Source organism: Macaca thibetana, chromosome 5 (assembly GCF_024542745.1).
Source record: "Macaca thibetana thibetana isolate TM-01 chromosome 5, ASM2454274v1, whole genome shotgun sequence".
NCBI lineage: Eukaryota > Metazoa > Chordata > Mammalia > Primates > Cercopithecidae > Macaca > Macaca thibetana.
In genome coordinates, this window is record NC_065582.1 from 148059766 (window position 1) to 148203944 (window position 144179).

At 42.1% G+C, this 144179-nt stretch overlaps 2 protein-coding genes across 5 annotated transcripts; one reads left to right on the forward strand and one right to left on the reverse strand.

Annotated features, from left to right (window-relative positions):
• Positions 1–16421: 16421 nt before the first annotated feature.
• Positions 16422–53725, reverse strand: KLF3 (KLF transcription factor 3). 4 transcript variants are annotated; one of them, XM_050792497.1, is made up of 6 exons: positions 53543–53725; positions 37002–37097; positions 28282–28768; positions 27466–27616; positions 22522–22682; positions 16422–20371 (listed from the first exon to the last, which is right to left on the reverse strand). In XM_050792497.1, the coding sequence occupies exons 2-6, from the start codon at positions 37056–37058 to the stop codon at positions 20190–20192; spliced, it is 1038 nt and encodes a 345-aa protein (XP_050648454.1). In that variant the 5' UTR covers positions 37059–37097; positions 53543–53725; the 3' UTR covers positions 16422–20189. The 4 variants fall into 4 exon arrangements, with proteins under 4 accessions (XP_050648454.1, XP_050648455.1, XP_050648456.1 ...); XM_050792498.1 differs by lacking the exon at positions 53543–53725 and adding an exon at positions 43819–45356; XM_050792499.1 differs by lacking the exon at positions 53543–53725 and adding an exon at positions 37191–41306.
• LOC126955675 (putative uncharacterized protein FLJ13197) lies at positions 53043–115253 on the forward strand. Its single transcript, XM_050792502.1, is given in 3 exon segments — positions 53043–53591; positions 53594–53824; positions 112970–115253. Coding segments are annotated over 3 exon segments (423 nt in total). The 5' UTR covers positions 53043–53467; the 3' UTR covers positions 113038–115253.
• The last annotated feature ends 28926 nt before the right edge of the window (positions 115254–144179 follow it).

Here is a 144179-nt window from a genome sequence, read left to right on the forward strand (position 1 = left end):
ACTCCCCTCACCTGCCTCCACCAAGTAGGTAGGCGTCAGGCCCCACAAAACCAGGACCTGTCCCTGAGTAAATAACTCTGTACTTCTGAAACTCATTTCCAGTGTGACTTCCTGCCTTTCCTTTCCTCCCACCCCTTCCAATAAAGTTGTTTTCTCCTTGCTTTTTTCATTATTCTCACTTAGCAAGATAATCTCTTATTGAATCCCAGCCAACTTATGTTCCCGTGTATTAAATTCTTGTAAAATCAGCAGAGTGATTTTTGCGATGCCTGGCAGGCAAAATACTTGTAAGCATATTATATTGGGTCTAATTAAAAGCTCAAATACAACCAATTGTTCACTCCATTCTTTATTAAGGGAGAGAAGTCTTTAAAAGAAATTAACCAGATGATGCCTGTCTCATTTCAAATACTCAATTCAGCATTTTGCTCTACCATTTTATTTTTAATAACAAGGAAATTCTGACTGGTAAGATTGAACGCTTTTGCTTATTAAAAAAATAAAACAGCCGGGTGCGGTGGCTCATGCCTGTAATTCCAGCACTTTGGGAGGCCGAGGTGGGCAGATCATGAGGTCAGGAGATCGAGATCATCCTGGCTAACACGGTGAAGCCCCGTCTCTACTAAACATACCAAAAATTAGCCGGGCATGGTGGCGGGCGCCTGTAGTCCCAGCTACTCAGGAGGCTGAAGCAGGAGAATGGCGTGAACCTGGGAGGTGGAGTTTGCAGTGAGCAGAGATGGCGCCACTGCACTCCAGCCTGGGCGACAGAGCGAGACTCCGTCTCAAAAAACAAAACAAAACAAAACAAAACAAAAAACAGATCTAGGCTGGGTTGCACAATGTGGCATGGATTTTCACAATAAGTGTAGAAAAGCAACTAACATGACTATATCACTAGCACGTGATGGTACTAGATAGACATTTTACAAATGTTTTCTGGTCTAAACTGTTTTTTCTGCTGAGAACTGAGTTACTCATGGATAGACTAATGATGACCTTACTCTCTGAGCTGAGGTGTGAGTCACTCTTATTTTCGTTTTTCCCTTCTTTCTTAGTCTCTGTTCCCTTTTTCCTATCCCCATCCATACCAGCTTTACTGTGTTTAAGCTGTGATCTTAAATACGCCTATGTTCTTGTAAAACATGTAGCTTTGTACATATATGTGTTTCTAATTTATATGAGTGATGTGTGATATTAATACAATAGTCCCCTATTGTCTCTAGGGGATATGTTCCAAGACCTCCCATGAATTCCTGAAACCTCAGAGAGTACCAAACCCTATATATACTATGCTGTTTGCTTGTTTGTTTTTATGTTTTTTTTTTTTTTTGATCTGATAGCCTAGAGGGCTACTAAATGAATAACGGTTGGGTAGTGTAGACAGCATAGATAGGCGGAACAAAGGGATGATTCATGTCCCAGGCGGGACATAGCAGGGCGGTACGAGGTTTCATCACGCTGCTCAAAATGGCATGCAATGTAAAACTTATGAATTGCTTATTTCTGGAATTTTCCATGGAATATTTTTGGGCCATGGTAACTGGAATTGTGGAAAGCACGAAACTGTGGATAAGGGGAAACTATTGTATTTTTTCTAGTTTTCTTACTCAATCTTGTTTTTGAGGTCATTGATGTTGATTTACCTGTGTTCTTAGGACCGTCCTTGGATAGATATTGGAAACATCTTCTCCTACTCTGTTACCTCCTGCTAACTTTTTCTGCTGAAATAAATTAATTTTGATATAGTCAGACTTATCAACATTTTGCTATGTGGTTTATACATTTTCGGCCTTGTGGATATCTCCCCCAACTTGGAGCTCACAATGATGAATGCCTACATTTTCTTCAGCTAGGTTTCAGTTTCTTTCTTTTCCACCAGACATTCATCTTTGCATAGGAGATAAAAGAGCAAATCCAGTTTTGTTTTTCCCTAAATAGTGATTCAGTTCTTTTCACATCATTTCCTAAAGCGCTTCTGTTTTCCTCCATTAAAGTTTGGCACTGCCTGTCTTACATCTCAAGAGCCCAGAGGTGTGAGGGTACACAGTATTTCTCAGTTGTCTCCTCAGTCCTGTTGGTCTATTTGCCCCTATCTACTCTAGTATATTACTCAAACAAAATCCCAGACACGTGGAAACTGGATAAAATGCTACTAAGTAACTCCTGGGTTAACAAAATCATAAGACAAATAAAATGCTTAAGGCTGAGCAACAGCCCCACCTCAGGATTCTCACTATCCTGTAAGACATCTCTATTTGAATCAGACAGAGGCACCTGATTTGGACAGTCACAATCCTGAGGGCCTAGAAGGAGAGAGCTAGAGGTCCTTTTCTACAAAGAAAAAGCATTTCTTCCTTTCTACAGAGAGCTCTTCTCACTGGCTCATCCACACCTATGCAGTGAGCAAAACGGTTCACTCTGTGTGACTGTTCTGCCTGCACAAGTGACAAAATTCAGGGCGCCAAATTAAAGCAGAGCTTAGAAAGACATGTATAACTTGATATGGTTTGGCTCTGTGTCCCCACCCAAATCTCACCTTGAATTGTCATAATCCCCATATGTCAAGAGCAGGGCCAGGTGGAGATAATTGAATCACGGGGGCAGTTTCCCCCATACTGTTCTCATGATAGCGAATGAGTCTCACGAGATCTGGTGGTTTTATACACGGGAGTTCCCTGCACCAGCTCTCTTGCCTGCTTCTATGTAATACTTGACTTTACTCCTCATTCGTCTTCTGCCATGGTAAAGCCTCCCCAGCCATGTGAAACTGTAAGTCCATTAAACCTCTTTTTCTTTATAAATTACCCAGGCTCAGGTATGTCCTTATTAGCAGTGTGAGAATAGACTCATACAGTAAATTTAAATACATTTCTTTAAAAAACCTCATGAACCGGGTATTGTTTGAAAAATAATTAAATAAAAAACCCAAGGAAGATTGAGAACAAATGAGTTAGGAATTATCTCCACAAATTAAAATATATAACAACAATGCAAACTCAAACAAGAAGGAAGAAAATAGAATTTAATGGAATAGATACCAACAAACTAACACAAAGCACTTCAGATATTAATTAATAAAAACATATTTGGCTGTTTGAAAAAAATTAGGAAGATAGACTTCTGGCAAAACTGATCAAGAAAAGAAGGAAGACACAAATACACAAAATATATAATAAAGAGGAAAACAGTTATAGACCTAGAGATTAAAAGAATTGTAAAATGCTATTATGACTGTTTTCTAATAAATATAACTTAGATGAACCAGATATATTTCTGGAAAAATATAAAGGGCAACAATTGGTGGAAGAATAAATAGAATATTTCAATAGAGTAAAGATTATTTTAAAAACCTCAAAGGGTAAGCAAGAACCCCCTCTGCCCAGAATTTGGCCCAGGCAGTTTTTCAGAGAAATCTTACCAAACTTAAGCCAGAACCCCCTCTGCCCAGAATTTGGCCCAGTCAGTTTTTCAGAGAAATCTTACCAAACTTAAGCCAGAACCCCCTCTGCCCAGAATTTGGCCCAGGCAGTTTTTCAGAGAAATCTTACCAAACTTAAGCCAGAACCCCCTCTGCCCAGAATTTGGCCCAGGCAGTTTTTCAGAGAAATCTTACCAAACTTTCAAGGAAGAATATCTGCCTTTTATAAGATGTTCCAGAAAACTAAAAGAGTGAAAGTTGTCCAACTCAGTTGAAATGGTCTATATAAATAGACAATGGCCAGGGTATATATGAAAACAGAGCTCTGCACCACAATCTGCAGCAACTAGCCTAGGGAGCTAACCTGTTACCTATTGTAACTAACCTAGAAAACCAGCCTGCAATCTACAAATTAGACTTGGAGGAAGTCAGACCACTATCTCTAGCAAACAGTCTAGGAAGCAAACAATAACCCCTGTAACAATCAGTCCAAAATAGCCAAGACTTGATTAATAATTGACAGCATCCCTAATTTTTTTTTTTTTTTTTTTTTTTTTTTTGAGACAGAGTCTTGCTCTGTTGCCCAGGCTGGAGTGCAATGGAACGATCTTGGCTCACTGGAACCTATGCCTTCCAGGTTTAAGCAATTCTCCTGCCTCAGCCTCCCAAGTAGCTGGAATTACAGGTACCCACCATCATGCCTGGCTAATTTTTGTATTTTTGTAGAGATGGGGTTTCACCATGTTGGCCAGGCTGGTCTTGAACTGACCTCAGGTGATTTGCCCGCCTTGGCTTCCCAAAGTGCTGGGATTACAGGTGTGAGCCACTGTGCCCAGCCAACATCCCTGATTTTTATTCCTGCTTTCCACCTAGGACCAACCAGATAAAGCTAAATATGCACCCTAACCAATCACATAGGATACCCTGCTTCGAGTTAACCTGCTTCCCCAGGCTAACAGCCTCCAATAAGGGCTTACCTGTAGCCTTCCCTTTTTCTGCTCTGAAGCTTTCTCCCTCTTTTCCCTGCCTTTGAATCTCTGTCAAAATGCAAATGCTGGTGACTGACTCCCTTACTAGCAAGCTCTGAATTAATTGCCTTTGTCTGTTCTCATCTGGTTGGTCTTCATTCGTTTGCACACAGTTTATGAAGTTAATGAAACCTTGATCAGGTAATTACAAGCTCATTTCAGTTATTCCCATGGATATAAAATCCTAAATAAAACATCGGCTAGCCAAATTTTACATTTTATTAAAACTACATATTTATATATCCTGTGTACAAGCAAGCTTTATACAAGAAATGCAAGGATGGTTCTACATTAAAAAAATCTATCACTGTCATTTATCATATTAATGGTCTAAAAAAGAAAAATCCTGAATGTATCTAAATAGATGTAGAAAGAGCGTTTGTTAAAGTTCAGTACCTATTTACATGAAAACACTCAGAAAACTAGAAAAGGAAAGGAGCCAGTTTTACCCAGGTAAAGGTTATATGACAGAAATGGTATAACAGAAATCGTGCTTATTGGAGCCATTTTCGACACACTTCCATGAAGACCACTATAAGACAAGGATGCCAGATGGTTGCTACTAATGCTTAACATGGTGCTGCATAATTTAGCAGATACCATAAGAAACGAGAAAAGCGTGAAAGATATGAAGATTGGGGGCGTTGGGGGAAAATTAAATAGTTATTACTGGAGTTATTACAGGTGTTAAAAACAGTAACAGCGAACCAATAGCATCATTAGACAAAATAGTAGAATTAATTAGACAGCTCAGCCTGTTTGCCAGATACAAGATGATATTATAAAACCAATAATGTTCCTCTATATGAGAAACTAGAAAATATAATAGAAATCAAGAAGGAAGGGCAGACTTACTCGAAATATTTGTGGGACCTGGGGCAAGAATACAAAGGAAAAACACCATTATGTATTTAAATATCTACAATTTGAAATCAAAGCTATTTAAAATAAATTATAAATTTATTTACGCATTTGTACATTTAATAATAATATCTATCAGCAAGCTCACCATTTGCTTGTCTCACTATACCGACATCTGAGAGGAGACAGGGGGCTGTTTCTTTCTGCCTCTGTGCCAGTTGGCACATGTCTAGGTCAGGTTCCCTGGAAATACATTCTGAAACAGAGATTTGCATGCAGGTGGTTTAAAGGGGGGAAAAACATCTGCAATAAAGAAGTCTTGCATGAAAGTCAGGGGAACAGGATTGGGCAGAGGGAGAAGCTAAGAAGTTTTATTTAATTTTTGGCAAAAATAAAATATTAAATGTTTTAATACAAATAAAACCACTTACAGTTCTAGTATTTAGTATTTATCTAGTTGTCGATGTAAAAATTCAATACCATGCTTCATGCGGGTTATGTCTGACCCCTCATCTTTTTTTATTTGTCTAGTTTTCAACAGCTTGATTATGATATATCTGGTTAGAGGTTTCTTTGAGTCTAATCTTTTGGGGGTTTGCTAACCTTGAATCTGTAGTTTTTTTGATCTTTCAACAAATGTGGGGAATTTTCAGACATGATTTCTTCAAAATTTTTTTAGCCCTGCACTTTCTTCTCTCCCTTTGGAATTCTGAATGTTAGATCTTTTGTTATTGTGCTACAGGTACCTAGCCTGTGTTCATATTTTTTTCAGTCTGTTTTTCTCTCTGTTGCTCAGATTGGATAATTTGCATTGATCTATCTTCATAATACTCTTTCCTCTGTAACCTCCATTCTGTTATTAAGCCCATCCAGGGTTTTTTTTTTTTTTGAATATTATACTTTTTGGTTCTAAAATCTCCTTTTGATTCTTTTTTGTGTCTTGTATTTCTTGCTCAGATTTTCTAGTTTTCCATTTGTTCCAGGAGTGTTCATAATTGCTTTTAGGAGAATTTTTATAATAGTTACTTTAAAACCCTTTTCAGATAATTCCAGTGTTTCTGTCCTTTGAGTGTTAGTGTCTGCTGATTTCTTTTCTCATGCAAGGTAAGATTTTCCTGGTTCTCGCTATGCTGAGTAATTTTGGATTATGTCTTAGAAACTCTGTGTGTACTGTTATGAGACTCTGGTTCCTGTTTAAATCTTCTATTTTAGCTGGCCGTCCACCCATTTAGATTTAGAGCACACATCCTGGCCCACTTTTGTGGGCTGTGGTTTGAATGTTAACTTAATTTTTGAAGCTTTGTAGTACGATTCTGGTCAGCCACGCTGTGCACAGAGGCCAGTTTGAAACGTGGTGATATTCCACGCTGTAGTTCAATTCTCAAAGCTTCTTCTGTGTTCATTCTGGTCAGTTTGATGCTTGGGCTACCCAGAGATGAGCCAGGGACTTCAGACGTGGGTTTAAAATATCTTTTCCTTCCGCTCCCTGCTCTCTATAATCCTCTCCCTCACTCTACAATTGAAAGCCAATGCGGTGGCTTATGTGCAGTAATCCCAGCACTTTGGGAGGCCAAGGCAGGTGGATCGCTTAAGCCCAGAAGTTCAAGACCAGCCTGGGCAACATAGCAAGACCCTTCATCTCTAATTAAAAAAAATTTTTTTTAAAAAACACATCTTGGGTAAGTTACCTGGCTTCTCTGAGCTTCAGTGTCATCTGTAAAACAGGAATAATAATACCTAGCTCAGAGGTGGGCGCGGTGGCTCATGCCTGCAATCCCAGTACTTTGGGAGGCCGAGGCGGGTGCATCACTAGGTCAGGAGTTCAAGGCCAGCCTGGCCAATATGGTGAAACTCCGTCTCTACTAAAAATACAAAAATTAGCTGGGCATGGTGGCGGGTGCCTGTAGTCCCAGCTACTTGGGAGACTGAGGCAGAAGAATCGCTTGAACCCTGGAGGCGGAAGTTGCTGTGAGCCGAGATCGCGCCACTGCACTCCAGCCTGGGTGACAGGGCGAGACTCCATCTAAAAAACAAAACAAAACAAAACAAAACAAACCACTGTTATACTCCAGGTAAACACCGTAAGAAGTGCAGCACCCCCCTCACCCGTTGCCCAAAAGACCAGGAAGAGAATGGCTCTGTAGGCTAGACCCCTTTAATCTAACTGTTACAGTTAGCCAGGTGCAGTGGCTCATCCCAGAATCTCAGCACTTTGGGAGGTAATTAGCAGAAGGAATAGTGTGGAATGAATCCATTCATTAATATTGTGGCTGGAATCCTTTTCCAGATACCAATTTTCTTAGGGCTTTGATTAATCCTACCATGTCTTTAAATATAGTGTTCTGACAGTTCTACCATAGGAATTTCTTTGTTGTGGTCTTTGCAGCATCTGTGCTCTTGCTTATAATGTATGTTTCTTTATGAGTTTTGTTAGCTTGGCTTGTGAACTTAAACCAAAGTAGAGCTTTCTCTGTGAAAACTGTCTGTGTCATGGGTTAAGTATGTTCTTCCAGAAGTGTTATGTGTTTGCCTACGTTCAACTATTTACGTAGAAGGTCTCAATTTTAACTCTCCATCTCATTCAAAGCCAGGACTTATCATCTGTCACTCTATGACTGCTAAACCCAATCCCTTGCACAGAACAACAACAGAAACCTTAAGTATAAATCTGATTAAATATGTCCATAACCTGTATACAAAACCTATAAAACACTGATGAAAGAAATCAAAGAAGACTCAAATAAAAGGAGTAATAGAGCATATTTTTACATTGAAAAATTCATTTGTTCTATAAATTCAGTATAATCCCAAGCAAAATCCCAGCAGGCTTTTGTTTTGAAAGACTGTTAAACTGGTCCTTAAATTTAAATGGAAGCCCAAAGGAGCTAGAACAACCAAAATAATTTTTAAAAAGAATAACGAAGTTAGCAAATTCATACTAATTTGAAGACTTGTTGTAAAGCTACTGTAATTAAAATAGTGTGGTCTTGGTGAAAAGATAGACACATAGATTAATGAAACACAACAGAGAACCCAGAAACTGACCCACACATATATGGTTAGTTGATTTTTTGGCAAATATGCAAAATCAATTGAATGGAGAAAGAATAATATTTTCAATAAATAGTGATAGGACAATTGGACATATATATGAACTTAACTCATAAATTATATCTATGGGCAAAGATCAAGCCCAAATAGATCATAGATGTACGTGTAAAGCCTAAAACCATAAGGAATCTAGAAGGAGAAAAGAGGAGAAAATGTATGTGGCCTTGGGTTAGGGAAAGATTTTTTAGATAGAACACAAAAATTATGATTCATAAAAGAAAAAATTGATAAATTAAACTTTATCAAAATTAAAAATATCTTCTATTGAAAAACCACTGTTAAGAAAATGAAAAGACAAACCACAGACTGGGAGAAAATATTAGCAAAACATGACGCATATCTAGAATGTAGAGAGACTTCTCAGAATGTAATAATAAGAAAACAAACAACCCAATACAAAATGTGCAAAAGATTTTAAGAGATTCTCCACTGAAGAAGATATAAGGCTGGCAAATAAACACATGAAAAGATGCTCATCATAAGTCATGAAGGAAATGCAAATTAAAACCACAATGAGATACTGCCCCACCTATTTGGTTGGATAAAACAAAACAAAACAAAACACTTGACAATAGCAAGTGTGGGTGAGGTTGTAGAATAGCTTGGAACTCTCACATATTGCTGGTGGAAATGCAAAATGGCATAGCTGCTCTGGAAAAGAGCAGGGCAATTTGTTAAAGAGCTAAATCTTTACTTAGCACACAATCTCGCAATCCCACTCTTAAGTATTTACCCAAGAGCAAGGAACACAAAACCCAAAAATTGAACAAAAAGGTTAATAATACCTGTACATGAATATTTATGGTGGCTTTATTCATAATTGCCTCAAATTGAAGATAATCCAGATATTCTTCCACTGGTAAATGTATAAGCATATATTTACCTTATGTTGTATATCCTTATTCAATAATTAAAAGGAACAAGTTACTGATACATGTAACCACATAGTTGAATCTCAAATACGTAGTGTGAAACAATAGACACCAGACTCAAAAAGGTGACACACATATGTAAGAGGTGAAAGTACAGGGAAATAAAATAGGCCTGGAGGACGGGGTGAATATAAACGAGGTCGAGGGAATTTTAAGGAGGGATGGAATTGTTCTATGTCTTCATTATAATTATATGACTGAATGTACATTAAAAAGAATGATTTTTATCTAAATGATACAATTCACCTGACATTAAAAAAAAAAAAAAAATCAAGGCCAGGCACAGTGGCTCACACCTGTAATCCCAGCACTTTGGGAGGCCAAGGCAGGTGGATTGCTTGAGTCCAGAAGTTCAAGGCCAGCCTGAGCAACATGGTGAAACCCCATCTCTACAAAATATACAAAAATTAGCTGGGCATGGTGGCACATGGCTGTAGTCCTAGCTACTCAGGAGGCTAAGGTGGGAAGATCGTTTGAGCCCAGGAGGCAGAGGTTGCAGTGAGCTGAGATGACACCACTGCCCTCCAGCCTGGGCAACAGAGTGAGATGGTGTCTCAAAAAAAAAAAAAAATATATATATATATATATATATATATGTATGTATGTACACACACATATACATATACACATATACATATGTAGATATATTCATATACATATAAGTATATATGTGTGTATATATACACACACATATATACATATATATGTATGAGATGCCCAGCTAATTTTTGTATATTTTGTAGAGACAAGGTTTCACCATGTTGCTCAGGCAGGTCTTGAACTCCTAGACTCAAGCAATCCACCTGCCTTAGCCTCCCAAAGTGCTGGGATTACAGGTGTAATCCCATACATATATGTATGTATACATATATACAAATAAATGTATTTCTATATCTCAAATCTCTTATTTATAGAAACCAGCAAATTTCCCCCTTCCTTTACCCATTGGGGATTTCTGGCTTTGCAAGTACTGAAGAATTAGCAGTATTTTTCTAGTGAAGGGGTGGATGAATGGGGCCTGGGAGGGAGGGAGAGGGTAACCCAGCAGATGACTCAGTATGGTAAAAGTATGAAAAAAATTCCACCCATGGCACACCTGGTTTGAATTTTGAGAGGAAGCATGAAATGGCCTGAGGGCCACCCAGGCCAGAGGCCCATATAATGGTTAAGACAGCAGGCTCTGGGCATAGGTGGCCTGAATTTGAAGCTGGTTCTTCTGCTTCCTATCTTTGTGACCTTGGGTAAATTACTTAATCTGCCTGTGCCCCAATTTCCATCTGTAGGAAGAAAATGATAATAGTTACATGCTTTACAGTGTTGAGAATTAAACTAATTAATGCCTGCAAATTGCTTAGAATAGTGCAAGGTATCTAGTAAGTGTTCACTTAATGTTAGCTATTAGTGCCCATTTGCTCATTCAACACACCTTCCCTAGCACACTTTCCAACACACACCCAGTCATGCTTTGTGCCTGGTGCTGGGGATTGGACACTGGACACCCAGAAGAGAATCATGTTAGGGTGGTCTGAGATCTAGGGAGGGAAGGAGATAGCTGGATGGACTGACCCACAGGGTGATAAGTGCTGAAGATTGAGGGAAACTCAAGGATTATGTGGCTGCAGAAAGAAGTAGGGAGAGAGGGCCGGGTGTGGTGGCTCACGCCTGTAATCCCAGCACTTTGGGAGGCCGAGGCAGATGGATTGCTTGAGCCTAGGAGTTTGAGACCAGCCTGGGCAACATGGCGAAACTCCATCTCTACAAAAAATACAAAAATTAGCCTGGTGTGGTGGCTCACGCCTGTAATCCCAGCACTTTGGGAGGATGAGGCGGGCGGATCATGAAGTCAGGAGTTTGAGACCAGCCTGACCAACATGGTGAAACCCCGTTTCTACTATAAATACAAAAAAAAAAAAAAAAAAAAAAAAAGCCGGGCATGGTGGTGTGCACCTGTAATCCCAGTTACTCAGGAGGTTGAGGCAGGAGAATCGCTTGAACCTGGGAGGTGGAGGTTGCAGTGAGCCGAGATCACGGCACTGCACTCCAGCCTGGGTGACAGAGCGAGACTCCATCTCAAAAAAAAAAAAAAAAAAAAAAAAAGAAAAAGAAGAAGAAGTAAGGAGAGATTATCTCTGCAGAGAGGGTGAGTGGAGTTCATTCAAAGAAAGCTCAAAGAATAGGTAACTTTTGAGTGGGATTTTGACAAATGAGTAAGAGTTTGGTATCTGCCTGAATGCCTTGTGCACTCATCAAACTCACTGAGTATGGGAAGTGTTAGAAGGTTCTTAGGAAAAAAACAGGAAAATGAAAACAAAAGTTTAACGATAAACGATGAGGCTTTAAATGGGGTAGGGCTGAATGAAGAAGAACCAGCTTCAGTACAGTGAGGACCATGGAAGGATTCTAAGCAGACAGGCATAACATGGTCAGCTCTTAGTTTGGGAAAGATGGCTTTGGTGGCTGGTGGAGGAGAATGATTGAAGTGAGAGCGTGAAGACACTTTTGTGCTAGCCCCAGTGAGAAACACAGGAGCTCAATAGCAATGGACAGGAGAGAAAAGACCCAGAAGTGGCCTCAGAAGTGATTAGCTGACTGTGAAGGGGTGAGAGAGAGGTTAGGGCGAGAGGTAGGAGCAGAACTCAGGCTCGCCTATTCCATAAACTGAGATGGAGTACCGGCTTCCCTCGGGGGCCTGTTGGGCCCTCAAGAATGGAAATAAAAGAAATTCTTGAGTTCCTTTAAGGGGAATTCCAGGCACCTAGCTAGCCATGAGAAGTACATGAGCAAGTTGATAAGCAAGAAGGTAATAGTAGCATTAAACAATAGCCAAGGAAGTTAGAGTTACAAGATGTTTGATTCCCTGTAGAAACTAAAGATAACATTTTAACTCATGTCCCTCAATTACTTTTCAGAAACCCAGAACTCCACCAAATGGAAAATGCCATCTGCTGGCATGTAGATCTCAGATAAGGGGAAACTAAGGACTGAGCTCTGACCACAGCTCTTTGTTCTAAAGTTCTTCCTGAGGATCCTGGAGGAAGTAACGCCCATGGGCCAGACCTAATATTCATTTCTGCTGACTCCAAGTCTTCAAATAAATCTTCCCTACCTTAATCAATTGCAAATCAGAAAATCTTTGAATCTCCCTATGACCTGTACAGCCCCGCTTCAAGATATCCCATCTTTTTAGGCCAAACCAATGTATAAACTCCATGGATACATTTATGATTTTGCTTATAACTTTTGCTTTCCTGAAATTTACCTTTGCTTTTAAAAACCCTTGCTTAATTAAAAATCATGGGAGAGGTTGGGTTTTAAGCATGAGCTGCCCAATTCTCCTTGCTTGGCACCCTGCAAATAAATGCCCTCCTTTTTCCTGCTGCAAAACCTTGGTGTGGATGTTTGGCCTTATTGCACTGGACTAGTGGACTCTAGCTTGGTTCAGAAACAAACTACCATCTAACAATGTCTTCACAAAGATGAGCAAGTCTTAGCTCAGCCATGAGGATCTCATTCTGGTGGTGAATGTGTGGGCGGGATATTATTTTAGTTGAGGGATCGCATGAACAGAGCTTTGGAGGTGCGTAACTGACAGGCAAGCTCTTGTACTTTGCAGCAGGAGGTGATATCTCTTCTGGAGCAGATCAGCAAGGCTTGAAAGTCCCCAAGAGCCACCTCTCTGAGTTCTTTAGACACCAAGTCTATAGACTGATGGAGTTCCTGAATCATGAGAAAAGGAAGAAACATCGAATGCAATAAGTGTATACAGTGTGAAATAGCCATGATCCAGGAGCTGAAGATCCAACTTCCGTTTTCTATTAACCCCACCACTCAGGGTGCCTGTAGGGAATGCAAAACCAGGGATATAATGAGCAGAAGCTCTCAAACCAATAAGCATATCTGGACTTGGTGAGACTCAACCTCCCACTTCCCCATAAGTTTAAAAATAATTCTAATTTATAGCACGTGTTATTCTAATTTCGGAGTCACTCTCTCTAAATACTGCACTATTACTAACTATTGTTACTATGATCTGCTCAGACAATAAGAAATGGTAACAGGTTCCGTTTACATTCTTAAAATGAATGTACACTTGAAGAACAATTCATTGTTGAGTTTTATGTGCACGCACTGGCAAGTCAGGTCTCTAGTAGTTTAACTTTTACATCTATGTGTATATGTATTTACTACCATCTCAATCCATGGTTTTGATCATTGAATTGGGAGATCATTAGGCTGAGACACCTCCCATGCCTTGGGTTCCTGTGTAAGCAAACCAAAGCCCAAATCAGAGTGAATGATCACAGCCTAGGGAAACAATCTTAACCAATCAGAAATTGCCAACTAACCTCTAACTACAACTTTCAACTTCAACCATCAAATAATTTGTTTTGCTCCTGAGAACAGCTTATTCAGTCTCTTTGAATCAGGCAACTGTTTGCAACTGGTGCTGCCAGATTCATGAATTGCTGTCTGCTCAAATAAACTCTTTTAAGATTTTAATGTGCCCAAGTTTCTCTTTTAGCACCATCCTTCCCTGAACACAGCCATTTCTTCTCTTTCAGATTAGAATTGATAACTTGGCCCCCAGCAAGCCTCCTAATCCTGCTTTCTTAACCTGATAGCATTTAAATAGTCATCCCTCGGTATGCATGGACCCCCAGGGATACCAAAATCCTCAAATGCTAAAGTCCCTTACATAAAATGGCATAGTATTTGCACAACTGATGCACATCTTCCTGTATATTTTAAATTCTCTCTGGATTACTTATACCCAATACAGTGTAAATGCAATGTAAATAGCTATTATACTGTGTTCTTATTATTTGCATTATTATTGTAGTGTTGTTTTTTATGTTTCCTGAGTATTTTCTATTTGCCCTGGGTTGAATCTGCAAATGCGGTACCCATGGATACAGAGGGCTGACTGTAATGGGCAGTGGTTATGTATTGTCTTTTTTTGTTTGGAACATCTTAACTTTGTTCAACCATTCCCCCAAATAATTTAGTTTCTTATAGAATCCACATTTGTTACCATCCTGATCATTTACCCGGGCAGAATCCAGCTTGTAACAATTCTTCCTAGAAGGACGGATTTTATTTTATTTTATTTTATTTTTGAGATGGAGTCTCGCTCTGTCGCCCAGGCTGGAGTGCAGTGGCACGATCTCGGCTCACTGCTCTGCCTCCCGGGTTCATGCCCTTCTCCTGCCTCCGCCTCCCGAGTAGCTGGGACTACAGGCGCCCGCCAGCATGCTAATTTTTTTGTATTTTCAGTAGAGACGGATTTTCACCGCGTGTTAGCCAGGATGGTCTCTATCTCCTGACCTCGTGATCCGCCCGTCTCGGCCTCCCAAAGTGCTGGGATTACAGGCGCGAGTCACCGCGCCCGGCCATGGATGGATCTTATTTTGAACTCAGCAAGTGTCAAGTCATGCATAAGAAATATAATGAAAGGATTGTCTGGGCGCGGTGGCTCACACCTATAATCCCAGCACTTTGGGAGGCTGAGGCGGGTGGATCACCTGGCCAACATGGCGAAACCCTGTCTCTACTAAACCCTGTCTCTACTAAAAACACAAAATTAGCTGGGCATGGTGGCACGTGCCTGTAATTCCAGCAACTAGAGGGTCTGAGGCAGGAGGCTCGCTTGAAATTGGGAGGCGGAGTTTGCAGTGCGCCAAGAATGCGCCACTGCACCCTGGTCTGGGCAACAGAGCAAGACTACCTCTCAAAAAAAAAAAAAAAAAAAAAAAAAAAAAAAAAAAAAGACAAAGAAAAAGAAATGTAGTGGAAGGATTACAGCCAGTCAACTGGACTAATTCAAGCCAGTATTCCATTAGGATTTATAGTCACATACACTTGCTTTTGATCTTGCAGTTAACTACCTTGGTATAAAAGCAGAGAAGCTCCCCCCAGAGAAGGCTGGAGAGTGCCCCAAAGGCTGAACTTAGCCTTCTCCCAAACCTCTTCCATCTCCAACCTGTGAAACTTAAGTCCTGTGGGAAGTGCTGGCCAGACATTACCTTGTGTTTTGCTAAAATGGAATCCGGGCTGGAGGACAACTGCTGAAGTCTAACAAGCTAGCCTCAGTTTCAATTACATTGCAGGGATGCAGAGGGAAGAGGAGAGGTAATTACATTTGCCTTAAACAAAAGAAAACTCTAAATCCTTGGCTGGGTACAGTGGCTCATGCCTGTAATACCAGCACTTTCTGAGGCCAAGGTGGGTGGATCACTTGAGATCAGGAGTTTGAGACCAGCTTGGCCAACATGGTGAAACCCTCTCTCTATTAAAATTACAAAAATTAGCTGGGCACAGTGGCGTGCGCCTGTAGTCCTGGCTACTTGAGAGGCTGAGGCAGGAGAATTGCTTGAACCCAAGAGGTGGAGGTTGCAGTGAGATCGCAACATTGAGCTCTAGCCTGGGCAACGCAGCAAGACTGTCTCAAAAAAAACCCCAAACCCAAAACCAAAACCAAACCAAAACAAAACAAAAACTCAACTCGAAATCCCTATTGGAAACTACTTCTTCATATGATGCTGGAGAATGCAGTGTCCATGGACATGGTTACTAAAGGCTTGAAAAATAATATTTTATCCAGAATTATTTACTTTAATGTATTATTGTTCTGTTCCTCGTTCCCCACTCCCCAACATGAGAATCTTGATATTTGACTCTAAAAGTTTTAAGTATTATACACATATGTCTTTTAATACAACACACTGCAAGTTCTTTTTGGAATCAGATGGGGGTCATAAACAACAAATACACAAAGTATCTCAAGAATCAACTAGGTGAGTTTGTAGATTTTTGCTGGATTGTCTGCAGTTTTCAGTTTTATGATTTCAGCCTAGAAGACTTCCTGTTGGCTATTTTCAGAAAACCAGGGACACAGCTTGAGGGCTGAGTTAACTCCGTTAGTTCATCTTCCAGTTAGATCTATTTTTCTGTCTCTCCATCAACAATAACTGCCCATCAGAGTAAGTTCAGTTCTAAGCGAGGGTTCTGAAATTGCTCTGTAACTTTTGTTCTAGTGATCACTGCATATGAAGTAATCACATGATCACATTTAATATTCTGATGGTTTTATTAACAAGTATATAATATATATTGCATACTGTATATAGTATATGAGGACTGTACAGTACAAATTTATGTTCACAGTTTGACATGACAAAATGTCATTACTGAATTCCCATTGGACTACAGAGTAGAAACAGAGAAGGTACATTAAACATTCACATCTTTAGTAAGAAAGATTACCAAAATGTTTCAGTATCTGCAAGTATACTAATGCATGCTAAAAACCTTTACCCATTCAGTCTTATTAGCTTATAAAATATATTACACTTTATTAAAAATTTCTGCATAGTTTATACAAGTATTAAAGTACTGTAAATGTAATAATCCTGCTATATTTGCAGGTATGGTTTAAGAGATGCTAAGCAGAAAGATTATTTTGACCCTCTAACACTAAGTACATAACAGAAAAAAAGTGCTAGTATTTGTAAAACAATATTGTTGTAGCCCTCGTTTAATGCATGTAAAGATGGCTTTGTAAATGTATTGTTTAGGTGAATTTGCAATCATTTAGCAATTGTTAACCTTGACCAAGAAGAGAATAAAGACAGCTTGGAGCAACTTCATGTATGACAGCAATTCCTTCAAGACAACTGTATATTTTCAAACCAAATTATTTTAAAACCTTAGATCTTTCAGATTGTCTTTAAAACAATCTAATCAGGAATGATGCGCAGATATACAGTATCAGCAAAATAGTCTTTCAAATTCCACATTAGTGCAATACTGATAGTGCAGATGGGTGTTTAATAAAATATACATATACATATATAGTTCCCCTGTAATTCTGTTCCAAGGCTCTTGAAACTTCTGTGTATTTAGCATCTCCCTAGTTGAATATAGCTATGCTGCTAACACAGTCTCCAAACCAAGCAATTTAGAATGTTAATGCCCATTTATGATGTAGATTCACATAACTCTAAAATACAATGGATTCTGATTCTTCTGACTTCTCTAGGATGACACTTGGGTAACAATTGAAGAAACTCTATAACAAACAGAATTTACATAATAGCAACTTCATGTTTACAAATCATTCTCATCAATTTAAAATATTGCGACTGAAATCGCCATTGGTAGTAACATGATACACATCATTAAAACATGTTCAAGGGCATCTAATCTTGTATTTGAGGTCTTCCACAATAACAGCTAAAAATGACTAAGAGGCTAAATTTCTCAACTATCATAGTAAAATACAAATATATATATAAGAAAAGTTTGGTAAGGGCCAATTGGTAATGAAAGCATATCGACCAGCATGGGAATAGAGAATGGATGCTCTGGGTTGCTTTTGTTCCAGAGTTAAAATGGATCTTTGTTAAATGAACTGTTAACACAATCTAAGCAAGCTGAACAGTAACATTTAAGAGTCTTTGCAAGGTCTTGCTTAAAATCTTTTGAACAAAATTTAAATATGCCACAGCAAATGCATCAATTCCATGAGATGCCCATGAGGCTGAACTCAGGCTCCAAGCTGATCCCAGATCAATCTGATCCTTTCTCACCCTTTCCCCACTTCTCTATGGATTGGAACACACATAAACTGGTTACCTCGGTCAAAACAAAAACAAAAAGGTTTTCCTTGCGTTCCATCTTGATTCTTGTGTGTTGTGGAAGAACCATCTCAAGAAATGAACACTTTGCCATGAATATGACTAAGCTTTTACAATACAGACTATATCTACTTTTCAAAGAGCCATTTTATCACTCAATTTATGTCATAGTTGCAAAAAAGAAAAACTTTAGCTAAAAAAAAAAATTTTTACCTTTAGCTGAAAAACAAAACAAACAGCCCAATTAGGATGTTTTAATATCCTAAAGAAATTTTGCAGTGCTTTAAAAAAAGGAAAATCAAACCCAAGTGCCAAGATAACACATTTCTTTGCATTTCTCAACTACATTTCTTTACAGCTGGTTCACAGGGCGGATGAGTGGGACCTCTTAGCCTTAGGTGCACAGTCCCTACAACTTTTATTAACATAGTGCCATCAAAGCAAGCTCCCCACACAATTCACAGGCCTCCGGAATCACTCATTCACAGATGTTTTAAAAATGACCAAACAATGTATTCCTCCCAGTTAAAGTTGTGTTGGATCCTGAGTTGTGGCTGGGATGAATCTTCAGGATTTCATTCTTCTCTCTTCTCCTCCATTCTTGATGAAGGGGAATTTGGTTATATGCACCCACATTTAACTATTGTTGCTCACTTTCTTCAAATTTAGGACCAATGACATTTCTATGTATGAATTATTTTTATTGGCATTTAGACTATGGTGCTCAAAAGCCTGCTTTTGAATAACTTCCCCCAATAATGGTGCTATTTATCTTCAACATAAACACGAGCCATTATTTTCAGTTTGTTCTGACACTGAAATAGTGATAGGAAACTGCCAGCTCTAACAGTAAACTTTTGGGAATTTTTGAGCTACATATATGAATCCCTGATCTGTGGTTTTCTATATTTTTTCATAAATTCCCAAAATAAAGGTATGTGTGCTTCACAACTAGTTATATTTACAAATAGTGTCACTCAGGTCTTAATTGAATCAATCTCTTAAAGCATTAGCAGATGCTTTATGGGATGTGTCATGAATACAAGTGACAGCAAATTTGGCACCTTACAGCTCACACAGAAGAGTTTCTGTATAAAAGCTATGTGATTAATTTGATAAGGGAATACAAGTACCACTCAACATTTCCCTGTTTACAAAAAAAGCTATAAGCAGATTGGGTAAAAGAAGAACCATCCATACTCTTACCCAAAAGATTTCTTACCATTACTGGGCAAATATTCCACAGAGTCCCTACTATCAATGTTTGATGATCTCATATTAAGGACATTGTAGGAATGGAGATAGTTGCATGGATAACCCCATCGGTATGTGGCTTTGCAGCATGGTTCTGCAAAGCTGAGAATGCACAGAGACTGAAGCTCTGGGAATGCTGCACACAGCTAACAAAATGTTCAAACCTCACTGACAACCCCTAGCCCAGGAGGAATTGCCTCTTCTGCTCCCCACTGCTCAACGGCCCTCTCCTCCGACTCCATGCTATGAAAGCACAGCACTCTTCCCTTGAACCACTACACATCACCCACCTAGATCCAAAGTTTGGGCTCATCTCCCATTGGTGGCAAAGACCTCCATATGAGCTGCAGGCACAAAGGAGGGCAAAGAACTTGATTCAGATGAAGTCTAAGATCCAGGTTGACAAGATTTGTGAAGGATGACGGAAGAGGTGACTGCACTAGCTTGAAATCTTGCTGTACTTCTAGCTAACCGGTGCAAGGGGCCACCCTTGTTTTCACTGTCAAGCATAAAATATTATCACAGGGCAGAGGTAAGAATGTCTCTGGCAAGGACTAGCAGTCTGGATACTGTATTTCTAATACATTTACTCTGACATTCTTTTGAGGAATACATGGAGAACTGACAATTGGTTATGTTAGTTTACATGTTCCCTTGTTCTTATTACATTAAACGTATCTATAAGAAGGGTTTGCTTAGCATCCCCAGAAAAAAAAAAAAAAAAAAGTGTTCACATTCTTTAGGTCTGACCCGTGGTAAGGAGAGGGAGGATTAGAGAACGTCTACTACTGACCATATGGAAGTTTTGGATGATATAAATTCCGAGATTCAGACCAGCTGAATCAAATTAAAATGTACATGTAAAAAATGTGTTAGATAATGGGAGGCAGGACAGAGAGAGAGCCAGGTGAGTGGGGAGTCACGCTGAGGCAGGACACAGAGGCGATCAGACTAGCATGTGGCGTTTCCTATGGAGGGCAAGATGGTCAGAACGGGAGAAGCTGCGGTCGCAGTCCGGGCACTGGAAAGGTTTGATTCCAGTATGTTTTCGGAAATGTCTTGTTAGTTCATCAGACCGAGCAAACTTCCATGTGCATCCTTCCCATGTACATTTGTAGGGTTTTTCTCCTGCAAAAGGAAAAAGAAAAGAGCTATTTTTGCCTGTAAAGGCAGTAAAGATCTTTGAGCTAATGCTTGACAAATAATATTTTCAAGATACGTTCATACATTTGTTCTTCAATATCACAGTGCATTATAAACTACTGCAGGACAAGCAAGAAGAAAATGAACTAATAGCTTAATGTTTCATTGGCTCTCTGCCAAAAAAAAATGGGAAGAGAATTTTAAGAGTTCTTAAAACACAGAGTCACTGAAATCCATTCTGAGGGACTACCAAATAGTGATGAACACATGGTGATCTGTATTTGCATATCTCCCAAATCTTAAACCTGCTTGGGAGCTTAATTATATGCAGTGTTATTCATTTAATGAGAACTCCAAATTGAAAGTTTGTGGGATTTTCTTATACTTTTCAATAGTTTTCTAAAAATATGAAGTCTCTAACAACTGAAATATCTGCTAGGGATTAACATCTTACTTTCTTGTTTAGGCAATAACAATTATGCCTAAGTATAATGCTCTAATTCAGGGGCACTAAAATACACAAACTCTTCCCCATCTGTCCTGAGCCAGGTTTTTACAACCCCCTCCTGTAGGATAAGGATAATTTACATATGAGGAACAGAAGCTCCTTGTGAGAAAATGATAGGGAGAACCAGGATGATGGGAGACCCTCACAAATAAAAAGGCTGTTATGGAAACCTTACATTTTAAATTAGTCATAAGGGTCATGAGTATGACAAATTAACTCCCATTTAACACCCCTTGTTCTCTAGAAGCCTTGAGGGATTACCATTCCTTGGCATTTGAATGAGATATTTAGGATTTCTACGATCTGCTTCCTGGTACAGAATACACACACAAAGAGGCATTTTTTCCTATATCTAAACTGTCACCCAAATATTCAATGTCTTTCTAATTTTAGGCTGGAAGTTGGTAATATCCACCTCTTGGGTCCCACTAATGCCCCAACAATGCCCTCAGTAATCATCGATTTGCACTGCTGTTTGGGCGTTGCTGTAGACACAAGGCCATCACCCTCAGCTCTCTCTGTGGGTGTTAGCTTCCTCTGCCTCCTCCCAGGATTCACTTAAAAACTTCACTTCCATTTTGCCACTTTCCTTCCCTTTTCTCTTCCAAACCTCAGATTCCTCTTTGTAAATTTTCTGAGTAAAAATGATTTGCAAGACTCAGAAAAGCAACCTACACTGCTAACGAAAATGTACACAGATGCAAACTGCTGTCAAACTAGAATTTCACATCAAAGAGTTTGAGGTGAGATGAGCCTTACTATATATGCATCACCACTACTAATAGTCAATCAGGCTGTTAAAACATTTCATTTTTAATTTTTTTTAGAGACAAGGCCTCCCTATGTTGCCCAGACTGGACTTGAACTCCTGGGCTCAAACAATCCTCCTGCCTCAACCTCCCAAGGACCTGGGACCACAGGTGCACGCCACTGCACCTGGCTGTTAAAACATTTTTGTATTATTTCCTTAAGATGTTTTACTACCAAAACATTTGGCACTGAGACCAATTTCACATTTTTCTTGGCTATAATGACCTTTGTATGATTCGGCTGCTCATGTTCTATATTCAGTATTGGGCAAGATGGAAGAAATCCTAAAACAAATATGGTAGGCAATAGCATAAGAGCTCCCTCAAGTTTAGAAGACAAATATTAACCACATTTCTTCACCTTTCTTTCCTTCAAGGACAGTCTTCTATTTGAATTGTTTGTGTTAAACTGTTGGATTAATTTGTGCTACACAAAGACTGTTCTTGGCTCTCATGAATTTACAATGCATGTATGTGAAATAGCTCGTAGGGAGGCCACATCCTTGACTGTGAAAGCACTTCCCCCGTTCCAGTGGCAAAGGTTCCAACCCTTTCTCCCTCCTTTGCTAGAGAGCACAGAACTGCAAGTGATTGTGAGCGGCCTTGTTTTGGGGATTACTTTGAATCTACTCTAACTTATTACCAAGGCGAATCATTGGCAACATCTTCATTCTGCACAACTAATCTGGAGACGACACATCTGGAGATGACTATGGTAACTTTCAAGATGCCTGAAAACCTTTCATCGTAACAACCTTTGCATTCCATTCTAATACTTCTTAAGAAGAAAGATGAAGTGGGTCTGGTGTTTCTAATACCTGTGTGTGTTCTTCTGTGTGCTTTCAAGTGGGAGCTTTTAGTGTACACTTTGTTGCATCCATCATAATCACATCTGTGTATCCTCCGCTTCCTTTGAGTATCCGGGGATTCCACAGGTAAAGGTCTCTTCCCAGGCTGCACGATGACCGAAGGGTGATTCCTGTGAAAGCCAAGGTTACAGGCAAAGTGTTGAGAGCACGTTCTTCTTTTTTCATCAGTCTACTAAAAGCATTAACAACACTGGGCAAAAACAAACAAACAAAAAATCCCGACAAAATAAACAGAAAGAAATTAGCTGATCAACCCAAGAAGCACTGCTATATTCATTCAACAAACATTGAGTGAGCACCTACCATGAGCCAGGCACTGTGCTTGGCACCGGGACACAAAGATGAATAAAAACAGGGTTCCTGCCCTCGAGGAGCTCACACTCTAGGGGGAGACAGACATGGAGATAAGTAATGACAGTAAGAAGGGTTAAGTGCTATGCTAGAGGCAGGCGCCGAGTGCTGGGGAGGCTCTTTCCCTCAGTCAACTTTTGCCTATTTATAGAATCTTGCGGTTCTAGGCAATGCTGAACACTGTATTTTTTCACAGGCTGCTCTGATTTTCATTATTGTTGGCTAGGGAGAAATGGAAAAGATCAAACTCCTAAGCCTCAGGAAACCACATTGTAGGGTATATCTATGTTTCTAACCTTTATGTAATTGGCATTTAATTGGAGTCCCTTTGAGACTGCCAATTCACATGCAATTTTCAAATGCCGGCTCTTCCAAAAAACAACAAAAAAGTTGGCATTGCTGTCTTCACAAACTCAAGCCTCCACTGTCACTGTGATTCCTGTATGAGGGAGAATTTCAACGCAGTGTTGTGGTCACCCATGATGCTGGCTCACGTGGTGCCGGCTCCCTCATGGGACGCCTGACATTCTCCCTACCTTCCTGATTTCTCTCATTCCTGAGTTTGCGCCTTCCCTGGGTGGACTCGAAACCAAATCCTGTTAAAAATCTTATAATCTAAGCTTTCTTTTTTTCAGCAAGAAGGTGGTGGAGAGAAAAGGGAGATGGAGGAAGAGCTGGGAAAAGTCTGTTACGTTCCTCGGCTTCCCCTGCTGATTAATGTAAGTAATTATAATGTTCTAATCTGCTCATTCACTTTCCTAATGACTAATTACTCGATATATCACAAGTGTATGTTGTTGGCCTCTAACTGTAATGAAAAACTTCTTTCTCTTTCATATTTAAATCTATAACTCCTAAAATGTTCCATATAATACAGGAATATTTTGCACAAGTGTGTTTGAGGAGAAAAAAGATGTGTGAACAGGAAAAAAAGAATTTGATGAGTAAACACTCTAACTAGTGAGCTTAAAAAAAGAATAAAAAAAATTTATCCATAAAAATCAAAAGGGAGTCTCTTGATATAAAACTTGTCTTGGTAAATATTTGAATACACATCCCTTGTCAATAACTTTTTCAGGCATGCTAAGAAGTGACTAGAAAACGAATAAAAGGTGTGTTTCTTAAGTGACCTTACTTCTCATGCTTTTTTTTTTTTTAATTATTTTAAATTATTCATTTATTTACTTCTCATCCTTTATTATGAGCAAAGGAAACTGTCAGTGTTGACTCTCACCTTCCTACTCTAGTACCTGGAAGGGGGGTAGAGATGGATAGGCCAAGTTTAGATACATGGAAAAGTGAACATAAAATAGTGAGGAGGGGGAAAAGAACAAGGACTTCAATTATATATATAAATATATATATGTGCAAACAAATAGCAGAGAACACAGCAAAGTGAGAGGTTCACAGAGTTTTTATAAGCTGAATTATTCATTTAAAATCCTTCAATAGAAAGAAAAAGTTGTTTATTTTTAACTTTCAGCTTTAATGTCATCTAATGAAAACGTTTCATCTCCATTAAAAGAAATTCAGGAAATAAAGTGCTGGGGTAGAAATTTAATTATTATCTATAAAACTTTCACATATCTTTGGGATACTGGGAGACTATCTTTCTCAGACAACTTTAGAAATCTCTCCCAATTATTGGATTTTATGGGTTGGGAATCAAATGGTTTCTGTGCAGTAATTCTGATTGCCCTTTCCAGTTGTTTATTTTACATATAAAGGTGCACCGAAAGGCTGTGGGCTGCGGTTACAAATCCCAGCTTTGTCACTGACAGTCTCTGTGATCCTGGGCCAAGATCTCGCCCTCTCTGTGTCTCGGTTTCCTCTCTGTTAACTGGGGATGATGATAATGTTATCTCAGAAGGTTATATCTCAGAACAATGTCTGTTCCCAAGATAAAGCTACTAAACGGTCGCCATGAATATTGTGAGGTTCAAAATACTCTATTTGTAACTTTGTACCCTATGGTTGTTTAATTTCATGAGTTTTTTGAGGATGTCCCCAAACCAGGATCTCTCTGCTTGAGCTGTGTCCCTTAAGCCTTCTGAGCACGGTTAGCTGCCGCATCTCTCAAGAGACTGATGTTGGTTCAGGCCAAAGCTAGATTAAGAGTCTTGGGATCTCACACTTTTCGGTCTCTACTCCCATTTTCAAAGAGGTGTTTTGGGATTATTATCACTAAGAAGTTAGAGAGCTAATACATATAAGACATCTGTCCACTGTTTTGAGCTGAGTCAGCCCTTCTTAAGTTTGCTATAATTCACATACACAACTCAATAGGGAAATCTGATCCTTATGATTTTTGTTCTAAATATAGTTTTATGTATTTAGAACAAAGAAATCTTTTTGTAAATCTAGAACAAAAAGAATTTGATGTACCTTTGAGTGCCTTTATAAATAATCCTAAAGCTGTTAACACCACAATCAAGCAAATGGATTTCAAACCTGCACTTTTAAGTCTGCCTCTGGAAAGGAAGGGTTTCCTAAGGCAAATATTATTGGGGCTGCCTCACTGCAGTGGTACTGGGTGCCTAGTTTCAAGTGATTCTTTCCTGGCTAGCTGGTTTCCTACGTGGGCTGCTACTGGGCATACTCCAAGACGTTACTTAATCACACCTGTGAGAACATTACTTAAAGAGTACACGTCCCAGCTGTGGCTCATCTGTTGCATTTTTTTGAGAAGCAGAATGCATTCTTAGGTCAGCTTTAAAAAAAGCATATTACTCATTAATCATTAAAAGCCACTGAGCTTGAGATCATCAAAAGAATAGTACTTAAAACAAGAGAAAAGTATTTTCTTTTGAGCAGCATTCAGAGCACAGAATATTGCTTTCAAATCTTCTGCAATGTTTTATACCACAATTCACAATAACCCAGACTTTGGAATAACACTTGTCCAGTCAACGGATCCCTCCCTATGGAGGCACTTGGCTTTGTTTAGTTTTATAGCATCTTTTTCATCACCCGTGCAGGAACAACAGTAAGTGCATGCCATGTTGCTAGTTACCTTGCCAGAAACATCTCTCAACATAAAAAAAGTTAATTCCACCTTTAAGATGTATCCATTTTGCCTAGTCATTTTTTTCCTTTCACTTGAGTGCATGAGCAGATGCAACGGGTTGGATATGACAAGATGGCAAGAAAAGCCCTGATTCGGAAGCAGGAGATCAAGCCCAGGGCCCCTCAGCTGTTAGCAGTGTGATTACTGGTGAGTTATCTAATGTCTCAGGTAATCCGTTTGCCTTTTGCTCTGACTCCCACATGCTTGTTGTGGAAGAATGAAATAATTTCTTTGAAAACATCTGGGAAGGTTTTTTTTTGAGGGAAGAGGGCACTATGCAATTGTGAGGAATAATAAAATATAATTCCATCAGAGACTCTCTCCCTACTGCTGATGCAGTTGGCTAAGAGTTATTCTCTTCTTCATCTATTGACGAGCATATGACAACCCAAACCAAAAATGACTATGATTGGGTGCAGTGGACAATTAATCCATGAGCTACTATGAAGGTACCTACCCGAGCTGAATGTGGATACAACTAGGATATATTTGAAGCTGCCCATAAAATAGTTATTCTAAAATCAGAGAATTCACATTCTGCTGTAGAGTTAATTGTGAGAGGGAGCGGGGTGGAGGGGTAGAGAAGATCAAGGAGAAAGGTGGGTAGAACATTTATTCAAGTGGAGGAAAACGATGCAGGAGGATGATGGGAGGGACACTGTGGAGGTAATCGTTGCCTTTGTACTCGGAAGCTGGCTGCTGAATCCAATGTTGAAGCACCGTAACACAAGACAATTACAACTACAATCAATAATGAAAACAGAAATGGGGGCAGCAAATTAAGTGACTAGTCCAAGATCACACATATGATAGAGAACAGAGGTGGGATCCTTGCTGGACCTGAAGGCCATCTTCTTAGCAACTACAAACCCAGCCTTCAGTGTAATCACTGGTGGAGGCCAAGGTTATCTACAGTGGGATCCCATAAATGAGGCTACTGAACCTATATGTGGCACGACCACATTATACCATGTTAGACCTACAAGAAACCACCATTCAGGTGCTTGGATGCTGACCAATACCGCACAACCTTCCTACTGGATGGCAATTCTACAGGATACTATACACTCTGTAAGGACTAAGTGTATCCACATGAAAACTTTACTTGATCCACAGAACACCAAGTTTAATCTATACAAGGATTCTCATCATGGAAAAACTAAGTATACATAGCCTGGAAGAATGAAAAAAAAAAAACAACAAAAATAATTCATGTGGTAAGGTGCAAAATCATGGATGACTGATTCAACGAAAACTTGATGTAAATTTTGTCATAACGTTGTCAGTGTAACAGCATATTGTTTTTGGAGGGATTCTCCCATCTTGACTAGTGGTACCGGACCAGTGGCGGCCACAGTCTATAAGCCGTTCCTGGTCATCCACACCACATCACACGTATGAAATCTTGTGCTTCCGTTCCAGGTTCCAAGATGCACGCTACTATGCAAATGCTGGGTAGGCCTAAATATACTTACTCTTGCAACAATGCTTGCGGGGGGGACACTGAGTTCATTAAGGGGGGTGACATTTCTTCAGGATAATAATCTGTCCTCTGTGGTTCAATCCCAGGTTCTATTTTAATTTTTTTCTGTGATATAGGCTTCTCATATGATTCAATTACAGGTACTAAAAAATAAAAATAGAAAAGTCACTCCACATACAGTTTACCAATTTCAGCTTTTCAAAGCTTACTGCATAGCTCCTATCTACAACACAGATATGACAGATTTATTTGCCTTTGGCAGATTATAGCAGGAACAAATCTGGGGGAGATTCTTGCCTCTCCTGACCATTATTTTGCCAGTAAGCAGCAAACATAGGGACCTGGATTCTAAAACACCAGCCCTGAAATGATTCGTTCTTATAATTCTGGATTATTTCCTTTCTACCCCATAGTCCTCTGTCTATGACCAGCTGGTAAACAAGGTGGCTTTTGATTGCTATTAGTTTTCACCACGATCAAAAAGTATTTATTAAATGCCTTTTGTACCTAGAACCATGTAGGAATTCAAGAAAGCGACATAAAGTCAAGATTCTTTCTGTCCCCAAGTTGACTATTACATAATGAAAGTAATCGTCTCATGGTATCAAACAGACAGCCCGATTCTTGGGACCTCTTCCAGTATCAACACTTCAGGGGGGAAAAAAAGAAAAGGAAATGCCTTAGGCAGATGAGTATTTCCTCTGAAGAGTTCAACAGCTCTTGCCCCCGTGCTTCCTCACCCAGCCCATCTGGTGAAGCGCCAGTACACTAAGCAAGTGCAGCAGCATGAAGCAGTGGCGGAATTTACCTTGCATGCTACTACTGGAATTTTCCATCTCCTCCGACAAGGAGACCATGAGAGGCTGCTGGAGGTGACTCGTGTACATAAAGGGGACGGGCTGCACCACCACCGGCTGGATGACGGGCAGGATCCCCGGGCTCCGTATTCCGTGCCGTGAGAGAGCAGCTGCCATCACTGGTGGCATGGACAGTGGCACGCCGAAGGGCTGCACGCCTGGAGAAGGGGGTGAGTATTTTTTTATCGGTGGGCTGGAAGATGGCATGCTCAACCCAGGCGAGGCTCTCCGGTGTGAGGACGGGAACTTCAGAGAGGAGGGCGAATTCCCAGCCGAAGGGGGTGAACTCCGCTTGTTCACCGTGAGGTCCACTGGCTCCATCTGTATTCCATGTGACAGGCCTTCTGGGGTCTGAAAGAACTTCTCGGGCAATGGTGTGGAGTAGATGACCCCATATTTGTTGGGCTTCATGGATTCCATGTAATTAGATGGGTATGACTATTAGAAAGGAAAAGGAAAACGTGTCAACAGCCAAGTAAGTCCGTTTACTTGAAACATGAATTTAAAAAACATGCTAACAAGGCACTTAACAATTACATGGGCTTTACAAAGCAGTTTAGATTTCGATATATACTTGACCTTAAAAAAAATGCTCAGCGAGGTGGTCTCAACAACATTAAAAATGCTGAGAGGCAGTCTCAAAAACATTAAAACTAAGATCAGTGTGGTCACTACTGCACACGAAAAATCTGAAATTTAATCCTAAGATGACTCCTGTGTCAAACGTTAAGGCCAATACCTGGCAAAATTCTAAGACAGGTGACAGCACAGGCTTGGGGGCCATTATCATTAGGAGGCAGAGCTGGGGTTCACCAAGAACCAGCCAAGCCAAACCAACCTGGTTGCTTTTCTGGTGGGCTTTCTTGATGAGCAGGAATTGCTCCCTAGCTTTGGTGTCTAACTTCGGCAGGACAGTTATTTCTCAGGATAAGTAGTGTCTTCAACTTCGGCAGGACATTGATTTCTCATCATAGTTGTGTATGATAAGCAAGAATGGGGCTGCAAGATAGACAGTACCTTTCGTTTGACGGACTTCAGCAGCTGACCAATCCATGCCTAGGACTGGCCAACGATCCTAGTCAGCCTGGAACTGTGCTAGTTTCAGCACTGAAAGTTCCACATCCCATGAAACTCTACAGTCTCAGGCAAACCAGGAGGGGGTCAGTCACCATACACACCTTTGTACTGAAGGCCACCCTCACTGGGGCAATGATGTCCTTGGCCCTAACTTGCTCAATGTTCTTATTCAGAATCTGAATGAAGCTGTAGACTTGAATGGCAAGTCTGTGGATGACACAGAACTGTAAGAAACACCTAACGTGATATGACTCACATAAGGAAATGCAGTGCTCAAAGTCATTCACACAAGCTGGGGCCCCGTGTTCTCTTCTCTATACCCTGCTACTTGCACATCAAATGAGGCTGGGGCACAAACAGAGTGCAGAAGAGATAAAATAGTCTGTTTCCTTCCCAAGATCTGGTCCACAACTGACCTCATTTATCTTCAAACACCTTTCTCTCTTAAAATATCAGGATAACTTTACCTGCATCTGCCAGCTTTAAATACAAACCAGTCATCATAATTTCACACAATGGGCACTGTCCTTGACCATGGAGTTCACCGAAAGTACTTCTATTCCCTAACTAACATTTTGTTGTAAATTTTCTTTGTAGAATGCAACCTAATTTTTAATTAAAAAAATTTAAACTCAACATACACCATTTTCTTTACTAGGCATTTTAGGGAAACTGAAATTTTGCATGTCAAGCCTGCTTACCTGCAGAAAATTCTTTGTACTTGAATTCTGACAGTGACAGTGATAAACAACATATTGTGCTTCTCTTCCAGCTCTAAAATCCTATGTGTTTATGAGTTAGAGGCAATACTAACTCGGGATGCAACCAAGAAAACCCAATAGTGCCTCATAACTAAACAGCGTAAATGCACTATTAATTTCTGGGCCTCCTTGACCCCTCTAGGGGCCACTAACGTGAGTTATCACCGTGGGGCAGCAGTGGTTTTGATGGGGATTCCTACTGAGATCTGGCGAATCCCCGGCTGGTTATGCATTGGAATCATCTGTGCTGTTTTTAAAATTCCAGATGCCCAGTCCCTGCTCCAGGCCTGCAGAGCAGCCTGTCACGGAGGAGCCAGTCAGTGAAACGTTTGATCACGTAACTGTGTTTATCTTCATCTGGTTTGGATGTCAGGTCCTCATGGTTAAGATCATGCTTTGCCATCTTCTGTTCTTTCTTTCTTTATCCAGACCGTTATAATCTGTGTAACTTCCTAGAACAGCGATTCCTGCAGCGTGGTGCACATCACTCTCGGTGTACCTAAGATGCTTTTAGGTGGGGTGCACGATGAGCACAGACGAAGCTAAAATTGTTACGTGTTTATTTGTATGTGTCAGAAAAAACTGTTGCACATATATTTTGCAGTAGTGGTACCAAGTTTGCTTTTAAAATAAATTTATTATGTGAAAAAGCAATTCTATAAAAGAAGGCAAGAAAAATTACTAACTAAATATTAGGAGTGCAGGTGCTATGAGGATATGGCAAACTTCTTAAGGTTGTTCTGAATCCCCACCTTCCAGGAGGTTGTGAGGTTATGGGATAACCTACACAATGAGCTTATACGTACGCCATACTAGAAAACCCTTCTTGTCCCTGCTTATACAAGAGATGCCCACTGTCATGGGCTCTACTGCTCCCAACCAGCGCTTCTCTAACTTTACTGTGCACATCCATCTACCTGGAGCACTCGTTAAAATGCAAATTTTGAATTACTGGGGAGTGGAGCGAGGAAACTTAGGCTTCCTTTTGAATAGCAATGTTCTAAATGACAGAGATAGAAAGTAAAAATACTAAAGGTCTATTTAAAGGAGAGAAAAAGAATTTTCTTTTCTTTTTTTTTTTTAAATTTTTTGAGATAGGGTCTTACTGTTACTCAGGCTGGAGTGCCATGGTACGATCATAGCTCATTGCAGCCTCGACCTCCTGGGCTCAGATGATTCTCCCACCTCAGCCTCCGGAGCAAGTGGAACCACAGGCACGTGACACCACGCCTGGCTAATTTTTGTATTTTTTTGTAGAGACTGGGTTTTGTCATGTTGTCCAGGCTGGTCTCGAACTGCTGGGTTCAAGTGATCTGCCCGCCTCAACCTCCCAAAGTTCTAGGATTACAGACATGAGCCACCATGCCCAGCCAGTTTTCACTACTAATACTGCTTAAAAACAAGAATATGAAGGATATAAAATCAGAAAACACAATATGCATAAAAACAGCTTTGAGTTATAGATCAAGGATCAAAAGAAAAGATTCTCTACCTTTCTTTAAAGCCAGGCATGCACAGTACCAACACAAGAGGTCCAAAACATAGCAACAGTAAGTATTAAATATATTTAAATGTAAATATTAAGATGGGTATTATTAAAAGAGGCACAAAGTTCATTAACAACAACAACAACAACAAAAAAAAACCATTATAAATCATGTACACTGGAGAGTTTCAGGGAGTAATTAAATATAGAAAGGAGAATGATTTCTCCTAGGCCTAAAGTCTAATGTGCTTTATATAATTCTCCAAAGGGCAATGGTTCTGGTACTAGGAAAAAAACTTTAGGAAATGGGAGGCAGCATTGTTTCTATTGACCAAAATGTAGCTTCTCCCTTATTTTCAGCTCTATTCTTCCAAGACCTCCCTATGACCTAGATTTTAATGCCAATAGTTATTGGCAGCTAAATGGGAAGCAAAATGAGGACACAGTTTTATTGCTGTCATTGCTGGATTTTTCTACGCATGGGGTGAGGTTTGGGAGAGTAGGAATTTAGAACCTCCAGATTTGCAAATTTAATAACATTCTCAGGTTTCTCAAGCTATTAAGACAGAAAAAGCCACACATAAAGCTAAGTTTTATCAACATTATGCAGTTTGCTGATAAGTCTGTTCTCAAATGAATGCCCTCATTCCCTCTATTGGATGTGTGATTACTGTAAGGTACAAGACTAACTGTGGGGAGACACATTTGGTCACAGATACTCAGCTCTGGGCAGATAATTAACTGTTTCCAGCCCAACTGCCTCACAACAGGGTGAAGACATGTGGCCTCTCAAACTGGTTCACTTTATTTGGGTGGAGCGCACAAGCTTTTGCAATCAGCTTCCAACAATCTGGTGCCGTGTAGGGACTGACACGGCTGGGTGTGTGCCCTGGGGCAGGTACAACCCGGTAACAGCCTTCCCCTCTGTTCCAGACAGTTCCTATGTTCTATCAAAGCAATGCATACAAGTGCGGCTGTACTGGCCCCAAATCCAAATCAGAGACAAGCGTTGATGAAGCAGAAAATGTGCCTCTGGCCACGGATGGACCTCCAGTGCCCTCTGTGCATGCTGCTTAGTCCAAGAGACCCTGTGTCCTGGAACAGAGCAGTCCAAAGACTAGACACACACATGGGCTTCTGGACTCCACTAGGGATCATAAGGGCTTAAAACAATGGGCTGGGGCAGGCATGGTGGCTCACACTTGTAACTCCAGCACCTGGAGAGGCTGAGGCAGGAGGATCGCTTAAGGCTGGGAGTCTGAGACCAGCCTGGGCAACATGGTGAGACCCCCTCTCTACAGAAAAAACAAAAATGTAGCCGGGCATGGTGGTGCTTGCTTATAGTTCCAGCTACTCGGGGGGCTGAGGCAGGAGGATTGCTTGAACTCAGGCGTTTGAGGTTGCAGTGATCTCGCTACTGCATTCCAGCCTGGGCAACAGAGCAATACCTTGTCTCAGAACCAAAACAAAACCAAAAAAACACAAAAACAAAACCAAAACAAACCCCCCCCCCAACAAAACCACTGATCTGCCATAAGAAAAATTTCTTTCCGTCTGTAATATGCACTCAGATGTTCACACCCCTGCACAGTGTGCATTTACTTACTGACTGCTGCTTCTCACTGTACTGTGAGGTGATGAGGGCCTGGCATAGGTGCTCAGTTAATACTTGATGAATGTGTAGTAAGTTAACACACTCTCTTATCAAGTTTTTACTACTGATAAGGTGAAGAATAATATGCCAATTATTTTGAACTTTAAAAAAATGATTTTAATTGTGACAGGGAAAGAGGTACAATGTTTGGATAATTTCCCAAAGTTCTAACTACCACTTTATGCTAAGGTGATAATTGCAATAGTTTCTTATTTTATTAGGAATAGTTTTGGCGAGTTTTCCATTATAAGACAGTTTCAGTGGATGAAATGACTAAAACATGGATGAAATCTCTATTTCACTATTCATCAACATGAAAAAAAGTGAATGTCCGTGACAGGGCAAGTCAAAAGAATCTTCATCCAAGAGAGGGTTCCAGGCACAGGAAGGCGTGATGCATGTATAAACACACACTCTGGGAACAGCAAATGGCACGCAGCCCCATGCACACAGAGGTAGAACGCTCTCTTTCTACCAGGCTTGAAAAAGCCATGAAATGTTTCTGTTAGAGCAGAGGAAATTACTGATTTGACATACTTTCCTATCTATACTTTCGGTCTGTTAGATGACCAAAGATGACAGAATATTATTAATCCTTTCTTCAAAAGCAATCTTTCCACAGGAATAGAAGAATACTTTAAACTTTGTTTTTTGATTTGTTTTGTTTTTTACAATTTGTTTCCTTACTCACTTCCTGAATTAAATCCTTTAATTATCAATCTTTTGGGAAATGGTAAAAAAACAATTTATGTACATGTGCATCTTTTTTACACAGTTTCATATTTTATAATTTTTTTTTTAAAAAAACAGAAACTCGGGGAGCTGCTGGTGATTTTGCCAAGATCAGAGGGACAGTAAATAGCAGAGACTGAAGGCACAGACTTGGGGAGGCAGAGTCTACTCTGTTCCTCATTCTTGCAAATTTTAACAGGGTGACCCCAAGCCTCAAAGCACAAAGCTAGTGGAGAACAGTATGAGGGCTTATATGTGGTTAAGAGGGAAATGACATGTCCTCACTTTCTCTAACCTATAGCAAAAGCCCAAACAAGCGATTGTTTCTGCTGTGCTATCCTTTTAGGGGGTGGGAAGAGGGGGAGAAATAAGTTACTATAAAATATTTTTATTCATCTGTAGAAATTAAAAATATTTTCACAAATGTCCTATCGTGCCTTAATGTTTACAACGTTGACTTGAATAGCCAAAGACTTTGACCTTCAGGTCAAAGACTGAATTAAAAAGAAAAAGGAATAATAAATTAGGTTCAATATACTTCACATATGAAGGCAGGAAAGATGAAATTTGAAGATTTAAGAGTGGAAACAAAAGCTTTTTAATTTTAAGTAAAATCATTTTAACACCCCACTCCTCAAATGTTTCTGTTAACTTAGGTTGCACTGAATTAAGAAAAAAATACTTCCTGCTGAATAAAGTTAAAACCAAAACAAGAAAAAAAAACAATCTTCATTTTGAAGGACTGACAGTAACTTGGTGAAACTAAATTCTAAAAGTGTCAGTTGCAGTTGAAATCTAGCACATGAAGGAGAAAAAGACCATTAACTGCAAAATCACTCCTCCATATTTTAACTTAGTGTATTAATACGTTAAAACAATGCAAGTTTAATAGTTACTTCAAATTCATTTTATTCCACTTTTTTTTTTCGGTTAAGTGCATTTCCTTGCACTTAATTACATATGTCACACCAATTTAGCAATGTGGATCTTCATTTTAGCTTTATATTAGACTCTTGAGCCTTATTTTCACGCTTGATTAAAAGTACTGGAAGTACACTGACCAGTGAAATGCCTCACTGATGGCTCTGCACCATTTGTAAAATGAATCATATTCTCCAGTGCTACAAACCTATTCCTATTTCAAGAATATAATTAATGGGGAAATTTTGTACCTTCATTTTCCTCTAACGTGATCATGTAGTGATGCCGGGGATGGGGATGTGATGAATACAACGACAGCACCGAATAACATTCAAAGTAATTTAGTTGTTTGGCCAGGAGCGGTGGCTCATGCCTGTAATCCCAGCACTTTGGGAGGCTGAGGTGGGTGGATCATCTGAGGTCAGGAGTTCAAGACCAGCCTGGCCAACATGGCGAAACCCAGTCTCTACTGAAAATACAAAAATTAGCCGGGCATGGTGGTAGGCGCCTGTAATCCCAGCTACTATGGGGGCTGAGGCAGAAGAATAACTTGAACCCAGGAGGCGGAGGTTGCAGTGAGCTGAGATCACACCCCTGTACTCCTGCCTAGGCGACAGAGTGAGACTCCATCTCAAAAAAAAAAAAGTAATTTAGTTTTTTGATTAATAAAATCCTTATTGCTCAGTTGCTACCATATTCAGACACTTGGTTATTCAGTTATCACGCTGGAATGCAAATGTTATTTCCTTAAAGCCCTTCTGCCTTAACTTGCATTATAGATACTGGTAAACACTTTACTGGCTTAGTAATATCCATGGCAACTCAGCTCCAAGGGCCTCGGCGTGACCCCCATGTCTTGTATAAACATTTTTGGCAGGAACCTCCAGAGCCCATGCATAAGGATGATCTAATTTTGCAAGCGTGTCATTACCAACCTTCAGATACACAACCGGGGCCAAGTTTTCCCCCTTGTGAATATTTTCCAAGCCCGTGGAAGAAAAGAGCAAGACAGAGTGGGAGCGCTGCCTTGTTATTCAATATTCACTCAACCAGATCCCTCAAACTGAAACCACTCCCTGCTCTGAAGTCAGACACCTTCCTCCGTCACCATGTCTCACCTCCATGGCACTGGTGTTGTACCCGCAGAAACCCGACTCCTCGCTAGTCCCTGGTGGCCTAAGAGCAGCCAGTGGCCTGGCTCCCCTGAGGGGCTGATTTAGGGCTAAGGTGCTGAAAAGGACAATGCACGTAATTCCCACCCAGCCAGACTCTTCCAAATAAACGAGATTCCATCCTCACTGCCAAGTTCTTTCTCTCGCTGGCTTCCCTCAGTCATCTCTCATATAGTCATAGCTCCATATGGCTGTTGTCATTGGTTTTTAAGCAAATCATCCTATTCTTAATATATTTTTACACACAAAAGGGCTGAGGAATTTTTGTAAAATTACTTCTGTCATGAGAGGATTTGCCGATGGCCTAAGTTCTACGCTGATCATATCCTAGGGCGATGCCGGGCACAGGTCTTAAGGAAGCGCAGATCCCATTTACTAAAGGACCCACAGCTGCTAGGACAGTATTTAGCTCACTCATACCTGGGGGCGTTGAGAAAAGTTTGCCTATGAAATGCCTGTCGAGTAATGAGTGATTTTTTCTTTTTTTTTTTTTGAGACGGACTTTCGCTCGTTACCCAGTCTGGAGTGCAATGGCGCGATCTCTGCTATCTCGGCTCACCGCAACCTCTGCCTCCCGGGTTCAAGTAACTCTCCTGACTCAGCCTCCCGAGTAGCTGGGATTACAGGCATGTGCCACCACACCCGGCTAATTTGGTATTTTTAATAGAGACGGGGTTTCTTCATGTTGGTCAGGCTGGTCTCAAACTCCCAACCTCAGGTGGTCCGCCCACCTCGGTCTCCCAAAGTCCTGGGATTACAGGCGTGAGCCACCATACCCGGCCATGATTTTAAGGAATAATTTGACACACAATGATGTTATCATCCCTTGGAAAAAATAAGGCGAGGTGTTCAATTTTGGAAAACTTACCACTGAGACAGGGTCCATGGCCTCTTGCTTGACAGGAACTGGGTCAAACATGAGCATTCTTTTAGTTAAACCTTCTAGGGTGCTCTGGTGTTCGGCCTAGAAAACAAAACAAGGTATCTATCTAAATCTCAAGGTTACTTTAAATACAAACTAGTAAAAATAAAATATAGCCTGGGCAAGGTGGCTCACCTTTGTAATCTCAGCACTTTGGGAGGCTGAGGCAGACAATTCGCCTGAGGTCGGGAGTTTGAGACCAGCCTGGCCAACATGGTGAAACCCCGTCTCCACTAAAAATGCAAAAATTAGCTGGGTGTGGTGGCGCACGCCTGTAATCCCAGCTACTCGGAAGGCTGAGGCAGGAGAATCGCTTGAACCCAGAAGGCGGAGGTTGCAGTGAGTCGAAATGGCACCACTGCACTCCAGCCTGGGTCACAGAGCGAGACTCTGTCTCAAAAGAAACATAAATAGATAAATAAATAATAAAATAAAATAGAATACTCCTCACCCCACTTCTCTACCCCTTTTTCTCCCTTACCCCTGGAATGGCTGGAATTTGTTTCCCTTACCTATGAAAGATGCCATTTACATAATTAAAACCAGACTCCATGGTCATAACCAGATGAGAGCCAACCAACATTTCTAACTCAATACATAAACCCGGACTTTTCTGGAACATTAGATACAGCCCCATCTAAGCAGCAAAGCTTGCCTGGGATTGCCGTGCAACTCTTTAGAGGTTCAGATTATGTACGATTGTTAAACACCTTCCCTTTTCCCCTGATGCTAGTCACAGAAAAATTAGGGGAAAAAAAGGCAAGCAAAAAGAAAACCTAGGGCCAACCATCATTAAAATTTCATTTTTATTCTAACAAACCCTCTTTAAAACTGGGCTCACAGTGTACATGCTATTTAGTACCTATCATTTCACTGAACAATTAATTGTGAAAATGTTTGTTTTTCAGTAAGTATGGTTCTGCACCATCAAATCCCCCGTGCCACTCTGTGAACACATCAGTTTACTTAACACATTCCTCTTGACTGGGCACTTAGGGTTGCTTCTACATTTTCGCCATTACAAACAGCAATGAGCCTCTTTAAATATATCCTCCTGCACACCGTTAATTTTTAGGATAAGTTTTCTGCAGGGGAATTCCTGGGTGAGAAGTACGTACATTTCCCAAAGCGCCTGATGCATCATCTGGCAAAAACGAACTATTATTTTCATTAATAAAATACAACCTGTTGCTGGGCGTAGTGGCTCACGCCTGTAATCCCAGCACTTTGGGAGGCTGAGGTGGATGGATCACGAGGTCAGGAGTTCATGACCAGCCTGGCCAACATGGTGAAACCCTGTCTCTACTAAAAATACAAAAATTAGCTGGGTGTGGTGGCGGATGCCTGCAATCCCAGCTACTCAGGAGGCTGAGGCAGAGAATTGCTTGAACCCGGGAGGCGAAGGTTGCAGTGAGTGGAGATCCCGCCACTGCACTCCAGCCTGGGCAACAGAGTGAGACTCCGTCTCAAAAACAATAAATAAAAAATAAATAAATAAATAAAATACAACCTGTTTCCCCAAATCTCCACCAGCAACATGTGTTATCACTTGTGTTGTAAAACATACACACCTTGCCAACTTGTTAAGTCTCAAAATGGCAAATGATTTTTATTCTAAATTGATTTGGTTATTGAAGTTAATTTTTTTCAGCTTTACTGACCATTTGGATTTCTTCTTTTGAGAAATGCCTACTCAGGTCTTGACACCCTCCCACCGCTTCTTATTGTTTTCTAAGCACTTTTCACATATGAAGAATATTAGCTTGTTTTCACACAGACTTCTCCTCATTAGGAAATGAGCCTATTGTAAAGATCTTGATCCTGTCCTGTCCTTTTCTTCTGTTGTTCTCTGCTTGACATCCCTTCTGTTTTCTTCTGTTCTGTATAGTCCACTTCTAACACTAATCTACATCAAGCCAACTGCTTCTTCACAAGATGAAATATTCAGTCTGCTCAATGTTCAAATGTGTCTCCTCAGTTACAGAAACACTGTCCTGCTACTAGACACACTTTCAGAAACTGACTTCAGGCACTCACTAGGCAAATTTGGTTTAAGTGCTCAGTGCTTTGGTTAGAGTTAAGGTCTTTATAGATCACCCCGGTTTGAGTGGCAAATTGAACAAGTTCTAGAGTGAGGAAGCTGCAGGAATCCCGGGTTCTGGATTACTTCTTGTATTTCAGTGTTAAAAACTCCCATCCCCACCTCCATGATAGCAATCCTATAATTTGTTGTATTGGTGCTCTATGGGTTATACTAAGATATCTTCACATACAATTATGGAAGTGATACTACATAGTTTTTGTGCTTCGTTGATTCATTGAAGAAAGCCTGTTTTCAATCTCATGACAACACATGAATTTCATCAATAACTTGACATAAGGCCCTGACTTCAAAATTATATTTTCCTGCATCACAGGATGTATTGTAATCTGCAAATACAATTTGATACCAAGCTGCTGAAATCAATGGTGCTACTACCCTCTTATGTATTCCAGCAAGAACAAACCGCAACAGCCAGTGAAAAATAGATGATTTCATAATGAGGGATGAAAACGCTTTTGTGTCTTAGGATCTATTATTAACCAGTTCCCAGCCTAGCAGCTGTACGGATGAACATGGTTCTAAGAATTATTGTCCAATGCCTCACAGTGGACCATAAACAAAAGATGTGAGATCTCCTGCTTACATCAATGAGGTCAGATCATTTAGCAGTCCTGACTCACGGCTGGTCACCCTGTGGCAGCCTCCCACCTCCCCACCCCCAGCTTTTTACACTGAATTCACTCTTCCAGACTCATCTATCCCTCTAGACAGTATCTTGATGCAAATGCTTCTAAATTAAAGCATTCGCATTCTCAGGTGTATAAGGAAGGAGCCATGGTTTTGAGACTCAAGCAGACTGCAAACTAGCACAGCCATGGGGCAAGAGTGATCATTTGTAAAATGCAGAGCATGCCTCCCTTATCTATTTCTCAAGGATTTAGGTCTATCAAATGAGATTAAAACACAGACACACAGACACACACACACACACACACACACACCCCTTTGCCCTAATTTATATCCATATGCACATAAAATTTGGATATATATTCTGTACACACGACACTAAATGTGTTGGTTCCAACTTCAGGAGAAAAATGTCTGGTATTTGCCTCTTTGCTAACTTACCCTAGCCTTAGAGGTCCATCTCCCACCCTTAAATAAAACTCAGACTAGATTCGGTTTCAAAGTTAACAGCTGCCTACATCCTGTATGAGGTCTCATATGAGGCCTTGTCACTTCACAACTGGACCACTGCAACAACAGCTTGTAAGCGAGGCCAGCATCTCCACACTTCATGTTACCCTGCACTCTTTACTACCACTAATTGCAGCACAGCAGAATAAATTAAGAGGATGGGCTCTGGAGTTCCTTTTCGTTCAAATTCTAAGTCTACCATTTAGCTCACATAGCTTCAATGACTTTGTCTAATGGCCACAGAAACGACTACTGAATCCTTTTAGAAATGAATTACACATTAACGTGCTACATCTTTTTTATCATTAAGGCATTACTTAAATCACTATTGTTCTTTAATTTTTTGTTTTACCTAAGTTTAAGGAAACGCAAGACTTGTAATCCTAAGAGAAACACAGTCTAGTATAAACCACTGGCACTGGCCAGGCGCAGTAGCTCACGCCTGTAATTTCAGCACTTTGGGAGGCCGAGGCGGGCAAATCACTGGAGGATAGGAGTTCGAGACTAGCCTGTCCAACATGGTGAAACCCCGTTTCTACTAAACATATAAAAAATTATCCGGGTGTGGTGGCACACACCTGCAATCCCAGCTACTCAGGAGGCTGAGGCAGGAGAATCGCTTGAACCCGGGAGGCAGAGGTTGCAGTGAGTTGAAATAGCGCCATTGCACTTCAGCCTGGGCAACAAGAGCGAAACTCTGGTCTCAAAAAAAACAACAACAAAAACAAAACAAAACAAAACAAAACACAAAAACACTGGCACTAACAAAACCTGATTTACTTTTATTAAAAAATAATTACAAAGGTATGTTTATTTGCTCAGAAATGTACCTCAAAGTAATCCAAATGTTGATGAAGGGATATTCTTATTACAGAAGTATTTAAGTTAATAAACAAAGAAGGAATGATAGGATTAGAATACCTAATTTTGAAACTCCTAACTAAATAATGCATCCTGGACGTTAAAAAAAAGGTCTGTGCAAAATTCAAGTATCACAATGAATAGAATCAAACTCACTGACTATTTCACACGTCTACAAGCACTTTGTTTCCAATTTGGTAGCTTCTAAAATAGCTTTTAAATGACGATGCTTTTAGTGATAGTCACAGAATATAAAAGAAGAAGATAAAGGATATGCAAAGAAAACGCCTGGAACCACATACCCGAAACTGTTAACAGGAGCTTCTTGAGAGTAGTGGTGGGTGGGACAGCTTTCTACACATCTGTGTTCTATTTTTAAAGTTCATTATTTATATATATTTTTATTTTCAGATGGAGTCCCACCCTGTCGCCCAGGCTGGAGTGCGGTGAAATGATCTCGCCTTACTGCAACATCTGCCTCCTTGGTTCAAGCAATTCTCCTGCCTCAGCCTCCCAAGTAGCAGGGATTACAGGTGCACACCACCACTCCTGGCTAAGTTTTATACTTTTAGTAGAGACGGGGTTTCACCATGTTGGCCAGGCTGGTCTCGAACTCCTGGCCTCAAGTGATCTTCCCGCCTCAGCCTCCCAAAGTGTGGGAATTACAGGTGTAAGTTTATTATTTCTATAATCAAAACTTTTAACAAAGACAAGATAGGGAAGCCAAGCTAGGAAGAAACCAAATTTAGAAAGAGAATCAGACACATGAACAGAAATCAGGCTTCTGTTTATGTATCTGCAAAAAATTTCTACACTTTGCATCCATTATCTCTGACTAGAGGGACCACTTTTGTCATTGGTACTGATTTGTTTACAGGTTCTGATCTAGAATCCTAAGAGTGACTGTAAAGTCTTCAAAGTGCCTTCCACATAACTGAGAAGTAACTTAAGCCCTGGAAGAAATAGGGTCCCTACTTGGCAGTCTTTGGTACCCACGGGTGGCTCAGTGCACTGGGGTTATTGTCATTCTGAAAGAATGCTAAGTAAACCACAAATGCTTAGAAAATCTATCATACAGTACTGATGGCAATCTTAAGCAGAACCAGTAGGTGGCGAACTAAAACAGGCATTAGAGACCAGGACACGGGCAGTCAATCAATCCAGTTGGCCAACCTCGGGGTCTTTAAACCTAGTGGGTTTTAACCAGGCTCAGGAATTCTATTAATCATTTTATGTGGGTATCACTGAGAAGAGGAGGCTCTAAATGTGGTTCTATTTTTTTCTGACGACTATTTTCCAATCATAAACATATTTACATCTTCATTATATTTTAACTAGCTTAGCTAACCTTAGAAATACATTAGCTAGTCTTAGCCTTAGAAATACATTCTAATGCTAAACTAAGCAATACCAGGATAACAAAACTGCATCTAAAAGGAGGAAAAAAAGGGCAAAACTGTTTTTATGAAAAATTCTAAGTTATTGAGGTGCTTAAAAGCAAAAATTTACCGGAACATCACCACTGCCAAAATAATTTTCCATAACTGGAGCAAATGCCACCTTCCCCAGCTGTGTTATTTTGCGGAGAAAGGCCAATAAAAATGAATGGTCCTCAAAAAGGAGAAACGGATTTCCCTTCACACTCTTTCCACCTACACTTCTGACTTTTCAGATGTTAAAATAAGGGTCAAATTTCTGTCAAAATGCAGGACTGCGTGATTACAGATTAAAAAGCTTGGTGAATCATTGACATGAAGTTTCAGAAGTAACGCAGTCTTGCTTTGGAGCCCTATCCAGCAGTATCCGAGGCCTAGGCACAATGGCTTTATGGGGTGGGGGGTAGGGCTGCAGGTGAGCTGCAGGGCTTAGAAACACACACACACAGTCCTTCATGGAAGTCGAGGTTAGGGGGTTACTAAACCTCCTCTGAAAGCAGCTTGCCTGGAGGCTAGAGCATGATTTATTACAGAAACGACCTTAGAGACGACTGCCTGCCCCTTCCTGAGGGAGGAGGAAGGTGGAGAGAGAACGTGTATGTATCAGGGGCAGTTTCTTCCCTGTTTCTTGGGGTTAGAGCAAGACCTGCCTCTGATGTTCTTCCTTCTCATCTCCCTATTTCTTCCCTTTTTCGTGCCCTCATTTCTTCCCACAGATCCTCAAAGGGTCCCTGCATTATCTTCCCCAACTCAGGACTGACCCTGAGGCTCCCAATCACCTGCCTTCCTCCAAGCACAACTCCTGTCTCCCAGCTAACCTCGGAAGGAGCAACACATCAACACACCATTGCTAAGCGTCCCTTTCAACTCTTCTAAGTTTTTGGATTTTTAAAAGAGAAAACATGTTATCTTCCCCCACCCTTACTCCCCAAAGGAACTTCAGTGGAAAAAAGAGAGAGAGAGAAAAAAAAGGGCTGTGTGTGCATGTGTGTGTAATTCTTGGCTAGGAAAACTGGGCAGGCAAGCAACATCCCTGTAGCTAAACTTCCTTTCCAGAGAAACGTTTCTCTCTTCGTTTCTTTACCCAAATTCTTCAAAATCCCCCAATGGCTCAAGTATTATTTAAGCGCAGTTGCCCTGGCCAGAAATACTGGGGACAGGCAACAGATGTCAGCAGGCATTAAGCTGGAGGCTCCCTTAAGAAAAGCTAAGCACTGGCACCTACCTGGAAATTCCTGCCTGGAAATTCCTACCCGGACATTCTTGGAAATGTTCATGCCACTCCGCGATTTTCACCTGTCTTACTCTTCTATGGCTGGTTTGAAAAGGAGAAAAAGTCCACGGGTTGTTTCTAAATCTTTGCCCCTCATGAATTATTTTGCATTAATGTATATTGTAAACGGCAAAGAAGTTAATTATTTCGTTTCAGATGAAATACAATGATCCAGTGAGCAAACAACCCACCCTCTCTCGTCTCTCTGCTAACAAGCCACCCAATTTTACTTTCCTGCCTCCACCCATCTGCTCCACCCTATGGAGAGTTGCCAAGGCAAGTCCAACTTGTCCAAACAGGACATGGCTTCAGATAAGATTCTGCCCACACCCTGTACTGCGGAAAGACCAAGTGAAGCAATTGATTTTGCATGTCAATAAGGACAGGTGCAAAGGTAACAACCAAGCAAAAGCCTGACTGAGTTTCCAAACTGAGGCCTAGCAAAGCATGGCTGGGGGTGGGGACACCCACACCCATGCTACCCTTGGGAGTTCAAGGCCATCTGGCTAGTGGCATTCCACACCCTTCTTAGAGAAACTGCAGCAAATTCGAATCATTTTCCTACTAGGGTTACATGCCTGTTTATGCTCTCTGACAATTTTGTGTTTTAGTTTTAAGGGCAAGCAACCCAAGATAAATTGAAAAATACCCGTAATGTCTAATCCTGCTGTGTACATATCTCACAAGGCCTCGCCTAAGCCCTCAGAGTTCTCTTCTGTGAAGTGTTATATAATCAAATCCAGAAGGGCTGCGTGAGGCCACGCTGCCTCTCATCTGCCTCTGCCCAGTGCCCTCCCTATCACTGGAGACCCACCCAACTCCACCCTAAGGAGCCTCCACCCATGGGGCCCCACCCTGCAGGGAGTGGGAGGCTGGGAGGGAGCAGTTGGCTCTGGGCAGCAGCCAGTTCCTGGAAATTCCGGCCTGAACAGGGATGGTTAGAACCTTAAAAATAACCAGAAGGAACTGTGGGGCTGTGATCATTCCCTCCGCTCCTGAGGATTCTCCACTGAAGTTCCTCCCGGGGAGCCACTGAAACTTTGAATACAAAACCATGAGTGAAGCCTGCCCTCTCCCTTTAAAAATAAGCAGAAAAGAAAAGCATTTTGAACCACTGCTATCAACGTGGCCCAAACCAACCCTACTCCTCCTTGTTCCTGCCTCTAAGGCTGCCCCCTCCCCGCCTCCCATTGGCCTTATTTTCTGGTCCTTCACCATGGAAACCTAGAGGCCATCTCTGAAGCCTTCCTCACCTCCTTTGCTCTCCCCTCCTGCCTTGGGGGCCAGGCCCTCAGCACCTCCCACCTGCGTTGCTGCAGCTTTTCCGCCACTGGTCTCCCTCAGCCTCTCCAGTCCAGCCCTCGCCCCTTGCCACTCGCCTTTTTCACAGATCTCTTCTCATCCCGTCCTTCCCCAGCTCACAAACTTCCCTCCCGCGCTCTCCCCGGGTCTGACAGTGGGCTCAGGCACCCATGCTTGGCACCCCGTTCCCCACCAGCTGCCCCCTGCTCCAACAAGTGCCCTTCATGCCGGCTGCCCTGCCCACCCCCAGGCCTTTGTTCAGTTTTGGCCCCGATGCTGGGCAACCGGCGTGGAATGCCCCCTCCCCTTCCGGCTTATCTAAATCCTCCTAATTCTTCAAAGACCAGCTCAAGGCCCTCCCCACTCTGCAGCCAGCTGATTGCTCCCTGGGGGATCCAAGGCCGCCTCTTCTTACCTAGATAGGCTAGGCCTTTTAGCTTTCCCAGTGGTGCGTCCCACAACGCTGCCAGCAGTACTGGGAAGGACAGACAGGCAGGCCTCAGCCTTCCTGAGAGGGCTCCCTCCCCACTCCCCACAGGAGACTGGGCTTGTTCCCTGAATGAAGTTTTTATGTCAAGCCTAAGGAGCTAACATAAGAGCACTTAGCTCATAGTAGGAGTTCCACAATCATCTCCCTTTCCCTCTGAATGCACTTGAAACCTCCCTTAAACAAGTAATAGAGGTGAAGGGCCGAACTCTAAGGGAGACCTAGTAAACCAAACTTCCTAAGAAAAAGTTATTGCCCCTAACCTTAGCCTGGCCCATCATGTGTACTCCAGAGACCTTACCAGTACCATCTTCAAAGAATTCATTATCCACTCAGTGAGGTCTTCTAAACAAGTCTAGTGTCGAAGTCTCTACTGTATTTTAAAATATTGTAAAATAGAAAAAAGAAAGCGAGAAAGGGAGGAGAGGAGGCAGGTGGGAGGGAACTGCAGGGGGAAGGAGTGTGTGCAAACATAGGTTTTTGAAAAGGGATCAAGGAAGGCAAGGGGCTAAATGATGTCACAGGTTTCCTGCCAATCACTACCACCTTCATGCTTGGTAATCACCAGGTGCTGTTTAATGTCAATGAGGTGGTTACTATCTTCCCATTTTACTGAAAAGAACACTGAAACAGAGAGGTCAAGTAACCTGCCTAACATCACACAGCTGCCAACTTGTAGAGCCAGGACTTGAACCCAAGGTAGTCTGACTTAAGACTGGTGGCCTTGGCACACCACTCTTCCACCTCCCCAGGCAGAGGACAACATTACACCACTAACAGTAAGTATGGGATAGTGATTTCTGTGAACAGGTTGGTCCCCAGAGAAGAAAGAATGTGGGGACAGTCTTTTCACATTAGTGAGTTTCCACCCCTTCCAACTGGCTCCTGCTGCCCAGCCTGTCTCAGTATGCACACTTGGATGCAAGATCAAAAGACACATTCTGAAGGCCCCAAATTAGGCGATTATTCTTCCTAGCCAGTGCACCTGCATTGTCGATATAACTGCTGAGAAAAATTGGCAGCTTGACCCAAGTAAATACGGAAATCCTCATAATAACTGTACAAAGGTAGAAGGGTCAGGTCCTCATCCCATTTTAGAAATGAGGAAATGGAGGAACAGAGGTGAAATGACTCGCCCAATTTCACAGAGCTGGTTGGAGCTGCAGCCAGGAACAGAAGTGTGTCCGCCTGCAGACCCGGGCACTTTCTGTTCTGCTTCAGAGCCTGTGCTGTGGGACCGGCTTTTAGGTAAAATCGCCTAATGCTGGGGTCACTCCCCAGTAGGGAGGGTGTGGGTGTGCACAGCCACACTGGCCCATGGGAAGCAGTGCCAGGGGGAGGTTCCAGCAGGCAATTAAGATTTCAAAATGCCTTTTCAGGTTAGATCACTGCAGATCTACTCCATCCTATGGCATAACTCAGAGTAATGATTGCACATAATTTGAGATTAGCTCTAATAAGTAGGTACTCAATAAATACTTGCGAGATGAATAAATGAATGGATGTCAAACTACACTTCTCACATGCTAGGATAAACTAAGGGCAACGGCCCTGGAATGATGGTACACCAGGTGTCCTACATGGAAACTCTGTCCAGCGGCTGGTGAAGCCAGCCTGAAACGTCATCTTCTAAAATGCAAAGTCAACGTGAAAACTTTGGGAGCCTGGGAGAGAAAAACTCCCTGGTTTGGAAACTCAGTGGAACAGGAACTTGATCTTACAAATGAAAGAGGCTTTGGAGTGTGAAGCTTTGGAAGGTACCAGGGGTGCAAAGTACAGGAACAGATAAAGGAGTAGATTTCAGTGATTACACTTAAACAACAGTGGTAGCAGAAAGAACAGCATATAGGCCAAAGGAGAAAAAAGCCCACACTTGATTCGCAGGGCGCTCTCCAGAGTAGAATCCACTGACCTCAATATCCATTTCATCTCTTATGTCCAGATTTGGCCAAACTCCACTGATTTGGGTTGAGACTAGCTCTGGGCCATCCCTGGCAGGATCCACAAGCCTTCCAGAGACTGGCAACCATCTTGAGGATGTCCCAGACTAAGCAGGGCAATTCTGGGTCCTCCTGCAAAGGGCCTGCCTCAGGGAGCGCCCCCTTACAGGAAACAGGGTAAGTAAGAGCCAGACCCAGGGGTTACATGAAATGCATGGGCTAGAGGGCCACTTAACTCGCTCTCTTCTGTCTCCAGCCCTTCTAAATAATTAGATGGAGAAATGATAATGAATTCAGCCTGCTGACACAATAGAGTGACTTTCAAAACCTCCAGGAATCTGTTTTGCTAAAGAAAGAACTTTACTACAACCCCTCTGACCAACGGATACAAAATGCACAGATCATTTTTTTTTTTCTCTTACTGTTCCATTGAATATGGTCACATTACAGAATTAGGACAGGGCCAGTTAAGAGGACACCTTTTCTTTTTTTTTTTTTTTTTTTTTTTTGAGAGAGTCTCGCTTTTGTTGCTCAGGCTGTAGTGCAGAGGCACAATCTCGGCTCACTGCAACCTCCGCCTCCTGGGTTCAAGTGATTCTCCTGCCTCAGCCAGCCTCCCGAGTAGCTGGGATTACAGGCGGCCGCCACCACACCCGGCTAATTTTTGTACTTTTAGTAAAGATGGGGTTTCGCTATGTTGGCCAGGCTGGTCTCAAACTCCTGACCTCAGGTGATCCGCCTGCCTCGGCCTCCCAAAGTGCTGAGATTATAGGCATGAGCCACTGCGCTGGGCTGAGGACACTGTTTTTTTGCTTTGGAAGAAATGAATCCCAGTTCTGGTTCAGAAACTGTCAACAGCATTGTGCCTCTTCTACGACTACTAAATTTCAAGGAAGGAGAGCTGAGTTGGGGGGAAAAGCAGGGCTATCCCCGCCTTCAGACAATGCTGTCCCTTATCAGGGCAGACTGCTGTCTGGTTTCCTGTCTCCAGCTTGGGCATGACTGCTTAAGATGAGAAACATGGTCTAAGAAAGGAACAGCGTGGCCTTGACAATGAGAATGCTAGCGACCATCATAACCCTCTTCCAACTCACTCCCAAGAGGAATTCTGACTAGAGTATCACATACTAGCAAACCAGATATCAACTGTTTTAAGATTCTAGAGATTCGTTTTTTTAAAAAGCTAGGACCAATGATAAAGGAAGCATTTCAGAAAGAATGCAAGTTCCAGAATAATGTAATTCCTAGTAACTTAAAGAATGAAGTTGCGTATATTTATTTTTCTTAAACACAACTGGGTGTGAAAGCAGAGAACAAGAAATACTGCCTAAGAAATCTGTCGTTTTATAGCAAAAAATGTTGATTTGAAAATATTAAGAAGGCAAGTATCTCAAGGGGGGATGCAGACACAATGAAACTAAATTAGGAATCATGATTGATATGGTTAACAAATAAAACTCTTATTCCCATTTTTTTGGTAATTATAGCAACTATAAGATAGTATAATTTTCCCCAACTATTCAGCTTAGCATTTAGAAGCTTGCAGAATTTTTTTCTGATAGAATATATTAGACCCTAATTATCTCTATTAACCACTTCATCTCCCTGCAAAAGGGAGAGGAAAGAATTTGGGGAAAGCCAAATACTCTTTACCAAACCTAGTTAGATTGTTAACAACTTTGGAACCAAAACAAACAAACAAAAACTTGCTTCAATTTGAGTTACTTATGAATTTTAAGCTTAAAAGCCTCTTGTTCTACAGGTCAGCTTAGTATTTCCAGTTGCTTTTCCCAAAGGAGAAAGAACTTATTGGGACTTCCAAAACTCCCAGCTTTTTTCATAGAAGTATCAGTAGCCAACTATTTGATACTAACAACTCTCTTAATATCCTATTTTATACTTTCCATTTATACATAAAGAATGTGGTGAAATGTGACATTTAAAACTAAAGCCCCATTATCATCCATTTGGGGGAGCAGAGGGCCTGATTTGCTGCTTCAGCAACTCTTGAAATTAATTCCACGGAGATGCTGTAGATGATTCCTTTCCATTAAAAAAAAAAAAAAAAATCCCCAAGTTTACAAAAGCACTTTTCAAAACTTTTTTCAACCAAATATTTCCTTAAATCTTAGTTTCTCAAGAACCAACAGAAAACTAATATTAAGGTAGGTCTTAAATAGTTATCCCAGAAATTCATTGACCCACAACTGACAGAGTATTTAAAAAATAATGAAAAATGTTATTGTAAAACAAAAAATAAGAGTATTCTTCTTCTGTTTTCAAAATAGATTAAAATTTTCCATACGATCTATCATCAAATGAATTTGCTATTGCCAGTTCTCCTTTTCTTTGAGCTTTTTAATTCTTAAAAACGGGTTGGAAATGATATGTAGAATATTATACAGTGAAATCTTTGTCCTTAAAATATTATCCTGATATTTAAATCTTTGTCCTTAAAAAGAAATAATCCTGGGATTTTCTCAATGTCTTATGCTTTGCTTCAGTGATTTTTCTAAAGATTTTTCCTTCCAAACATAAGCAAGACTTTCAACTAAGGCTAGGCTGCCAACACTGCTTAAATTCTCCTCCATCCACGGAAGCCACCTGGAGCAGCCTGGGTTAAAACGTGAACAAGGGTGGGCCACATCTTTCAGATAATGCCAGGTCTTCTAAACTGTAAGGTGTTAATCCGGATCTGAAATTGACAGCTTCAGGGCAAAATGCCTATCTTAAAACTTAACACCCTAACCACCTCCACACAAGAATTACAAATAAAAACAAAACTCCTTTAGGTTTCTTTGCCAAGATGGACCCAAATTTCCCCAAATCACAATCTGGCAATAAAAAATGTAAAAAGGTAAAAGCATTTATGCACCCAGACAAATGCAGTGGAGCAAAGGGTGTACGTAAAAAGGTTAACTGACTTCTCATTATGACATAACACAGGCGTCTTAAGCAATATCAAGTGTGTAGAGACATGATAACTCCATGGGTGGGGATACAGAGTTTAGGGGCAGGGACCTCAGCCTGGTCTGGGCTACTGATCTACCAGAAAACAGCCTGAAACAGGAAAGAGCACACATATGCCACTTGGAATGTATGACGCAAACCCCAGCCTTGAAACAAAGAACAGGAAACAGCTCTGCTGGCTGTGCTGGAGAGAAAGCACAGAGAAACATTTAGCCGGCCCTCCCTGACCCTATATTCATGAGCAGCTGGAGTTTTTTAAGACAACAACAGGGGGGTGGAGGTGTTTGTTCTATGGGTGTGAATAATAACACCAGCTTTATACAGGGGACCTGCCCTATTTACAAATAAGAGCTGCCACATACAGTAAACATCATAAGTGAAATGTGATTTTATCATATTCAAGCAGCAGAGACCTTCCTAACGAACACTAGCCTCCCTCCTGATTTCTTTTGTCCCTTTCTGCCCCATTCCAATGGCTACTCCCTAGCTCTGATCAAATTCCGAGTTAGGGTAATGATTATGGTTCAGCCTCAGTGCATCAAGAGGAAAAAAGAGCACTGCTGTTAGGAATTCAGATTACAACTGGGGTACCCCACAGAACCAAAACTGGAGCAATTGTAAGCCTCCTTTAGTCACAGAACTAAATTCCAAGACAGACTATGGGATGTCTAGAATAACCCAAAATTTTCACTGTCTTTTTCAAATGCAGTTATACACATTTTTTGCACAGAACTGCTCATCTGTTCAACATATACACACATTTATAGAAATTCACCTTTTAAGAATGTGATTCTGTTCCTGACATTTAGTCTAAAAATTACTATAAAATCTGTACACCAGAGTACTAATTTCTAGAAGAAATTCTAAAATGTCTACTTTCCCTTTGGGTTATTTTTAAGATGGTAAAATCCATTCACAGTTCCTTTCCCATTATTTCTCTTTACTTTGTTAGCCAGGACTGTTTAACTCAAGCTTACATTATCAAAGATTTAAGAATGTGGTGTGTGCAGACGTAAGTACAGGTAAGGAGGAAAAAAAAAAAAAAAAAAAGAAAAAAAAAAAAAAAGGAAAAAAAAAAAAAAAGCATCACAGTGCCCATAGCAACAAGAAGATTGGGTTTTAATTTAGAAACTTTGCAGTGAATAAAATAATAGCTTTCTGCAAAACTCTGTTGTTTTGTACCTGACAAGGTTTTGTGGTCTAAGCAGCTACTTTTCTTTGTTATTCCCATGTTGAGATTTTTATACTTGCATTCTCTTTCATGCAAGCTAAATGTTCTTTACAATGTATCATCATTGAACTTACCGATAGCATATTAGGTTTTTTTCTTCTAATAAATAGTTCTGCAGCAAAGCCCACTGACTGCAGAAATGAAGAAATCAGTTTCTCTAGGGAGTTTAATTTAATCAAACATCTAATTTCAGGTTTCTATTAACAGCCTAAGGTCAACTAACATACCTCTTTTCAAACCAGAAGAAATCACTCATGGACACTTCCCTTAAACACTAACTCCAAAAAATTGAGATAGTAATGCTAGCAGATTGTTTTTTCCCCTAAAAGCAAGTCTTCTTCCCTAGGGTGAGGCAAATCATCCAGATGAATTTCTCTTATAAAAATGCTCCTCAAATTCATACAGAAAAGGATAGCACAAAACTGCTGTGTGGAAAAACCTATAATGAACAACTGGCCTATTCCCCAATTGATTTTGCTGGCATGTTTCAGGTACTTGTCAGAATACCTCTTCATACTTTTCCCCATATACCAGACTCTTGTGAGAATATAATCAATATATTTAAAATGTCTTGGGTGATATTAATGGAAACATAAATTCTGAGTAAGAAATTCAGTGGTTAAGTGTAAAATGTTTATTTTAGTGAAATACAAGAAGGTGAGCAATTTCCAATTTCCGTTTAACTCGACTTATTAAAAATAAGTCTCATTCACATTCTTCTAGTATTGCTGTATATTGCTATAACATTTAAACCAGAAAAGTACTCCTCCTTGTCAGTAGCTATCTGCCCCCAAAAATGAGTATGACAATTCCAAGTCTTATCTGCCATCTCTAAGAAAGCCACTTCGAAATGTTAGGTAGGTCCCATGGGTCCTGATCCAGGGATCTGTCCCTGGATCCCCATCAGGCTCGGCTGCAGGCAGTTGCCTAAGGCGTCCTCCGCCTTCAGCCACGCTGCAATCCTTGCTCCAGGCACTGCGGCAGGTTCTCTCCATGCCCCCAGGAAGACACTCCAAACCCGGCCAGCTCATTTCTCCTGCCCCGGAGGATCCAGACGCCCTGGCAGCTCCTGGGCTCCAGAACCAAGAATGGGATGCTGCCTCCAATCCCAATTGCCCCAAGTTTCTTTCCAGAGGGCCCGGAGGCTGCTCCAAGTTTGCTCTGCCGGGCAAGCGGCCGCGCGTCGTGTCCTGGGAGGGGGGCGGTGGGGGGCGCGGGCGGAGGGCGGGGAGGGGAAGGACGCGGGAGCCGGCGATGTGGTGGTGGGGGGGGGCACCGTGAGGGGGAGGAGCAGGAGCGCGCGGCCTCGGCGCTACCTTTCTCCAAACAACGTTGCCACACGCGGAGAGCACGGATATTTCTGGGGCTTTGGAGGGAATCGTGAGCGGGCGGGAGGAGGCCGGGGACCACACAGGTGAGCCCCCGCCCGCGCCCTGCCTGGGACGGCGGCGGGCGCTGCGGTCCCGCTCCCCACCACCCGGGGTCCGCACGGTGCCTCGCCTCAACCCCTCACTTTCCACCGCGAACCCGTGACCCCCTCCTCGTTGCTCGCTCTCCGCCCCCACCCCGGCTAAGTGGAGCCGCCGCACTTTCCCAAGCCCGCAGGCGCCCCCCACACACACCAGCGCTGCACCTCGGACCCATTCCCCGCGGCCCCCTCCAGGGGAAAAAATGAAACCAGACTGGCCGAGGAGCGGGGCGGCAGGGGCCGGGGTGCGGAGCAGAGGTGAGGGAGACGGGACTTACTTTGCGAGGCGCGGTGCGGGGCGCCGCCGACGAGAAATAAAGGCCCCGATCGGAGCCCCCCGAGCGCAGCAATGTCAGGGCTCCAGTCCGCGCGGGGCTGGCGGCCGCGGCCGCAGGGGACTGGGACGGGCGCGCGTGCGGCGGGCGCTCTCGCTGCGCTCCGGCTGGGGCCCTGGCTCCGCGCGGCTCCGCTCCTGGCTCCCCTCTGGCTCCTGGCACCAACTCCGGGCAGTCACATGACGCCGGCGCCGCTCGCTCTGCGAGCCTCCCGGGGCTGGCGGGGTAAGTAGAGGCTGGGACCCGGGGTGGGAGGGTCAGGGAGGGGAGAGGGAGCCGCCGCGGCCGCCCGGGCTGGGCGGGTCCCCACCCACTTGGGTGGAGGCAGCCGCCGGAGGGGTCGGCCGAGTCACTCGCGCAAACACGCACCCCGCCCTGCGCCCTTCCCCCGCCACCCCCGCCTCCCGCGCCGCCTCCGCCCCGCCCCGCCCAGTCACCCGGGGACGGCCTGACAGACACTCATTATTCCCCGGAGCCGGGCGCCGCCCCGCCGGCCCAACCTGTCCCGCGAGGCGCGGCGCGGCCGTGGGGCTGGGCGTGCGCGGCGCGGCCTCCGCCCCCTGCCCGGCCCCGTGCCCCCGCCCGTGTCCCCGCCCGCGTCCCCTCCCCGCGCCCTCCGCTCCGGAGCCCGCGCCCCGCCCGCCCGGCCCCGCCGCCGCGCCGCGCCGCGCCGCCGCCCGAGCCCGGGGGGAAGGAAGGGCGGCGCTGCCCGCTCCGGGCGTCACACGGCTGCGGCCCGCTGCGCCGCTTCCAAAACACACAGCCGGGCTCGCGGGCGAGCCGAGGCGGGGGGCGCGGGTGGCCAGGGCCATCGATCAGCCGGCTCCAGCGGGAAGGGCGGCCCCGGGCGCGGCGGGAAGGGCTGGGCCCCGCGGCCGGCGCGGCGCGGCCCCTCCTCGGCTGAGCGCACTCAGCTCACTGCAGGAGAAAAGCCGAGCCGAGGCGGCCGCGGTGCAGGAGCGGGTGGGCCCGGCGGGTTCGGAAGGGGAAGAGCGGCCGCTGGGGAGCGCCGAGCCTCCCTGGCCCCGAGTCGCCGGGGTCAGGGGACACCCTGTGGGCGCGCTCTTTCTTTGTGCCCCGGGGCGACGGGTCCCCCTGGCTGGCGGCCCAGGCGGCGCCCCCCGCCTCTTGGGACTTTTCTTTGAAGGCCCGGAGACCCCCAGGGCAAACCTCCCACGGGCCAGGCCTGCAGCTATAGCTAAAAAGCGGCATTTGCGCAGCCGGGCTTGCCTGGAAACTTGGCAAACTTTGGTCGGATCCTCCCCTGCAGAACGAGGGCCTGGCCTGGCGACCCCCTCATTTCAGGTTGCTTCTAGGGACCGAGCGCCCTAAGCTCAGTGGGCTTCAGGGCTCTGCGAGCGAACGGGGTGGCACAAACGCGCGTTCGGTGCAAGCCAGGCCCCTTCGAGGACTTTGTGTAGATTGGTACCGAAGTTTAATGCCTTTTGGGTTTCTTTTTAAACAGTATTAATGTAATAATGAATGTAATAAAAAGAACAAAGGACAAATTGGTTCGATTGTTTAAGGTCCTGTGTAATGTTTAAAACCGCCCCTGCTTCGGTGTATGGCTTTTATTGCTTCAAGATGTTTTAAAGGCCCTTTAAGTTGACCCATCTCGCTTTGATGCTTCATCCAGACATCGTACTGCTTAAAACAGAGTGATAAAGTATATTCCGAGCCGCTTCACGTAGCTACACAGTGTTGTAAAATTAGTACCCAGTAACCTCAAGTAGTGAAATCGCATATTGTAAGTAACGCAAGTCCGGGAAAGGCCACGTGGAGGATACCCAGAACTGACACTGGCTCTTGGGACGTCGTGCTGTCCCGTAAGCTTCATCTTTAAAATGTAAAGGGTGTGAGTTTTTTTTTTTTTCTTCATAATGAATAAAAGACATTCCAGAAAAAAAAAAAGTTGGATTCGTGTCAATTACTAATTGCCGTTTATTGATCACTGACATCATTAAATGTCTGATTGGCTGCCTTAAGGTTTGCATTAGCGGAACACTGTGTTAGGAATGCCTGGTGGAACTGGCTCGTAGTAGGTGCTCAAAAAAGTATGGATTTTTCTCCAGGGACACAGTGACGAAAACTCGAAGCACATAAACCATGTTTTTTACATTGTTCATGTGGCTGTGGACGCAAAGGGGAAGAGCGAAATAGGCCTGTTAGAGAAAAGTGTGGCCCAAGATAAGAAGGGAGTGGTTTTGATATGAAAGGGGCAGGCGGCAAAGGAGAAGAAACGCCATTTTAAAAACTTAATTAGTGAACACAGTGTGTTCGGTGCCCTGTGGGAAGCTGCTCAAATGCAACTTGTCAGAAATGAATCTATCTAGTGCTGGGTAGCTCAGTGAAGGACACCATCATTCTTCAAAGTGCCCAACAGGGTGGGGCGCAGTCCCTCACTCCTGTAATTCCAGCACTTTGCGAGGCCGAGTTGGGTGGACCACTTGAGGCCAGCCTGGCCAAGTTGGCGAAACATCGTCTCTACAGAAATTACAAAAATTAGCCAGGCATGGCGGCGCACGACTGTAATCCTAGCTGTGTAGGAAGGCTGAGGCAGGGTAATTGCTTGAATTCAGGAGATGGAGGTTGTAGTGAGCTGAGATCGTGTCACTAAACAGAGTGAGACTGTCAAAAAAAAAAAAAAAAAAAAAAAAAAAAAAAAAAAAGCCCCTAAGCCCTTCTTCTCGCTAGCAGGGCATAGCCCATGATTCACTGAGTCCTGGACCTTCTTGGTCACTACCCACTCTCTGGCCACTATGCTGGCCCAGCCTGTTGCCACTGTGTCTTGTTGGTCATCCTGTTTGTAGTATGGCTGCAGCGTGAAAAAGGCGTTGGAGCACGGGAGTGAGTGCCCTTTCCAAAATGCAAGCCTAATCATGTCAGTCCTTTCAATGGCTTCCCATAGGATGAAGTCCTAAGCTTTCCACCCCTGCTGGCCTGGCCTCTGCCTGTCATTACAGACACTTCTCCCTCTTCTCCCTTCCTACTGTTTTCCAGCAATGCTGAACTTCTTTCCGTTCCTTTCTTCCAACTCGGTCTTCCCACCTCTGGCCCTTTGCACATGCTCATTTTTCTAGGTAGAAAAGCCTTGTCTTCTCCCCCAACCTGACCTCTACTCCCATTTCCCTAAATTCTATCCATCGTTTCAGTGTTGGCTTAAATGACATTTTCTCCAAATATGTATTCTCTCACCGCACCTTTGGACAACTTGAGGTGCTCTGGTAACATCTAGTGGGGCATGACGGGAGGTGTTTGGGTCATCGGAGTGGATCCTCGTATTTCCACTCTTGTAACACTTTTCATTCTTGTAATTGGCTATTTAATGATCTCTCTGTGACACTAGACTGGAAACTCCATGAGGGCAGGGACCTTGTCTTTTCAGCAAAAATGTATTCCCAGGGCCCAGATGTTCAATGAATTGTCAAAGGAAAAATGTGGTTTATGAGTTGAGAGGAAGGAGGAGTCGTTCTGAGCTGAAGAGGTGAGCAGAGGCTAGAGGGAGGCAAGTGGCCATGAACTATACCTCCATCAGTCCAGGGGCTTCGAAATGGTGAAGAGGAGGGAAGAGGGAGTTACTCCCACTGAGGGCTTTTAAGCAACGGAGAGAGAGAGTAAAAGTGATGCCTGGGTCTTTTTAAAATTCCTAACGCTAGCACGGTGCCTGGAACACGGTCAGGTGTTCAGTAAATCCTGCATGACAATCTCAAGTGTGATCTTTGTGGTAGCTGCTTTGCCCTTTTTCCTTGCTGATGGCAGGCCAGTCTGGTTTAGGTGTGGAAAGCCTATCTTCAGTGGAGGATACCGATGCTAGGTCCCAGCAGAGGAACCCTGGTTGTTCCCAGCCAATCCCAGTCTCTTTTGCCAGTGACTGGTTGGAGGGTAGGTGTGCAACCTAGTTCTAGCAAGTGGGACATGAAGGGAAGTGTGCTAGGGGTTTGTGGGAAAGCTGTTTCTTCCTGATACAAGGAAATCCCCAGACCTGCTTTGGAAGTTGTTAGGTGAGGATGTGATGCTTGAAGCTGTGGTAGCCATCTTGTATTCGTGAGAGAAAGCCAACGTTTCGATTTCCATGTGGATGGTTCTTTTTTTTCAACCATTCAGTTTTCAGCTCAAATGTTACCTCCTCAGGAATGACTTCCTTGACCACACAATTTAAAACATACCCCCCTTCCTCTTTGCTGTGGTTCGGATGTTTGTCCTTTCCAAATCCCATGTCAAAATTTGATCCTCAGCGTTGGAGGTGGGGCCTGATGGGAGGTGTTCCGGTCATGGGAGTGGATCCTCCATGGATAGATGAACACTGTCCCTGAGGATGGGGAATAAATGAGCACTTCCTATGTTAGTTTTCAAGAAAGCTGATTCTTACAAAGAGCCTGGGCCAAGCGTGATGGCTCACACCTGTAATCCCAGCACTTTGGGAGGCCAAGGTGGGCAGATCACCTGAGGTCAGGAGTTCAAGACCAGCCTGGCCAACATGGTGAAACCCCGTCTCTACTACAAATACAAAAACAGATACTAGCCAGGCATGGCGACGGGCGCCTGTAATCCCAGCTACTCGGGAGGCTGAGGCAGAAGAATCGCTTGAACCTGGGAGGTGGAGGTTGCAGTGAGCTGAGACCGTGCCATTGCATTTCCGCCTGGGCAACAAGGGCAAAACTCTGTCTCAAAAAAAAAAAAAAAAAGAGCCTGGCACTTCCTTCCTGGCTCTCTTCTTGCCCTGTGATCTCTGCACACACTGGCTCCCCTTCACCTTCTGTCATGCATGGAAGGAGTGTGAGGCCTTCACTGGATGCCCAGTCTTCCAACCAGCAGAACTGTGAGCCAAATAAATGTTTTTTCTTTATAAGTTACCCAGCCTCAGGTGTTTCCTTTACAGCAACACGAAAAGGACTAATATGCCCATTCATTGTTTAGTCATTGTCCTATTTTCTTTTATTTTTTTTTGTATATCACTAACTAAAAATACCCCTTTCTTTTTTTGTTTATTTGCTACCTTTTTTTTCTATTTGGATGTGAGCTCTGTGAGAGCAGGGACATTGTTTTATTCACTTTTTCTCAAGCTTCTAAAACAGTATCTGACAAACAGAAGGTGTTCCATAAGTATTTGTTGATTAATGTATGACAGCTAAGCTACCCCAGGACAATAACACCATGTTGAAATGGATTCAGGGGCTAGTGGACACAAGCCACTGCAAACCTCCACTTTCTCTTTTGTGACTTACATCACAATATATTCCATCTCAGGCAGTCTCTTCCTGCTACACAGATACATTTTCTTGAGATTCCTTATTTCTTCTCCAATCTACTTTAGAGCTTTTCTATTCCTTCCCAGGGAATTTCTCCTCCTCATTTGAGGACAGACAGAGCTACCAAGGCAGAAAAGTGTCATGTGCTTGTGAATTTACGGGTAGCACAGATACATTTACCTTAAATGAAAACAATGTTATATGATTTGAAGTAAAATTAGAAATGCTAGGCTAAGGATTATCCATCTCTAAAACATTACAAAAGGTCTGTAGATTCTCTGCATCATCTCTACAAGTTTCCACCTATGTTATCTATCCATCCATCCAATTTAGAATTGCCAAGAAATATTGAGGTTGAGTTAGGTGACCATGAGTTCTAGTGAAGATCAGACTGGATGTATGATCCACCCCCACCCCCAGAAGCTCTTAGCATTTCTAGTACAGGTGGACAGTTGTCTTGGATTATGTTTGGCAGGACAGTGCCATGACAGTGGCATAGTTGAAATGTTAGTTCTTGGGATCTAAGTCAGAGAGGTAAAACAGAATAAGGCTGTAGAGAAATAGCCAAGGGATTGGTGAACTGGACATTCCAAATAGATTGAAGATTCCAAATAGATGTCTTGGGAATAATGGAGTGAGTGACCTGGAAGGTTAGGAGGTGAGTTGTCAGAGAATAGGGACTACCTGTAAGTTTAGTATTTAGAGGTGAAGCAGTCCTAGGGGATGGTGTGATCCAGGGAGTGCCTGTGGAAGTGGGAGAACTAGAAGGGAGTGGAGAAGATCCCTGAGGATGAAGAGATGAGGGAAAAGAGGGACTGGGGTGTTAAACATGGTTCCATGTGGATCCTGAAATTACTCAGAGCTATGGCCAGAGTAAGACTTAGGCCCTCAAGTCGTGTCTTAATTCCAAAAAAAAAAAAGCCTCTGAGAAACGTGGATGATAGCCACCAGGAGAGAATAGTTAGAAGATATCCTCCTTTTTCTATAGTTAAATCTGCTTTCCTTGAATCATGATTATTCAAAAATAATCACTTGGCTGGGTGTGGTGGCTCATGCGTGTAATCCCAGCACTTTGAGAGGCTGAGGCAGACAGATCATCTGAGGTCAGGAGTTTGAGACCAGCCTGGTCAACATGGTGAAACTGTGTCTCTACTGAAAATACAAGCATTAGCCGGGCGCAGTGGCATGCACCTGTAATCCCAGCTACTCTGGAGGCTGAGGCAGAAAAATTGCTTGAACCTGGAAGGTGGAGGTTGCAGTGAGCCGAGATGGCATCACTGCACTCTAGCCTGGACAACAGAGCGAGACTCCATCTCCAAAAAAAAAAAAAAAAAAAAAAAAAATCAAGTGTGTTTCATTGTTTATTGATTATTTTGCAAGTAAAATATGTCAGTAGTTTTATTTCCTACTTTTTATTGAAAATATATTATCTCTGCTTTATTGAGAGTTTCAGTCAACTTTTGGAGACCTGTCAGAGACCTTAAAACATTATTTATACTATGACTTCAAAGGGAAATGATTTATAATTTCCAAATCAATGTCCTACATGTACAAAGAGACTGCAACTTCTTGCTGAGTTGGAGACTACCTAGATTTTTCCTGTGCTGGTAGTCAGACTAAGTAAAGAATGGGAGACCTACAAAATAAGAAAAACGACCTCCCTTGTTTTGGAATGAGGCTGTTTTTCAACTATTTTGGAGTAAGGTGAACTCTTTATGTTTCTCGCCCTCTCCTCTATGTTACGGAATAATTATTGGCATTTAAATCTTGAATTTAATCTACTTCAGTTAGTATTGCTTGAACATTTACCATAAGTCTTGGGTGGGGCTGATAATGCAAGAAATATGTATGACATAATCCCTGCATTCAAGGAATTAAAGAGAATATATGTATTATTCTGCTTAATTATTATACAATGCAGAAATAATAATATAATGAATAAAATTTATTTTATTTTATTTTATTTTCGAGACAGAGTCTCATTCTGTTACCCAGGCTGGAGTGCAGTGGCGCAATCTTGACTCACTGCAACAACCTCTGCCTCCTGGGTTCCAGCAGTTCTCCTGCCTCAGCCTGCCAAGTAGCTGGGATTACAGGGGTGCACCACCCTCAGCTAATTTCTGTATTTTTAGAAGAGACGGGGTTTCACCATGTTGGCCAGGCTGGTCTTGAACTCCTGACCTCAAGTGATGCTCCTGTCTTGGCCTCCCAAAGTGCTGGAATTACAGGTGTGAGCCACTGTGCCTGGCCAAGAATATAATGAATAAAATTTAGAAAAGGACAATGATACGAGAGCTAAATGGATAAAAAGGTAAATGTATTTTTCCAAAATATGAGTAGTAATGTGTGGTTTGGTTTTTGTCTTCAAGAAGCTTACAGTCTTGCAAAAGAAATCACATCTGGTCAGGAAATCCTCAAAATCTTCATGGAGGAGGTGATATCTGTGTTAGAACTTCATGGCTGCAGAAGGGGCTAGGAATCACATTTTAGGGTCTGGAAAGGGCATGGAGGCAAAGGGTCCAACAGGAAACTGGGTCACTTAGGAGTGGAATGAGATAAGGCAGGAGAGGTCAGCCAAGACCATGTTGTGGAGAAAATTGGAATCTGACATCGGGCAACCACAGGTTTTTAAGCAGGTGAGCGGCATTAGATAGCATATAAAAATGACATGAAGTTTAATGTTAATATAAAGCTCCAACAGTGCAGAGCAGAAGGCAGCAAGAAAGGGTGCATACATCTATTCATGTATATATACATATATCATCTCTCTCTCTCCCACCCTGTACACACATGCACATGTACATGTGCACGTGTGAGCATTTTTCTACCTTAGTGACTTAGCCAGTAAAGAGGCAGTGTGTGTACACTGTGCTCTAGGGAAGTGGTCTTGCCACCTTTTCTTTTCTGCTCATTCCAAGTGCATTGCATGCCCACACTTCCAAAACCCTGAAGTTTGAAGCATTTCCCTTCGTGTAAAAGCTCAGTTGCACAGGCTCCCCTGGTGCTTGGCTGGGAAGAGGACTTCAGCCTTTTATTCCTTGGTCTCCCAACGCGGCAAGCCATTCTGCATTCACAAATGCTTTGGAAGTTTTGCTGATCTGTCCTAGAAAAAACTAAACACATGGTTCTCCCACATGAACAGTGGAGAGTTCTTCATCACCCTGGCAATTAAAAAAATTTGCTAATACACAAAAACATGAAAATGAAAATAATGGTCATATCCAAGTGATAGGAGTAGGGGGAATATTTTTTCTTTGCCTTTCAATATTCTGTGTTTTTTTCTTTAATGAGCATGTATTCCTGTTGTAATAAGAAACAAGTGTGTTTTTAAAAATAGCTAAAATGCCGGGCATGGTGGCTCACGCCTGTAATCCCAGCATTTTGGGAGGCCGAGGTGGTGGATCGCTTGAGATCAGGAGTTCGAGACCAGCCTAGCTAACATGGTGAAACCCTGTCTCTACTAAAAATACAAAAATCAGCCTGGTGTGGTGGTGCGTGTCTGTAATCCCAGCTACTCCGGAGGCTGAGGGAGGAGAATTGCTTGAACCTGGGAGGCGACTTTGCAGTGAGCCGAGATTTTGCCACTGCACTGCAGCCTGGGTGACAGAGTGACTCTGTCTTAAAAAAAAAAAAAAAAAAAAAAAAAAAAAAAAAAAAAAAAAAAGCTAAGAAAGAAATGGGCAGTGGGCAAGTTGTGTATAATTAAGTGTCGGATCTGAAGCACAGTTTTGCAAGTTGGCCCTTTGGAAGCACCTCAGAGCCAGAGGTGCAGTCCTTTGCTTGGGATTTTGAAGGGGGCTGAGTCTAGGGCAGCAGGAGGTGGTGAAAAGGGAGGCTGTAGAAATAGAGGGCAGTGAGAGAAGGTGAACATCTTTTATTGAGTGTTTGGCTTTCTTTTTTTTTTTTTTTTTTTGAGATGGAGTCTAGCTCTGTCGCCCAGGCTGGAGTACAGTGGCACGATCTCGGCTCACTGCAACCTCCGCCTCCGGGCTTCAAGTGATTCTTCTGCCTCAGCCTCCGGAATAGCTGGGATTACGGGCATGTCCCACTACACCTGGCGAGTTTTTGTATTTTTGATAGAGACAGGGTTTCACTGTTAGCCAGACTGGTCTCAAACTCCTGACCTCGTGATCCACTCGCCTTGGCCTCCCAAAGTGCTGGGATTACAGGCATGAGCCACTGCACCTGGCCGACTCTGTGGCTTTTTAAAGGCTGCTTGGTTAGTTGGACCTGTGCTGGTTCTTGGAACTGGAAATTTTTCAAAATAACACGTACAGAATTTGCTTGACAAACCTTTCCAAATAGGAAAAGCTAAAAACAAACACCAAAAACAAAACAAAACAACAAAAAAACAAAACAAAAAATAGAAAAGCTGGCAAACTAGAATGAGTAGAGCTGAAGTTCCTATTTCTGAACAGATAGGAATATATTAATACTTCGATCAAGGTCCATTCATCCTCTCTGGGGGTCTTTTGCCAGGATCTGTTGATTTGACGGGAAACAGAGGTGTCAGCAGTTGTGGATGTGAGCATGTGAGAGATGACCTGCAGCCCCCAAACACCATTAACGTGTCTGGTGCGTTGTCCCAGCAGGAGGGGCTTCTAGCTGCTCCGCTGTTTCTTTCTGAGCTGCATCTGCTTGTCTGTTATTGTTCATAAGGTTTTCTGGGTAACTATAAGCAACGGCCTTGTTAGTTCCTCTTGAGATTGCCCACTACTCCCCACCCTTATTTCTCACCTCCCAGCATCCTGTTTGTCTCCCTGACTCTGTTCCCCGCCCTGTCCCCACCCTTACAGAGCTACTAGCCCTTTTAGCCATGTTTTCTTCCCTTAGCTCATTAATTTTAACCTTTTATTAAGTGTTCTCACATCAAACAAGGCATGTCATCTATCCAATTTTTTATTCATTAATTTGTGCTTTCTTCTATCATGCATATCTTTAAAATATGTCTAGATGTATATTGTAGTCTGTTTTCCCTTCCTCCTGTTGTCTTGAAGATACTGTATTTCCAGAAAATTCTAAAAGAATGGAAGAGGATAAAAGAAAGTATGGACAACTTTGAATGATGTAAAAGACTTTTTTTTTTGGTGCGCTTTGCCTATTTAAAGTTACTTGCTTATGAGAGGAACAAGAAATCTACAATATATAGTGTGTTCACGCTCACATCGATATGATGTTTAGTTTATTAGATTTTCCAGAATATTTTAGCCAGTCAATAATTTTTTGTTTGTTTGTTTGTTTTTTGAGGCAGAGTCTCGCTGTGTCACCCAGGCTGGAGTGTAGTGGTGAGATGTCGTCTCACTGCAACCTCCACCTCCCGGGTTCAACAGATCCTCCTGCTTCAGCCTCCCTAGTAGCTGGGACTATAGGCGTGTGCCATCACGCCTGGCTAATTTTTTGTATTTTTAATAGAGATGGGGTTTCACCATGTTAGCCAGGATGGTCTTGATCTACTGACCTTGTGATCTGCCTGCCTCGGCCTCCCAAAGTGCTGGGATTACAGGCGTGAGCCACCACGCACAGCCCAGCCAGTCAATAATTTTATATGAAGTGTCTGGACTTACATTTAAATTTTTCTCATTGGTGTTGCAAATGGGTCTATTAACTATGAAGCGTTATAGAGTCTAGCACTTAAGTTTTGCAGGTTTATGAGAAATATTTACCATTTTAAAAAATATCATCATAAAAGAAGTCATCAGTGCTTTAGCACAACTAAATATATAATTCTGCCTAGTAGTAATGGTATTTTCACAATAGAGAAAATTCACTCTCTAAAAAAGAGAAACATTTAGTTTTTAAAAAAAGGAGGGAAATGCTTTCAAAATTTGAGTACAACTTTTGTTACACAGTAATGTATCTAATCAGTTTCTTTTTCTGCACTAAAGATAAGGGAAATGGATTCAAAAGAAGCAGAAATTGATGATGGCATTCTAAACTCATATCAGTATCTTGTTTCTTTAGCTATTTCATCAATATCTGAAAAATAAGATTTCCCCTGAGATTCACACAATGTGTCTCCTTTTGCATGTTTGTTTATTTTCTTATGTGGCAAACTGTTTCAAATGCAATTAATTTTCTTTCATTTGGTACTGTGAAGATGAGGGCATCTTAAAGGAGTTCCCAAGATTCAGGAGGAAACAGGAGAAGTCTTGAGGAGCGTTTATTACCACGTCCCAGGAGAGATACTCTTGGTAGGTTATCAGCTTACTTTCTCGAACTGTGTATCTCAAGATATTCCCAGTTGTGATGCATTTGAAAGTACCTGTCTAAATTCTAGTCCTCAGGACTTTTCAATTTTCATTAGGTGGTAGTTATCAAATGAGTAGTGTAGTTTGGATCATGACAGAATTAGTCACATTTATTAATGTATTTCCCTTAGCTTTCTTCTGCACCTGCAGAAGTACCCTTAGATCCAAACAAGCAAACAAACAAACAACGCCCCTGCCCCCCGGCCCCATCCAAAAAAAAAACCCAGTTAATTTAATCTAGACCATTTGGTACAGATGACTGACAAAGATGCATTGTATAATTCAGACACACAATTGCTGTGTCTGAGATTTTGGCTCATTGCAACCTCCACCTCCCAGGTTCAAGCAATTCTCCTGCCTCAGCCTCCCGAGTAACTGGGATTATAGGTGTCCACCACCACACCTGGCTAATTTTTGTATTTTTAGTAGAGACGGGGTTTCACCATGTTAGCCAGTCTGGTCTCGAACCCCTCACCCCGTAATCCACCTGCCTCGGCCTCTTAAAATGTTGGGATTACAGGCGTGAGCCACTGTGCCCTGCCAACACTGTTGAGTACGTTATTATTTCAGTTCCAGAAAACAGCCTTAATTTCTGTCTCTCTCCCCCTCTCTTTTTCTCTCTTTCTTTCATATGGAGTCTTGCTCTGTCGCCCAGGCTGGAGTACAGTGGTGTGATCCAGGCTCACTGCAACTTCTGCCTCCCGAGTTCAAGCTATTCTCCTGCCTAAGCCTCCCAAGTAGCTGGGATTATAAGCTTACGCCACCATGCCCAGCTGATTTTTGTATTTTTAGTAGAGATGGGAATTTTACCATGTTAGCCAGGCTGGTCTTGGACTCGTGACCTCAAGTGATCTGCCCACCTCAGCCTCCCAAAGTGCTGGGATTACAGGCTAAGCCACCACGCCTGGCCCAGATAACAGTCTTTCTGTTCCATCATCTTTAGAAATTAGGAAAGGAAGGCAAAAATTTTTAGCCTATTTTAAAGAAAACCTTTCCTGTGTCATTGTTTTAAACAGATATGTGTATCATTCACCTTTTCAAATCTGAAAAACAAATTCTCCAAAAAAAATTTTTAAATTGTTTTTATACTCTAGAATTATTACCACCACTACCACCCTGTACAATTTACATTTCTAGTTAGCAGCTGGGTGCAGTGGCTCACGCCTGTAATCCCAGCACTTCGGGAGGCTGAGGCAGGTGGATCACTGGAGGCCAGGAGTTGGAGACCAGCCTGGCCAACATGGCAAAATCCTGTCTCTACTACAAATACAAAAATTAGCTGGGTGCAGTGGCACACACCTGTGATCCCAGCACTTTGGGAGGCAGTGGGGGGGCGGATCACTTAAGGTCAGCAGTTCGAGACTACTCTGGCCAACATGGTGAAACCCTGTCTCTAGTAAAAATACAAAAATTAGCCGGGTACAGTGATGCATGCCTGTATTCCCAGCTACTCAGGAGGCTGAGGCAGGAGAATCGCTGTTGCAGTGAGCTGAGATCATGCCACTGCACTCCAGCGTAGGTGACAGAGCAAGACTCTGTCTCAAAAACAAAAACCAAAACCCAAATACATTTCTAGTTTGCTTGAACTCTTATAGTTGTTTATAAGCTACTTAGAGCAAGGGCTTTGTCTTTTTTATAGTTTCTGTTACAATTTTTATACTTAACAGACAGTTCTATATTATTCTAACAACCAATTTCCTTGGCCATATAAATAACTTTTCTCATTTTTTTTTTTTTTGAGACAGAGTCTCAATCTGTCACCCAGGCCAGAGTGCAGTGGTGCTATCTTGGCTCACTATAACCTCTGCTGCTCGGGTTCAAGCGATTCTCCTGCCTCAGCCTCCTGAGTAGCTGGGATTACAGGTGCCTGCCATTGCATCTGGCTAATTTTTGTATTTTTAGTAGAGACGGGGTTTCACCATGTTGGCCAGGCTGATCTCGAACTCCTGACCTCGTGATCCACCCACCTTGGCCTCCCAAAGTGCTGGCATTATAGGCTTGAGCCACCATGCCTGGCCATATAAATGACTTTTAAAATTTGAATTTATTTCTCCATAAATAGGATGCTTATAGTATTATTTATTTAGTGTGGATTTGTATTTTTGTATCTTATACCTTATGGCTTATCACTTGCTTTAGTACCTCTGTTATATTCTTGAAACTATAAACTTTACTCAAAATAGTATAATTTAAAGCCATTTCTCAAAGAAAATATTAAATATAATTAAATTTAATTATAATATTTAATAATTAAATACTGTATTTAAAGTATTATAATTAAGAGTTTCATGTAAAATGTCCTGTTATATCACATAAAAATGGATGTCCTATTGAAATGAGAAAAATTCTCTTATCCCCTTCTCAGGGCATGCGATGGGGTGTGGCTTGGGCTCACTTCTTCGATGCCCTGCTGCTCAAAACCCCTAGGGGTGCCTGGGCACGGTGGCTCATGCCTGTAATCCCAGCACTTTGGGAGGCCGAGGTGGGCAGATCACTTGAGGTCAGGAGCTCGAGACCAGCCTGGCCAAGATGGTGAAACCCTGTTTGTACTATAAACACCAAAATTAGTTGGGTGTGGTGGCACACGCCTGTATCCCAGCTACTCAGGAAGCTGAGGCAGGAGAACTGTGTGAACCTGGGAGGTGGAGGTTGCAGTGAGCTGAGATCACACCACTGCGCTCCAGCCTTAGCAACAAAGTAAGACTGTATCAAGAAAAAACAAAAAACAACAAAAAAAACCTTCGGGGGAGCAGGCAGACGGGCAGGTCGTGGGGAGTGTGGGCTCCAACCCCATGGCAGCATCTAGGGGTGAATGTTTACCACTCCTGAAGCCCCAGTGGGCATGTGTTACCATGTGCTTTTTTAGTTTAGCCGTCCGTAGGTGGCTTGTGTCAGTCAGCTCAATTAGACCCCCTGCTTTATTGCAAGGACAGAGGGCTTTCTGCATCTTGTTGTTTCTTGCCTTGGTGTACTAGAAGAATTGGATCACACATGGGCTTGGAGAATGAGTGCAAGGTTTTTTGTTTTGAGACAGAGTCTTGCTCTGTTGCCCAGGCTGGAGTGCAGTGGCACCATCTTGGCTCACTGCAACCTCTGCCTCCTGGGTTTAAGTGATTCTCCTGCCTCAGCCTCCCAAATAGTTGGGACTACAGGCATGTGCCACCACGCCCAGCTAATTTTTCTATTTTTGGTAGAGATGAGTTTTACCAGGTTGGCCAGGCTGGTCTCGAACTCCTGATCTCAGGTGATCTGCCTGCCTTGGCCTCCCAAAGTGCTGAGATTACAGGTGTGAGACACCACGCCTGGCCTGAGTGCAAGGTTTTATTGAGTTAAAGTAGCTCTCAGCAGATGGGGGAGCCAGAAGGGGGATAGAGTGAGAAGGTGATTTTTCCTTGGAGTCCAGCCACTCAGCAGCCTGGGCCCTCCTCTGACCACTCTGGCCAAACTGTGTCGTTCCCCCGGTTGATGGCCTGCCAGTGCCTATCAGTGTACTCTTATGCCAGTGCGTTCCTCTCGACATCCAGCTGCTTGTGTTCTTCCGCTGGTGTGTTCCTCTTAACGTCCAGCCACTTGTGTCTCTGCCTGCTAGGGTCTCAGGGTTTTTATAGGCACGGGATGGGGGCATGGCAGGCCAGAGTGGTCTTGGGAAATGCAACATTTAGGCAGGAAAACAGAAATGCCTGTCCTCATGTAGGTCTGTGGGCACAGGCTCAGGGGTGGAGCTCTAGCTAGGGACCACACCCTTCCCTTCCCTACACTTCCCTGCCCTGCTCTGGTATCACTGTTATATCACATAAAAATATTAGACTGGGGGTTAAATGAGGAATGCTTACTGAAATAGTCAAGGACTGAAATTCCTGCTTATGTGTGAGGTTAGGAACACTCTGCTGCCTCACCCTAACTACCTTTATTTATCATATTGCTTGGATGCAATTATATGAAAAGAAACATAGCAACAAGATTTTCAAAGGTCATGTGAAGATGGGATCAAGTGGCTAGAAAGCCACTTGAGGAATATTACACTCCTTTTTCCGATTAAATTAGAGAAAATAATTTTTTTTTTGAGACAGGGTCTCCCTCTGTCACCTAGGCTGGAGTGCAATGGCACAGTCTCAGCTCACTGCAGCCTTAACCCCCCAGGCTCAAGTGATCCTCCTGCCTCAGCCTTCCAGCTAGCTGGGACTACAGGCACACGCCACCATGACTAGCTAATTTTTTGTATTTTCACCATGGTGCCCAGGCTGGTCTCTGAACTCCTGAACTGCCTTGGCCTCCCAAAGTGCTGGGATTGCATCCGTGAGCCACCGTGCCTGGCCAAGAGAAAATAATTTGTTTGACATTGGCTCATGTTTCATATCAAGTGAATCAGAAGAATCAGATTTTTTTTAAAAAGTAATTAATTCTTTATGGTATTTCTTCTACCTGTGATTGCACAAACACACATGAACTGTTTGCCAAAGCCCACAAAACAGAGCTGAAATGTATTTCTCGGTCCTGCTGCTGATCTGGTTATCTGAGGCAAATGCCTATTCAATCAAAAAAACAGCAAGAGGGGGGCCAGGCAAGGTGGCTCATGCCTGTTTGGGAAGCTGAGGCGGGAGAATCACTTGAGCCCAGGTGTGCAAGACCAGCACAACATAGTGAAACCCTGTCTCTACAAAAAATAGAAAAGTTAGCCGGGTGTGGTGGTGCGTGCCTGTAGTCCCAGCTACTCAGATGGCTGAAGTGGGAGGATCCCTTGAGCCTGAGAGGTTGAGGCTGCAGTGAACCATGATTGTGCCACTGCATTCCAGCCTGGGCAAGAGAGTAAGACCGAGTCTCAAAAACAAGAAAAAGAGCAAGTGGCAAGAGGAATAGTATGAAGCCTTGGGAAAGAAATGCCCAGCATTAATCAAATAGGTATGATTCAGAAGTAGGGCATGATGGATATTTATTATCTAGTGTTAATGGTAAAGCAATAACTTTTGGAAATGACAGCATCACTTTGAACTATGTTATTGCAGTTCTTCTCTATTTCCCACTTTGAGTAGAACTTGTGCTCAAGTTGCTAATGTTCAGAGACTTGGATTTGCCAGTGCCTTCTCTGACTCTCTTTGCTTTCAAGGCTGGGGTTGGGTGTAAATGCTGACTGTGTGTTTTCCAGTGATTTAATTAACATCTCTTTATAATATCTGCTGGATTCCAACCTAGATCGGGTAGAATTAAGTGTTTTTAAAAGTTCCTGTCATCAAAGAGTTTTTAATCTAGAGTGGAAACCAGATCAACTCACAAAGATGACTAATGGTATGAGGAAGTAAGTGATACATTAAAAAAAAAAAAAAAAAAAAGTCCCTAAAGAAAGTGGTATTACTTTATTACTTTGGCTTCAGAGGGTGAAGAAGGCTTCGTGTGAGACGAGGGGTTTGAGCTGGGCCTGCCAGGATGGTATTTCTGGAAGTGATGCAGAGACCAGTGTGGTTTCAGCAGATGGATCCTGTGGGGGACTTGGGGAAATGAGGTTGGATTGGCAAGAGAGAGAGCTATGCAGTGCTTAAATTTAGGCCAAGGAGTTTGGATGTTAAACAATTAAGGACGTACTCTACCAAAATTGGATTTTCCAAGACCAGCATGGATTTCATGACATTTTGCCCTTTCCAATTAAGGTGATTTAAGTGTGACAGTATTTAAAGTTTAACAAAGCATATATATATATAAATCAGGTAATATGTATTTTTTTCAGACTGTGTTCTAATTTGGTATTTGGAAATAGAATCATTTATCCAGTCTTCAAATATTTGCTAAATATCTGTGCCAGGCTCAGGATTGGACATTTGTGGAATAGGTCAACAATGATTTATTAGGTGCCTACTATGGGCCAGGCTCTGTTCTAGGCACTTAGGGTACAGTATAGAGCAAAAAGAAAAACACTTACTCTCACGGAGCTTTTATTCTAGTGGTATCTTAGTTTGCTAGGGCGGCCATAGCTGGGTGGCTTAAACTACAGATGTTTATTTTCTTACAGTACTGGAGGTTGGAAGTCCGTGGTCAAGGTAGTGTTGGCAGGGCTGGTTTCTTCAGGGGAGCTGTGCAGGAAGGATCTGTTCCAGACTTCCTCTTGTCAACTTGTAGATGGCCCTCTTCTCCCTTTGTCTTCACATCATCTTCCCTCTGTCTGCATCCACATTTTCTCTTAAAAGAACACCGGTCATATTACATTAGGGCCTACTCTGATGACCTCATTTGAACTTAATTACTTCTATAAAGATCCTATCTCCAAATACAGTCACATTGGGCTGGGTGTGGTGGCTCATGCCTGTAACCCCAGCACTTTGAGAGGCTTAGATGGGCAGATCACTTGAGCCCAGGAGTTCGAGACCAGCCTGGGCAACACAGCAAGACTTTGTCTCTACAAAATACACAAAAATTAGCCAAGCATGGTGGTGTGTGCATGTAGTCCCACCTACTTGGGAGGCTGAGGTGGGAGGATTGCTTGACCCTGGGAGGTTGAGACCAGCTTGGGCAATGTGGCAAAACTCCATCTCTACAAAAAGCTAGCCAGGTGTGGTGGCATGTGCCTGTAGTCCCAGCTGCCTAGGAGGCTGAGGTGGAAGGATCACCTGAGACTGGAAAGTCGAGACTGCAGTGAGCCGTGATCACACCACTGCACTCCAGCCTGGGTGATGGAGTGAGACCTTGTCTCAAAAAACAAGTAAACAAACACAATCCAAATGCAGTCACTTTCTTGGATATGAAGGATTAGGACTTCAGCATGAATTGTGGCTAGGGACACAGTTCCGCCTGTAACAAGTAGAAATTGGTGATGGAGCAATGAATAAACCCTGGAAGTTGGATGGTTGTTTGCAATGTGGCAGGTGCTGTACCAGGCATGTTTGTGTGCATTTCATTGAATGCTTGTAACCAGCCTGTGAGATAGGCGTTGTTATCTCCACTTTACAGTGAGGAAACTGAGGGCAGACCATATTCGTTCATAGGGAGGTTTGCTTTTGTCATAGTATGTTTAATGCTTTCGTTGGGTCAAAGCCTTGGAAATAGAAATTGAGCTACAGCTAAATGTGTAGCTGAGTTCATGGCAACTTCAGATTCAGAGCAGACCAAAGTCTGGATGTTAAACTACAGCTGGGGGTGGGGAAGGTTCGTTTGTTTGTTTTCCATTAGATTCTAAGAATAAAACCAAAGATAGGAGTTTTTTGTTGTTGTTGTTGTTGTTGTTTTTGTTTTGAGACAGAGTCTCGCACTGTCGTCCAGGCTGGAGTGCAGTGGCACAACCTCAGCTCACTGCAACTGCCACCTCGCCGGTTCAAGTGATTCTCCTGCCTCAGCCTCTCAAGTAACTGGAATTACAAGTGCACACCACCATGCCTGGCTAATTTATTTTCGTATTTTTAGTAGAGACAGGGTTTTGCCATGTTGACCAGATTGGTCTTCAACTCCTGACTTCAAGTGGTCTGCCCGCCTTGGCCTCCCAAAGTGCTGGGATTACAGGCATGAGCCACACATGTGGCCAGGAGTAATCTTTACAATTAAGTATCTTTTTTTCTCTGTAGACAGTCCAGTATATTATATAATAACATTTTTATATATAAAACATTATTATACAAATTTATAATGATAATTCTAAATAATTTATGATACATATATAATCATTTTACATATAGCCTACATTTTATATAGTACTGATCATTTTCCTTTTGATTATCTAGATTCAAATAAGTGTATAGGTCATTTTTGACCTGAACCTTTTGATTTATCCCCAGATTAGCAGCCTGCCTGGGCACTCCTCCTGTGGGAGAAATCCTCTTTGCATCATCAGCTTTGCTTTTGATTCATCCCTGCAGCTCTTCTGGTGGGCAGATTCGGATTCAGCAAACACTTACGGAGGTCCTGCCCACCATGTAGCAGGTCATTTTACATCAATCCATGTTTCTCAAAAATATGGAAAAGCAAAGGATAACATGGTGTGTGTTCTATGAACATCCATTTTATTCCATTATTTTATGAAATAAAAATCTAAATACACTGATGAATAATTTAAAACATAATTTCAACATTGAAACAATGTAGATATATATTATGTATAAAATGAAACATTTGCATGAACTTTTTAGCTAAAACCTGTTTCAAAGAAGTTGCTTTTGTTTTTAGTGTACCTTGAGTTCAACACAGATGGGAATGCTTACTTCTTCCACTGGGGTTCTTGGGAGAAAACACTGGAGAAGTTCTAAGCACTTACATTTTTATTTTTTATTTTAGTGATGGGTTCTTACTCTGTTGTTCAGGCTGAAATGCAGTGGTGCAATCATAGCTCACTGCAGCCTTGACCTCCTGAACTCAAGTGATGGCCCTGTCTCAGCCTCTCGAGTAGCTGGGACTACAGGTATGCACCACCACACCCGGTTTGAACACTTTGTTAATCCAAATTTCATAACAACCATGTGAGGTATATGATCCTTATTTAAGACATCAGAAAACAGAAGCTGAGATAAATTATCTTGTCTTAGTTAATACAGTAAGTAAATAGCAGAGACAGATGTCAAGCTTCCTGGATCTAATTCCAGGGCATTTTCTATTGCACTAAAGCCACTCCTTGGATGAATAGGCTCAGTCTTCATGGAGCTGGGTAGGTCTCACAGCTCTGCATTTCCACCAGTACCACCTTCCTTCATTTATTAATTCATGCACTTACTTACCCTTTACTTGACAAATATTTATTGGGAGGTAAATTTGGGCCAGACTTTATTCCAGACCCTGATGACAAGGGGGTAGCAGTGAAGGCATAATTCGTTCCCTCATGGAGCCTACACTTTAGTGGGAGAACAGATATTCAACAAATAGTTACCAAGACATTTTTCAAAGCTGTAATAAGAGTTATAAAGGAAAAAATGTAAGGTGCCAGAAGAGGAATAAAACAGGTGAATTAATCTTGACTGATGCTCAAGGTCTCTTTCAGAAAGTTGACCTTTGAGATGAAGTTTCAAGCATGAGTTAACTGGGGGAAAACTTATTTGTACTTAAAATAGTTAGAAATTACCATCCTACAAAACCCTTCATGACAATTCTGTCTATCTCCATTAGATTTCTTCTCTGTTCTACAAGATCAAATACTCACTTTCAGGTATCACATTTATTCTTGTCTATTATATTGTTCCTACTCTCTGTCCATCCATCCATCCATCCATTATCTATCTAATAAACTTTCCTTGAGCACCTGATATAAACCTGGCACTGTTGCACCCCAAATTCTTTATTTTTTCCTCTCCCTTCTCCTTTTTTCTTTTTGACTCCTTTTTTATCTACCCCTTTATATGATTCTTGAATCTGCTATTTTTGACACCCATCTTTGATGTTATTCTCTTCCCAGTTCTCTTCCATCTCCTCCACCTTGACTAACAGTATAACTACTCATTCTATTTTCAACAAATGGGTTCTCCATTTTTATGAAATAAATATTTTTCTAATCAGGTGCAAGAAAATAGATACTTGTTTGTTTTTACTTTTAATTTCCTTTTTGGTTTTATCGCATGATTGTAGTTTCTATCTCTTAATAAAGAAATGCCACTAATATAAAACAAACTTTTTAGGGGATATCCGTCTATCTATCTCTATCATTTATGTGTATTTTGGGTCAGTTCTTTTTTTCACTATAAATACCTGGAGGTATACAGCTCTATTTGTTTCACATAATATAGTATCTGGAACTAATGATAATTGCTTCCTAAACTTTTCACATGCTTTAAAAAGAGGCACATCCTGGCCAGGCGCGGTGGCTCACACATGTAATCCCAGCACTTTGAGAGGCCGAGGTGGGCAGATCACCTGAGGTCGAGAGTTTGAGACCAGCCTGACCAACATGGAGAAACCCCGTCTTTACTGAAAATACAAAATTAGCCAGGCGTGGGGGCACATGCCTGTAATCCCAGCTACTTGGGAGGCTGAGGCAGGAGAATCACTTGAACCTGGGAGGCAGAGGTTGCTGTGAGCCAAGATCATGCTATTGCACTGTCATCTTTTCTAGGCCTGTTAATATGCTTACTGTACTTCTGATATAAATGTACAAATAGATTCAGAAATGCATAGCTCCAAGCTAACCTTCTTTCAGCTTCTTCTATCAAGTCCTCTTTGTCTTCTCTGTCATAACCTGGACATGAGAAATTCTGGTCAATGATATAGCATTATCATCAACTATTTAGGCAAACCGCAGGAAAAGTTCTACACTTTGTTCTCTAGCTCCATACAAGTCAGTCAAATCTACCAAATCTTTGGAAAGTCTGAAGACCCAGAGTATACTACATAGTAAGTTCTACCTATCAAACGATAAGTAGAGGGGACATTACCTTATAGTCATGATGGAATAACAATAGTCTGATCTAACTGCCCATTATAAATTATTGTAATTAATAACTGCCTTTGGACATTGAGCAACAGTCTATATATGACTGTGATCCCTAAGAGAAGAGAAACAAAGTGAATTCAATGACTGCCCTGGTTTTCTGTCTGAAAGCAATTTCTAGACCACAGATCCAGGAAGGAGGGATCTGAACAGATCCTAGTAGCCTCACTGAATTGATGAGATGAAGATCAGAGTTTGGGGAGGCTGAGGTGGTGAGAGGTAGTAGGGCAGCGTTCTGAGGAGGAGGAAGCTATGCAGAAAAAGAGCTCCAGAAATATGCATAGGAATCTCTTGAATTTTTGCTGAGTATTAGGATACAAGTGTATAGAATGACGCTCTACAAGTCTGGGCAAGAAAAGACTTTTTAGTTGTAAGCTGAATAAATCCCAGAGCACACATGAAATGGGAAAGTGTTTGTTGTCTGACTAGCCAAAGGGGAGTCCTCATTCAGCCCTGAAGCATTCAGTGGAGACCTTGGAGGCATCACAAGTTAGAAAGCAGGGCTGAACTATCCTTGGAGTGAAGGGTACTCTGGACCAGAGATGGAAATTTTTTGTTAAATTTTCAGACAGCAAACATTTTAGGCTTGCGGGTCATATATTCTCTGTCACAACTAATCAATTTTAGTGTGAAGGCAGCCATAGACAATAGATAAGTGAATAGGTATGGCTGAGTTCCAATAAAACTTTATTAACAAAACTAGGTGGCTATCCTGTAGGCTGTAGTTTGCAGACGTCTGTTCTAGAACAGTGCTGTCTAGTAGAAATATAATGCATGCCACATATGTAGTAAAAAGAAATAGAGAAAATGAATTTTAGTAATATCTTTTACTTAACAGTATATCCAAAGTGTCATCAATAGGTAATCAATATAAAATTGTTAATGAGATACTTTGCATTCTTATTCTCATACTAGGTCTTCCAAATCCAGCATGTATTTTATGCCTTTATCACATCTCAATTCAGATTAGACACATTTCAGTAGCCACATGTAGCTAGTGACTACCTTATTGGACAGCATAGTCCTAGCCTCTCTCTAGTAAAGCTTAAAAACAGATCTTGAAGATTAGCAATGAACTTCACTGCCTAGCAGAAGAAAGCCCAATACTATTTAAAGGAAGACAACATAATGCAAACATTTAATAATGTAATAACAATGCCAGCATCAAACAAAATTACTAGATATGCTAAAAAGCAGGAAAAAATACTTGTAACAAGGAGAAGAATCAGTTAGGAGAAACAGACCTGGAAGTGACAAGGCAATGGAATTAGCAGACAAGGATGTTACAACATATTTTATTATTGTGTATAAATATTTAAAGGAAAACACAAAAACAGTTGGGTATGGTGGCTCACACCGATAATCCCAGCAATTTGGGAAGTTGGAGTGGGAGGATTGCTTGAGCTCGTAAGTTCAAGATCAGTCTGGGTAACAAAGTGATACTCCATCTCTACCAAGGATAATTTAAAAATTAGTTGGGTGTGGTGGTGCATGCCTGTGGTCCCAGCTACTTAGGAGGCTAAGGTGGGAGGATCATTTGAGCCTAGGAGGTTGAGGTTGTAGTGAGCTGTGATTGTGCCACTGCGCTCCAGCCTGAGTGACAGAGTGAGACCCTGTCTCTAAATAAAATAAAATCAAAAATAAATGAACACACAAAAATAATCAGAAAAAAATGAAAGATGTAAAAAAGAACAAAACAGGACTAAATACAACATCTGAAATGAAAATTTCACTAGATGGGATTAACAGCAGATTAGGCAATGCAGAAGAAAAGATTAGTGAACCTACAAATATAGCAACATTACCTATGCAAGATGAATCACAGAGAGAAACAAAAAACTGAAAAAAAAATGGTGAACAGAGACCCAGTGATCTGTGGGATAATATCAAGCAGTCTATCATACATGGAGAAAAGGAGAAGGGACAGAAAAAGTATTTGAAGAAATGATAGCTGAAATATTTCAAAATTTGATGAAAACTGTATTTCATAAATCTAAGAAGCTTAATGAACCAGGAACTGAAAAAAACTCATTAAAAAAAATTTAGGTCTAGGCATGGTGGCATGTACTTTTGTAGTCCCAGGTACTAGAGAGGCTGAGGTGGGAAGATTGTTTGAGCCTAGGGTTTGAGACCAGCTGGGGCAACATAATAAGACCCCATCTCCATAAATAAAATGAAATAAAGAAACAAAGGCACATAATCTAGTTGCCGAAGACCAGTGTTGCACAGAAAATCTTAAAGGCAATCACAGAAGAATACACATTATATCCAGAACAGACATCAGAAGGATCACAGACTTCATTTCACCTCCAGCTTTGCAAGCCTGAAGACAATGAAATAACATCTTCAGAGTGCTCAAAGAAAAAGGCAGCCTAGAATTCTATATTTAATGAAAACATCTTCAAAAACAAAGATGAAATAAAGTTTATCAGACAAAACTTGAGGGAATTTGTTGTCGGCAGATATATACAACAAGAAATGTTTAAAGGAAATTATTCAGGCGAAAGCAAAATGATACCAGATGGAAACTTGAAAGACACTCTTTCAGAAGTGGTAAATATGTGGGCAAATAGAAAAGACTGTGTTCTTATTTTTAAATTTCTTGAAAAGCTAATTGACTGCATGAAGCAAAAACAATAACACTGGATTTTTGAGATATATCGAATATATATGAATAGAAGTGAAATATTTGACCACAGCTTGAAGGACAGGATAGGGAGAAATGGAAGTCTATATAGATGCTTCTTAATTTATGATGGGGTTACATCCTGATAAACCCATCGTAAGTAGAAAATATCATAAGTCAAAACTGGCATTTTATGGACACGATGGGATGCAAAACCACAAAACACACTATCAAAAAACACTGGCAACACAGTACACTGTAGAGTATCTGTTGTTTACCTTCGTGACTGCATGGCTGACTGGCAGCTGTGGCTTACTGCCACTGCCCAGCATTGCAACAGACTATCACACGGCATATTGCTAGCCAAGGAAAAGATCAAAATTTAAAATCCAAAGTATGATTTCTACTGAATGTGTATTGCTTTCCCACCATTATAAAGTCAAACCATCGTAAGCCTGTAGCTATAAGAGTTTTACATTACATATCAAGTAGTATAATATTAGTTGAACATGTATTATGAGTTAGAAATGCATATTTTAAAAAGTAGGAAAATTATGAAAAATAAAGTTCTATGTATATACATAAACATATATGTGTGTTTGTGTATATACATATATATGTATCTCCAGCAATAGAGATAAAATGAAATATTAAAAAGCACTAATTAATTCAAAAGAAGCAGAAAAAAAGAAACAATAACAAGGAGAGATGAGTCTAATAGAAAACCAATAACAAATAGTAGATTTAAATTCAGCCATATTGATAATTATGTTAAGTGTAAGTGGTCTAAACACTCCAATTAAAAGTCAGAGATTGTCAGACTGGTTAAGAAAAGCAAGATCCTATTATGTGCTGTGTACAAGAAAACCACTTTATAGAACAGAAAGTTAGAATTAAAAGGATGGAAAAAGATATACTATGCAAACATGAATTACAAGAAAACTAGACTGGCTATGTTAATATCAGAGCAGACAATATAAAAAGGAATATTACTAGGAATAAGGAGGGACTTTTCATAATGATAAAGACATCAATTCATCAGGGTGATATGACAATCCTAAATGTACTCGAACTTCAAAGTATATGTAGCAAAACCTGACAGAACTGAAAGGAAATTTTTTTAAAACCCCACAATTACAGTTACAGATTGCAATACTCTTCACTTAGCAATCAGTAAAGAAGTAAGACAGAAAATCAGCAAGGATATAGAAGACAGCACCAGTCAACTGGACCTGACTGCACTCTGTCCAATGACAGCAGAATATATATTCTTTCAGAATATATATATTCTCATGGAACATTAACCAAGAGACTACATGTTAATCATAAACAAGTTCCAACAAGTTTAAAAGTATTGAAATCATAGAGTATGTCCTCCACTCATAATGAAATTCAATTAGAAATCAGTAACAGCTATTTGAGAAATCTCCAAATATTTAGGAATTAAGCAATAGACGACTAAACAACACATGGCTCAGAGAAGAAATCACAAGAGAATTTAAAAAATATTTTGAACTGAATAAAAATGAAAACACACATATCAAAAGTGTGGGATGTAGATGTAGCTACAGCAGTGTCTCAAGGGAAATGTAAAATATTAAATGTTCATGTTAGAAAATATGAACGGTCTAAAATTAGCAATCTAAAATACTGCCTTAAAAAATCAAGACATGGAAGACAAATTAAACCCAAAGAAAACAGAAGGGAGAAAATAACAAAGGCAAAAGCAGAAATCAATAAAATAGGCCCAGATGGCTTCGGTTGTGAATGCTATCAAACATTTAAGAAAGAAATATACCAATGTTTTACAAACTCTTTGAAACTAGGAGGATGAAATACTGCCCAGTTCATCTTATGAGGCTAGCATCATCTTGGTGTAAAATCTGACAGATATTACAAGGGGAAAAAAGAGAAAAACAGCAACTAGAAACTAATATTCTTCATAAACATAGATGTAAAAATTCTTAGCAAAATACTAGCAAATTGTGTGCAACACTCTCTTAAAGAAATAATGTCTCATGGCCAAGTGGGGGTTATTGCAGGAATGTATGAGCAGCTAGAGGAAGACTATTGAAGGTGGGGGTGTATGACAATGGGAAGTACAAATAAAAGTAAAATGAGAGCACCTTTGCCTCCAATAGTCTTGATTTCTATTTTGACTGTGGTCAACATTACTAAGCATTTACCACATTCCAGGAAACATGTTCAGAGCTTTATGTGGATTGTTTTGTCTTTATTAGAACCCCATGAGGTAGGTACTGTTGTTGTGGGCATTTTATAGATGAGTGAACTAAGACACAGAGGAATTTGAGAACCTGTCTGCAGTCCCCTGGCTGTTAAGATTTGGATTGATGGTTGTCAGACTTCAGACCCTGCACTCTTTATTAATGTGCCACTTTGCACAGAACTGCTCATTTTCTTTGCTTTTGCCTAGCAAGGCTTATTTCATCAATCTGAAACACTTATCCACTTTTTTGGTCCATAATTAAGAACTGATCTCTGAATCAAAATGCTGACTACTTTCAAATGCAGAATATTTCCAAAATAAAAGTATGTTTCTTAAATTACAAAAGTCATAATAGGACACTGGAAGATATGTTCCATTATCCCCTCCTCAATTTTGATGTGGTTACAAATATTGTGGTGTCCAAGAAGTGGAAAAAAATCCTTTCCCCTCCTATGTGTAGAACAAAATGCTTTTACTTTTCACTATGTGTAGACCTAGATTTCAGTGCTGGCACGGTGGCTTGATGGCATATAGACCTGGGCAAGTTCTTTAAGCCCTGTGAGCTTCATTCCCCATTTGTAAGATGGAACAGTTCTGCCTTCCACACAGGATAGTGTGAGGATTAGAAAGCTATCTAGGCACACTTCAATTTTATTTTCTTCCCTCTGCTTTTCCCTGACTTTTTCTCCTCGATGCTGCTTCCCCGGAGTCTCAGAAGTTTGAATCTCTCAAGAAAAATGTTTATCAAATTTTTAATTTTTTAATTTTTATTTTCTATGTTGACCTTATCTTACATAATTTCAAACTTGTTTTGACCATTGTCCACTGTAAGAAATATGCTTTACTTCATAAAGCAGTACATACATTATACACAAATGTATGTATGATCAACGTGATCACCCAATTTACAGTACACACTGGGAAAGTTATTATTTTGAAAGTAATAACTACGCTGGGCCAATAAGAATAAAGCAGGGTGTTCTGGGCAAATTGGGCCACATGTCCCCAAATCATTTGGCCTTATGTATTTGGATGCACTCTGTTTTCTTGTATTCTAGCTAATTTAAAAAATGCTTTTCAGGACCTATTACATTAATTTTGTAACCCACTAATGAGTCTAAACCGAGCATTTCTGCTTACCTCTAGAGAAGAATTTGTCTGACTACTCCAATATTCTTGCTTGCAGAAGTGCTGAAGATGAGCATACACACATACGGAGAATTTCTAGAGAATTCAGCTGCTCAGAACAAGGTGCATTCCAATTGCCAGAGCTACACTCATCTAACTCCCTTCATTCATTCTCTAGCCATTCTTTCATTCACTCATTTGTCAAATGCTTTGAGCGCATTCTGTATTACCAAATGCTGGAAGCTATCAGACACTGGGTGCTGGGACATGGTTTCTGCCCTTGAGGAGTTCCTGTGTTCTAGTGGGACTGACACAAAAATAATCACAGGACAGGGAAATGAGTGACACCTTAGAGGTGAACAAAAGGCCTTAGGAACATGGAAGAAAGATCCACCAGCTGTGCCAGGGAGAGGGACTGGGTTCTGAGGAATAGAGTTAACATTGAAATTGATGAAGGTCTTGAGCAAGATGTGGATGCACTCAGGGAGTGAGAGGAGCTACTCAAACCGGCCAGCACGCTGCTCAAGGCAGCTCACAAGCTGATGTACACGATATTTTACTACCAGAGTTAGTATGTATGTGTATCTATTTCTGTTGTTTTTCTCAAACTTAGGTTAAACTTCATGAGCTTATGTCACTTCATGACACCCCCTCTATGTCTGTCTCCCCAACCTAGTTTTTTTTTTTAATTTTGAGACAGAGTTTCACGCTTGTTTCTCAGTTTGGAGTGCAATGGCGTGATCTTGGCTCACTGCAACCTCCACCTCCCAGGTTCAAACGATTCTCCTGCCTCAGCTTCCCGAGCAGCTGGGATTACAGGCGCCCATCACCATGCTCAGCTAATTTTTGTGTTTTTAGTAGAGATGGGGGTTTCACCATGCTGGCCAGGCTGGTCTTGAACTCCTGACCTTGTGATCTGCCTGCCTCGGCCTCCCAAAGTGCTGGGATTACAGGTGTGAGCCACCGCAACCGGCCTCCTCAACCTGATTTTTTTAACATACAACGAATGGGTGTGAGTTCCCTCTTCTCCTTTCTTCTTTCATCCAACTTACCCAGCTCTCTTTTTCTTCACAGCACTTTTCATCTTCTAAGTACACTATATAATTTACTGATCTATGATGTTGACTATCTGTTTCTTCCTAGAATGTAAGGAGAAGATTGGTCTGGAATTTTTTTTTTTTTTTTTTTTTTTTTCTGTGGTGTCTCCCGGTTCCTAGAAGGGTGCCTAGTATGTACATAGTAGGTTCCTGATAAATGTTGGGAATGCCTTGAAAGGATTAGCAAATTTCCATATCCAGGACATAGTTGTCCTCTTAGGTTGGAAGGAAAGTGTAAAGAAAAATAAAGGCCTACAAAGGATCATTTCTAAAAGCATCCTTTTCCTCTCCTGGTTTCAATGGTACTTACTGGTCATCTGCTCTGGGTTAGCCCTGCTCTCAGATTTCAAGAAGAGCAAAACAGATCCCATCCTATTTTCATGGACGTCTCCTGCCAGAGTGGAAGCAGATGTTAATGAACTATATTATTGAAAATTTGGGATAACTGCTAAAGAAAACAAGTGGAGTATTTTATGCTTTTGTTATGAAAGCATGAAATAGCAGCACATGACGTGGCCTGGGAAGCCAGGGAAGTTATTTTTAAGCTGAGTAGAAGTCAACTCAGTGAAAGAAAGGAGTGGGAGAGAGAGCATTCAGGCAGAAGAAATACAATGACAAAGGTCATGGTGTGGGAGAGAGAATGGCTGAGTGTCCCAGGTGTGGTAGGAGCCAGGGTGAGGGAAGAGGGCCTCAGCATCATAGAGGAGGTAGGTCGGGCAGACCGCACAGCTGGGCACATGCACCAAGGGGTTGGCCCTTTAGCCAGAGAGCAAAGAGGAGCCATGGGCAGGTTGAGAGCTGGTGAGTGAAGAGAGAGTTTTGGCTAAAGCATGGACAGTGGATTGGGGAGTATGGCAGAGAGGATATAGGGAAGCAAGGTAGGAGGGTGCTGCCATGGTCGAAGCAAGATGTGATAGTTGGAGTGGAAATGAAGAGAAATGGGCAGATTAGAGAAATATTTAGGAGATAGAATTGAAGTTAATGGTTGTCCTGATTCCAAAAAAATGGGTGACAGCTTGTCCGTATAAAGTTTTGAATGTGTCTACAAACCAGAATGTAAATAAAGCAGCATCTTGACTTGTTTGTCCTTATTCTTTGTGATATGTACAAACATATTAGTAAAGAAACAAGCCTGCCTCTGGTTGGTGGGCCTTCTGGGAAGGAAAATGAGAAATACTATTGGGCAGTCCTGGTGTAATTGAGGGAGAGATAATAAAAAGGTGTGTGTGTGTGCACACTCTGGTATGGAATCATAGAACCCTGCCTCACCTCTTTTACACCCTTTCTTCTAGGCCTGCTTCTTTCTTTCCACATATACTTTTCAGCATATACCCATTAAAATCAGTGGTTCTTTATTTTTTATATTTTTATTTATTTATTTATTTATTTATTATCCTTGCCAGCAGGAAGTCAAAAATCAGTGGTTCTTAATGTTCCTTGGCCCCTATCCTGAGAATAATGCACAACCAATAAGCACAGAACATTTTATATTATATGTCAGGGGCCTTGAGACCACAGGTTGAGAATCTCAGGATAGCAGAGTTTATAAGAAAGCAATTCATAGACAAAAATACATTTAGTCAATAAATATGTGAAAAGCTGGTCAAGTGCATTAACAACAACAACAACAACAAAAAGCCAACAGAACCAATCATGAGATAGCATTTTTCCTGTCTCAGATTGGCAAAGTTTCAAAGGCTTGATAGTTCCCACCTTTGGCCATTGTGGGCGGAGATGGGCACTCTTGTAATAACCCTGGGTGAACATAAAATGAAACAACTTTTTAGAGAGCAATTAGGCAGTAGCTTTCAAAATTTTAAATGCATAGGTTCTTTAAACCTACTAATTTGAAGTCTAAGAAACTGTCCTTTAGGAAAACAAACATAGATATGCAAATAGTCAAGGATGTTCACTGCAGCAACAACTAGGAAATTAGGAACTGCTTGAATGACCACCAACAAAGAAATGGTTCAATTAATTTTTAAATATACCCATCCCATACAGTGGAATGCTGTGTAGTCAAAAAGAATGAGATCTATCTGTACTGATAATTAAGTGAAAAAGGCAAGTTGCAGACCAACATATGTGGCACAATACTTTCTCTATTAGAGAACTCACAAAACATTATTTGTGTTGGACATAAATGCCTTTTTTTTTTTTTTTTTTTGGAGATGAAGTCTCGCTCTGTAGCCCAGGCTGGAGTGCAGTGGCACAACTCAGCGCACTGCAAGCTCTGCCTCCCAGGTTCACGCCATTCTCCTGCCTCAGCCTCCTGAGTAGCTGAGACTACAGGTGCCCGCCACCACACCCGGCTAATTTTTTGTATTTTTAGTAGAGACGGGGTTTCACCGAGTTAGCCAGGACGGTCTCGCTCTCCTGACCTCATGGTCCACCCACCTTGGCCTCCCAAAGTGCTGGGATTACAGGCGTGAGCCACTGTACCCGGCCCATAAATGCTTTTGTATATATTTGTGTATGCTTAGATAAAATATACGTGGATTTCTCTGAAACTCATAACGGGGATTAACTCTGGGGAGTAGGTTTTGGTTGAGGAGATTGAAATATTCTCCTTTTAATTTTATGCACTTCTATACAGTTTGAACTATTTTAAAATTTGAGCTGTGCCTCAGTCTCCTCCCCTGATTAAAAGAGTTCAGTGACATCCCAGTGTTTTGGGGATCAAGTCCAAACTCCTGAATGTGGCACTGCAGGTTTTCTTGGCCTGGCAATGTGTCTGCCTCTTCAGTATCTTCTGCAACCCTCCAACCCGTAGACTCTGTTCTCACTGGAACTCACTAGGATGTGGGGTTCCCCAGGTGCTCTGTCGCCCAGGCTGGAGTGCAATGGCGCAATCTCGGCTCACTGCAACCTCCTCCTCCCGGGTTCCAGTGATTCTTGTGCCTCAGCCTCCTGAGTAGCTGGGATGACAGGTGTGCACCACCAGACCCAGCTTATTTTTTCAGTAGAGATGGGGTATTGCCATGTTGGCCAGGCTGGTCTCGAACTCCTAGCCTTAAATGATCAGCCTGCCTCGGCCTCCCAAAGTGCTGGGATTACAGGCGTGAGCCACCGCACCCGGCCAGGATTCTCCATGACTTCTGACACGCTTTAGCTTTACAGAGGATGCTCGTGGCCTGTAGTGGCATCCTCAGCTGCCAAGGCTCAGTGTGTCATCTTATCTGGAAGATTTGGCCCACTCACCTCTATCCATCTGGGTACAGTGCTGCTCCTAAATGCTCCCAGGTACCCCAGGCATACCTCCTGTGTTCTATCACTTGTGCCCTCCTGGGTATCAGTCTCCTGTTGCTCCCTAGGTGACAGCACACTGAAGGCAGAGGCTGTGCTTTGCGTCTCTGTGTCCTTATTGCATGCATGGCTCACTACCTGGTCCCAGGAGGCCCTCCCTCGGAAAGCATCCACCCCCGACCCCCACTTCATGGGATCCACTCATTGGCAGCCTCAAAGAAGTAAGAAAGACTGAGTTTTAAGTCCTTGCAAAGGCTGGGCGCGGTGGCTCACGCCTGTAATCCCAGCACTTTGGGAGGCCAAGGCGGGCGGATCACGAGGTCAGGAGAGCGAGACCATCCTGGCTAACACGGTGAAACCCCGTCTCTACTAAAAATACAAAAAATTAGCCGGGCGTGGTGGCAGGCGCCTGTAGTCCCAGCTACTTGGGAGGCTGAGGCAGGAGAATGGCTTGAACCCGGGAGGCGGAGCTTGCAGTGAGCGGAGATAGCACCACTGCACTTTAGCCTGGGCTACAGAGCAAGACTCCATTTCCAAAAAAAAAAAAAAAAAGGCCTTGCAAATGACTTCTTTACATAGAGTCTAAATTAAAATTTGGAATCACAAAACACAGCATTTTAGAATCTGGAAAGGATTTAGGAGTTATCTAGGGAAGTTGTTTTCAATCAAGAGTTGGTGAACTAGTACAAGTCTGAGGCACAGTTTTCACACTGCAGGGCAAAATGAGAAAAACATGAGCAATGGAGCAGATTAAAAAAATAAAAATCAGGTTACATGCATTACGTTTAATGAGGTTTCTTATTCAGAGAGTATGTTGCCCTCCTCCCATTTTAAGGTTATTTATGGATGATATGCTAGTAGGTGGTTGTGGTGTGTTTTTATTTCCTTGGTAACCCTGCATTAGTTGTTAGTTCCTTCTTGATTTTTTTTTTTTGAGTTTAATTGGTCTATTAAATCTAAAATTCTGGAAACCCTAGCTCTTGTGTCTTTCCCCTCAGAACTGAGATCCAGAGAGATGATGACTTTGCCCATAAACCGAACAAATAAATACATGTGTCAGTCCTGTGTCCTTCTGCTATGGTATGTAGTGCAGTTGTGTACTTTAAAAAATATTGTCTATATTTGGTGTGATTGGTTTTCTGTTCAGCATTTTAAATTCAGAAATGAACCAGTCAGTTAACATATTTGTTGTATTGCAATTGGAAACAGGCTTGCTCTCTCAGAAGCGTCTGTAACCATATGGTATTACTGTCTGTCAGTATTTGGTGAAGTTTTAAGAAATGTCAGAGTTCTGAAGTTATATATTAAATATATGTAATGTTATTATTGACTTTGATATGAAAATAAAGACTGTTCTCTTTCAATTTTTGAATGCTTACTAAGTTTGAAGATGCTGTAAGCACCTTAAAAAAGAATTTAAATGACTGAATTTGGCTATTGCTGTAATTCTGCTTTTTAACATCTGAATACTGTTCAACTGAGAAATTCCACTTCTAAGAGCTTATCATAAGAAAATAATGAGAGATACATTATGCAGAGATGTATGTACAAAGCTGTTCATTAAAGCATTTGTGTTAAACATCAGAAATATCTTAAATGTCCAATAATAGGAAATTGGTTAAATACATTTTGTTACAGTCATTTAATGAAAAGTACTTTGGTTATTAATAATGGCTGTACAGTGGACCCTTGAACAACATGGGTTTGAACTCTGCAGGCCCACTTATGCATGGATTTTCTTCCTCCTCTGTTGCCCTTGAGGCAGCAAGACCAACCCCTCGTCTTCCTTTCCCTCAGCCTGTTCAACGTCAAGACTACGAAGATGAAGACTTTTTTTTTAATTTTATTTTTTGAGACAGAGTCTTGCTCTGTCTTTTAGGCTGGAGTGCAATGACGTGGTCTTGGTTCACTGCAACCTCTGCCTTCCAGGTACAAGTGATTCTCCCGCCTCAGCCTCCTGAGTAACTGGGACTACAGGTGTGTGCCACCACACCGAGCTAATTTTTGTATTTTTACTAGAGACGGGGTTTTGCCACGTTGGCCAGGCTGGTCTCAAACTGCTGACCTTGTGATCCACCCGCCTTGGCCTTCCAAAGTGCTGGGATTACAGGCATGGGCCACTGCACAGGGCCAAAGGTGAAGACTTTTATGTTGATCCATTGCCACTTAATGAATAGTAAATATGTATTCCCTTCTTTATGATTTTCTTAGTAACATTTTCTTTTCTCTAGCTTACTTTGTTGTAAGAATATAGCATGTAATACATATAACATACAAAATATGTATTAATTGATGGTTTATGTTATTGGTAAGGCTACTGGTCAGCAGTAGGCTGGCAGTAGTTAAGTTTTGGAGAAATTGAAAGTTATCTGCAGAATTCTGACTGTGGGATTTGTGGGGGGATAGGTACCCCTAATCCCTATGCTGTTCAAGGGTCAGCTGCATTTTTATCTTTTACGTTCTTGTCTAAATTTTCTAATTTTATCTACCACAATTATATTTATATAACTAAAAAGTGATAAAATTTGACTAGCTCAATGCTTTGTACAGAATAATGTTTCTTGTTTTTTTTTTGTTTGCTTTTTTTCAACTTGACATTGTTGGTTAATATAATTTGACAGCCAATCAAAGTTCAGTATATGCAGATTCTACTTTGTAATTTTTCGATTTCACCTTTTACATCTTCTATTTTTATGTAATTTTTCTTTCCTGAGACTGAACTGCTGTAAATCAGCACATAGTCCAAGGGGAAGCTGTCATTTTCGCTTTCAGCACTGTGCTCTCATGCAAGTTCTTATTGGAGGTTCTAATTAAATATCAATAGGGACAAGCACCATAAACTCAAAGATCTACAAGACATTTGAAGAAGTAATTATCTAAATATTTCTTTTTCTCCTTTTTTTCTTTTTTTTTTTTGAGATAGAGTCTCACTCTGTCTCCCAGGCTGGAGTGCAGTGGTGTGATCTCTGCTCACTGCAACCTCCGCCTCGTGGGTTAAAGCGATTCTCCTGTCTCAGCCTCCCAAGTAGCTGGGATTACAGGTGCACACCACCACGCCCAGCTAATTTTTGTATTTTTGGCAGAGATGGGGTTTCACTATGTTGGCCAGGCTGGTTTCTAACTCCTGACTTCAGGTGATCTGCCTGCCTCGGCCTCCCAAAGTGCTGGGATTACAGGCGTGAGCCACCACGCCCAGTCAATATTTCTTTTTTTCTCTAGACCCAACTGCATCTTAGCTCAGAGTAGGAATATTGGCCACGGGATTTTCTAGGCTTGCAGCCTGTTGGCCTAAAAACTAGAAAGAAGCATCCTTAGTGTTTCCAGCCCCAAAGTAGTCTCCTTGAAAAAGGAAGATAGTAGGAGCTTGATTATCTCGTGACTGTGTATGCCTGTGTCTGTGCCCACTTGTGTGTGTGCCAGAGAGGGAGGGAAGGTGAGTTGGAATGGGTAAATGGGTTTCTGGTATCTTTGGCACTAGGTTAGTTTGCCTTTTTATAGCTCACAATCTCCAATCGTTCTTCCTAGTAGCTATCCTACTTTTAAATAAAGAATTAGGCTCGGCACGGTGGCTCATGCCTGTAATCCCAGCACTTTGGGAGGCCAAGGTGGGTGGATCACCTGAGGTCAGGAATTCGAGACCAGCCTGGTCAACATTGCAAAACCCTATCTCTACAAAGAATACAAAAATTAGCCAGGCATGGTGGCGGGCGCCTGTAATCCCAGCTACATGAGAAACTGAGGTGGGAGAATCGCTTGAATCTAGGAGGCGAAAGTTGTGGTGAGCCGAGACTGCACCACTGTGCTTCAGCCTGGGCGGCAGAGTGAGACTCCATTTCAAAAAAAAAAGAATTGATTACTTGTTCTACATCTGATTCTCTAGATTGGAAGAGACACGAGGGCAGAACCATGTCTTTCCCTCTCTCCCACTATTTCCTCAGGGCCTTTTTGTATATACAGTGAAGATTTCATAAATATTTGTTGAATGAATGCCTGTATGGGTTTTAAAAACTTGTCTTTCTCCTCTTTTTTTTTTTCAACCTGGCTAACAGCTTCTATGGCTGTTGTACTTGCTTTCTTCTTCTTCTTGCTACTTCTTGAAGCCATTTCTAGACGAGAACTACACCATCAGACTGAAAGAGGTACTTGGCTGCTTCTGCAGCAGAAGGTAGGCCCACCCTCCATCTGTAGTGATCTCAGAAGGGCGGGATCTAGGCCTCAGCCTTGTTTGTGGATTGAGGTTTGCTCCTCCTTTTTTTCTAGCTGTTCCTAAGCTCTAGGTAGTGCTGTACCAAAAGCCAAGGATCTGTCTCAACGTCTGCAGTAACACGGGGCTGCCCTAAACACAGTTGCCTTTTTAGGAAAACTGATTTGGATGAGAACAACCATCTTTAATTTGTGCAACGTACTGTCTTTTATCATGGAAGCGCATGGTGAAGGCAGAGGTTTTTGTTTACTGCTGTTTCCACCCTTAAGAACTGTGCGTGAATGCCCGCTCTGTGAGCCCTCAGAATCTACTGGCCAAATGAGTGCGTGAAGGAGGAAATGTGCTCAGAGCTGCTGTGTGTCATCCTGTGTTTGAAGTGCTCTTGCAGCTATCATTCATCCAGTTAAGAATTTGAAATGTGTGCTATTTATGATAAAGGTGACACTTTGCTTATCCTTTCCCCAAAATTACAGTTCTAAAACTTTCCTATACAATCCTTCTAAATTGGATGACAATTGTCCCATTTTCCTTTTCAAGATGTACCAGACTATTAATATTGGTGACCATGGGCTAGGGAATATGTTCTTAATAAATTTACAAATCTTCTGATCAACTATGGACTTTACAAATAGAACAAATCAATTTTTAAATAAAATACTCTCTCTCTCTCTCTCTATATATATATATATTTGTTTTTGTTTTTGTTTTTTTTAGACGGAGTCTCACTCTGTTGCCCAGGCTGGCACAATCTCCAATCGTTCTTCCTAGTAGCTATCCTACTTTTAAATAAAGAATTAGGCTGGGCACGGTGCAGTACAGAATCTCGGCTCACTGCAACCTCTACCTCCTGGATTCAAGCAATTTTCCTGCCTCAGCCTCCAGAGTAACTGGGATTACAGGCATACTCCACCATGCCCCGCTGATTTTGTATTTTTAGTAGAGATGAAGTTTCACCATGTTGGCCAGGCTGGTCTTGAACTCCTGACCTCAAGTGATCCACGGCCTCGGCCTCCTGAAGCGCTGGGATTGCAGGCATAAGCCACTGCGCTTGGCCAAATGCTCTACTTTTTAATCAATGTTTTCCATAATAGGGATTTTTGCTATGTGCTTTAGAAATTAGAGAACAAATGGTGATAATATATGCTAAACTTAAAATTAGTATGCCTCCTTTTATAGACAACAAGAACTTTGTCACTTCCCAGTTTGTCTTGTCATTCAGGAGGCTCAGAGCTACGATCTGTGCCCACTCGTGCTGCCTATTCTTAACTTTGATTTCCTGAAGCAGGGATTTCATCTCCATTTCCCCTCATCACCTGTTCTTTTAACTGTTTAAAAACAGCATTACATTTTGTTGAAAGTGGCCTCAAATTCTTTTTGGTAGAAGGGAAATTATAATTCGTGAGAAGAAAAAAATGTTCCTAACTATTCTCAGGTGCGTTTAAGGGCTGCATTCCATGATGCTATCAATGCCTCTTTCAGCTCACAGGATATCAGCCCTCTTAATGAGCCTGATGTTGCTAGTATCACAGGCACCGGAAAATATGCACATTATGCTGGAGCAGTAGAATGCAACAGAAAGAGTCCTGGGCTTGAAGTATGCAGAACTGGTTCTTGTTACAACTCCTCTTACTAGTGGGGTATGTTACTTAGCCTACTTGGGCAAGTTACTTAGCCTCTGTGTGCCTCAGTTTCTCTTCTATTGGGTATAAAATCATGTGCGATACCTATTGCAGTGGATTCTCATGATGTGAAATGACATAATGTATGCCAGTGTGTTTTGTAAACATTGCAATTGTCTGCAATTTTTTTTTTTTGAGATGGAATCTCGCCTTGTCACCCAGGCTAGAGTGCAGTGGCATAATCTCAGCTCACTGCAACCTCCGCCTCCCGGGTTCAAGTGATTCTCCTGCCTCAGCCTCCCATGTAGCTGGGATTACAGGCGTGCACCACCACGCCCAGCTAATTTCTGTATTTTTAGTAGGGACAAGGTTTCACCATGTTAGTCAAGCTGGTCTCGAACTCCTGACCTCATGATCCGCCCTCCTTGGCCTCCCAAAGCACTGGGATTACAGGCATGAGCCACCGCACCGAGCCAGTTGTCTGCACTTTTGTGTCCCCCACAAGTCTGTAAGTTCCTCAGAATCAGGGGCTGCATCTTGTTCAGATATGTGCTCCCAGGGCCTGGTTTTTTGACCTAAAGATGCACTTTGAGAGAAGGTCCTAGGCCGGGCGCAGTGGCTCACACCTGTAATCCCAGCACTTTGAGAGGCTGAGGCAGGCGGATCACCAGAGGCTGGGAGTCTGAGATCAGCCTGGCTAACATGGTGAAACCCCGTCTCTACTAAATATACAAAATTAGCTGCGTGTGGTGGTGCACGCCTGTAATCCCAGCTACTTGGGAGGCTGAGGCAGGAGAATCGCTTGTACCCAGGAGGTGGAGGTTGCAGTGAGGTGGGATTGAGCCATTGCACTCCAGCCTGGGTGACAGAGTGAGACTCGGACTCCAAAAAAAAAAAAAAAAAAAAAAAGAGAAGTTCCTAAATGTAGCTGACACTATGTTACTCATTGTTTTCTTGCAGAAAAGCCTACTGGTGTTTGTTTATTAACAAACCAGGTCATTGTTCAGCTGGGTTTCATTGAGTGCCTTCTGTGTGCTTTCTCTTGCCCCTGGGGTGTTCAGCTGAGAAAGAAGTATGGATGATAAGCAAAGAAAAATGGAAACCCACACATTATAGATTCATATGTGTCTGAGGTCACAAAATGGTGACTTAAGGGAAAAATCTGCTTCTAGACATGATTTCTTTGACTCAAACACTAATTTTTAAAAATGTAAACCAACAATTTAAAATCCAGAAATTTAGATTTTGCTTTCTCTTGAAAATGTACAGAGCTGGTCACACCAAGTCAGGCCCTCCGTGGAGACAATGGAACAGTGCGGCACGGCTGCAGCCACTGCAGGCTTACCACGGGGGTGGCCCCATCATTCTTCATCCTCTCCCGAACACCAAGGCAGATAGGAAGTGCTGCTATCATCACATTTGTTATGCTTGCACTTAGGTAGCATTTATTGCATACCAGGCACTAGTCTGAGCACTTTGGTTAACTATCATCCATCTGTCTATCTGTCTGTCTATCTATCTATCCATCCATCTTTCCATCTATCTACCTAGCTACCTACCTATCTATCTATCTTAAAGGTAAGGAAGGCTGGGTGTGGTGGCTCACGTCTGTAATCCCAGCACTTTGGAAGTCCAGGCGGGTGGATTGCTTGAGTCCAGGAGTTCCAGCAGCCTGGCCAACATGGCAAAACTGTGTCTTTACAAAAACCACAAAAAATTAGCCAGGTGTGGTGGTACATGCCTGTAACCCCAGCTACTTGGGAGGCTGAAGTGGGAGGATCACTTGAGCCTAGGAGATCAAGGCAGCAGTGAGCTGTGATGAGGCCACTGTGTACCAGCCTGGTCAACAGAGCAAGACCTTGTTTCAAAAAAAAAAAAAAAAAAGGCTAGGTGCGGTGGCTCATGCCTGTAATCCCAGCACTTTGGGAGGCCAAACTGGGTGGATCACCTGAGGTCAGGCGTTTGAGACCAGCCTGACCAACATGGTGAAACCCCATCCCTACTAAAAATAGAAAAATTAGCCGGGCGTGGTGGTGCCTGCCTGTGGTTCCAGCTACTTGGGAGGCTGAGGCAGGATAATTACTTAAACCCGGGAGGTAGAGGTTGCAGTGAGCCAAGATTGCGCCACTGCACTCCAGCCTGGGTGATAGAGTAAGACTCTGTCTCAATAAATAAATAAATAAATAAAAATAAAGGTAAGGAAAGTGAGGCACAGTGTGTGGTGGTCCAGGATTCAAACCCTGGCTAACTGGTTCTCCAAGTTCTTGCTCGTAACCGCTCAGCTATATCGAATCTCAGTACTCCTGTTGTGGGGAAGATATCAGGCATCAAGCCTAATAGAAATGTAAACTTGTACCTGAGTCTCTTTTCCAGGACACCATGTTCTGTTTAATTAGAGAGGGAGTCATAAACGAAGTGATTTTGTAGAATTTTTCTTTTTTTTTTTTTTTTTTTGAGATGGAGTCTTGCTCTGTTGCCCAGGCTAGAGTGCAGAGGCATGATCTCGGCTCACTGCTACCTCCAACTCCTGGGTTCAAGCGATTCTCCTGCCTTAGCCTCCCGAGTAGCTGGGACTACAGGTGCCCACCACCACCAACTGGCTAATTTTTATATTTTTAAGTAGAGACAGGGTTTCACCATGTTGGCCAGACTGGTCTCAAACTTCTGACCTCAGGTGATCCGCCCGCCTTGGGCTCTCAAAGTGTTAGGATTACAGGCACAAGCCACCGCGCCTGGTGTGATTTTGTAGAATTTTAAAGATAAAGAGTCCAGGCCTGTTAAACACACCATACAAAGGCCTCTTTGGAGATGCCGGGGTAGCACATATTGAGAGAAAGCAAGGTTAACTTCACCGAAGACGGGTGCAAACAGAAGCGCTGCAGCGGAGACCCATGACTTGTAGCTTGGATCAGATACCTGAGGAAAGTAGATTGACCTGGGTGCGTTAGGGAGGGCGGCAATAAGGCCCTGTTTGACCAAGGTGATGTGGGCTGGATCAGCATCCTTACAGGAGTCCTGCCGAACTTCATTCATTGCTTTCACAATATAAGTCAGTCGATTTTGTAACACAGGTGTCCCTATAATACTGGCCTGACTGTTTACTTCTGCTTCAGTCCCTGAGCATATGAGCAAATACTTCAGGCACTATAACGAGCAGAAACTTGAGACAGAGCTTATCTTGTAATGCTAGGTCTTGCATCATATCCAGGGTGTGGTGTTACTTTAGATGGCAAGTTAAATAATTACGTGTTTTCAGATTGAGCAAACAGTGCCTGTGCTCTGAGAAGGCTAAGGATCTATACTTTGAGAGCCCAGTAAATTAACTTATTCAGTGGGACAGTAGGCTCAGGACATGGGTATGTCAAATGGTCTCAATAAATTACATATAAAAACATACACACAGATACATATATGTGTGTATATAGATATGTATGTGTATGTATAGATATATACATATGCATGTGTATGTAGAGAGATATATATATGCTTATGTTAAATATTTATGTATCACCTTGTATATGATCATACTTACTTACAAAACAGCCCAGAAAAGCTTGGAGATGTTAAGTGAATCAATTAAAGCTAATTCGGGCAAGCCTCAGTCATTGATCCACCCAATATGTACCGTCTTTGTGATATGTGATATATTTAGTATAGTAGTTTGTGTTTTTGATGTTCCCTAACAACATAATAAAGTAAAAAAAAAAAAATAATGTTGAAAAACATGAGGGTCACCCTAAACTGCTTTCTTTAGAAAATACAAATGTGACATTCTTTTATTAGTTATATTATTGTCTTATTCTATTATTATTAATTCATTACATTCTTTTAAATAGCTACATTTTTATTCTCTTATTCTATTACTCTTTCTTTCTCTTGGACAGAGAGATTGGAACTGTGTCTTACTCTGTGTTTTTTAATAGGACTTGTCAACTATTGTCATGCAGTGAATGTTCATAAGCATCAGCAGTGATGAAAGGCAGCCCCACCCCTGCCTGGGCTCTGTTTCCTTGGTTTATTGCTCTTAGATAATTTCTTCCTTTTTCTATTTTTGCATTTTCAAGAACAATGCAAGGCATGATAGTTATCTGATTCCGTTCTTTTAAAACACACTTGAAATATGACAATTGCTTGTTATTCTAGCTTGATAACAAATCTAGGGGCAAACTATTGAGCACTGATTTGTCCTTTTCTTCCTCATTCCAGCTACTATGGACCTAAAGTGGAGGGCTTTGACATTTTCTGCTTAATTGGGCTGCATGTCACTGCTGTTCTTAGAAGTGGCTCCGGGACGCAGGTGCTGGTTTCTTGGATCTCCTTTGCTGGAATTTTACGTGTCTTGTTTTGTTGCTGTACCAGCTTTGTGGATCAGCCAACATCCTTGACTTGCCCTGTGGGGAGTAAGGTGGGACACATCTTGGATTGCTCTATTCCAGGGGTGTCCAACCTTTTGGCTTCCCTGGGCCACATTAGAAGAAAAATTGTCTTGGGCTACACATAAAATACACTATCACGGCTGGGTGCAGTGGCTCACGCCTGTAACCCCAGCACTTTGGGAGGCCGAGGCAGGCAGATCACGAGGTCAGGAGATCAAGACCATCCTGGCTAACACGGTGAAACCTCATCCCTACTAAAAAATACAAAAAATTAGCCAGGCATGGTGGTGGGCGCCTGTAGTCCCAGCTGCTCGGGAGACTGAGTCAAGAGAATGGCAAGAACCCATGAGGCGGAGCTTACAGTGAGCCAAGATCGAGCCACTGCACTCCAGCCTGGGTGACAGAGCGAGACTCCATCTCAAACAAAACAAACAAAAAAACACTATTACTAAAATAGGTGATGGGCTAAAAAAAAATAAAACAAATCGCAAAAAAACCTCATAATGTTTTAAGAAAATTAATGAAGTTCCACTGGGCCACATTCAAAGCTGTCCTGGGCTACATGTGCCCTGAGGGCCGTAGGTGGAACAAACTTGCTCTATTCCCTTTGTAGTAGATGCCATCTAAGTGTGGGTCTCCTTTGCTTGGGTCATTCAGGTGTTCAGGACTTTTTATGCTCCTTTTGGAAGGTCCTCAAATGTCTCCATAAAGACATTTGGTGCACTTAAAGCTATGTTAGTGGAAGGATGAGATCACCTCCCAAAGGATGTGGGCCCTACCTTCTCAGAACCAGAAAAGGGAAGGCCATAACTGGAGCAGTAACCTACCACAGCTGAGTCTCAGTTTCCTCATCTGTGAAGTGTGAGAGTCAAGCAAAATTGCCTCCAAGATCCTTTTCTGCTCAAATATTCATTGAGCCAAAGAAGGTTAAGAACACATATAAATTGAGAGTTCTATAATTTTAAGATTCATCTGGAAAAATGACACTGCAACCTCTGCCTCCTGGGGTGAAGTGACTCTCATGCTTCACCCTCCCCAGTAGCTGGATTTCAGGCACACGCCACCATGCCTGGCTACTTTTTTGTATTTTTAGTAGAGATGGGTTTTCACCATGTTGGCCAGGCTGGTATCAAACTCCTGACCTCAAGTGATCCATCCTCCTCGGCCTCCCAGAGTGCTAGGATTATAGGTATGAGACACGGCACTTGGCTGGGATTGTCTCTTTAAAATGGAAATGCTACTATCTACAGAGCAGCATTGTTGTAAGGATTTAGTACATGTTCATAGTACATTTGAGGTGCTACAAGCCTAGCTGGCCCATAGCAGTCATTCTGAAAATGGCAAAAGTTACTAGGATGACAGTAATCTTATGATTACTTGTGACCACATGGTTTTTGGACTAGCTAAGGGTTTGAAATAGATTCGATCTAAGGAAGATGACATATGCACAATTCTTTGAAGTAAAAGAAGGGCTAAGAAGGTAGAGCAGCTACTGAAATAAATGATGCAAAGGATGTGATTTTAAAAATTCCAATGAGGGTCTGGGCATGGTGGCTTATGCCTATAATCCTAGCACTTTGGGAGACCGAGGTGGGCAGATCACCTGAGGTCAGGAGTTTGAGATCAGCCTGGCCAATATGGTGAAACCCCGTCTTTACAAAAATACAAAAATTAGCCAGGCATGATGACGGTGCCTGTAATCCCAGCTACTCAGGAGGCTGAGGCAGGAGAATTGCTTGAACCTGGGAGGCAGAGGTTGCAGTGAGCCTAGATTGCACCATTGCACTCCAACCTGTGTGACAGGGTGAGACTCCATCTGAAAAAAAAAAAAAAAAAAAAAAAAATCAGATGAGGGGCTCTGATGGACGAGATAATTTGTTCATTTATTACCCATGTATACACTTGTAACAGTGTCAATATTTTGATGAGAAAATCTCATTATCAGTTTTGTGCCTTGTACATGATTTATCTCCTGGACACAGTCATTCTTTGTATTCAATGATGGTGACAGGCCAGGCATAGTGGCTCATGCCTGTAATTGCAGCACTTTAGGAGGCTGAGATGGGGAGACCACTAGAGCCCAGGAGTTGCAGACCAATTTGGGCAACATAGCGAGACCCCTGTCTCAAAAAAAATTAGCTGGATGTGCATGTACCTGTGTCTTCTCAGCTACTCAGGAGGCAGAGGCAAGAGGATCACTTGAGCCCAGAAGTTTGAGGCTGCAATGAACTGTGATTGTGCCACTGTACTCCAGCCTGGGTGACAGATTGAGACTCTGGTTTTTTTTGTTTTTTTTTTTTTGAAAAAAGATGGTATATTGATGACATATTGTCTCAGTCCATTTTGCATTGCTACTCAATATCTATCTGTATCTATATCTATATCTAGAGAGAGGTTTATTTGGCTCATGGTTCTGTAGGCTGTATCAGAAGCATGGCACCTGTATCTGTTCTGATGAGGGCTTTAGGAAGCTTCCACTCATGGAAGAAGGTGAAAAGGAGCTGGAGTGCACAGATCACATGGCAAGAGGAGGGGCAAGAGAGAGAGGGAACTAATAGAAGAAGAAGTCACTCATTACCAAGAGAAAGGCACCTAGCCAAGCTTCATGTTTGGGCCCCAGGACCCAAACACCTCCCACCAGGCCCCACCTCCAAACACTGGGGATCAGATTTCAACATGAGATTTGAAAGGAACAAATGTCCCATATCACGTGTGGTTACTTTTGTTATCCATATAGAGATGAATGTATCTGAAAAGACCAACCCAGGATAAGCAGTTCTTTTTTCCAATACTCAAATATGAAGATTGGCTTTATTTTGCAGCTACTGTCAATGTTTATTACACCTGTCAGGTTTATTGTTTCTGCAAACATCTTTTTTTTTTTGAGATGGAGTCTCGCTCTGTCATCAGGCTGGAGTGCAGTGGCACAATCTCGGCTCACTGCAACCTCCGCCTCCCGGGTTCAAGCGATTCTCCTTCCTCAGCCTCCCCAGTAGCTGGGACTACAGGCACCTGCCACCAGTTTAGTTTAGATCTTCTTTACCTGGGCTCTCTCTTAGGAGATGTTTCATGTCCTTGAAATTCTTTGCAGAATTGCTTGTGTATGAGCATATTTGTATTTTGGGGGAATGCTGGCCAGAGAAAAGGGATCAGACTCAAAACAACAACAACAAGAACAACAAAACACAAAAAAGCCAAGAATTGCCACTGAGGGTGTCTCAGACTAGGGAAGAATAAAAATGATGTCACAAGATGGAAAGATGGCATAACACAGGCACAGAGAGGTCCCTAAGTACCCATCTACTTCTGCAGCTTTCATACAACTTCTACATATTCTGCTCCCTCTAACACACAATGTAATGGTTGAGTCTCTGGCAAGTTTTTACGGTTTCAGATCAGCTCTTTATGACATAACCCAGGGTCTGGTTGAGTGGTCTGGAGGATCACTGGTGAATGGATGGATGTGGAGACTTTGCGCGTTTCCCTTTGTCCCTATAAAGGGCACCTTTGCTGTTTTACAGGAAGCCTAAAGTATCAGAGAATAAAGTTTCCAGGGAAATAAATGAAAATTGATTGGCTGGGCGCAGCGGCTCATGTCTGTAATCCCAGCACTTTGGGAGGCCAAGACGGGTGGATCACAAGGTCAAGAGATCGAGACCATCCTGGCCAACATGGTGAAACCCTATCTCTGCTAAAAAATACAAAAATTAGCTGGGTATGGTGGCGGGTGCCCGTAGTCCCAGCTACTGGGGAGGCTGAGGAAGGAGAATCACTTGAACCTGGGAGGCAGAGGTTGCAGTGAGCCGAGATTGTGCCACTGCACTCCATCCTGGAGACAGAGCGAGACTCCATCTCAAAAGAAAAGAAAGAAAAAAGAAAAGAAAATTGATTTTGACACCAACAACCTAAAAGTGTAAAGTAAAAGTGGCAGGATGAGATTTTTAAAAAAAGAAGAAAAAGTGCTTGATTTCCAGGTTTCATTTGCAAAGAGAATAAGTCCTTTGTGTCTGGCTTTGAAGGCCAGCAGGGGCCCCAGGGCCACACCCTAAGGTGGTTTTGGCTCTATTCACTCTCTTCCTGCTCCTTTCTCCTCCTCTCTCTCTCTCTCTCTCTCTTTCTCTCTCTCTCTCTCACACACACACACACACACTCATCTTTAAAAGGCACAACCAGGGCTGGGTGTGGTAGCTCACGCCTGTAATCTCAGCACTTTGGGAGGCCAAGACAGGTGGATCACTTGAGGTCAGGAGTTCGAGACCAGCCTGGTCAGCATAGTGAAACCCCATCTCCACTAAAAATTCAAAAATTAGCTGAGTGTGGTGGCATGCGCCTGAAGTCCCTGCTACTTGGGAGGCTGAGGCAGGAGAATCGCTTGAACCCGAAAGTGGAGGTTGCAGTGAGCTGAGATTGCGCCACTGCACTCCAACCTGGGTGACAGAGTGAGACGCTGTCTCAAATAAAATAATAATAATAAAAGGCACAACCTTTATTATATCCCTAGTGTCAGGATGTGGAACATCTTAAGGAGATGTTGACTGCCATAAATCTAGACTGGGAAAGAAAGTGGATTTTAGATGAACCTGATTTGAAATACAAAACTTCTCTTTTAAAAAGGGACAAAGATAAATAAATAGAATTTTCTAAGCCTCTGTTGAGTCCAAAGTTCCTATTAATCTATGAGGGAGTCAAAAACGCAAAGTTCATTCATTCAAAAAATTACTCTGTAATGCATGCTGGACATAGAGGTCTGGAAATTTACCTTCTGGTCTGGGAGACAGACCTCACATACATGAAAAACTAAGGGGTAATTCGGTATAATCAGAGAAGGGGAAGTCAGAAGAATACATCAGATCATCAACAGACAAGTATCCAATGTCCACCAAAATACGTTTTATAAACCCACATAATAACATTATTTTTAATGTATGTGTGTGTGTGTGTGTGTGTGTGTGTTTCCTTTTAAAGCTCTGGAAGAAAACACATTGAATTGATGATCATGGTTAACCTTTGGAGAGAGAGAGGAGACCAGGATGAAGGAGCCAGTCCAAGGTATCCTTAGTTTGACGTGTTTTGCGTTGGTTTTGTATTTGGTGTTTTACGCCGGTGACTGGGAGTCTGGAGGCCGTTTTCTTCTGCAGAAAGCAGTTGAGGATTTTGTAAATATCCTGCCTTCTAATAGACCACATGACTTCCTGGTAGTCGGAGGTCCAGAGAGCTGGGTCTTTCCATTTTTTGAGTTGCCAGCATAGTAAAAAATGAAGAAAGCCAAAAGAATGTTACAGCCAGCACAAGCACCGTAGATTTTTAATGTTTATATTTAGCTGTTAAAGTTGTGTGATGAATCCTTCCCGTTGACTCTTGTTGGCATGTCTCTATGAGACCATCCAAAGACTACATTTTAAACCTTGAGCCAATGGCCCGCCCGCTCCCTCCTCCAAGTGACCCTGTTGCTGGCCCCAAGGAATCAGAAAAAGGCCTTGTATAAAACAGGCTGGCTGACTGGTGATGGGAGGGTGGTGGAGGCATGTTCTAGTGCCTTCAGCTCTTTCCCCAGGGTGTAAATTCTCTCCTAGGCAGTTGGATCTAGAGTTTCTCTCCTGCAAAATGGGTTTATTTCAGAACTATCTGCTGTTCTACAACAATGAATGGAAAAAATTTTACCTTCCTAACCATCCTCCCCGGCCTCCATTGAGGGCATTTAAGGTCAAACAGGCTTTTAATACACACGCTGTGCCCGGTCCACCCAACTCTCCCTCCCACCATGCCCAAGGGGAGAATTTGGGCCAAATGTATCACTGCAGTTTAACAGACCTGTAAAATGTCCAACCATTTTCTTTTTGAAGTAGGAAATGTTCATCCTGAGAAAAAGTTGCAAAAAGACATAAATATTAAAAATATGCATCTATTTTACCTTATAGAAAGGAAATGGATTTTGTTTTAAAGTCTTTACGTCTGTACTCGGTGACATTTTTGCATAAATATCTAGAGAATTAATAGCTTCAGCCAATTATGAACACACTTTTGAGATGTTTTCAAGGAGTCTGTCCCTCCAGTCTACCTCTTTTTAATATTGTATTAAGAGTTTTATATAATCTAAAGTGTTCTCATTATGAAAGCACTAACTTGTCATTTGAAAGAATAGATTCATCTCAACAAATACACTCCAAAGTGAACCAAATGCTAATGCACATTTTATTGGATGAGAAGACAAACAACATAATTATACTTGAATTTCAGGGAATCAAAAGTAGTACAACAACAGCGTGTGCACCAGACTCCAGGGCAGGGTTCGTAAGTTAGCTATACGCATGCTCATTTTTCCAAGCTGGGGAAGTTTGCTAAAATGAGCTGAGGGCTACTTCACCAGACTGACAAAAAGGAAAATGTCTATCAGTTTTTCTTTTGTTCTCTCTAGATCCTGCTCAAGTGTACACTGAGCCAGCAGGTTCACCAGAAAGCTATTGAGCATTTGCTGGAACACATTATGCAGGGTGAATTTCTTCTGGAATGTTGCCAAGGATTTTTTATGCTTCTGTGGCAGGCATTTCTTGAACATTGTCATTTAGCCAAGCAAAGAAGATTTGCTTAAAGGATAGAAAATGTTTAAAAATTTTGGTTTGTTTAAAAATAGGTTAAATGGCAATATGATCTCAGGATAAGACAGAGAAAAGCACTTATTCCTCTAAGTGATCTGATTTGGTTAGTGATCTTTTGCGTTTAAACAGATTCATCGTTATTCCTAAAGTATTGCTATATTAATACTGTCTTCTAGAAAGTATCCGCCAGTGCCTACTTTTCTTTGATATCATTAGCTGTTTTTCGAAACTGAATTTGCTCTTCAGAGATTTCTCATATGTTTGCCTATAAGGAACTACTGGTAATAGCCAAGAAAATTTGGAGGTGCAGAGCACATGCTGAAATAGAATTTTTCACTTTCAATTCTAGAACTATGCCATAAAAAATAAAAACAGAAAATGTAAAAATGTCTTTATATTAGAGCAGATATTTTAAAAGTATTGCAAGTTCAATGATAAATTCTAAGGTTAAACTTGGACACATAAAAAATACAATATATAAATATCTCCCCAGAAATCATTATCTAATGAATAGTAAAAGCTGACTACAAACCATATCATTTTAACAAGGGTTTAACTATTACCAAGATTCTCATCATATGCTCTGGGATACCCAGTGATATACAAGGGTTCTTTCTAAACATGGGGAGGAAAAATTCCAAATGTTAGGATATGAATCTTGTCTTTGCCATTCACTAGCTGTGTGATCTTGGGTAAGTTACCTGGCTTCTCTGAGCTTCAGTGTCATCTGTAAAGCAGGAATAATAATACCTGGCTCAGAGGCAGGCGCGGCGGCTCATGCCTGTAGTCCCAGTATTTTGGGAGGCCAAGGCGGGTGGATCACTAGGTCAGGAGGTCGAGACCAGCCTGGCCAAGATGGTGAAACCCTGTCTCTACTAAAAAAAAAAAAAATTGCCGGGCATGATGGCAGGTGCCTGTAATCCCAGCTACTCAGGAGGCTGAGGCAGGAAAATCGCTTGAACCCGGGAGGTGGAGGTTGCAGTGAGCCGAGATCTCGCCACTGCACTCCAGCCTGGGCGACAGAGTGAGACTCCGCCTCAAAAAAATAAATAAAATTAATAAATAAAAAATAATACCTAGCTCATGGGGCTGCTGTGGGTGGTTGTGAAGTATCTCAGTGGTACCTACATGTTGTAAAGGCTTATGACTATGTTAGCTCCTTTCTCAACTTCCTCAATTCATTCCACCACTACAAGTCAATCTAGAGATTAAAATAGGCAAAACCGTGATCTTCATTAGGATGGGGTTGAGTGGTGGTTTGTTTCTGACTGCTTTGTTTTATACTTGTATTTTAAATATACAAGTTTTTGTAAACATTCTTAAAACAGATCTGTTTTTATTTTGATGAAGATTGGACTGATTCTGATATAATGTTTGGAGAACTGAATTGTATGCAGAATTTTGTCTCTGAAGAGTTAACTCTATCATGAAAATGCACTCGGTGAAAAGTAAACTTGATGCCACCTTTCCATACACGGTATTATGCGCATTTGAATGGATGCCTATGGAAAAACATGGCAATTCTTCTTTTATGCCCCTAAATCCTATGGAATTTGCCGCCTCCTGTATTCAAGTTCGGGCTGTGATGGTAAACTTGGTTCCCTTCAGCTGAGTGTTGTTAAGTTCTTGGCACGTTCCCACAGCTGGACCTCCCGTCTGTAACCTGCACCTGCAGTTCACAGGATTCAGCTCGGAGAGCTCTGTACTTCCAGGCCACTCAGGTAGTTGTTAGTGCAGACTGTAAGTTTCCACCCCACAGTTTCTCTGCCAGTTTAGATGCTGCAAACGTTTGGGTTTTGCAGTTTCTACAATTTTTGTTTGGGTTCTTTAAAAACAGCTCTTCCCCCACCCCTGGCACACCACCATCTCTCCAAGGCACTCATTGTGAGATGGGAAGCCTTGGCGCCTGTCGTTTGTATTCCAGATAGAAACTAGCAGAATTGAGATTTTCCTCCCTTTTTAGTGCCATGACAAACAAAAGAGGATATGACATGTATTTATTGTTTGGTGAAATGCAAAAGTATCAATTCCAGGAGATGTTGCATTTCCCTCATCTTTGCCTTGAGTTGTTTATGTAAACTATGACCCTGTTTGTAAGAGACAGGGAGAAAGTATGAATTCGGTGGGAATGACAGGGTTTAGGGGGGCGGGGTGGGGAGGAGGAGGTGGTGTGGGAAAACAACTCTCTCTTTTGCCATGAGGCATCCAATTCCTGGAAAGAGCACGGTTAATGGCAAATAAAATTTCCTGGTCTTTGGGGCCAAGATTTGTGTTGTGTGAGTGTGCTTTATAAGCCTGTCACTGTTACATGCAGGCTTATGCTTTTATGGCTGTCTTTAGCCTTAGCTTTTGTGGTTCTTCCGCCTGTACAGTATGCTCTTCCAAAGCAACTGTGGCTCATTGAGAGACCAGGCTAAAGCAAAAGAGCAGATAAACAAATTCATAAGAGTTATTTATTTATTTATTTTTTGAGATGGGGCCTTGTTCTGTCACGGAGGCGGGAGTAGAGTGGCACGAGCACGGCTCGCTGCAGCCTTGACCTTTGGGCTCAAGCAATCCTTACACCTCAGGACCCCACACTCAGCCCCCCGAGTAGTTGGGACTACAGGTGCGTATCACCACCCCTGGCTAAGTTTTAAAATGTTTTGTAGAATCAGCATCTCCCAATGTTGCCCAGGCTGGTCTCAAACTCCTGAGCTCAAGTGATCCTCTGGCCTTAGCTTCCCAAAGTGCTGGGATTACAGGCATGAGCCCTGCACCCAGCCACAATTTAATTTCTTTAAAAAACCATTTCAAAAGAGAATGTCAGAAAAACATGTGGCCAAAACAGCACCCACCCTTAAACAGATTCTTGATTGAGGGGTGGAGCTGGAGGCAGATGTAATATGTCAATAGGGGTTCTTAAATATTCTAAAATAATTATTGGAAAGATAGTACTGAGGATGGATGGGTCAGTCTGATGCTTCTTGATCACAGTGAGGCTTGAGTTAAGGTCTAGGGAGTTTTCAGCACGGGCATCAGAATTTCTTTTGGGTCCCTGTTCTCCTTTGCAATAGTTTGAGACATGTCTTCTTCGTGATGCTTGTGAGAGAGTAAAGGAGGACTCTCCTTTACAAATGCAGATAGCCCAGAGTGGAAAGGGCTGTAGAAGAGGTGTGTACCTGCCACACTCAGAGCAGCCAATCCAGAAAGGCTTCATTGAGGAGGTGCTTTGCAAATAATCAGATAAACAGGAAGCGAGGAGGAAGTGGTGGTGACGGGATCCTGTGGAACTAGTTTGGGCAAAGGAAAAAAGCGTATGAAAACTAATAATAATAAGAGTGCCTAGCACTTGTTGAGAGTTTATTACAGGCAGCTGCTTTGCTAACTATTTTACATAGATTATCTCATTTAATTCTCACAACCACAAAAAAACTTTGGGTCCAATTTCATCCCCATTTTAATCCAGAGAAAATCAAGGTAGAGCAAGGCTATGCAACTTACCCTCAGTTGCACAGCTAGTAAGTGGTAGAACCAAGATTTGAATCTCAGAGTCCAGTCTCTTAACCTGTTTTTGCAGAAAGGATCTGCTCTGTTTGGGCCCTATTAAGGAGCTTGGTAAACTTAGAGCCTAGCCTGCTTCCTAGGTGGGAGATGGTTGGATTTTCACTCGGGAAGTGATATATTTCCTAATCACAAGCCTGATCAGAATTTTGCAACTGGGGTTTTTGGAGTGGGGGGCCAATGAGGGATGGGAGGGTGTGAGACTTTAGTGATTTAAAAAATTCTTTTACTTATCTCTGTATGGGAGTAAAATTTTTCCAAAAATTTTCTTAATTTTTCTTCTAGGCATATGTGTATGTGTGAAAGGTAACTCGTAGGTGGCCTGGGAAATTAGTTGTGTGTGTGGGAGGGCATGCTTGGGGGCGGGGGGGCACAGTTAGAAGTTAGAAGGCAAGAGATATCGATGATGTTGGTGATGACAGCGAATATTTAAGCACTTAAGTACAGTGGAACTTATGTGCTACTCTGTTCTTATTTAATCCTCTCAATGGCCTGAAAGATAATCATACTCTCAACTTTCAAATTAAGAGACTAAGGTTCTCAGAGGTGAAATAGCTTGTCCAAGGTCACACTGCTGGTAAGAGGCAGAGCCAGGATATGGGTCTGTAGGATTTCAGAATCTTTTTTTTTTTTTTTTTTTGAAATGGAGTCTTGCTCTGTTGCCCAGGCTGGAGTACAGTGGCACGATCTTGGCTTGCTGCAACCTCTACCTCCTTCAAGCGATTCTCCTGCCTTAGCCTCCCAAGCACCTAGGGTTACCAGTGTGAGCCACCACACCTGGCCAATTTTTGTATTTTAGTAAAGATAGAGTTTCACCATGTTGGCCAGGCTGGTCTCAAACTCCTGACCTTAACTGATCCACCCGCCTCAGACTCCCTACATAGCTGGAATTACAGGCGTGAGCCACCGGGCCTGGCCTGATTTCAGAATCAACCCTTAAACTCTGACAGCATGAGCTAGTGAGGGAGGCAAGCATACCCAGAGAGGTCTTAAGATGCCTGAGGTGCCAGGAGAGCATGGAGATGTCTGGGGAAAAGTATTATAAATATATACATTTGGAAACTTGGAAATTGACATACGATAATGGACTTTAGGAAATGAATGTGTAGAGGAAGAAGTCAGGTGATGCTGGTGTCCTAGGACCACTCCACAGAAGGAGAGAACACTGAGAATAAAAGACCTTTGAAAATCGTGATGGACATGAAGACCCCAGCCTGGGCCCCACCACTTATTCACTCTCACCTGGCATCTCAATCTCTGCATCTGTAAAAATGAAGAAAATAATCCACCTCCCTGAATGACTTCATTTTTGTACTCGTCCATGAGGTACTGTACATAGACGTGCTGTAAGGACTAAAAGTTCTTCACAATAGGATGTGTAGGAAAGCAAGTAGGGAGTAGTGGAGGAGGCTGAACCCAGCACATGGGCTGAGGATGCTGGGAGGGAACAGGATTGGGGGCTGAATTCTAACAGGGGGAAGCTACTGAGCTGCTCCTGTAGGTTGGGCCTGGATGGAAACCCTGGAAGCAATAACTCCAAGAAAGATTCAAAATGTGGGACAAGAAGAGCAAGAACCAGTAACAGAACAACTCCAAGGAACATGAGTGAAGAGGTTGGTGCTGCAGAGGAGCCCTGGCCGGGGTCTCTAAGTCAGGGATTCCAGCTCTGACCCTAACAGGTTCTTTGACCTTGTACACATGGCTTTCACTTTCTGGGGTTTGGTCTTCTCCTCTGTGAAAATGATAAAGTTGGCATAAATGAACCCCACAGCACCAACTGGGAATGGCAATTACTGCTACGTCTTAGCTCAGGTCCAGGGCTGTGTGAAAGTGATATGGGAGGGGTGCAGGGAAGTGCTGAGTAGAGAAAGGCAATATCCCTGACAAGGGCTCTACCCTTGGGCCTGAGCCCACGGACCTAGGTGAGGACAGGCACTCCTGTTTCCTTGCCCAAATGTTGCATTTCCCAAGACCACCCTGCCCCCGATCCTGTGCCTATAAAAACCCCAAGACCTTAACGGGCACGTGCACTAACAGCGGGAGGTCGAGAGGAACACACCGGGCGGAAGCACATACAAGTGGCTGGACATTGACAGGAACACACTGGCAGAAGAACACATAGACGCTGACAGGCCATCAACAGCAGAATGACGCGGAGAGTGGTCCAAGGAGATCCTGGCTGCTGCGTGACCCGACTCCAGGGGAAGACCACCTTCCCACTCCATCCCCCTTCTGACTCCCCATCTATTTGCCGAGAGCTACCTCCACCTTTCAATAAAACCTTGCACTCAAATTCTTTAAGCCCACACATGATTCGATTTTTCTGGTGCACTAGGGCAAGAACCTGGGATACAGAAAGCCTTCTGTCCTTGTGATAAGGCAGAGGTCTAACTGAGCTGATGAACACAGGCTGCCTGCAGTTGGCAAAACTGAAAGAGTGCACTGTAACACACGCCCACTGGGGCTTCAGGAGCTGTAAAGACTCAACCCGAGATGCTGCCCTGGGGTCAGAACCCACGGTCCCCATGACCTGCCCATCTGCCTGCTCCCACTAGGGGTTTGAGCAGCAGGACCAAAGAAGTGAACCATACCCGCATCGCATGCCCTTTGAGGGGGACAAGGGAACTTTTCCTGTTTCAGAAGGTTGTGTTGAGAAGGGTGGCGAGGCTAACAGGGCAGGTGTCGGGGGCGGAGGGACAGAACTAGCTGTTGGCAAGTGGTGGGGGAGGTGCTTCATCCGGGTCTTGCATTTGTTCCCTCTGACCCCGGCCTCGAAAAAACAGGACACTCACAGTTCAGAAAACTGCCAAGGGTCCGAGCAGAGGCCTTGCTTGGCCGTGGTGTGGTCCTGCAACTCCAGGGCAGACCTAGACTCCTGGAAAGTCCCTGTTTTGTAAGGAGACTGAAAGAAGATGAGTGGGGAGTGGCCAGAAGAAGAAAGGTGACTCCCAGGGTCTGGACCAAGGAAAGATTTTGGACAGGAAGGGGGATTCACAACAGGGCATGCTTGGGAGGAATTGTTTAAGGCTTTCAACCCTCGCCAAGGCAAATAACATGAGACAAGACCTGTAACTTACTTTAGCTATATATGTATATATATAGCGCATAACCTGAAAATGCCTCCCCTTGCAGCACTTGCGCTGTTGAACTTACAGTGAGTCCCTCTGTGGAGGGTGGAGTGGGGGAAGGGGTTCTGCTGGGGACAGACAAAGGTAGGGAAGCATTCACTGGCTTTGAAGAATTTCCTCCCTTTTTATGCCTGGGGTGTAACCAGAGACCAGTGTCAACAAGGAATCTGGCTTGGAACGCTTTTGTCTGCAGCCCTCTTTGGAGCGTGACTTGCTCTTTCAGAGGTCAGTGCATTGTAAATTGTGTAATTTCAGGGTCTGCCTATGCAGGGTCAGGAGACTTTTGAGGGAGTTGGTGGGAGAGCCATGGGTGATGTCACTCAGACACCTAGGAAACTCTTGACCTGGTCTATCTCTATGACCAGGTCAGCCACATGAAATCCTTAACGTTCACAAGACAGCAGAAAATATATGTGGTTTTGGGTGTTAACATCTGAATTTGCCGTAGCAAACGGATCTCTGGCAAGTCTCTGAAGTAAAGTAATATCCTAAGTTGAGAGGGGGCAAAAGCAAAACAGTTACTTGGTGTGCTCGATCACACTTTTCTGGTTGTAACTGTGTGTTGTGGCCTATGAAAGACCACACTCTGTGCTCTGGGGAAGGGTAGCAAGCTGGGAGGTCCTAAAGGTTGGGGCTAGGTCTGGATCATTTTCGATCTGCATTTTCTCTCCCCTACACCTTCGGCTTAGCAAAGGATTTGACATTCATGCATGCACTCAGCAAAAATCGATTGAGCATTTATCTTCTTCCAGCCATTGTGTTAAGTCCTGGGGCCATAGACACGTACAGAACAAATCAGCTCTTGCTGTCTCCAGAACTTTCTCTACCGGGCTAGGGGGAGGCAAACAATGAAATTAACACATAATATGTCAGATGGCAAGACATGCTACCAGAAAAATAAAATAAAAATGAAGAGGATACAAGGGATAGACAGGGATGGTATCTATGGGGTCGGGCAATTGGAGCCGAAGTGAGGGAGCAAGCCTGCTGCCAGCTGAAGGAAGCTGTCCAAAGCAGAGGGGGTGTTCTGGAAAGGGTGGAGGGAAAGTGGCAGGAGGTGAGGTCAGAGGGGAATCAGAGGCAGAGACTGTGTAGACCTCGTGGGCCTCATGGGTCACTCTGAGGACTTGAATTTTTCTCTTTATGAGATGGGAAGCCTGTGGAGGGTTTTCAGAAGCAAGACAGGATTATTCTGGCTGCTGTTTTAAACAAATTGAAGAGGGCAAGGGTGGAAGCATGGAAACAGGATACAATAATCTAAGCAAGAGATGATGGTGCCTTAGACTAAGGGTTTACCAGATTCTAAATATTTTGAAGGAAGAGCTGGCAAGATTTTCTGATGGATGGAATTGGAAGGAAAGAACTAAAGATGAGTCAACATCTTCAGTCTGAGCAGCTGGAGGGATGAAGCTGACCTTTACTAAGACAGGGAAAGCTGGTAGAGGAACAGGTTGGGAGGTAGGGGATTCAAAATTTGGTTTTGGAATTGTTAAGCCTGAGATGCCTCACAGAGTGGAGATGTCTAATGGGATGCTGGATACAGGAATCTAGAGTTCAGGAGGGAAGATGGGGCCATAGATACAAACTTGGAAGTGGGCAGTCCATGAAAAATTAAAGCTATGGGTGGGACAAGGTCACCTCAGAAGAGTGTATAGGTAGAAAGAAAAAGCAAAAAAGAAATCAGTGACTGGCCTTGGGTCCTCTAACATTTAGTGGTTTGTGGTATGAGAGGAAACCAGCCAAGGGGATGAGGATAACCAGTGAGACAGGAAGAGGACAGGGAGAGAATGATGTCTTGGGGAACATGGGAAGAAGGTGTTTCAATGAGGGAGTGTCCAATTAGGTCAGATGCTGCTGACAGATCAAGTAGGAAGAAGACTTAAAGTCGGTCACTGCATTTACAACATGGAAGTCATTGGTGAGTTTGTAACAGTGGTATTGGTGGAATTGTGAGGATGAAAGATGAAGTAGTTTCAAAACAGAATAGAAAAAAAAATAGGTGGAGATAGTGAATTTGGAAATTCTTTTAAGGAATTTTATATGAAGGGAAGAAATAAATGGAGGCATTTGCTGGAGAGAGAAATGCCCAGTCTCTAAAATGGCTCAATAGCAATGCCAGGAGCTGGTTTTCACACAGTGGGTTGTTCTATTTTGAAGCAGGTAGCTAAGAAGAACCGTAGGAGCCTCGCCTATGACTCTACCATGGGGCTTGCCAAACACTCTACACGGCATCTCTATCTATCACAGATCCCTTTAGCACCCTTGGATCGGCAGATCATATGAGCTGAGGGCACCTTGTGTGGCAGCTTGGATCTTCTCCAGAGCTCTTTGTTCTGAGCCCCACACAAAACTGACAGCCTCTTAAGTCACTCAACACATTGGTAGAAGAAGTATTCCCCAGCACAGCTTATAGTTCTCCAAAATCCAAAGAGGCTCACTAAGCACTGTATCTCTTTCTCAGCCCTAATAAATACAGGCTGTAATAACTTGGTTTTTTTTTTTTTTTTTTTTTTTTTTTTTTTTTTTTTGTTTTTGATACAGAGTCTCACTCTGTCGCCCAGGCTTGGAGTGCAGTGGCACGATCTCAGTTCACTGCAACCTCCACCTCCCGGGTTCAAGCGATTCTCCTGCTTCATGCTTCTGAGTAGCTGGGACTACAGGCACACGCCACCATGCCCAGCTAATTTTTTTTCTTTTTGTATATTTAGTGGACATGGGGTTTCACTATGCTGGCCAGGCTGGTCTTGAACTCCTGACCTCGTGATCCACCTGTCTCGGCCTCCCAAAGTGCTGGGATTACAGGCGTGAGCCACTGAGCCTGGCTAATAACTTGTTCTTTATCTTACAGGGCATATCTCAACATGCCTTAGACCATTGAACTCCTAAACACTTCACTAGTGTGGGAGACATTGCAGGATCCTTGCACAAGAGGGTGCAGCCTATGGGGTCTGAGAACTGGCTCAGATCTAGAAACTGTGGGTCCATCAACCTTGACGGCTCTTGAGTTTTTAAATTGTTATACAAGTCATGCAGTACCCTCATTGACTGCTCGTCTATCTCACTCGTAGGAACACCATGGTCTATTAGCCATCATCAAAAACTCTGTGGACTGAAGCACTCTGGCCTTGCTGGCTGTTATGGTTTATATTCATCTTGACTCTGATGGTTAAGAGCAGACACCTGGTCTTTGTTATTTTGAAATCCTAGCATCTCCATTGACACTAGGAAGCCCAGTGAAATAGCAGAATCGCCTATTCTTACCCTGGCGTACAGTGGATAATCATTACTAAGTTCCCAAAGATGCTGTCACCCCCACACCAATAGATGTTCTTGCCCCGCACTGATATATTTGAAGGGAATGTCCCTGAACCCTCCCAGGAAGTCTAGGTGTCACATAATAAGTTCGTTCCAACAGTCCTGTCTCCCTGAGCATTCTGATCGCTTCCTCAATTTTCTGCCACGGCACTGCAGCCTCTTCCTATAACTTACTGTAAGGCATCCTCATGTCCAAGCCTCAAGGAACCATTCAGAAACAAATCAATACTACCTCCAAGACAGTTCCTGAGTCAGTAATTCCCTCCCTGTCCTGTTTATCATCCTTCCAAACAGTCCCCGCTGTGCCCCCCCAGTTCATGCTGATACCAAGCCAAGCTCTGCAACTCTTTCTGAACATAAGGTGTTTTCTTCTGCATCCAGGTCTGTATTTCTCTACCTGGACTACCCTGAGAGCTAACCCCAGTTATTGGTCTGGAAGCAACGAATGAAGGCCGGGACAGAGCTGGAGGAGGGCCACATCATTTCGTCACAGTCACTGTCAAGAATCTAGTTGCAAGCTGGGTGCTGTGGCTCACGCCTGTAATCTCTGCACTTTGGGAGCTGAGGTGGGTGGATCACTGGAGCCCAGGAGCTCAAGACCAGCCTGGGCAACATGGCGAAAGCCTGTTTCTACAAAAAAAATGCAAAAATTAGCATAGTGTGTTGGTGCATGCCTGTGGTCTCAGCTACTTGGGAGGCTGAGATAGGAGGATTGCTTGGACCTGGGAGGTCAAGGCTGCAGTGAGATGTGATCATGCCACTTCACTCCAGCCTGGGTGACACAGCAAGACCCTGTCTGAGAAAAAAAAAAAATCTAGTTTCACCCAGATCCGAAGAAAAAAACAGAGGCAAAATTCAAATTAACATCAGTCAACTGATAGAATATTTTAGATGAAGTAAGAGAAGCCAAGGCATGTACCCTCAGGCTCTGGGCTTCTCCCTGCAAGGTTGGGAAGAAATTTGGGGGAGACAAAGTGGGAGCAAGTCAGATGGAAGAGACATTATGGGTCGGGTGGGTGAGAGCTGTGGGAGGGAGGTTCAGGGTGCTCCATTTGGCAGGTTTTTCATGGTGGCTGTGCAGTCCAGGGCTCTGATTTCTGTAAGCAGAATGATGTCATTCATTCTTTTATTCATTTATTTATTAAGTCAACATTTATTGAGAGTCTCTTATGCTACTCACTGTGTTAGGTGGTAGGGCTCACAGATGAATAAAATGCTGTTTCCTTGTTTTTCAGAAATTCATAGTGTAGTGGGAGGTGGACAGAAATGCCATTGACTATTGATTGCCTGACACTGACAGGTGCTGAAATAGAGGATTATACAGGATGCCATCGGAGGCCAAATGAAGTGAAAAACCCACTCTTACTGGTGTGTGTGCACACACAGGAGGAGTTATGTAATGCCTCATCTGGTTTCCTGTCCTGGCACATTTCCATTGCTCATTTCTAGAGCCACTTGACCACAATGGCTGGTCAGGGATAATGTAAAGAATCTTCATTTAGCAACTCAGAGGACTGCCCCGTCAACCTTCCCTTCTGTCCTCAGCACGTAGACCTAGTTTCTTACTCTGCTTTTGTGACCCATCTCCTCTTGTACTCTAGACATCTTTTCTATTTTTATACCTGTTGCACCCTCAAAGATCCCTTGAATCTCTCTTGCCTAAACCTTTTTTCTTTTCTTTTTTTTTTTGTTTGTTTTTTTGAGACGGAGTCTTGCTCTGTCGCCCAGGCTGGAGTGCAGTGGCGCGATCTTGGCTCACTGCAAGCTCCGCCTCCTGGATTCACGCCATTCTCCTGCCTCAGCCTCCCAAGTAGCTGGGACTACAGGTGCCTGCCACCACACCCGGCTAATTTTTCGTATTTTTTTTAGTAGAGACGGGGTTTCACCGTGTTAGCCACGATGGTCTCCATCTCCTAACCTCGTGATCCACCCACCTTGGCCTCCCAAAGTGCTGAGATTACAGGCGTGAGCCACTGCACCCGGCCACCTAAACTTCTTTCAGGCAAATCCTACCTCCTTTTCTCTATACATGCTTTGGGAGAAGGGGAAAGTGTCTTAATATATGCACTAATAAGGCCCCTTGATGATCTAATTTCAGCCTTACATTGTTTCGTTTTATAAATGAGCCCCAGCGAAGTTAAGTAATTTGTCCAAATTTACACAACTAGAAAAGAAAAAAGCAGGACGTTGAATGTAGAGCCAATATTCAGAGTACCTGATATTAGACCCAGTATTCAAAGCACCGACTGCTATGGTCTGAATGTGTTCCCTCCAAATTCATGTGTTGAAATCCTAACCCCCAAGTTGATGGTATTGGGAGGTGGGACCTTTTCAGATGTGATTGGGTCATGAGTGTGCAGCCCCCATGATTGGGATTAGTGCCCTGTCAAATAGGAGAGACTACAGAGAGCCAGCTAGCTCCTTTTCACCATGTGAGGGCACAGTGAGACAGCCCTGTCCATGGGGAAGTGGCCCTCACCAGACACTCTGCTGGCACCTTGACCTTGGACTTCTCAGCCTCTAGAGCTGTCAGAAATAAATACATTTCTGTTGCTTATAAGTGACGGAGTCTAAGATATTTTGTTAATAGCAACCTGAATGGACTAAGACATTTACCAAAACCTTAAAGGCTCCCAGACGATCACCTCTAAAACACTGTCACAATGTTTTTCTATTCAAAGTCTCCAGGGAGAAAAGAGAAAGAACTACAAAGACTGCCTTGTACTATTATAATCCCTTCACTTTTCCTACCAAAGGTCCTCTTCCCCCTGTGCACCTTGAGGCTCACAAGGCACTTACATCTCTGCCTTGTGAGCCTAGAGGTGCATGGGGGACAGGACCTTTGATAGAAAAAGTGCGTGTGTGTGTACACACAGTCATATATGTATACACACCCACACACATATATTTCTGCTTGGTAGATATCACCAAACGATTTTCCAAAGTGATTGCGCCAGTTTACATTTCCACCAGCAACATGGGCTGGTGATTATCCTCTTCAACATTTGGTCTTGTCAGTCTTTTGAATTTTAGCCATTCTGGTGAGTTTGTAATACAATATCATTGAGGCATTAATTACATTTACCTGATTATTAATGAGAATGAGCACCTACTTAAATAAGTATAATATAATAAGTATAATATTTTCCATAGGTTTTTTTGAAGACACTGTCTCTCAGATTAGAGATGTTCAAGGCCATATAGTTTCTTTTTGCACAGCTTTAGCTACATCAAATGAATTTTGATTTGTCATATTTTCATGATTATTCTGTTCAAAATATTTTTGTAACTTCCCATTGTGATTTCCTCTCTGAATCTATAATTTGAGTTAGAAGTATGTTTTGAAATTTCCAAATATATGGCTATTTTGTGAATATGGTTTTGTTATTGATTTCTAGCTCAATTCCCCTGTGGTCAGGTAACATACTCTATGATTTCAGTTCTTGAAATTTGTTGAGACTTGCTTACTGGCTCAGCATTTTGTAATTTTGGTGTATGAACTAAGTGTGTATTCTGCAGATACTGGGTGCAGTATTCTATGAAGACCAGTTAAGTCAAGTTTACAAATGTATACTCCTGTAAATGTAAACTGATTTTTGTCTTATTATTAGATCTGAGAAAGAGCAATAAAATTGGAATCTATGCTATTAGCTACATGTAAATTTAGAATTGTTGTATCTTCTTGACAAATCTAATTTTCGTCATCATGAGGTCACTTTCTTTGTCTTTAGGAATGCTTTTAACCTTAGTGTCTAGTTTGACATTATTGTTAAATCTTTGCGAATTCTGTTATTTTAGTCTTGTGTTTTGTAAGTAGCATATTAAATTTAGTGTTATTCAGGATAACAAACTTTGTCTTTTAATCACTGAATTTAAATATTTACATGTTATCTAATTTCTGATATTTTGGGGTTTAAATCTACCATTTTGCTCAGCTTTTCAATTTGTACTGCTTGTCCTATATTATTTTTTTCATTTCTTGCTTTCATTTGCATTGATTTAAAATTTTTAAAAGTTACTCAAATCCTATAAATTCTTGTGGTGATTACAGCGAATATTGCAATATGTATATCTGACATAAAAATAAAATATCATTTGGTTCTTTTTTCTCTTCCAGGGAATGTATGTACTGTAAAACACTATCACTCTATTTATGTCTCTCCTGACTAAATGCTTTTTCAGTGTATTATGATTTTCTATATAATTCTCCATAAGATTTTACTTTTGGTTTTATGTAGTCAATATTCATTTATAGTTATCATGCCTTTCTGCATTTCTGACTTTCTACCTGAAACCTTTTCCTTTTGCCGGAAGGCAAATTTATATATATGTAGATATATAAATTCAAGTCTCTTGGGGATGAACTCTCCCAGTTTTGGTTTGTCTGAACATGTCTCTTTTTACTTTCATTCTTGACATACATTTATATCTTGGGAGCAGAATTCAGGGTTGAGAGTAATTTATTTTCAGCACTTTGGAGCTATTGTACCATTGTCTTTTGGCTCAGAATGTTGCTGTTGAGGAATAAACTGTAAGCCTGATTATTGTTCCATTGATGGCAATCTTTTTCTCTGGTTGTGTTGAAGGTATTTCCTTTGTTCATATTTTTGTTTTTAGCAGTTTTACTACAAAGTACACCTAGGTTTTCCATTATTTAACTAGTTTTCGATTTCCTAAATTCGTCAATTGATGTATTTAATTAGTTTTAGAAATGGTTCAGCTAATTACTCATAAATGATGTTTCTGTTCCATTATCTTTCTCCGTTTAGTACTTGAGCTAAATATATATCAAAACTTTTCATGGAGCTTTTATATCAGTGTCATGATTTGGAAAAAGAGAAGTACAAAATTGAGATTAAATATTCTGAAGCCAACTGGCAGAGTAATTTTGTCTTTTGAATCCAATAAAAATTTGAGCATATATTCAGTGTCTTTTTATTATTTTATTGTTCTAATAATTCATTTAAATTACATTTTACAAAGGTATCATTTTATGACATTTTGTTTTTTTTTTAAGTTTGGGAAGTGTTTTACTAGGTTCTTTAACTTTCTTATAATTTTTTTTCTTTTTTTTCTTAATTTTGTCTTTTAGCTTTGTAGTCTGGATATTTTCTTCCATACTACAAATTCTCTCTTCATCTATTTGTAATTAAATGTGAAATCTATTGTGTTTTAATTGTTATTATTTTTTAAATTCTAGCATTTTCACTGGCTCTTTTAAAAAAATAATTTTCAGTTCTCTGCCAAAAGTCTCAAGGTTGACTTTTGTCTCTCTGAGCAGATTAAATATAGTATTATTTAAAGTCAATACACTTTTTTTTAAGTTGAAAAATTCTAATTTCTGAGCCTTTTTGATCTATGTCTGTGTTTTCTTGGTTTTCATTTGTGTGGTCTTGTCTTGTTTTCTGTTTTTTTCTTTCTTTCTTTTATTGTATTCAGATATTTGTACTTGAAACATTATTTGTAGTCATAATTAGAGTTCTATAATGATGTTGTCATTCTCCAAAGTGAATTCATATTTACTTCTGCTAGGTACGTGGGGCCTTAGCATTATGAGATCATGTTAATTCAATTCCAGGTACTGTGAAACTGAGTTTCTAGAACCTTCTTTTGGTTTATCATTGTTTTTAGGGTACTGTCCTTCAGCGGCCCATCCAAATGCGAAGAGATTCACCAGAGCTATCCTGGCTTGGTGATGCTGAGCCCCAAAATTGGCCTTAGCTCTGTGAGATGCTTGTTAACCACCTTCCTGCTCAGCCACTTGGCCCCTCAGTCCTGCTTTTAGAAATTGGCATATGCTGCTGGACTCTGTGGCTCACGCCTGTAATCCCAGCACTTTGGAAGGCTGAGGCGGGTGGATCACTTGGGGTCAGGAGTTTGAGACCAGCCTGCCCAATATGGTGAAACCGTCTCTACTAAAAATACAAAAAATTAGCTGGGTATGGTAGTGCATGCCTATAATCCCAGCTGCTCAGGAGGCTGAGGCAGGAGGGTCGCTTGAACCCAGTAGGCAGAGATTACAGTGAGCTGAGATTATGCCACTGCACTGCAGCCTGGGCAACAGAGTGAGACCCTGTCTCAAAAAAAAAAAAAAAAAAAAGAAAAGAAAAAAGAAATGGGCATATACCGTATTGGCATATACCGTAGAAAAAACTGCCCTACATGCTGGACTCAACTCCCTTCATCTGTATCCTTTACCAGATACTAACCCAGTAATTCTGCACCATCTTGTTAGCTATCTAGCACACTGGAGTAGATTTTTGAAATATATTTTGTTTTGCTGATTGTCCTCAGTAGGAGGGATGGTATGAATTACCTAGTTCTCCATTCCCAGAACAGGAGGTCTTATATAATCTAGGTTTAACTAAACATCTCCATTAATGAATAAGTGATTCTAAAAATATTTTTAAAAAGAGGCTGAGTCTAGAGATTTCCCTAATAATACAAATTTAGCTGAAAAACAAGAAATGGCAGGGCTGACATTTTTCTAGCTCCTCATGTAAGTGCTTCTTTAGCTACGTTACCAGAGAAAGCCATAAACAAAATAATTTGGCCAAAAAATTGTGAAATTATTCAGATAAACGTGATCTTTTAACAATAAGTGAGGAAGTAACCATGTTTAATGCTATGAGTAGAGCATTTTGAAAATGGATATTTGGAAAATCTCCAATAGTTATGTAATTTTTATTGCCAAAACTGCAATGAATATGCCTCTTTAAAAACTCTCATGTCTACATACTTGGAAACGGAATTTTTAACCTTTTAAAAATGATAAATAAACAGTTCTAGGGGACTTTGAATCAATTTTTTAAAGTTTGTATTAACAAATAGTTGACATTAGGGAAGGTAAAAATTTACTATCCAATTTTTATTGGAAACTGATGGATAGGGTTGAAAAACAAGTATCATACTTCAGTGAAATGAGTGATAAAGCTCTTCTCTTGTTTTAATCAAAGTATTTTGGAAGTGTCTTTTCCATGTCTGATAACTATTAAAACCAAGCGCCAGGCTGGGCACAGTGGCTCACGCCTATAATCCCAGCACTGTGGGAGGCCGAGGCAGGTGAATCAAGAGGTCAAGAGACAGAGACCATCCTGGTCAACATGGTGAAACCCCGTCTCTACTAAAAATACAAAAATTAGCTGGGCGTGGTGGCGCACGCCTGTAGTCCTAGCTATTCAGGAGGCTGAGGCAGGAGAATCGTCTGAACTTGGGAGGCAGAGGTTGCAGTGAGCCAAGATCAAGCCACTGCACTCTGGCCTGGCGGCAGAGTGAGACTCTGTCTCAAAAAAACAAAAAAACAAAAAAACAAAAAACCAAGCACCAAAAGAAATTAATGTAGAATCAGACCTTTTATTCATAGAGGCTTAGTGAAGCATATTCAATCACATAGCTCTCATCAAAATATTATTAATGAAAATTTCAAAGGTAGGCACAAAATAGTTTTTGCATCATTAATAATGTTATAAAAATGTAAAATATTTTATATTTCAACTTTCATCTTTTTATTTTTTCTATATATTATATATAATGTGTTTTCTGTATATGAAGTATACAATGCCTATATTATACTTATATACACATATATACCCATATATAAAATTTAAAACTGAATAAATATATGTGTTTTAGGAATGCTTACTCAAAAGTTTTTATTGATTAGTCCCCAAAATTTGGTGACCATTATTTAGGGTTGCCTCTGGAAAAGCTGCCTTCTAAGTTTTAGCAATTTGGAGAAATAGGTCTCTACCCCCTACCCTCACCCCATTTTCCTCCCACTGAACTCTGTTTATATTGTTCATAGTACTTATCACAAATTATAATTATATATGTATTTGTTTGTTTACTGATTTATTAGATTATGAGCTCCAGAATGGTAAGGGTTGTGTTTGTTTCATTTACCAACAATACCCAGAGTCTAGGACAGCATCTGGAAATGACTGATCCTTTGATATTTACTGAAGGAATAAACAAACAGATTATATGTTTCGAAGTGAGACAGACATGGTGTGGTAGCCTTCCTCCAGGATGGCACCCCAGGGCTCCACCTCCTGATATTCTTCTGTTTGTGTCGTTCCCTCCCACACTATACTAGGATTGGTCTTCATGACCAAAAGAGTACAGCAGAAGTGATGGCATGTTACGTATAAGATGGGCTTACAGTAGGCGCTGTTGCTTCCAATTTGGTTGCTCTCTCTCTTTCTTCCGTCACTTGCTCTGGAGGAGGCCAGTTGCCATGTCATGAACTGCTCTATGAAGAAGCCTATTTGTCAAGGATCTGAAGCTTCCTGCCACCAGCTGCATGAACGAGTTTGGAAGATCCAGTTCTAGACCTTCAGATGACTGCAGCTTGACATTAACCTCATGAGAGACCCTGAGACCGAACCATAAAGCGAAGCCCCTCCTGGATCCCTGATGCTAGGCAACCATGTAATAAATGTTTGCTGTTTTAACTACTTAGTTTGGAGTCATTTGTTACTTGGCAATAGATACATAATACACTTGAGTTTGAATACCAGCATTGTCCCCTTAATAGGTATGTATTTGAACATTCATCTCTTGGGGCCTGTTTTGTTTTCTCAAAATGGTAATAATGTTTACTTACAGTGCTCTTGAAATGGCATCCTGATATTTAGTAACTTCTTAATACATAGCTACCTTAATTTTTATTATATTTATTATTAAGAAAAGTGAATGCTTAAGAACAGAGAGAGCTGTAGAGCAGCTATAAAAAGGAAGCCTCTAAACTCCAAAAGAATAGCTACCTTGGGCCATTATGTTTAGGGGCAAGTAGGTTTGTCAGCTTTCCTCGATACTAAGAGCCTCATTGTATCACGGGCTGCGTGGGGGGTCATAAGTCAGCGAAGGCCAGTCAGAATCTATGTACTGTACTGTTTATTTCCATTCTTTTACAGAGAAACCACACTAAAACATATAATACACGTATCTCTGTCTTCCTTAACAGTGTATTTGTGTTAAAGGATGTTTCCACAGTCTAGGAAATCCTTTTTCTCTGGAACAGTGGTTCTCAAACTTCACCATGAATCAGAATCATGGAGGGCTTATGACAGGCACATTGCCGGGCTCCCGGCTCCTGAGAGTTTGATTCAGCAGGTCCATGTCGGAACCTGAGAGTTTGTGTTTTTAACCAATTCCCAAATGGTGCTGATGTTGCTGGTCTGAAGACTACATTTTGAGGACCACTGCTTTGGGACATCATAGTCTCTGACAAATGAAACCTCATAGTGCTAAAGAGTTAAAAGTAGTAGGCCAGGTGTGGTGTCTCACGCCTGTAATCCCAGCACTTTGGGAGACCAAGACGATTGGATCACCTGAGGTCAGGAGTTCGACAGAAGCCATGGCCAACATGGTGAAACCCCGTCTCTACTAAAAATACAAAAAATTAGCCAGGCGTGGTGGCATGTGCCTGTAATCCCAGCTACTTGGGAGGCTGAGGCAGGAGAATCACTTGAACCCAGGAGGCTGAGGTTGCAGTGAGCTGAGATCATGCCATTGCACTCCAGCCTGGGCAACAGAGTGAGACTCTCTAAAAAAAAAAAAAAAAAAAAAAAAAAATGGCTAGCAATGTTTGGAGAAAATGTGGAGTGAAATCAGTTCAAATTCCTTGCTGTAATATCCGAGGCCCTGCACACTGTAGCCCTACTTTGTCTCACACTGCACTTATGTTCACTTTGGCCTTTGTTCTGCTCCTTAAAGACACCAGGCTCATCTCGGATTGTGTGCACTTGCTGCTCCTTCTGCCTGAGCCTCTTCGGTCTTAGATTACGGCTCTCTTTGTGTCATCGTCGAAGGCCCAGTGAGGTGTTCTCTACCTGAAGAAGCCATTCTCTATGATGCTTCCTGCTCTCCTAGTTTATTCTGTTCCCATCACCTATTGTGATCTGAAATTGCCTTTTTATTTGCCTGTTGGAAAATTCCAATATAACAGACACCTCATCTCTTAGGTTCTTTGCTGTGTCCAGCACCTGGATCGGGGCCTAGTATGTGGAATGTGCTCAACTAGATATCTGTTGGTTGCAAACGTGGGTGTCTGGCATGGGACTCTTACTTTATAACCTAGTTTTGAGGGGAAATGAAGAGCACTGAAAAAGGAACATGGGAGCCTGGGGAATATGGACGCACCCCACATGCCCTCCCCTGTGTCACCGCTCCCAGGATTCTGCCAGCTTGCAGCGTGAAGGAAAGGGGTTTGTACCTTTCTACGCCCTTGGTTGCCTCATGAGAAGACAACATGGGGACTTGGGCAATACGTTTCACTCTCAGGATTCCAGAGAGTTGCTAAATGGGTCACTTTTTCATGCATCTGGAACACTTCTAACTTGTGTAAGTGATTCTCTTCAGGCTGGCTTGACTCTGTCAAGTTGTCCCCAGTGACAGCAAGGGAAGGACAGCTGCTTCCCCATGCCTGTTGGTGTCAGGTGGGCTCTGTCTGCAGTTGTTTGCCCCTGGTGCTTCTAGCTGTTTGAGATCCTAGGTTAGGAACCAACCCAGTCCATCTCATTGCCAAGACACTCATTGTGGACACTAAGATGAAAAAAGAAGCAAACCTGCATACTCAGATAGTTTAAAGTTGTATTTGTTTTTCTCCCAATGGTTTGCTCATTAAAAATTAAGTGCCTATGCCAATGCTGGCTTAGGCAAGGCCTGGACATTCTCTCTGCAGACAATTGCTGGTGGTCTGAGTTGACTCACCCTCATACCCTCACCTCCCATGGCTCTGCCCTTGGCGCCTGGTCTTGGGAGGTTTGCATTCTTGCAGCAATCTCGGGCTGCTGCCATGAGCCATAGGCAAAAACAACAGGACTTTAGGGAATTCAGGAGTGAGTCTCACGGTCTAGCCACTGGCTTTTACTGTATGAGGCTGGGGGAGGGTTTTTCCCAAATAAGGAGACTTGAAAGTCCTCTTCGTTGGGGATGCTTTTGACCTGCGCAGGGCTAGAGTTGGAAATGTTTATACAAATGCACTTCGCATTTTATCTGTTCTTTGGATAGGCCTGTAGAACATTCCAACTACACTCATTTCTTTTGCTTCTGTCCTTTATCCATGTTAAAGCCAGTTAGAGACACTGGTACTTAATTAGTAATTTTGGCATTGCTCACACACCTTGTGCCAGGAATGAACTGAAGATGGATTTGACAAGAAGCAGAGGTTGTGGGCGGGGAGGCTTTGGCAGCTCCCAGAGGAGCTTCCTCGGGGGTTTTGTTAGAATGTCTCATCCTCCTCTAGAGCTTTCCTGTGTTTGTGTGGGAGTTCAGTTCAACAACTTGTTAAGCACCTATTCCATACCAGGCACTAGTCCCAGTTAGGTGCTGGGGATACCAAGACTAATACATTCTGTCCTTGCCTTCAAGGAGCTCAGAATCTTAATGGGAGATGAACCTGTGGTGGTGGCTTCAAGATGACCACACGTTCTCCCTACTCCTTCCCTTGAATTTGGACTGACCCTCTCTCTCACTAGCTTTGACCAACAGAATGTGGTGGAAGAAATGTGCAACTTGTGAGGTTGGGCCTTAAGAAATCTACAGCTTCTGCTTCTGTCATTCCTAAAATGCTGCTTATAAGGAGCATTTGTCACCCTGTAAGGAGCCTCACTTGTAAGGAGGCCACCATGCTGTGAGGAAGCCCAAGTTTGCCACATGGAGTGAGCGTGTGAGAAGAACACTGAGGCACTAGGCATGTGAGTGAACCCTTCATGGACCTAGACTCTAACTGAATGCAGCTGAGTGAGTGAACCTCAGCCAGTGCCTTATGGGGCAGAAGAACTGACCAGCCAAGCCTTGCCTAAATTCTTGATCCATAGATTGTGAACAAATAAAATGGTTGTCGTCTGAACCCAGTAGGTATCGGAGTAGGTTGTGACACAGCTAATAGATCATTCAAACACACACACACACGTATTCTTAGATAATGATAGAGATACACATAGGATGTTACAGGAGCACAGACGAGGGGTCCCAGAGCCAGCCTGTGGTGATGATGGGATAGGCATTGAATGCTTTCCAAAGAATTTGGCTTGACTAGCAAACTTCACATCTCTAAAGACCTGGATGTGAACCAGGCTTGAGGGAAGGTGAAGGCTGTCTAGGTCCAGGAAAACAGAGCAAGAAAACATGGAGGTGATGAACAGCATGGTACATATGTGAGGGCTTTTCAAGCAGGTGAAGGCAGGAAGTAATGGGTAAGTTTGCAGAGATGTCATCATCATCATCATCATCATCATCATCATCATCATCGGGGTAGATGCCATTTATTGAACACTTGATATATGCCAGAGGTGGATCTAAGGTTTTCTATGTGTTAACTCATTTAAATAATTCTAACAGCAACCCTATATTTTTAGCTTTTTATATTAGAAGAAAATGAGGCACAAAGAGATTAAATAACTTGCTCATGGGCACACAGCTGGCAAGCACAGAGTAAGGATTTGAACTTAGGCAAGATCTTGAAGAACTTTGTGTGCCTCTTTGAGGATTTCTGTATTTGTTCTGTAGGGAGGCAGAGTGACCCAGAGATTTTAAGTGAGGGAGTGGTGTGGTCACATCAAAAGATTCTACTGTTTTGTAATTTCTCCCACTTTGGTTATTTTCATTGTCTGTTGTCTGTTTCTCTATAGTGACCAGCAATGAATCTCTTATAACAAGCAGAGCCTGTGAGCTCATCTTTGAGAGGATATAAGAAAGGAGGGAGGGACACGGGTCATGTGCAACTCCACAGCTGGTCGTGGGGGTGGAGGGAAGGACAGAAAGCCCAGGGAGAGAATGGGTGTGGCGGCCACCAAGAGAGGAAAGCTGGCCGCATCCTTGACCCCAGGGAAGAATGAGGAAAGCAGCACATGGGAACCAGCCTGTGCTAAACTCTTTGGAGCTGAGGTACAGATAGTCTTCTAGGCTTTGCAGACAATCTGCCTTTCTCTCTTTCCTTCTCTCCATGGCCCTTTAGGTGATTAGCATCAAAATATTAAAAACAGCTGTTGAGCTCCTAACAGCAATTAGCAAGGAAGAGAGCATTCCATGGAAATCCAGAAATGTTCACCTGGATGGCTATTGGCTTCTGAAGAAGTCCTTGTGGGCAACTGTGGAGTTGCCGGTCCCACATATACCACACCCATCATCTCTCTGTCCCTTGCTCTGTCTCCATGTCCAAGGGTATGGAGCAGACTCAGTGGAGTTTGAATCTCTGTGCAGATTTGCCAGATTCTCGTTCCAGCAGCTTTTTATGCAAGGAGGGAAGCAACAGAGTGTAGAAGAAAGAGGTGTGGCTTAGGGCCTAGAAGAAGACCTAGCCTCCAGCTTAGCTTGGCCAACACTTGCTTTGTAGCATATGGGCAAATGTCTGAAGTTCCTAGATCCCAAGGTCCTCATCTGCAATATGAGGGTGTTGGATGAAGATTAATCTTACCACAAAGAATAAAATTACTATAGCTGAGGTTTACTGTGCATGGACTAAAAACCTAACCCTTTGCTAAGGACTTTTTTTAGTTTTTTAGTTAATCCTCACAATAACCCAAGTTTAATGAAGCTTACTGAAGCCTTCCCTTATCCTATTCAAAGCTCCCTGTATACATTATCTATTGCTGTGTAACAAATTACTTCAACTCTTCATGACTTAAAACAATAATAAAATGTATCGTCTCACAGTTTCTTTTTTTTTTTTTTTTTTTTTTTTTTTTTGAGACGGAGTCTCGCTCTGTCACCCGGGCTGGAGTGCAGTGGCCGGATCTCAGCTCACTGCAAGCTCCGCCTCCCAGGTTCATGCCATTCTCCTGCCTCAGCCTCCCGAGTAGCTGGGACTACAGGCGCCCGCCACCTCGCCCGGCTAGCTTTTTTTGTATTTTTTTTAGTAGAGACGGGGTTTCACCGTGTTAGCCAGGATGGTCTCGATCTCCTGACCTTGTGATCCGCCCGTCTCAGCCTCCCAAAGTGCTGGGATTACAGGCTTGAGCCACCGCGCCCGGCTCGTCTCACAGTTTCTATGGGCCAGGGATTCTGGAGCAACTTGGCTGGGTGGTTCTGGCTTGACGTCTCTTATGAATCTGCAGGATACAGTCTTCTGAAGCCTTGACCAGGGTTGGAGGATGACTTTCAACATGGTAGGCTGGCTCTGGCCATTGGCAAGCTTGGTGCTGGCTATGGGCAAGAGGTTTCATTCATTACCACATCACCCTAGGACTGTCCGTTAGAACACTTGAGTGTTCTCTTAACATGGCTATTGGTTTCCCAAGAATGAGTGACCCAAGAGAGTGATTTGGTAGCTGCAATGTGTTTCATGACCTGTGCTTGGACATAACACCCTCCCGTTGCCACAATATCTTATTGGTTACCTGGGTCAGCCCACTCAACATGAAGAGGAACCCACAAGGTGATGAATACAAGGAGGCGAGGATTGTTAGTGGCCATCTTTGAAGCTGCCTACCACATCTTCCCCCTAAATTTCTATCATATTACTGTGTTCTATTTTTAATAGTTTTTATCTGAAATCATCCTTTTTTTTTTTTTTTTTTGGTAGAGACCCATTTCCTCCCCGTTAGAGGACAAGCTTCCCAAGAGCAGGAATTTCATCTTTTTTATTGCTGTACCCCCAGCACCTGAACAATGCTGGTCGCATAGTTGGTGCTCAATATTGAGCATGAGATAGATATTACTTTGCCAATTTCAGACACAGAAACAGAGGCTCAGAGCAGTTAATTTGCCTGAAGTCACATAGATATTAAGTGGTGGAGCTGAGAAACCAACTTACGTGTAGGGACTGATACCCACAGCCTACTTCGTTGGCTCTCAGCAACTCCAGTGCTGCTATTATGCAAGTGTCTGCACATGTAGAGCAGGACAACATCCAGGAGAAGGGCCAGGAGAATTCTTGGGTAACTGGGAAATACTCCTGGGTAACTGGGAAATACCAAGAGGAAGTGCATGAGTGTCTATATGAATGAATGCATGTGTATGGTTGAGATGGTTAAGTGTGTATATTTGTGTGTATAGTAGACAAAGAGGGAGACAGAGAGAGAGAGAGAGAGAGAGAGAGAGAGAGAATGAGAATGTGTAGATGTGTGGGTAAGGTAGCTAGATCAAAGGGGAGATAATGTACCCTGGACAGCTTTTATGACACAGACCTGGAGATAATATTTTGACTTTAGCCTTATTGGTCTTCTTCGAAAAATTTTTCTCCAAAGAATATTCTTACTAAAATGACTAAGTAAATTTCCCTTTAAAAATCCCACACGCACTGGAAGTCATTGGTTGACTAGCAAGTCTATTGCCAAATTACATGTGGAATACTAACTTGATTATGTTTGTGGGAATTATCCATTTTCTGGATTATTGGCCAGAAAAAGAAAAATACTCTCTGTTGTCCACCCATTCTCCATTCTCCTTTCCACCCTCCTGAGGGAGGGGCCCTGGTGTTCATCAGACACTCAATGGGGTTCCTTTAGAACAATGCCTTACCCACCCCCTCTCCTGGCCTGGGAGCTGGAAATTTGTGGGAGGAATGAAGGGAAATGGTTATGAAAGTCCCTCACTTACTCTCCCTCCTCTGAGACGTTCTGGGTGCTGAGTTTTGGAGCAAGGGGTGTTGTGTGTAGAGTAGAGATTTTTGGTCTTTGAGTGAGAGCAGAGTGGAATCCAAGAGAAAGCCCACATAAGTTGATTGCTGAGGCTGGCTCTGATCTAGCATCGAAGTGAAGGTGGTGGTGGGTCCCACACTTACCCAAGGCCCAGCCCATTTTACCAGAGTAGGAAAGCAGAGAAAAATTCTGTGTAGAAGGCCTGCTCAGGAAAAATGAGTTTGCATTTAGCTTGAAAGTATCCTCAGGAATCTGTGGGTGGCTGTGGTTAGCTGGACCAAAACCAGACCTGGCTGAAAGATCGAAGTAAGCTTCCTCCTCAAATAGTGAGTTTGTCTCCATCAGCAGTATCTAGACAGAGAATGAATGGGCATGTGTGAGAGAGAATGGCATTCTCCCAACTTGTGCTTACCAGTTAGGCCAAAGTTCATTCAAGGAAGGTTCTACTGGGGCCCTACCTTATCTTTTCCATGACTCCCTGGTGAGGAGGATGTAGCACAGTGGTCAAGAGCACAGGCCTTAGAGTGTGTGTGCTTCCATTTGTGCCCTGGCTCTGGCACTTGCTAATTATGTGATCTTAGGCAAGTTACTTAATTTCTCTGTGCTTCTATTTCCTCAAATGTAAATGAAGATAAAAATTGTTCTTACTTCACAGAGTAGTAGTGATGATGGAATTGGTTTAATACATTTAAAACTCTTGGAACAGTAGGTTGCATTCAAGAATTTAGTTAACTAACATATATGGAGTATTATACATCGCTATGTGCCAGGCATGGGAGAATGATGAAGGAGGCCCAGTTCTGCCCCTCATGAAACTTACCTTCTAGTGTTTGTGGGGTGGGAGGTAGAATAATGCCACCCCACAAAGATGTCCATGTTTTAGTCTCCAAAACCTATGAACATGGTAGGTTACATGGCAAAGGGGAGTTAAGGTTGCAGATGGAATTAAGGTTGCTCATCAGCTGATTTTGCAATAGAGATAGCAGCCTGGATTATCCAGGTGGGCCCAATGGAATCACAAGGGTCCTTAAAAGAAGGAAGAGGGAGGCAGGAGAGTGAGTGTCAGAGTGATGCCATGTGAGGAGGAGTTGACCTGCTGCTGCTGACTTTGAGGATGGAAGGCGAACTCAAGCCAAGGAATGTAGAATCTTTTTCTACAAGACTGGAAAGGAGGCTGCACGCGGTGGCTCATGCCTGCAATCCCAGTACTTTGGGAGGCTGAGGTGGGTGGATCACCTGAGGTCAGGAGTTCGAGACCAACCTGACTAATATGGTGAAACCCTGTCTCTACCAAAAATACAAAAAAATTAGCCAGATGTGGTGGCGTGCACCTGTAGTCCCAGCTACTCAGGAGGCTGAGACAGAAGAATTACTTGAACCTGGGAGGCGGAGGATGCAGTCAGCTGAGATCATGCCACTGTACTCCAACCTGGCTGACAGAGCAAGACTCCATCTCAAAAAAACAAAACAAAACAAAACAAACAAACAAACAAACAAAAAACAAAAAAAAAACTGAAAAGGAAAGGAAATGAATTTTCCCCTAAAGCCCCAAGAAGGAGCATAGTCCTACTGAAATCTTGGCTTTAGTGAGACCCATTAAGATGCATTTCAGACTTCTGATCTCCAGAAGTGTAAGACAATACATTTGTGTTGTTTAAGCCACTATGTTTGTGATAATTTTTTGCAGCAGCAACAGGAAACTAATACTAATGCAGATAAGAAGTAAGTGAACAAACAAATATAAAGTATAATTTCAGGTAATGAAAAGCACTAGGAAGAAGATGAAGCAGGATATAGATGACCGAGTCTTGGGAGATTAGAAAAATAAAAGATGAAGCAGGATACAGGGAACGAGGGAGATGGGGGATCTCCTAGATGGTCAGGGAAGGCATCTCTGGGAAGATGACATTTGAGAAGATGACATTTGAGAAGATGTTTGAATGAAATGAGAGGACAAGCCATGGGTCTGCGTTCCAGACGGGGGCATGGAGGCTACAAAAGCCTTCAAGAGGGGAAGAGCTCAGAGAATTAAAGTAGAGTTAAAGGTCAGTGTGGCCAAGGCACAGTGGGCAAGTGAGAAAGTCATAATAAGTGAGACCAGATGATGCAGAGGTTAAATACTACAAGCCCTTGGAGTTTGGATTTTATTCCCAGTGGGACAGGAAACCACCAGAGGCTCCCCTCCAGTGGAGGGGTGACAGGACCTGATTTACATTTTATGAAGCTCACTCAGGCTGCTGTGTGAGGACTACACTGGAAGAGGTTAAGAGTGGAGGAAGCAAGCCAAGTTAGGAAGATATTATGGAAGAAGATGGATTACACTCAGCTGGTGGGGATAGAGGTGGTGAGACATATCTTGGTGGTTAGAGCTGACTGGGCTTTATAATGGTTTGGATATTGGGTTTGAGGGAGGGGAGGAAATCAAGGATGCCTCCTAGATTTCGGCTGGAGCAGCTAGGTGAAGGGACAGGTTTTTTTTTTGTTTTTTTTTTTTGTTTTTTTTTTTTTTGAGACGGAGTCTCTCTCTGTCGCCAGGCTGGAGTGCAGTGGCGCCATCTAAGCTCACTGCAACCTCTGCCTCCCGGGTTCAAGTGATTCTCCTGCCTCTGCCTCCTGAGTAGCTGGGACTACAGATATACGCTGCCACGCCCAGCTAATTTTTGTATTTTTAGTAGAGACGGGGTTTCACCATGTTGACCAGAATGGTCTCAATCTCTTGACCTGGTGATCCGCCCGCCTCAGCCTCCCAAAGTGCTGGGATTACAGGCATGAGCCACCGCGCCTGGCCAGGGACAGGCTTTTTACTTACATGAAGAAGGCTGGATAGGAAAGTGTGGAAGATTATAATCCAGAATGCTCATATAATAAATGCTGAAAGGTTATTATCAGCATTTGATACTCCTGACACACTGGTTTGTTGTTTTCTGTCTCCATACTATGCTCATAATTCCTCAATCTGGAACTTTCTCCTCCCTCTTCACTATCATGTGTTAAATGCGTATCCATCCCATCTCAACTCATTGCAACCTCTGCCTCCTGCATCCAAGCTATTCTCCCACCTCAGACTCTCAAGTAGCTGGGGCCGCAGACGTATGCCCCCATGGCCAGCTAATTTTTGTATTTTTATAGAGATGGGGTTTCACCATGTTGGCCAGACTGGTCTTGAACTCCTGACCTCAGGTGAAGCACCTGCCCTGGACACCCAAAGTGCTAGGATTACAGGAGTGAGCCACCGTGCCCAGCCCATATCCATCCTTAAAGGCCCATTTCCAATGCTACCTCTTTCCTATGTCCACTATAGGAGAGATCTTTCTTCCCTTGAACTCCTAGTATTTAGTTCTCCTTAACACTTTGCGCTGGGATCTTATTTATGTAAGTCTCTCACCTTCGCTACCAAATGGTAATCTCCTTGAAGGCAGAGATGCTCATTACTCTTCCTGAATTCCCTGCTGCATAGTCACTTGCACATAAGAGACTGCTGAATGGAATCAATGTTAAAAAGAAGATGACTGCATTGAACTGGGGAGTGGGAAGTTGAACTAGGCATTTTCTAAGGCTTTGTGCTCTAAAATTTTATAATTAAGTTGATTGCAGGTTGCAAGTCCCTTCCTGTGAGAAGATTTCTAAGCTGCGTATTCCTCACTTGATTACTGAGTGCACGGAGAATGCAATTTACCCTCAATGTCAGTCCAAGGAAAGAAGAAAAGAAAAGATTTGGTTCATGAATGCACACAAATACCATTTGCTGATGCCAAATATGAATGGTTTCAGATTGTGTACAGTTTTATACTAGCCATCCTTTCTTTCTATTCTCTCCTCTCTCCCATTAACAAGGACAACCTTACAATAGGTCAAAAATCGGAAATGGTGGTAGGATGCCATTATTACCTTCAATTGTTCCATTTCCACACCTGGCAAGAGTCTCATCTGTACTATATATTTAATGATTTAATTTTGGCTGTACACATATGTATCTATTTCCAATTCCAAGATAAATATATATTCAATGATTATATAATGCAACATTCACTTAAGGGAAGTTGTTGCTCTTAGTAATAATCTAGAGTTTTACTTTTATCTATGTATCAATTAGTTTTTGCTATGTAACAAGTAATCCCACAATATGATGGTTTAAAATAACCACTTATTTAATTCTTAATTCTGTAGTTTGGCAATTGGGCTGGGATTCCTGGGCAGTTCTGGTCTGGGCTGGCTTGGCTGATCTTGGCTGAATTCACTTAAGTATCCATGATCAGCTGATAAGTTGACTGGGGCTTGGTGGTTTGACAGCTCAGCAGAGACAGTGGGGAAACTGGGTCACTCTCCACAGGATCTCTCTTCCTCCACAGTCTAACCTCGTCTTCTTTATATAATGGCATTAGAAGTCTACAAGGGAGAAAGGAACTATACAAAGCCTCTTGAAGCCCAGGTTCTGAACTTTTCACTGTTACTTCTGCTACATTCTATTGCCACAGGCAGGTCACAAGCCTCACCAGATCCAAGGGATGAATAAATTGTCTCTTGAAAGGAGAGGCAGAGTTGCATTGCACAGGCTGTAGACACAGGGAGGGAAGAAGAATGGTGGCCATTTTTGCAACACGTCACAATCAACCGGGGTGCTTTTGCCTTAAGTAACAGAAAATAACTGCAGGTTGTTTAAATGATGAAAACACATTATGTATCTCTTGAAATACAACATTTGGAGGAAAAGTGATTCCTGGGTTACTTCAGCTGCTTAGCAATGCCATCATAGTCCTAGGGTTTGTTTTTTTTTAAATTTCACTTTCCACTCTGTCATATCCAGCACGTTGGTTTTTGTCCACATTTTAACAAGATGTCCATGACAGACTGTACTCACAGATGATAGAATCCAGAGGAGAAAAATGGAATGGCTCTGTGTTGTGTCTTCTTTCACAAGTGAGGAACATCTACTCAGAAGCCTTTGCAGTACTCCCACTGGGTCCCATCACATCACATTCCTATGCCTGAGCAGAAATGGATTGAAAAGCTCTACTCATTGACATCATACCACTAGCTGTTGAGGAGAGAAGGTGGGAATTGGGTGGTGAGAAATTTCCTCAAGAAATATAGCAGCTTAGGAAAGTTGAATGTAGGGCAACTGGTTGTACTCAGAATAGCAGATTTGGGTTTATCCTTCTGGATGTTCCTACCATTTGCAGTGATTTCTTTAATAAGAATAATAACAACAACAATGGATGGTAAACATCTGTGCAAACATAACACTAATTCATCTGGTAGGAGGTGATGCGGATCAATGCATTTCAAGTAAATTAAAACAACTAATTTTCAAAATTTTCTCTTTATGTGATTATTTTGACTACTTATATCTGCTCCTTGAGCCATGTAATAACAAGTATATTTCTTTAAATCTTAGAGGCAACTATGAGCTCTGCGTTTCACAGCTTAAATAGTCAAAAAGTACAGGGTTGAAAAATAGACACTGGCTAGGAAACTTTAAAGCTTTTGTTTACAGAGTACATTTGTCCTTAATTTAATTAAGTCTCACAACATCTCTTCATTCTCTTGTCTTTAAAATTTGACCTGGAGTGGCATGTATGGCAAATGCAAGTATCATTTTTCTAGAAAGTCTCAAGTGAAAAGTGCTTATTCTTTAACTCTTCTCCATAAACAAAGTGTCTTGTAAAAAGGCCGTCACCTTGGCAACTGTCAACTGAATCAGCTTTATGAAGACAGAGCAAAACTGCAAATAAACCTGCAGCTAGGATGTGAGTGATTATTTTGCCATTAAAGAAAGTGAAATTTTTTAAAAAGTGACTTCTGACTACGCTTTGTGAAAGATGAAACTATGTCAATTTAAAGTAAACATAGTTTAAATTTTAAAAAAGAAGAAGTTACCCTGAATGGCCAGTTTGAACATTGCATTGTTCTACAGTTTCCTTCCATTTATGATTTGTTTGAATGTCTATTTTCTCTCCTTATTAAACTGCTTACGCTTCAAAAGCTTTTCCCCTTTGTATAAGTATTACTGTTAAAGTGAAATCGGCCAGTGGTTTAGTACATTCCACACTCTGGGTTTTTAAAAAATAGTATTGGTGTTGATTCTCTGGTAGGATTTTGTCATTAGAATGTGTGCGGGTATGAGGGGTTTTTGGCTGTCAATCTTCTTGCCTATAATGACTTAGATATCCATGGACTTTCACAGGCAAACCACAATGATTTCAGAAAATAATTAACAGAGTGGGTAATTGGTCACTGCTCAAATATTGGCAATCAAAGTATAAATTTAACATGTGATTGACTTAAAATATATCATTTTCTCGAGTCATGTATTGCAAGGGGTTACACAGGTCAGACATCGGGCATGAGGCTGGTTAGGAGGAAATTTGGGGGGAAATTTCACTTGAGAATGTTGTGTATTTTCTGAGAACCAAAAAACTATGCTAAGAAACATAAAGTCATTTTTGCATCCCAACCCCAGTATTATGCATGGAAGAAAGACTGACGGAACAGCTCAGAGTCATTGTCTCTGATGTGGCTCCTATATGGGGGCAATTTCCCATTGTGTGTATAGTTTGGCTAGAGTGCCTTAGTTGTCTGTGGAAGCTGAAGAGGGAGACCCTTCATTGCTCACTGCATAGCAATGTGGTTGTAGTCACATGAACCAGGCTTGGACACTGATGCTGAAATTCCAAAACTTGGATGATGGCACAGGAATGGGACTAAGCGAGGAAAAGAAGCCTCTAGGGTCAAACACTAGTCTAAATGTTGCTGTGAAAGTATTTTTTACACACGACTGATATTTAAATAAATAGACTTGGAGGAAACCAGATTACCCTCCATAATGTGAATGAATCTCCTTTAGTCAGTTGAGGGTCTTAAGAAAAAAGACTGAGGTCCCCCGAGGAAGAAGAAATTCTGCCCCCAGATTGTTTCTGAACTCAAGATTGCAACATCAACTTTTCCCTAGGTCTGCAGGCTGCTGGCCTGCCTTGCAGATTTTGAACTTGCCAGCCCTCACAATTAGGTGAGTCCCTTCCTTATTTTAAGCTTTCAATCTCTCTCTCTCTCTGTGTGTGTGTGTTTATTTATTTATATACATTCTATTGATTCTGTTTGTCTGCAGAACACTGACTAATACGCCCATGTTTTTCACAAGCCTTATATGATATTTATAAAAATTTTATAATTAAACAAACACTGCCTGTATTTTTGTTATCAGAGGATGTGGGAAACCTGAAGATTCAAAGCTGTAAATCACAGTAAATGTCCAAATAAATGTCCTTGAAATGGTGGAAGTTGTATAGGAATAGATGAGGAAGTGTGTGGGAAGTATTTTGTTCTTGACCAAATAAATGTCCCTGAAATTGGTGGAAGTTGCATAGGAGTAGATGAGGAAGTGTGTGGGATGGGGAAGCCCCACAGAGCTTTTCCCCTTGGCCTAGAATTCCCTTCCCCTGCATAGTCCCTGGTGTAGTCTTTATGGAACCACTCAAAACTGTGGCTGGTATAGCAAGCACTTGAAAAATGTTAGTGGCTTTTATTATTATTTTTGAACGAGATGTGTCTTCCCCACTCATAGTATTTTCTAGGTGGAGGAAGCTCCACTTGGGGAATAATTTGGCCTCCCCCTCCTCTCTCCACTCACAGCCTGCTGAATTTAGGAGAAACTCAGTATATGGCTGCTGTAACAAATTACCAGAAACTGGGTGACTTAAAGCAACAGAAATGGATTTTCTTACAGTGCTGGAGGCCAGAAGTCCAAAATCAATGTGTGGACTGGGTTGGTTTCTTTTGCAGGCTCTGAGGAAGAATTCATTCCCTGCCTCCCTCCTGGTTTTGGGTGCTGGGTTTCTGAAATCCTTGGTTTGAATCCAGGTTTCTTAACCTGTAGATGCATCACACCAATTTCTGCCTTCATCTTCACAAGGCTTTCTCCTGTCTGTCCTTTGCCCTTATCTTCTAAGAACACCTGCCATTTGATTTAGGGCCCACTCTAATCCAGGATGATCTCATCTCATGGTCCTTAACTTAATTCCATCTGCAAAGATCCTTTTTCTAAACGAGCCCACGTTTACAGACTCTCTCTATGTGTGTATTATATCTTTCTCTATATATACACATAGTATGTGTGGGTGTGTGGGGCACACTCAGCCCACCACACCGGGTGTGTGCATTTCAGCTTCTTCCTCTCCTTTTCTTCTTGGAGTGAGTCTGCCTGTTGAGAACACGTGTTCTGCTCTGATTCTCCTGTGTAGGTTTTCTAAGGGCCTTGCCCTCCATTATAAAGCTTGCTGTGGCCTAGCAATACTGGATGGATAAATCTGTCTGTTTCTGAGTCCAGAATTGGAAATCCACTTACCTTACCTGAAGCTATAAAGTCTTCTTCAATATCAACTTTATCAAGTATGTGTGATAGTTTGGTCTCCCGTCTGCTCTATTCGCTGATATTATTTCTCAATCAGCTGATAATTCAAGAATGGAAGAAAGGTAGCCCTTTCTGTGGGGCTCCCTTGAAAATTAAATAAATATCACTTAAGGCTCAGCTCAAAGGTTGGTAACTTTCTAAATTTTCCCCTCCCTCTCACTGGGAGAGTTAACCATGTCTTCTGGGCTCCCATACTCCTTTGTATTATCTTCTGTTATTTCCATTTTTTTCCTGTTGGATTATAGTTTTCCGAAAGCCATCTCCCATGTTCCATCCACCAAATAGAATTGAACTTTGACAACACAGACATCCTCCTAATAGCTACAGTCCAGGACTCATGAGTAGGCACCGTGCATCCTGTTACTCTGTCATGCTTTTGATTTCATTGTCATCTTTGTTTGCTTTGCTAATATAGTTCATGAATAAGAAAGGAAATGTTGCTTCTTTACTGGAAATGGGATCCGAGATATCTTGCACTTTTTGTCAAACCAATTTATGGGCTTTGCCTACTGAAATAATGCGGTCTTGTATACTGCTTTCTGTATCTTATAATTGAGAACTCTTTTTTTTTAACTTTTGAAAGGTTAATAAATACAATGAATGCATAAGAAAGAACATAAAACTCACACATCGTCCCACCATCAACAGTCACTGTCAACTTATCTTTCCAGTTTATTCTCTCTATATTCTATATGTGAATGTGTATAATTAATTCAGTAATGATACTATATAACTTGCGTACACTGACTTTTATTGAACATTATATCAGTGGGCATTTTCCCTTGTCATGATGTTCTGTAAGTCATATTTTTGAACGGTTGTATGATATTCCTTACAAATATATTAAAATTTATTCAAGTATTTTCTTTTCCTCTGGTATTCAAGTTGTTTTTAATTTTTGGTAATTTTATTTTATTTTTCGAGACAGAGTCACTCACTCTGTCACCCAGACTGGAGTGCAGTGGTGCAATCTTAGCTCACTGCAACCTCCACCTTTTAGGTTCAAGCCATTCTCATACGTCAACCACCCAAGTAGCTGGGATTACAGGTGCCTGCCAACACGCCCGGCTAATTCTTGTATTTTTAGTAGAGATGGGATTTCACCATGTCGGCCAGGCTGGTCTCCAACTCCTGACCTCAAGTGATCTGCCTGCCTTGGCCTCCCAAAGTGAACTTTTGGTTATTTTAAATAGCTTTAAAAATGTGTTTTCAAATATCTGTCATAGCTCTGACATGATTGGTAGCAAAGCTGAATGGTTGACATGGTCAAAGTTAGGATGGCAATCAATACATTGGGACATCATGCTGGAGAAAAGTCAGCGCTGGCATGAGTGCCAGCCTCTGCCACATTGCTCTTGGGATGAGAGCTGCTGCAGACGGTGCTGTCTGCATGGGTGGATGTGATTTCTGCCAGGACCCTGCTTCCCTGGCTATGGTGCACTGAACCGAGAACTGGTGCCCGACCCAAAGGCAGCCATCCATGGAGAGTCCAGTGGCCAGCGGCTGATGCCAGAGCTCCACCCAGCGAGGTCACTGTACCCTGGATGATGAGTGGCCAGTCAAACAAAGCCTCTTTCACACACTTTGAATTTGAGACTTATCAGGGGACTAAGCCAAAAAGTTGGGTGGAAAAAGGCAGACATCCTGAGAGGAGTCTGCAAGCCATATCCACACGGCAGCGGGAGCTGCAACAAAGCGGGAGCCATGGAGGAGAGAAAAGGAATGCAGAGAGGATTTAGCAGCACGAGCAGAGAAAGCAGAGCAGAGTGTGGCTGAGTCATCACACTGGCAGAGCACTAGAGAAGGAGCAACAGATGCTTGCCGCTGAAGCAATGTCAAGAAGAACAGGTGGCTGGAGGTATACTATGTCCTGAATGACATTCCCGGCTCTGCCAGACCCGCCAGGCAGCTGCTAAAACTGCTTCCTGCCCTTCCCTACTTCCTTCTGTAGCCTCATAATGAACCACATTAATGCAAGTCACCAGAGCACGTCTCTTTTCCTGGCAACCCGAAAGAGCCTAATCAACACCACGTAATATTCGTATCTCTCTTATGGCACTCATCAAGAGGCATGATGATGATTTGAGTTTTTATGATTCTCCCTGACTAGACTCCTTGAGGTCAAAGACTGTATTTAATGTCTTTCAAAAAATATCCTCAGCAATGGAGACAGTTTAGTAGCATGTAGTAGGTGCTTTCTAACTGTTCGATGAATGAATGAGGAATGTAAGTGGTCCTGTGGTTAAAATAGCCATTGGAAAACATTTCTGTAGAGGAAATAAGTTTTTGGTGTCTTATTTTATTTGCTATTCATAAGTGGTGTAAAAACTCTTACTCTCAAGAATTTTATTTGAGGCTGGGTGTGGTGGCTCATGTCTGTAATCTCAGCACTTTGGGAGGCCAAGAGTTCAAGACCAGCCTGGTCAACATGGCGAAACCCCATCTCTACTAAAAATACAAGAATAAGCTGGGCATGGTGGCGGGTGCCTGTAATCCCAGCTACTTGGGAGGCTGAGGCAGGAGAATCACTTGAACCTAGGAGGTAGAGGTGGCAGCGAGCCAAGATTGCACCACTGTACTCCAGCCTGCGTGACAGAATGAAACTGTCTCAAAAAAAAAAAAAAGGAATTTTATTTGAAACAATGGCTTGGTGAAAATTTCCCTTTAATAATTTTTTTTGTAAATAAAACACATTAAATGTATATGTGTGTGTGTATATATATGTGTATATATACACACATATATATTTATTCACCAAACATTTACAGTCTAAGCTCTGAGTATACATTAGTAAGCTCAATGGAGAGACAGCACATAATAAGAGAGTTCCAGCCCTTGCAAGGCTCTCAGGCTAGGAAAAGAGTCATGTTAGCCCAATCAGGAAAAATAAGGCTATGCAGAATGGGCTAAAGTGGTGCAAAGTATGGAGGAATTTTCTTGGTGAAATGTAATTTTGAATAAGATACGGCGAGTTGCACAGAAAAGCACCAGCTATTAAGGTGACATGAGCATCTCTTAAAATAGTGATTAGTGATCTCCTTTACATTGTCAGTTTAATAAGACAGGAGATTCCAATTTCAGCTTTTTTATAGTTTTTGGGAATGTATTGCGTAGTGGGTTCCACAGTGTACTTTCTCCTGGGAACACTTATCAATTGTCTTGAGACAAGGTGTTGTTATTGCTATTTCAAACGAGACAAGAAATCACTAAATATTGTATTCCAAATGAGACTTAGCAAGTAGTTCTCTGATATAACAGAGTTGCATCAACTTGCTGATGTTTTTCAAGAAACTGAATGAGTTCAATTTGGCAATGTGAAGTTGCAATATCACCATGCTTACATTTACTGATAGCATGCCAGCAAGTAAGTTGAAACCTAACTTTATGACTCAAAGGGCAAAACATTAATTTTACCATACTCAAGCTTTGAACAATAGTTACAGAGATATCTAAGTTTAAAAAATAAGTAACATTGTTGAATTTCTTGTCAGATACTATAGATACATTTGAGAAACATCTTCCCAGTGAACACTTAAATTAACAGAGGAGATTGGTCATGGTTTATATAATTAAATTTTGAAATAAAACTTCCCATTACTCAGACTTTCAACCTACTTACATTTTGGCACAAGTTTAAGACTATTGTGAATGTTCCAGGTATATTTTAAACAGGTATGCTGTTTAAAAAACAGTTACCAGTAATGAATCAGAATTTTCTCAATACTGTGCAAATAAAATAGAGAAACAAAGTGGGTGTTAAAACTGATATAAATCTGCAATCCTTTATCCTAAATTTAAAAATTTCACATTAGTCAAAATAGAATAAACTGTGTTGTTTTTCCCTTGTGCATCCTCCTTCCGGTGACAGCAGCTCGATTTTCCTTCGAGACCTGGGTGTATGCAGGAGCCACCATGCTCATTTGGGATACACCATTGTCTTGGCTACAGGTTCAGGGATGGACACGTGAGGCGGGCCAGGTCGCTGAGGCTTAGTTCTGGGACTGTGGTGGGCCTTGGTAGGAAAGAGAAGATTGTTGCTTGTAAAGATGATTCTAAGTTCAGAGTTCTTGGGGACTACCACAGGAAGCATGCTCATGTTGAGAATAAAGCAGCTACTATAGAGGGGACATGGAGCTGAGAAATGAGCTGAAATCTTTGAAAATATTCTTTCAGCCCCACAATCACCTGATTCCTGAATCCCAGAACCCCTCCTGGATTTACATGAGTAATAAATCATCTTCCTCCCTTCCCCCACTTTTTTTTTTCCCGAGTCAGTTTGAATTGAGTTTTCAGTCACTTGCACCTCCCTTACCCTGCAAAATCTTCACTAATGTGCAAACGATTAGAATTGTTCTCATTGGTTAACGTAAGAATAAGCAAGTTTAATAAAGTTAAGATTATAAAAGCACATTTTACTAATGAAACATCACCCGCTTGTTTTTGTTGTATACATTAACTTTACATAAGAATTACTTGAAACAAGTTCTGTTGAAATATGAAAATTAAAAAATAAATGTATAAAAATATAAAACCTCACAACCCCCCGGCCTAGAAATAAAGTCAAATGCACATGTAGTAAGTCATTCCAGACCATTCGTAGTTGGTCCTGACTCCCTTTCCCTCCTCAGACCTTGCATTCCTTCCATGCCACATTTCTAGAACTTTGTCCAGCTTTCTCGACTCCTCCGCTCTTCTGCTTCTTGCTCAGTGTCTGTTCTCTGCTCAAAACATCACCTTTTTCTACTCTTTTTTTTCACGTATGCTTTAAGGTTCAGCTAAAGAGCACCTCCTTGTTAAAGCCTTCCAGAGTCTTCTTATGGAGAATTCATTGCTCTTTCTTCTGCTCAGCCATCCTTACCGTCCGACGTGTATTACTGCTATGTGGACTTAAGTGCATTCTGTCTAGTCTGGAGTCTCACAGGCAGGGCCTACATTTGGTTCATCTGTGTATCCCTCCTGCTTCAAGGCTGTCTGCCATATAGCACATATTCAATGCATATTTGTCAAATGAAGTTTCAATGAGTGGCGTCAGGTTGCTTATTCTCTTGTTTATTCTCCTACATGCTACAGGCAGGCTTTTCTCATCAAGGGTGTAAAAGAAGCCGTATATACTCAGTAGTTTGTTGGCATTCACAGTCATCAAACACCATAAATGACCCATGTTCCAGCCATTCAAAGAGTCCCAGTCCAAGGGTGAACTTTTATTAGCTCTATTTATTGGCCCAAACATAAACTCCTTGGTTTCAATGGGGCCTTGAGCCACATATAGAAACGCACAGATCAAAGAGGCTCCAAGGTCATTCAGTATTGTGCACATTACCAGTCTTTACCAATTCAAACTTCAGTTTAGTGGTTTAGTACTTTTTCCTTGGTAGTGTTTATTTATCACAAGAATGGGAGACGCTTACCCAAGGAGTTTACAAGTATTTCAAAACATGTCCAGCTATCAGGAGGCTTGCTTTATAACCAGCTACACTGGGCGTGTCACCTTCTTTGGGCATCACTCATGCCTCGTGTCACCTCCATCAGGCTGCTTAATTGACTTGCGTGTTTTGGACCATCTGACCTGGTACTGACTTCCCATAGTTCCTGAATAACTAATGATAGATATTATATTTATGAAGATTAACCACTCCTGATTTCAGTTGGACTTGTTGGACAACATTAAATGCTCTTAAACTGGCCTTCTATTCCTGATGGACTTTCTTGGGGATTAAGCATTCTATCCCACTTTACCCTGTATCACAGTCACGGCATCCTCACACTTAGAAGAGAATTCGTGTCCAGAAGAGCTCATGCTTTTAACTGGAGGACAATTCGTGGTGGTGACCTAGTTCCTCCTGAGTGATTAGGAATGCTTTCTTTGTGAAAACCATCTGCAGAGAAGTGAAGATACAAACATTAGGTTTGTTGGGATGGGATAGGGTCAGTGAAGAGCTATCAAGTCTAAACTCCCATCTTTGAGACTGAAATCTGCTGGATTGTTAGTGGGAGGAAGAAAGGGGGTTGGCAAGAGAGAAGATTCAGTCTCAGTTCCACGCCCTTGGGCAGTCAGTCCTTCTTGACTGGACTATACAGGCAAATTATAGGTTGCGGGACACTATTTGGGACATGTACTGACATGTTAAAAAGAGATGGCTGCTCTGATTTTCCAGCAGTCAATCCCATCTTAAACCATTTTATTTTCAAGTTTACCTCCTATGTTGATTTGATTGTCTATTGGTAACCCTCTCTGGGCTTATTCAATTGCTTCGTCCTAGCAGTCAAGGCTGGGGAAACATCACAAGAGCTGTTCAAAGGAGATTGCTTTTTAATGTGTTTGGTATGGATGTGTTGCTTTTAGTGATTAAAAGCTGAACAATTCACATAACTTTCCACTTATTCTCTTTAGATCTTTTTGTTATTTTCCTGATAAGGTACAATGATACATATTTTAGAATGTAGAATAAAACGATTAAGAAATATGATCATAAGTGACTATTTTCTGATCTCTGGAATCCATGCAGGGACAGTATGTTGTTAAGGAAAGAGCAGCTTTGGAATCTGTTGAAGCTGGGTTCAAATCCTGTCACTGGCTCCTTCTCAAGTGTAGAATAGAATTATTATGAGGTTCAGAGAGAATATGTAATACCCTATTCTTTTTTTTTTTTTTTTTTTTTTGAGACAGTCTCGCTCTGTTGCCCAGGCTGGAGTGCAATGGCATGATCTTGGCTCACTCCAAGATCACTTGGCAACCTCCACCTCCCAGGTTCAAGCGATTCTCCTGCCTCAGAATCCCAAGTAGCTGGGATTACAGGTACCCACCACCACACCCAGCTAATTTTTTTGTATTTTTAGTACAGATAGGGTTTCACCATGTTGGCCAGGCTGGTTTCGAACTCCTGACCTCAAGTGATCCGCCCACCTCAGCCTCCCAAAATGCTGGGATTACAGACGTGAGCCACTGCATCTGGCCAATACTCGATTCTTGATAGTGTAGTTTGTTGTACAATAGAACATTTTTAAAGGTAAAACTAAGTGGAGAATATTTTTCCTGAACCTTTGGTTAGTATATATAACATGCAAGAATAAACTGTTTACTATTCCCAGAGATTCTGCCATTTCTGTAAGAGGTGTTAGTGGGTGATATCTTCTTTGCTTGCAGACTTCCTCTTGTTGCATTTTGATCTTGAGATTGGTGGATGTCTTCCTGTATCCTCAAAGGACTTATGGTTTAGTGGACACTGAGAGTAGCATCTACTTGTTCCTGCAAAGATTTGAAACAAGGGGCTTATTGGCCATCTCTCTCAAAAGGCCCTGGCCAGAGAGAAGGAGAAAGAGGAAGTCAAGAGATTTGGGAGTTGGAAAGAGATGAGTGCTCTCTGTATCTGCCTGGCAGAGTAAAAGCTCCTAAGTGCAGAAAACATAATGACTGCCTTTGTTTGCTGGAAGGTTGCTGGTGTCTTTGATTTTCAAGTTTCGGCCTGCTTTATAGAAGCGGGCAGAATGCAAGAGATACTAGATTCCCTTGAGTCCAGCAATTCGTAGTGTTGTGATATTAGAAAAAATTTTAATTCATTGGCATGCAAATTCAGGAGGAAAATAGGGAATTGTTACATAA

Coding starts and splice junctions, on each gene's coding strand:
- KLF3 (XM_050792497.1), bottom strand. CDS start 37,058: ATGCTCATGTTTGACCCAGTTCCTGTCAAGCAAGAGGCCATGGACCCT. Junction 28,769..37,001: donor CCATGGACCCTGTCTCAGTG/GTAAGTTTTCCA, acceptor CCTTTCTAATAG/TCATACCCATCTAATTACAT. Junction 20,372..22,521: donor ACACAGAAGAACACACACAG/GTATTAGAAACA, acceptor TTCCTTTTGCAG/GAGAAAAACCCTACAAATGT.